Raw genomic sequence first — 121896 nt, 5'->3', positions numbered from 1 at the left:
ATGTGTAAGGACCTGAGTTCAACCCCACTACGCGCACACACACACACGGGGGAGGGCGCAAGTGAGCGCATCTTGGTCAGGGATAAATTATGCCCCCTGGTATCTACAAAACCAGGTTCAGGAGAAGCCAGTCTAGACTTGTTGGCCTTGGACCTATAGCCTCCAGAACTGTGAGATCAGGTTCTGTCAGGGAAGCCTGGCAATGGTGTGTTCTGTAAGGAGGCACTAGCTGACTATCAGTCACCAGGTTGGGAAAGACCGCTATCTCACTCAGTAATGCAGAGAACAATTTATGCTGCTAAGTCAGGAAAGTATGCTCCTACATGCTAGAACAAAGGAAGAGCTACAATCAGATGCCCACTGGTAGTGATCTTAAAGCCAGAGATAGTCAGAGATGCTTAACACAACTCAGACAGGCTTTTGAAACAAGAGCTTACATTTTGTAACTCACATGAAAGAGAATGGAAGCCCAAGGAGAGGCATCAATGCCATTTTCTGAAGGCATCAAGGGCCAGCCATTCCGACATTTAATATAACCTAAGTCCTGCCATCACAACATCTGGTAACAGCTTAGCAGATCTGTACTACAGATATGGAAACATTCAAAGATGTCCACATAGTTTGCTCAAGTGCAATCATGATCTAAACCCATGTGGTCAACCCCAGCCCAGCCCTACATGACCTGGCCACCCTGGATTTGCTCTTCCTGTTCTACTCCAGCCTCTTCAGAAGCTATAGCTGAATAAGGGTTTTATCTAATATTTTCTGAATGGACTCCTTTGAGGTCTATGATCATTTGGATTCCTGGAAAAGTTCTCTACCTACCTTCTAGTTAGGCGGGGTCTATACAAATGGAGAAAGCATGGCAAATATCTTTAGTATGAAAAATAAGGTATTTTAACAGCAATGGAAAAAGTAACTGATGCAGTGCTGATTCTGAACTCTGTATGAATAGACTCACCATTCAGGAATTCTTTTTTGTTTTCACTCAACACCATAAGGTATATGGGCTGTGTTTTTCTTGGTGACACCATACTGCTTTCCAGACTGGCTACAAACTTGAATTCTTAGGTAGGTACTTCAGTCCTTTTTTTTGTCCCTTACTTTAACGTTGCCAGCAAAGAGCAATGGCAGCTGGTGAAGGTAAACTGCAGGCATATGGCGCCCTCTTGTGTTATGCTTCGTGTAGACCGTAACAGTGTTACAGGATCTTGCAGGATCTTGTGTAGGCTACCCTGGTGTTACAGCTTATGAATGGGCTTCCTCAGCACTAAATAGTAGCGCGTTAGAGCTCCCGGGTCCGGAATGTTGGAGACCCTTGGCCCTAAAGCCTTGACAGCTCTCTAAAACTCTATGGCAACTAGATTTTCTCCTCTCTGGGCTCTTCACTGCCTTCTATTCTTCTTTAATCTCAGCTCTGCTCTGTCTCGACATCTGTCCTTTTTTCCCTTTTGGTTGTTGAGACAGAATCTCACTATGTAGCTCAGGCTGGCCTCAAACTTGTGGCTATCCCCCACCCAACCCCCGCATCAGCTTTCTAAGTGCTGGCACTACAGGAATGAGGCAAGATGCTCAACTAACATTTGAAGAATGGAATCTTTCGACAACTCTATTTTTTTTTTTAACGTCTACTTAAAAGAAAAAGGATTTATTTTTAACTGATGCGGACGGGTGTTTTGCCTGAATGTATGTCTGTACCACATGCATGCAGGTGCCCAGGGAGGCCAGAAAAATGTCAGAACCCTGGAATTGGAGTTACAGACAGTTGTGAGCTGCCATGTGGGTGCTAGGAATTAAACCTGGATCCTCTGGAAGAGCAGCCAGAGCTCTTAACCACTGAGCCATCTCTCCAGTTTGTTTTATTTTAGACTGGTTTTGAACTTGGGGCAATCTTCTTGCCTCAGCCTTCTGTGCTGCTGGGACTATAGGCTTGTACCACCATGCCCAACTCCACCGTCCTTCTTGCTCCTGGCCCTGGCCACTCTTTAGAGCTGCTCAACTGCCTCTTGTTCTGCCTTCTGTCACAGTTGCTACTGTTCAGGAGGCAGCAACCGTCGTTCTTTTGCTGCTGCTGCTGCTCTTTCCACCTTTGTCAATGGCTGGTTTTGAAGCTCTGCCTCTTTGGCAGCTGTCAATGCAACCAGCTGCTCTGCAACTCTTACGTTGGACACAGAAAGCTCAGCTCTGCCTCTTCTTCAGCTGTCAATACAGCACATCACTCCATTGCTTCTGCAGCTACACTGAAAGTACCAAGACCACTCAAGAGAAACATTAGGATCCACTGGGCAATACTAAGAAAAGCAGCATGGGAGGGCCTCCCAGCCAACTCACCAAGTGAGCTAACAGGCTGCTTAAATGCTTATAGAGTAAAGGGATGTTTGTACCAATCACAGTAAACTGTGTGTGCAAATATTTTTATCCGTGCCAGTCATAACACTCTTTTATACCCAAAACAGCGGTCTCTACTACCAGAGAGAGTGCTCTCCACTCTGACCTAGATGGAAAAGCTGCAGGACTACCTAGAATTCAGTGACGCTTATTACAGCAAAGAGTCCAGTTGAAACAGTCCTGGATTGTGTTATACCTTCAGGAGCCAAAGAAATAGCTGTAGTTGTGTGTGGTTTCTTCAAAGCATGCACAGTGTGTTCAAAACAGCAGTGTTGGCATAAGGACAGTCTTGCTGGCTGTTTGACTGACAATCCTTTTGCTGAAGGTAGCTAGGGTGGCAAGAGAGTCCAACAGCTGTCAATAAGGAAGTCAGATTTTCCTAACACCAACATCTCATTGACAGGAAAATGAACATCGGGAGTGTTTAAAATTAGAACTTAAGGATTTTAACACTAATTCAAGCTAATAATGACTTTAACCATGCTTTAAGAATGTTTAATGAAGGCCCAGTGTTTCTGGGTGTGGTGTGCCTTCCTCAGTCTATTTCTATTCACCCCTAAAAAGAGAACAATGCCAGCCCAGAAGAAATTATTCAAGTCCAGCTTGATGAACAGGTTTTCTTGGGGTGACTTGGGCAGCTGCCACATCCAAAACCCCACCTCAGTACAGTGTGGCTTTCCTTTCTTTTCCGTTTGAGACAGGGTTTCTCTGTGTAGCCCTGGTTATCCTGGAACTATGTAGACCAGGATGGCCTCAAACTCAAGAGATCTGCCTGCCTTTGCCCACTGAGTGTTGGGATTAATGGTGTGCTCCACCACACCCGGCCGGGAGAGGACTTAAAGCTACCACCCCTGGAGTTCTATATACAACTTGTAGACAGCTATACCACTCCTCTCCCTTTGTAACTGTTTACTGCTTATAACCTCAGAGAGGATCATGAGAACGCCTTCCTTCTTCCAAGAAGGGATGTTCCACTCTGAAGGAAACAGCTACCCGACACAGGGAGAGGCAAGGCCCCCTACTGTCTGTTTGATGGGTGTATAGTGGGAATCTCCTTGTTTTAAAACCATTTCAGCTTACGGTTAGGGCATCTTTTCATCACTGTGCTCACAGAGGTCAGAAGAGGGCATCAGATCCCTTGGAACTAGAGTTCAGGATGGCTGCAACCAGGTGGGCTATGGGCTACTATGTGGGTGATGCGAACCTGAACCAGGTCCTCTGCAAGAGGAGATGCTCGTAACCTCTGAGCTATCTCTCCAACCCCTCTTACTTTTTTTTAACAGAGGGTCTCACTAAGGCTGCCCAATCTGGTCTTAAGCTTTTGCTCTTCCTGCCTCGACCTCCTATACATCTGGGATTATATGCTTGTACTACCTGGCCTGGCTCTAAGAGGGCTTCAGCAAATTCTTAACCTAAATTAGACCCCAACCTCCTTCATAGCATCTTGTATTGCACTGACAGATTGAAATCCTACTACTGATGTTATTTGTTGCCAACAGTCTCTGGGTTAGAGACAGTATTAATTTTGCTTACCACAGCATACCACCTTCTAACACAAATTCTGGACCAAAGAGAAACACATACTTGTAATCGCCTAAATGCCCTTCAGTGACTCAAGTTGACAAGGAATGCCTGTAACCTTTCCTAATGAGGGTAGGGTGGGACTAGCATTAACAAGACTCTGGGTTCAAACCTTAAGTACTACAAAACAAGAAAATCCCATGATGGCACTTTTCCTTTTTTACAGGTATCAGTGACAGAAATGTTGGTGTGGGTTGGAGTAGAAAATGAGCATTTCACCAAAACATGCCACTATGGAACAGGCTGAAGTATAGATCATCCTTTTAATCCACATGTATTAAAAGACCAATCAGAGAAAAGGCAAAATTGTTAGTCTACATTCAGTAGACGTCTTAAGCAACCAAGATAAACATGAGGATAAACATAAGAAACACAGAATCATGGCATCCTTAAAACATTGAATAGTTCCTGGTTTTATTTATTTTTATTTTCCCTGATTTTTATTTTTTGAGAAAAGGTCTTGCTGGGTACCCAGCTGGCCTCTTACAGTGATCCTCTTTCCTCTGTCTCTCAAATACTGGGATTACAGGTGTGTACCTTTAGGATTGATGCACACAGTTTTAGGTGTGCTTGCTATATCATATTTCAAAGTATACGACATTTTCCTGAAAACTGAAAATAAACTCAAGCCTTCCATTTCAACTTATCTGTATGGTTTTCCTAGCATAGGTGAGGACTTCAATTCAGACCATCTCTTGGCATAAACAGAACTCTTTTTTCTTTAGTAGACTAAAAAGATACATTAACTCCAAGCAAACACCTCTAAATTCTGAACCTTTAATACTTTACCGATAAAGAATTAAAGTCAATATATTTTACCTTTAGGACTACTTATTCTTTGTTATTTTTTGTTGTTGTTGTTTTTGTTTTTTGTCTTGGCTTGTTGTTTGTTTGTTTTAAAGACAGGATCTTATGTAGTCCAGGTTAGTCTCAAATTCCTGATCTTCCCAAGTGCTGGGATTATAGGCCACCATACCCATCATCTTGGAATTGTCTGACAACTTATTTTTGTTTTTAAACAGGGTTTCTCTGTGCAACTGCCCTGGCTGTCCTGGAATTTGCTCTATAGACCAGGTTGACCTGGAACTCAGAGATCCTCCCACATCTGCCTCCTGAATGCTGGGATTAAAGGCATGTGCTACCATTGCCCAGTCCAACAATTTATTATTAATCTAGCTTTTAGACCTCTTATAGTTTACAATGGGATTTCTTTTTCTCTCTTTATTTCTTTTCTCTTTTTTCTTTTGAAACAGTGTCACACACCATGTACACCCTTGGTTACCCTGGAACAGACTATGTAATGTAGACCAGGCTGGCCTCAATTTCAGAGATCCACTTTTATCTGCCTCCCAAGTGTTGGGATTAAAAGGCGTGTATCAACATGTTCAGCTACAATGGGATTTTTTTTCCCAAGGAAGCTAAAGTGGGACCCTCCTAAAAAGATATTCATCTCTTGCTAGCAGCCAGCAACATTGGATGTATTACTGCTGTAGATAATTCAACTGGAGACCAGGAAGAACATGATGAAAACTAAATTGAACAGAATAGAAGAATAGACCACCATGCCTGCTTTGTGGCTGATTTGGCCTATGCTCTGGCCACTACTCTGAAAAAGATAAGAGACACCCTTCCAGGACTAGCGTATAAATGAGATGCCACACTTCTTTTTTTTTTTTGAAACTAAATACATTTTAATAGAAAACAAAATACAAAATAACTCTTTCCAGAAAACAGAAATATTAAATCCTTTTCCACACATCAGAACTTCCTTTGTCCTTAGAGCATGGTTTGATACTCGTGAGTGTGCACTCATGATTCATTCCTGTGTTCACTATACTGGTACTGCAGTGAGGGGTGGAAGCAGATCATTGAGGGAGAAAAAGACACCAAAAAGCCACCTCTCAGAATAAACAGTCATCTGGAAATCCAGCTTTCTTAAGTCTATCTTGTGACTTATTCAAAATTAGTCTTGATCATAATTTTGTTGATGGTGCTAGGATGGAACTGTGGACAACTGGCTCAGGTGCCGAGGTGCACCCTCTGCCCACCACAGTCTTTCTTTCCAGGTAGAGAAGTCCTGACAGAGTGCAGCCAATAAAACAATCTTTCTTCCCCACCATCACTCCAAGAGCCCACTGTTCAGTTAAGCGACCTGCCTGCTTGCAGAAGCACATTATATGGTGCCCCTTCTCCTGATACACTGGGCTACCAAAGTCTGAATTCCCTGAACCTCAAAATTCCAAGTATCATAGCCAGTGCCAGGAGTCAAACCTGCAGATAAAAGCAGATTCATCTCTGCCAGTGCTAGGTTTCCTCTTCTCAATAATAATTATTAATTATAATAATAATAAAAATCCTGGTTCTATCATTATGGAAAAGAAAGACTGCTAGATCATCCCTTCTTTTCCTAGTTCCTGTCCCCACTTCCCTCGAGGGGTAGCCACAGGAGACACTGTCTACAGCTGCTGCAGGGGAGTTCTGCAACTGTCCAGTAACCCTACTGGGGAGAGACAGATGCAAAAGCAAGGTGCCTGCATAGAGCCAGGAGGCCTCAAGTCTGAGCATCCGGTTCACAACTGGAGTCTAGTGCACCAGGGCTGTGTTGGGTGAGTGTGGGGTAGGGGAGGGCTCTTTTGCAATCACTGATTCAGTTTTAGCAAGTCCTGGACTACGACCAGTCTTCCAGCCCCACCCAGTCTGCCACCTGAATAAAAACTTAATGTTCTTGATTTTCTTGTGTGATTCCAGTCACCAGGAGGAGGTTGCAGGCCATGAACTGTACACTCAGGACGTTGCTCATCTGTCCAGTGTACACGCCCACGAGCTCACCCGAAGAGCCATCAGCAGGTGTGTTACAGCACGTGCTTCTGATGTCCCAGACACGCACAGAGTTGTCCATGGAGGCAGAGGCAACCAGACCGCTGTCTGGGCTAAAGGCCAGACTGGTGATACTGTCTGTGTGGCCTCTCAGTTCTTTAAAAAGCGTCCCAGAGGCCAAGTCCCACAGCTTTAACCGCTGGTCCTCACCAGCAGATGCCAAGTACTTACCGTTGGGAGAAAAGGCAAGGGAAAGCACGGGACCTCGGTGACCTGTGAAGAGCCGCACTGAGTTCCCCTGTTGGGCACTCCAGAGCCGGACAGTTTTATCAGTGGAACCTGTAGCCAAGTAGTTTGAGTTGGGGTGGAATTTGACACAGTCCACATCAGCCAGGTGTCCTGCATATATCCTCAGCGGGTACGTCCGATCAAAAGACCACAGCCTGGCGGTACGGTCATGGGACCCACTGGCAAAATACAGGCTGTAGGGGCTGATGTCCACGTCCCACACAGGGTAGGCATGTCCCTGATACAGCACAGTGTTGGTGAAGCTCCCCAGGTCCCAGTACCTGATGGACATATCTTCAGAACAAGAGAGCAGCCCTGAGCTGTCTGCAAGGAACCGAGTGCTGTATACTGGGCCACAGTGTCCCCGAAGGATCTTCATTTCTGTGCCTGCATTATCTTCCTCATTCTCCTGGAACAAGGTGGGTGGGGTGGTAAAACACACAAGAAAATATTCAGTGGTCTCACAAGGAATTTAAGCCCAAGAGAGGAAAAGGAGAGAACAGGGCCTGGCTGGAAGCAGTACCTGTCAGAGGGCATGCCCTTCATGGCCACTTACAATGCCCAACCACAGGCCACATCGGATTGAAGATAAATACTTTTTGAGTGAGCATCTGACTGAAAGGCAAGCCTATAGGACATCCATTACTAATTCTGATAGATATCTTTTGAAAAGACGGACTTCTGAATTGATATTAAATTCTTAGATTCTCCTTAAAGAGCTCTTTCCGTTTCTATTCCATTTAATGAAATCTAGAGATAAGCCTGGTAGTATAAATCTGTCATCACAGTACTGATCCTGAGTTCAAAGACCAGCTGAGACAAAATGAGAGCCTACTTTAGAAGAATCTGAAGGGCTTCAGCCAAAATAAAACCTAATTGCATAGGAACTTTAAACCAGAGTATACAGCTACCAAGAGACCATGAACATTGATAGGTAAAAGCTGGATATGGTGACTTACGTCTGCAACGCCAGTACTTAGGACCACCATCAAGATTTTGATATTACAGAGACTTTGTTGGGGTGAGGTTTGGGGGTGGGACAAAACAAAGGAAAGGACAGGAAGCTGGAGCGTCTCAAACATGTCTCCTGCAGTAAGGAACTTCACAGACTGAGGATGACAGTAAGGCGTGGTGGTGCGCACCTTTGATTCCAGCACTCAGGAGGCAGAGGCAGGCAGATTTCTAGGTTTGAGGACAGCCTGGGCTACGGAGATTGAGAGTGAGGAGGGGGGAGGCTTAAGACAGAGCCAAGTGATTCATGTCACTTTGGAAATATTTTTTTTTCCCATGGAAATAAAGACATGTCCACAGTAGTACTTGGAGATAAAGTGTGCTCGCTCCCACAGCCCTTTCCCAAAAGGCTGCAGCCTGTGTATAAACCATTTCTCCTCCACTCCCTCACAGGGAAGCTCCTGACCACTATAGCTGTGATTCTTCACTACAAGGGGTTTGAACACTGGAAGACAATCAAGACTCTCTAACACTCAGCTTTACTGGTTTCTGCATAGGAAAAAAAACCTTTTTATTAGGCATTGTTTCTTCTACTAGAAAACTACGAAGTCAAAGCAAAATAATTGCTTCCAATGTGTATGAAACTTGAGGGAGTTAAGCACTGGTGAATGTCTGAAATTACTCAAAAAGGCTACTGCAGACACTTCAAATTAGAAATGCAAAAGCATTTGGGGGCTCAAGAGAAGCTGATCACCAAGACTGTCTCTCTCAGCCCAAGTTTTTAACAGTAGTGACTGGTGACCGGAACTTAGGCCACTGTGCTTGCACCTTTCATGGCCATCCCAGAATAGCCACTCCACCTGACAACAGGTTGCTGCACTGATTGAGGAGACACTAGTTCTACAACCCATGTCCCTTTTCAAAGTGGGGCTGAGACCACTCTTGGCACACAGAGCTAGGACAGGTGCTAGCCTCACCAGTGTACTTCATGTTGGACAAGGCTGTGAAATAGCCTAGGTTTCTGCAGGGGAAGACAACAGTCACTACTGTTTAAATGTAGACCCCTAACTAGCAATCCTGTTTCTCACTATTTGAACCTGCACAGTGCACATTTGAGTGCACACAACAACAGACATGTAATGTGACCCCTAAGTCATTATCAGCTTAAGATCTGTTAGGCTCAATGGTGCCTCCTGCTTTTCAGACAGCAGTAAACACTGTCCACTCATAAATAATGCTGAGAGTTGGGAGAAGGGCTTTAACGTGCTTTTATCAGGCATGAGCGGGACTCAATGGCTATATCATTTGGTATTAGTCCAGCTTTGGCTGCCTAGCAGGGGACTACAGAGTACTGTTTGGTGGGACAGGTCAAGAGCACTCTAATAGGAAGGAGATACAAGAAAGAATAAGTGGCATCCCTACCTCCTCCTCCAGAGTGTCACAAGCTAGACGGATACGAGATGTGTCCACATGGTGGGGCTCTGATTTCAGCTTTTTGGAGCGCAAGCTCCAGAGCTTTATGCAGGAGTTGTCAAAGCCAGCAGCCAGAAGTTTGCTATCAGAGGAGATCTCTGCAGTATTCAGCAGCTGCTCTGTGTTATAGAAGGCATAGAAGCAGATGGTGGTGAGGGAGGGAGGTCCATCCTTGACCCGCTTGATACTCTCCTGCAAGACTTCCAGGGCAGCCTCATTCTGCAGAATTGGATTGGGCACATCTGGTGGCTCCAAGCCGCTGCTCTCACTTCGGGAGGAGCCACCACTGGCATAGAGCTGATAGTCTGTCCTCTTGGCAGGCTGAACGTCCAGGTGAATGTGCACGGCAAGCACCTTGCACAGGGCAGTGTTGTTATCGCTTTGGAGGTAGCGGATAAGGTAGTTGTAGCTATCTTCCTGGAGACGGACCACGTACTTGTTGTCCAGGAATGCACGAAGCTGGAAGTTTGACAGAATGTCCTGGATGGTCTGTGTGGTTTGCAGCTGCTCAATGATGTCCTTCTGACTTGCATTCTGTAGGAACATTCCATGGAAGCGGCTATAGAAGCTTTCCACTGTGCTCTTGGGGCCACTCTGGACCAGGTTGAGGTGGAGGTAGACAAAGAGGGGGTAGAGGAGAGGCATAACTTCATGGCTGTGCTGGGAGTCAGAATCTGCTATGAGAAACAGCAAAAACTCACTCAGTAACCGAGAAACAAGAGGACCCCCTAGAGCCAGTTACCCAACACTTCCTGCCCACAGAACCTAGAGGTTCAAAGTCTCCCCAATCAAACAAGAAAGAGCAGACTTGGAGGTTCAGTAATGGTTGGGGGATCTGGCCATGCCTTGTACAGCTGTAGTTAGGTCTATAGTCCAGCATCTTCCCTATTACTTCTCAAGTCAGAAACCCTGCCTCTGAGGATCCTTAGATGGATTTAGGCAGACTGCATTTTCCACAAAAGCTTTCATCTTGATAAGCTTCAAGCTAGGAACACAAGTATGTTTAAAATCTTCCAGATGGCAAGCAGGGGTGGTGGTAGTTCATGCCTTTAATTCCAACACTTGGAAGGCAGGTGGATCTCTGTGTTTGAGGCCAACTTGATCTATATAGTTCCAGATTCGTCAGGGATACACAGTAAAAACCTGTCTCAAAAAAAAATCTTCAGAATGGCACTTAGCCTTGGTTCTGTGAGCACTGTAGCCAAGAGAAAATCAAAGCTCATTGGCTATCCAGGCTGATTTGTCCTATGTGATGATGACAACGCGCATTTAAAGCTTTGACTTCTTTGGTGAAAAATATGAAACTTCCCTCTCACAGTGGTAAATTACAATAAGATCTGTATTTTGTTGTTGAGACCACTGACTAGTGCGAAACTAATGTCATGAAACTTCGATAAAGAATGCTAAGTCATGTTTTAACTGCCACAGATGGATGAGAAAAGAGGTGCATATAGCATCTAAGTATGTGTGCAAGTGAGGACACAGTGTCTAAGAGTAGGGCTCCGTAGATCAGTGTGAGCGGAAGAGGGCAGCCACCCCATGGCACAAGTACCATACAACAGAGCCAGGCCCACTCGCTCAGAGCCACAGTAGTGTCTAAACACTTGAGGTTAGTCTTAGCAAAATCCACCTGTTAACAGCCACCATTAATTTGACCTTTACTGCTTTTTGGGTTTTGCTTGTCCTTTATTGTAATAAAGAGTTTGAATTTTATACAGAAACAAAAATGTTTTATATTTAGTGTAATGTTTGTTTAGTGCAAAGCAAGCCAGTACTTTTGTTCTGCTAGCCTATTTTTTAAAAAACATGAGCTATTCCACAGCAGAACCTAGGTAGATACCTAAGATGCAATCATGAAAATGTGCACCGCATAAACTCCAACAATCCCAACTCAATGTGAGAAAGCTTCACTGATAAAGTAGCCTGGTCTGTGATAAAATTATTAAGAAATTATTCTATATCTTCGTGACTAAAAATTACATATTGTTACTGGGTCATCCCAGAATCATTTATCATGGAGCAGACCACATCCAGAACAAGAATACACAGAATTCCCCTCCATGACACAATTACATGTGTGTGGCTGAATCGTGTCTGGCTTCCTCACTGGACAGGATCTTCCGCAAAGGCAACAGTTGTGTCAGAAATCACAATACCACCGAGCCAGTGCTTAACCTAAGTACATGTTGAGTGAATGGAAGGCAGGCTGGAAGAAGTTCCCCACTATAAAGGCAAGAAAACTCCATCGCAGAGCAATAGATATAACCATTTAAAAACTTAATAAACCAAAGCTAGTTAAGAATAACCTTCAGTATTTCCACATTCTTGCTTACTACAATACCTTATTATAAAGGCTCTGAATTCCTGATCTTCCCGTCTCTACCTCCCAAGTGTTAGGATTATAGCATTGGACCATTCGACCAGCTCTATTCTGAGATATAATGGAGTCTATCCCTTCAGTTTAAACATAATGGATGCTTTTTGGTAAATCTTTACTTTCTGTAATAGTTTGATCCTCCCCTTAAAACACTAGACCATGTAAACATAGGTTTATTATGGGGGTCAAATAACATAGGGTGACTCTACACACAGAATGGATGGAGACTTTATTTTGGTCTGTCTCCTCATATGCATCTTTGCCATTAGATTAACACAAGGACTATTTACTTGAGGAGAAAATTATTTTAAAATTTATAAAGTTTTTATCTATATTTGTGTGTGCAAGTACGTGCGTGCATGCATGCATGCATGAATGCAAGCTACATCTGTGTGGGTGTCCATGGAGGCCAGAGACAGGTCTTGAATCCCTTGGAGCTGGGTTATAGGCAGCTTTGAGCTGCCCAAAGTGGGTGCTGGGAATCAAACTTGGTTCCTACGGAGAATAGTAAAGGCTTTTAACTGCTTGCTGAGCCAGCCATCTCTCCAGCACCCAATTTATTTATTTATTTTTGTTAATCACTGGGTTTTTGTTTTTTTAAATATTTTTGTAAAATGATTTTTAAAATTTTATGTGTATGCGAGTTTTGCTTGCATGTATGTCTGGGTACCATGTGAGTGTCTGGTGCCTTCAGAGGCCAGAAGAGGGCACCCCCTGGAACTGGAGTTACACATGGTTGCTAGCTACTTTGTGGGTGCTAGGATCTGAACCTGGGTCCTCTGGTAGAGCAGCCAGTGCTCTAAACCCCTGAGCCATCTCTCCAGCCCCTAATACAGTTTTTGAAGATGATAATTGTTTTGTATGTGTGTGCATGCATGTGTGTATCAGGGTACATGTGTAGAGGCCAGAAGACAACTGGCAGTTGGTTCTCTCCTGATACCAATGTGGGTCTCAGGGATTGAGCTCAGGTCGTCAGGTTTCATGTCAATCACCTTTATCTAATAAGCCATCTCCCTAGTCCTTTTCTGGTTTGTTTTAACACAGGGTCTCATGTAGCACTGGCTGGCCTCAAATTTGCTTTGAGGATGTCCTCGAACTATCCTTGATGTCCCTGCTTTCCAAGTACTAAGGTGCCACCATTCTTGGATAAGTTAATATTGGCCATCTCAGGACCAGAAAACATAGTTTGGTTTAGCTGTCCAAACCTCTTCACCTCATATTCGAGGATAATGAGGTTCCTAAATGGGGTAAATGGCTCTTTTTCTTTTTGAGACAGGGTTTCTCTGTTTAACAGCTCTGGCTGTCCTGGAACTTGTTTTGTAGACCAGGCTGGTCTTGAACTCACAAGAGATCTGCTTGCGTCTGCCTCTCAAGTGCTGGGATCAGAGGCATGCGCCACCACCAGTGGGCTAAATGGCGCCTTTTTTTTTTTTTTTCTCTCAAGACAGGGTTTCTCTGTGTAGCTTTAGAGCCTGTCCTGGAACTTACTCTGTAGACCAGGCTGGCCTTGAACTCAGAGATTCACCTGCCTCTGCCTCCTGAATGCTGGGATTAAAGGCGTGCGCCACCACTGCCCAGCTAAATGGCTCTTCTTAAAAGACTGTTTTTTAAAAACTCACATTAATGTGTTAAGAAGCAGCAAATGGAACATATATTCATTGATTTTGTCTCTGTGGTCATTCTATCTTTGGCCTGCCTAATGACAACAGTTAACTTCTTCACTCAACTCATGAGCACTACTCTGAAAGATGACGTACATTTCAAACTCATTTCATTTAAAGGATCCTTTTCTCCATGGCTGATTTTGCTTTCATTTATTCAGAAGTCATAAGCCAAAAGCCACACACAAACAGTGATAGGACACACAGAATTCTCTCTATCTTTATAAACTTCAACCTCAAGATCTAACTCTCACAGAAACTGTTTGTATACAAGAACTAGTTAAAAGTGTGGTGGCGCACACCTTTAATCACAGCACTTAGGAGGCAGAGGAAGGTGGATCTCTGAGTTTGAAGCTAGCTTGGTCTACAGAGCAAGTTTCAGGACAGCCAGGACTATACAGAAACACTTGTCTTGAAAAAACAAACCACCACCAAACAAACAAGTACCTGACTCTCTAGAACCTAACACTATGCTTGTAATACAAGAGGTTCTGAGGGATGTCTACATTATTTGGTTTCTTAAAAAGGACTTACCAGTGAGAAAGCTTCTCAGTCGTCCAAACTGTACTTCATATTGCTGGGGTTCTGCCTGGCAAGGAGCTGCAGACACCGCATTGGCACAACCAGATTCTGATTGGACTAAAGAGGAAGACACACAAGACAGAGGCAGGAAGGCAGTTACTATCTACCATGTAGCAAGATAGACAGAGGGCAGGCTGGTTACACTGTCTGTCTCCCTTCTCTCCTGATACTCCACAAAACTAGCGTAGCGGAATGGAAAACTAGAAACCATAGGATAAATTAAGTGAAGAGAGGATAGGCACATACTATTCTTGAGATTTATCTGGACATGTCTAGCCTATGTTGAGATCGACCAACCCAGGCCATAGCACACTGTAACATGTCAACATAGGCTAGACATAAATCTCAGGAATAGTATGTGCCTTCCAGTTCAGAGAAACAGTCTTCACTTGTTTCTGATCATGTCTTCTAATTTTCTGATTCCCAATTTCAAAGTTGGATCATCTGAAAATCATTATTTTTTCTCTACTCTTCATCTTCCTGCTTTACGAACAGGAAGGTTTCTTTAACTTTCGATCCCCCCAGCCCCTTTTTTTAAAAGACAGGTTCTCCATGTAGCGGCTCTAGCTGTCCTAGTATTTGCTCTATAGACCAGGCTGGCCTCAAACTCAGACATCCCCCTGCCTCGGCCTCCTAAGTGCTGGGATTAAAGCTGTGTGCCACCACGCCTGGTCTAACTTTCAACCCTTTGTTGATTTTTTTCCTTTTTATATTTTTTCCAAAGGAGGAAAGAGTTATTTTGGCTCACATTCCTTTGTAACACCACACAAAAGAAAGGACAGCAGAACTTTGCCAAGACAAGGTGGGACAGCCCTTTAGAATATCCTGCTTCACAGAAAAGTCTGTCAGATACGCTAGACCTGTAGGCCGAAGAGGGAAGCCCCAACATTACAGAGGAACCTTGGGTGATTGTCCAGGCAGCCAGCTGTTTCTGTCATTTCTCACATTTTTTTTGGAAGTCGCTTGCTTGCACTTCCCGCTTACTCAGGTAATATTATTTCCTTCTTGGGTCTTTGATGGAGTCAAAGACTTTACAGTTATAGTTTTCCTTGTTACCAGATTCAGAAAAGAAATTTATTAAAGAGGTATAAAGTATCTAAGGTTGAGAGACATTAAAAGATAGTTTTAGTAATGCAAGTTAGAATACAAAGTGAATTAGGTACAACCTTTTGGACTCTCCAAGATAGGATAAATAATGGAGTATTTTCTATGAATTTGTCAAATGTTAATGGACTAGACTTTATTGATGTATTTATTGCCTGTATATATTATATATAATTATTGTACTTATTATATAGTTTCTCTTATATTAGTTATAACCTTTTTTTAAATTTTAGACAAAAAAGGGGAAATGTGGTGATATTTTGTTTGTGGTTTAACAAATAAATCTTGCTTGGAGATCCAAGTGGAGAGCTAGCCACTAGGGGCCAGGCAGTGGCAGCACACACCTTTAATCCTAGCACTTGAGAAGAGGAAACAGGAAGTGATATGGCTGGATGGAGAGAGGAAGTGATAAGGTAGGGTGGAGACAGAAGCTCAGCCCTTTCAATCCGAGGATTCCTAGAGGTAAGAAGTCTTTCTAGTGGCTGGCTGCTCTGCTTCTTTGATCTTTCAGCATTTACCCCAATAGCTGACTCTGGGTTTTTATTATTAAGCAGGTTTTTATTATTAAGACCAACTAGAATTCACAATACAGGTCATTATGTAGTCCCAGCTGACTGGGAATCTCAATCTTTCTGCTCCTTGTGCTGGAATTATAGTAGTATGCCATCACACTTGGCCTGAGATTATGCTTCCTAAAAAAGAAACTCAAGCTTTCTGCACTATCCAGTGAAGAGTCTATACCATATTGTTTTTTATTCCTATTGTAACTTAGAGGCAAACTTTCACGCAATGTCCAGAACCCTTGATGCTCTGCAAATGGAGGTTGCCCTCTCAAATTCCTTGCAGCAGATACTCATTTAGGTGGTACCAACTTGAGATTGGAAGCCAGGGTCATCTCCATAGTGACCTGAAGAAAATGTCGTATCTAGCCACGAGAATGTGGATGGAGGAATGGTAATGAACACAGTAGAACTGAAGGAATCAAACATGGTGACAGAAAAGGGGGTGTGAAGAAGAGTTCCTGCCAGCAGAACTCAGATGGCTAGAGCAGCAGGTGTTCTCCCTCCCCCTCATCAGTTAAAACCCTTCAGATTCCTGTTATCCTCTGACTATGCTGGTTCTTGAATGGTAGGTATATCTAATCTAACTTGGACTAGACTTAGCGCCCAGTCACTGTCCTGAAATCTATCTCCAGATTTCTCAGGTTCTCCTTTAACTTGACAGTGGAGTGTTCCTTGTAATTCCTCAGAAAACAGCTCATTCCTTCTGCTACTGGCCAACCTGACCATAAGCTAGGGAGTGTAGTAGAATATTACTTTAAGGTGTGTTAGTTTTGTTCATATTGCATTTGTTTAACTCTGTGACGCTGTGTTACTGGGCCTATATAAAACACCTGTTGGTTTAATAAAGAACTGGCCAATAGCAAGGCAGGAGAAAGGATAGGAGGGACTGGCAGGCAGAGAGTATATACAGAAGGAGAAAACTGGGTGGGGGGGGGAGAGCACAGAGCTAGGAGTGAGAGAAGGGAAGACATTAGGGGCCAGTCACCCAGCTACAAAACCAGCAAGCCACGGAGTAAGAGTAAGATTTACAGAAGTAAGAGAACAGGAGAAGCTCAGAGGCAAAAGGTAGATGGGATAAGTTAAGATAAGGAAAGCTGGCTAGAAACTAAGCCAAGCTAAGGCCAGGCATTCATAATTAAGAATAAGCCTCCATGTGTGATTTATTTGGGAGTTGGGTGGCGCCCCCCCAAAAAAGACGAAAAACTCCTAACCACAAGGGAGTACCAGGCCTTTGGCAAGACTTACTTGCCCTGCCAACCTAGTGCAAATGACCATTTTTTTTCTACCCCCTGACCGTAAGGCATCCCTGTCAAAGTTCAGCACACCATGGTTTTCTACAGCTGTACTGTAGCATGTATTCCCAGCAGCTGGAATCTTAGCAAGTTCTAGTGTTGTTATCATCTGCCTAAAGCAGATGTGCAATGAAAACCTGCCAGAGCACAGTCCAATGATTCAGATCATTCATGAATCAGAAAATCCAGGATTCAATAGCACAATCAGCCCACTTCAACTTCTCTCTGTTCCTGCTGGCCTCTGGAAAAGCCACTGCATCTAAACTGCAGAGTGATGTCTGGAGATCCATCAGTAGTACTCTCTTGTTTTCCCACAAACACAGAGTTATTGCCCAGGGTCCCATGGATGCACAGCAATAGGAGCTATGAGCCCTCTACTAGAGATAGGGAGATAACTGCTCATCAGGGTATCCCTGAGGAGCTGAAATAGAGAACAGCCAGGTATCCCTTAAAGGAACATGGAGGTAGATTTCTGACAGCTTCTGTTATCCTTCCATGAAGCCAAGACTCTCATTTCAAAAACCTCCTCAGGTTCCGAACATTCCATCACTTTCTCCATAGCAAAGGCAGTCTACCCTAAAGCAAAACAGGCCACTGACTGAGAGTGCTGTGAAAAGGAACCAAGGAATCTACTGCTGCTAGGATGGAGCAGTGGCAATATGTTCCAGGAAAGCAGAAGTCCAGGAACAAAGAGGGGAGAAGAAGTCACTTTGGGTATGTGAAGGAGAGACAGAGCTGGGTCATGCAAACAATGAGAACTCCACACCACACAGTCATTAGTGTGTCCTTCACAGTCATCCAATTTAGTGAAACACATCGAATCACCAGTATTAGAAATTCAGCTAGGCATAGTGGCATATACCTGAGGCTGAGGCTTGCTGAGAGTTCAAGGTCAGATTAGGCCTTGTGAGAACCCATTTCATAAAAACCAGAGATGGAAGGACAGAAAAACTGTATTACATAAACCCTGAACTCATAAAACAGCTAAGTGATAACTTTTGCGTATGGTAACAATGATTTGATATTCCCAACGGAGTCACCCTTCCTTCCTTTTAAAAATTCCCCTATGGCTGTTTAAGATAGTCCCACTCTGTAGCCTAGTCTAGCCTGGACTTCACTCTGTAGCCCAAACTGGTCCTAAACTTATGGCAACCCTCCCATTTTGGCCTCCTAAGTGCTTGGATTAAAGGTCTGAGCCATTATGTCCAGTTTTGAAATACTGATTTCAAAACAAATTTTTTTCTTTTAAGATTTATTTATTTATTATGTATACAGCATGTATGCAGGCCAGAAGAGGGCACCAGATCTTATTACAGATGGTTGTGAGTCACTATGTGGTTGCTGGGAATTGAACTCAGGACCTTTGGAAGAACAGTCAGTGCTCTTAACCTCTGAGCCATCTCTCCAGCCCCAAAACAAAATTTAAAAATTTTAGAAGTACTTATGATACCAGTATTTCTAACCATTAATCCTACAGTATGCAACCACCTTATAGACCTGACTTCGACGAGCAAGGTTCTATGCTAGAAGAGAGAACCTATTACTCAGGGTCTTGTAAGGTAAAGAAAAGTCGCACATACTGTCAGGTACACATAAAACAATCTGGATGCTGAGGAAGGAAATAGGGCTCTAGCCAGGGGTCCAAAAGGCTCAGAAGTCCAGTGAACACAGCTTGGAGGGACAGGAAAGGCCTAGAGGCCAGAGACCCAAAGAGCTGCTCACTGAGGCGGGGTAGCCTACCCTTTTGCTAAGAACCTATTTGGACACTGACAGATCCTGTTCCAGGCTAGTCACAGGATCCTGGTACCTGTGAGGTTGGCTGCCATCTCCTCAGGGGTCTGTGATAGTCTCAGGCCTTGCTTCAAGGGGCCTTCTGAGTCCACGTACTGCCGACGTTTGAGGTAGCAGGACACTGCCACCTGAACCTGCTCCGTGCGCACTCGTTTCATGACCTGTGGAGAAGAAACACAGGAAGCAGACTGTAAGGGATGGCAGAGGTATCACACAGCTGGAAAGATGGATACTAAAGTGACCCAGTGAGGACACAAGTCTGAGTTCCCTAATTCTGGGCCTACTATTCTCTTCCATTTTATCTATTTTTCCAAAGGGCACATAACCAGCTTCTTTGATGGAAAACACAGAAACAGCACGGGTAACACATCCCACAGATTACTCCCCAAAACACCGTCATCAACCAGCTCCACGAACCTTTTCATTAATGCTCCTACCATCACGCAGGCAGGCCTAGTTTGAATTTCAGGCTATTTCTACTGCTCTGTCAGAGAGCTATTCCTTAGCAGTGAACCTGCTAAAAGCTCAAGTAGGGGGCAGTGTAAGATCAAAGGCCGAGAAATCCAGACACTGGGTAAGCAGATGCTGATAAGGTAAGACCCTGGTAACAGGAGGTATCTTTGTGTGTCTCTGGGGATGAAACCCAGAGCCTTGCACAAGTTAGGTAAGCACTCTACCATTGAGCTGTATCTCCGCCCCCATAGTTGATTCAATCTTTCTTTCTTTCCTCCTCCTCCTCCTCCTTTTTTTATTTTTTTTTTTTAAAGAAAGGGTCTCACTGTGTAGTGATGGCTGGCCTGTAACTTGATTTGTAGTCCAGCCTGGCCTTAAACTCAGAAATCCACCTGCCTCTGCCTCCCAAGTGCTGGGATTAAAGTTATGTGCAACCATACTCAGCCCATATTTCTTAATAGTCAAAAAGAGGTGGCACCCTACTGGGCATAGTGGCACCTTTAATCCTAGCACTTGGGAAGCAGAGGCTGGAGGCTCTCTGATTTCCAAGTCAGTCTGGTCTTCAGAGTGAGTTCCAGGCCAGCCTGGGCTATACAGAGAAATTATGTCTTGAAAAAAAAATCTTTTAAGAAATGCTTTATTTTTTTTTTTATTAATTAAAAAATACGTATGAGTGCTCTGCCTGAATGTATTATCTACACACCACTTTTATGTCAGGTACCCACAGTGACTAGAAAAGAGCATTGGATCCCCTAGAACTAGAGTCACAGACGGCTGTGAGCTACCTCATGGGTGCTGGGAATCAAACCCAGTCCTCTGGAAGAGCATCCAGTTCTCTTAACTGCTGAGCCATCTCTCCAGCTGTTATCTTTTTCTTTAAATGCTTTTCAAGACTTTACCTCTAATTGTCCATCTGCAATTCCAGTGTATTATGCATGAACAGCCAAGTACACTTCCCCCGGTTATTGGCTAATACACTGCTTCCAGAGTATCTGCGAATGTCTTTTTCCTTCTCAACTGGTTTATGAGATACTCTGAAGACCAATCCTCCAATTTCTTCAAAGTCACACAGCAAGGAGAGCACAGAAGGCTGAAGTCACAGGGACAAAAGTCTATGTATGTCACAAAGTGTTACTGACCCTATTAAACTATGAGACCGAGTTATGCTGTCCATGAATTTCATTCCTGGATTACCACGAAGAACCCAAGATATCTGCCAGAAAGGAGGGGTGAGAGCTATAAAGAAAGACAAGGCTATAATTCGGTCGTGTGACAAAGCAGGAAAAAATTCCCAATGCTGACATTCCTTTTCATGATGGTTTATTATTCTTTCAGTGTATTGATGAGCTATTTTAATTAAGCTTTTCATTTTTTTGTTTTTTGAGACAGGGTTTCTCTGTGTACCTTTGTAGCCTGTCCTGGAACTCACTCTGTAGACCAGGCTGGCCTTGAACTCACAGAGATTTGCCTGCCTCTGCCTCCCGAGTGCTGGGATTAAAGGTAAGGTTCTTTTTTTTTTTTATTGCTACACAAGGGCTCTGATACTTTGAGAGACACTTTTCCTGTCCATTAATGAGGCCAAAATCATCGTTTCTCGGTGGCCACTATTCAATATAATCATTCATTCTGACTGTATCAGTGACTCTCTATGGCTCACCTAGCCACACAAGAATCACGGCAGTGTGTGTATGTGCAAATCTAAGTAACCCCAGCCCTGGAAATTCTGGTTTGGGAGGGAGGGAATCAAACACATACAGCAGCTGTGACTCTATGATCCTTTCCAGTCAAGATACCCAGCCTTGCCTACACTGTATTATATATACCTGCTGCTGTTTTCCAGAGTGCCTAGTTTCAAACCCTATTAAACTAGTCCAATTCTACATTTCAAAAACTAAGACCTTTCCAGATTTTCCACTGTGAGCTTTCAGTGACATGGAACTATGGTCATATACCCATGTGAATTCACAAGCATTCCCATCAATTCTATTTTTTTTTTAGCTGACCCCAAGACTGTGTAGCCCTGGCTGTCCTGGAACTCACTCTCTAGACCAGGCTAGCCTCAAACTCAGAGATCCGCCTGCCTCTGTCTCCTGAGTGCTGGGATTAAAGGTGAGTACCACCAACGCCTCGCTCCAATCAAGCCCTTCTGACAGGAAAAAAGTACTGCCTGTAAGACACAAGACAACTGACTGGAGAACAGACCAAGAGATGTGTGTTCTCGAAATAGGACAATACACATGTGTCCACAGATGAAGAGATGCTAAAGCTGTGAAAGAAAACAAATGTCAAGGGTGGTGTCCTGAATTTGTAATCCTAGCACACGAGGAAGCAAAGGTAGGAGGATCGAGCCTAACCTCAGGCTACATAAAATCCAATTTAGTTTCATTTTCAAACAAAAACAAAATACAAATAGGAAAGCTCAGCTACATACGGAGTTGAGAGAATTTAGTTTGTAAATACTGATGTCAATGAATTTACCCAAATTAACTGCTTGAAGTGGGGATTGTCTGAATGCAACTGCCTTTACTCTAAGAGATCCTCCCTGAGGACAGGAGGTAAGTCAGCTTCTGGGCCAAGGAACTCAAGGTAAGAATTCGGCAGGAACTGTGTTTATAGCCTACATGGAACACTAATACCACAAACATGATCCAACCAGCTTAGCTGGTTCTATTCTGATGCACATATTTCAAGCAAAATAATGAAAGAATGCCTCAGAGCAATTGGATTTCCATGGTAAAATATCCATAAATGGACATGGCGGGAGTGGGGGTGGGGTGGGGGGTGCCTTAAAATAGAACCAAGTCTCTTAAGACCCAGATATAAGACTTACACTGCAATTTTGAGATATAAAACACTAATAAAATAAAAGGGCTTGTTTATATAGTTATACAATCTTTGTTAAAATTTCAAGACTTGTCAGTTTTCAATTCACACAAATCTGATGCCAACTACCCTTCTCTTCCTGTATCTTAACGGTTGCTTCTGTTCACTAACACTCAGCATAGTTGCAATGCAAAATCTTACATGATCACTCCAAGTAATCATCAGGAAGGACAAACTGCATACTTTTCTTACACTTCCCTAAAACGAGGATGTTGGAGCAAGGCCTGGTAAACCTGGTCCATCATTATACACTGCATCTCAGCCTTACCCACTTAAGGTCAAATATAGTGGGTAGAGAACATGCTAAATCTAAGACAAGACAAACACTTGTCTTACTACTCAGCTCTGTGAGATGCCAACATACTACTATATAGACATAATTTATTCCTTTAAAATGGAAGCTTCAAGTAGAATAAGTCCAAAGGAAATCCAGGGAAGCTAACTTCTACATAGTCCTTGAATTAGCTCCATAAGAGTTGCTGACCATGGCCAGTTTTGGGGATATGGAGAGCTGAGTATTTTTTCTAACTGTGAACCTATAAAAAAGTATTTTTCTCTAATTGTGATTTTATGCTTTAAAAAGCCTGGAAGTTTATACTTTTTGTTTGAGATGTCATATAAAGTACTTGCTAAGGTACTCAATCTAATTTAATCCCCCCTTTTGTTTTGTTTGGTTTTGTTTTTTGATAGGGTCTCATGCAGCCCAAGTTGACTCTACATTCTCTGAAGATGACCTTGAACTCAAGCCTCTCCTGGCCTCATCTCTCAAGTACTGGAATAACAGGTATGTGCCATCACATGGAGCAAGAGAGATCTAGAGGTCATCTAAGTGAACCCCTGCCCCAAATTCAGTATTTGCATTGCCATGAGAGTATATTCAATTAGCTTTGTCAGAAAAAAAAAAAGTCAAAGTTGAAAAATAACTGAGGCACACTATGTAGTTTCAGCCATATCTCATATAATTTAAAAACCTTGACTTTTTTCCTTTAGACTGTGTCTCATATATCCCAGGCTGATTCCAAACTCACTGTATGTAGCCCGAGTAGAATCTTGAACTCCTGATCCTATCTCTACCTCCAAATATGACTGCCTTTCAAAGTGATTCTTTGCTCAGACATTGCAATACACTTCTACAGTAGTTGTGCTTTCTCTCAAGGTGTCCTTAAGAAATAAAAGATCGCCGGGCGGTTGGTGGCACACGCCTTTAATGACAGCACTCGGGAGGCAGAGGCAGGCGGATCTCTGTGAGTTCGAGGCCAGCCTGGTCTCCAAAGCGAGTTCCAGGAAAGGTGCAAAGCTACAGAGAAACCCTGTCTCGAAAAAGAAAAACCAAAAAAAAAAAAAAAAGAAAAAAAAAAAGATCTTGTAAAAGAGGCTATAGCCAGGGCTCAGGATGAAATGGAAAGACCTGGAGTTTTGGTGGTGGTATCTATGTAAGTTCATACTTAGGAAACAACACCCAACAGACAACATCAGTAACTATTTTTTGGGGCTGGAGAGATGGCTCAGAGGTGCTCTTCTGGAGGAGCAGGGTTCAACTCCTAGAACCCACAAGTCAGTTCACAATTGTCTGTAATTCTAGTCTCTGGTGGCTCTGCCACCCTTTTCTGGCTTTTAAGGGCACTGCATGCATGTGGTATGCAGACCTCATACACATAAAATAAAATCTCAAAAGAAAAAAAAGCTGATTTCTCCATCACCACCTCTAAGATTTCAACATCTTCTCTGGTCAACTAGCTTTGTCTATAACATACTAACTAACCTAGAGGTTCTACATCAGTCTTCTTACCCAGCTCGCTGACCCCGCCCAGCCTCACTGAGCTGCAGAGAAAGATTATGACTCCTCACATCCTATTAATGCAAATTACTTTTCCCTTTTCCTTTATGGTCCCATGACTGGGCTAGATATTGCTGAACTCACCTTTTGAGATACCCTATAACCAAGGTATGTCTCAAAACTGGAGCAATCCTCCTACCTCAGCTTCCTCCTAGGCAACTTAATGGTGCTATTATTACCCATCATTAAAGCAAGAAACCTAGTTATATTCTTAAGATACCCTGGCCACTTTAAGAAATCTCTAATTCCTATTTTAAATGAATTCTTTCTAAACAGAATCATTCTTACTTTCTGCTGACAGCACAAAGCACTTTTCAATTGGACCATCCCAATATCCACCTACCTCTAAGTTCTCTTGTTCCAATGCAGGCTGTCCATGTTTACCACTACTATTCCCCAGATGAGAGTCTACCTAGGACAGGGTTTTTTCTTTTTCTTTTTGAGACGGGGACTGACAACGTAGCCCTGGCTGGTCTTGAACTTGCTTTGTAGACCATGTAGCCCTTGAACTCAAAAAGACCTACCTCTGGGTGCTGGGATTAAAGATGTGTGCCACCATTAGCCAGGCAGTGGTGGCACACGCCTTTAATCCCAGCACTCGGGAGAGGCAGGTGGCTCTCTGTAAGTTCAAGGTCAGCCTGAGCTACAGAGTGAGTTCCAGGAAAGGCTCCAAAGCTACACAGAGAAACCCTGTCTTGAAAAACCAAAAAGATGTGTGCCACCACCATGCTCAGTGGGAGGGTTTTCCTTAACTTTTAAACTGACATGCAAAAAAAAAAAAAAAAAAAAAAAAAAGGAAGGGGGAGTCACTTGGTGTGATGGTACATGCCTGTAATTCCAGTCCTAGGGAAGCTAAGGCGAACTGCATTGAGGCCAGTGATACAGACATAGGCCAGCCATGGGTAGAGAGTGAGATCATTTTTTTACAATGGGGGAGGAAAAAAAAGTGATGCGAAATAGCTGGTGATGATGCCCTTTAATTCCAGCATTCAGGAGGCAGAGGCAGGTGGATCTATGTAGGTTTAAGCACAGCCTGGTCTACATAGCAAGTTCTAGAATAGTCAGGGCTAAAGACCCTGTCTCAAATAGAAAAAAAAAAGCAATGTAGGACAGAAGGAATAGATAGTAGTATTTCCATATTCTGCATTATAAAGACACATATACTTCATATTGTAAAAAGGAATTGGTGCACAATGTTATTAATGCTTAGTCTGTTCTGAGTTAACCCCTCCCAGCTCAGATGCTCCTGGAGTACAAAGTTGACATTATCAGAAATTAACCTGACCCCACATATCAAGAAGTAACGCCTGCGCTCAAACACCCATGAGAGAAGAGGGAAGGGATAGTAAGAGAAACACGGACATCGTAAGTCTTAGAAACATGGCTGACCAAAGGGTCAAGACTGAGCTCTGGAGTAACTGACGCTTTGTGTCCCCAACACACTCTTCTTAATCTGCCATCTGGAGATGAGGTTTAAGACAGACTATGAAACTTCAGAATATGAATCTTTGTCTTCTCAGATTGTTAACACACTAAATAAGACTATAATAAGATTCAATTCCTATCCTGCTTACTGGCTTCTGAAGGGACAGGTAACATGAACTATATTATGACTTAAAAGTTTGAGTGCTGTCTAGTTTCCGCTTGGACTTATTTTAGGCTTATGACCTTTTGTGATTTCTAGGAACCAAGAAAGCCACAAGTATTTTATTTCTACTTTAATACTGTTTTTCTAGCATGGGAAAAAAAGATCTATATTATCGTGGTTACTTTTCTACTGCTGTGAAGAGAAACCATGACCAAGGCCAGCATTTACTGGGGGCTTGCTTACTGTTTCAGAGGGTGAGTCCATGACTCAACGCTGAGGAGCATGGCAGCAGATTGACGAGCAAGGACGGCACTGGAGCAGTAGCTGAGCGCTTACACCATATCCCCAAGGTGGAGGCAGAGACTGGGTTTGGCATGGGCTTTTGAAACCTCAAGGCCCACCCTCAGTGACACACTTCCTCCAACAAACCACACCTCCTAATCCTTCCCCAAACAATTACACCCAAGGACCAATCATTCACATATATAAACCATGCTGGATATGGTTAATCCTGGCTTGTGGTGATGCACACTTTTAGTCCCAGCACTCAGGAGGTAGGCCAACCTGGTCTACACAGAGAGTTCCAGGACAGTGAAGGCTATGTAGAGAGACCCTGTCTCAACAATAATAACAAATACACAAAACATGAGCCTATGGGGCCATCCTCATTCAAGCCACCACATATATAAAACTTCATTGACATACATAAAAGGGCATGCCAATATATATATCAAATTGTGGTACAATTTTGCTCCAACTATTTATACACATTTTAAAACAACAGTATCTATGATCAACAAAACCACTATGGATTATCAAATTTTATTTTCAAGCTGGACATCATAGCACATCATTAATCTCAGCACGGAGGAGGCACAGATGGGAACACTGTTGCAGGCCAGCCAAAGATACACAGTAAGACCCTGACTCAAAAAAGCCAAAATAAGTAAGATATGTAATTGACTTTCCTTATCTACCAAGTCACCACAGACAACCTTATAAGTTTTTCTTTGGGGAGGAAGTAGTGTGGGGGGGGAGCAATAGAGATTAAAGCTAAGGCTTCCCATATGCTAGGCAAGCATTCTACCACCAAGCTATCCTGGGTCCTCACAGCACTTCTTGAATTTTCAAATCCTTATATGCCTTCTTTCCAAGCTATCTTGGTTTTTTCAAGACAGGGTTTCTCTGGGAAGCCTTGGCTGTCCTGGAACTTGATCTGTACACCAGGCTGGCCTCGAACACAGAGATCCGCCTGTGTCTGCTTCCCGAGCACTGGGATTAAAGGTGTGTGCCACCACTGCCGGCCAATAAGCATTTTTTCATTCATCAGTTAGTGTTTTTTTTCCTGAGTCAGAATTCTTGCTATGCAGCCCATGATGGCCTCGACTCTGAACATAGCCAGCCTGATCCTGAACTTTCCAACCTCCTGCCACTGCCTCCACTGCACTTGGATAACAAGAATGCATCACTATTTCCCGATTATTTTCTGTGTATTATGTGTGATCTGTACCTGTGCTCTCAGACATGACCCCAGTAATCATCGGCCAACATTTTTTGTTGTTGTCGTTCTTTTATTAACTGATTTGATGAGACTGAACAAAAGTTCTAAACCAGCACCCCTGGGCTTGCTTCAGCCTGGTATGCCCTCCTGAAATCATCTTGGTGTTGGAGAAACAACCAAGTGTGCCTGGTGGCAGAGACCACAACATGGAATGACACCCTCTAATCACAGGGAGACTTCTCAGAGAAACCAGCCTTCTACCCTGGTACATGACATTCACTAAAATATGGTTTTTAGGAAAGAACACTGTCTAGAATAACCTATAGTTTCTTCTTGCCTTGTTTGAGTGTTCTCTAGGCTTTGAAATTTAGATTAAAAAGTCTATCTGTACTAAGCTAGAAACAGAAGTAGGGATGGCCTTCTCTACTTCAACCTAACACCACTCTACTATAGGCATTCTTTCCAAAAAGTCAACGTGCGAAAAAACAAAAAAACAAAAAACAAAAAACGAGCCGGGCGGTGGTGGTGCACGCCTTTAATCCCAGCACTTGGGAGGCAGAGCCAGGCGGATCTCTGTGAGTTCGAGGCCAGCCTGGTCTCCAAAGCGAGTTCCAGGAAAGGCGCAAAGCTACACAGAGAAACCCTGTCTCGAAAAAACAAAAAACAAAAAACAACAAAAAAAAAAGTCAACGTGATACACTCATTTTAAAACTTATTGTTGCCGGGCGGTGGTGGTGCACGTCTTTAATCCCAGCCCTCGGGAGGCAGAGCCAGGCAGATCTCTGTGAGTTCAAGGCCAGCCTGGGCTACACAGTGAATTCCAGGAAAGGCGCAAAGCTACACAGAGAAACCCTGTCCTGGTAAAAACAAAACAAAAACAAACAAAAAAAAACTTACTGTTGTCACTAGTGTGGAGGATTAAAAAAAAAATAAAACCCAACCGTGTCATTTTGAGGTTGCTCTGAACTGCCTCTGTTTACCCACCTGAACCCATTTTTCAGTTCTCACTTTACTTTGCCTTTCCACCCGCTGAGCCTGGGGCACCATCATAGTATATGTCATATTACTGAGTTTCCCACGCTATCATGATACCTAGTGTTGGGTTTCTCTGTGTAACAGCCTTGGCAGTCCTGGATCTCGATCTGCCTGTGCCTCCCAAGAGCTGGGATTAAAGGCGTGCAGCAGCAGCACCACCACCAGCAGCAGCAGCACCACCACCACCACCACCACCACCACCACCACCACCACCACCACCACCACCACCACCACCCGGCTGCTAGACAACATCTTAACTACTTCCCACATACTATCTGCTTTTACCCTCACAACTCTATTAGGCAGGTAGTATTTTTCAGATGGAAAAACTGAGGCCCAGAGTAGTCAGACAACTTGCACGAAGTCATGAAGGCCCTGGATGAGAACTCAGTCATCTGGATGCAGTGTCTGAACCTGCACTCTTTACAGCAAGCACCCATGCTCCACTGATCCCACACTGGATGCCTGGGGGGAGTAGAAGGGCAAACACTCAAAGGTGCTCGCTCTGAGAATAAGCACCTGGTAGTTAAGCACTCGCGAGGCTGATGGCTATGTGGAAGGCTGGAAACGCGACTTCAAGTACTGTGCAATGACCAGTGCAGGCATCACACAAGATCAAGCTACAACTCAGAAAAAAGCAAAGCCCCTTCTTCCTCTGTCCCCAGACGTCTTTCACAGATTCTTACAGAGCGCACAAATAACGAAGACAATCAGTTACTGAGCAGTCAGGACAGGCCTTCACTTCTCTTCAGTGACAGAAGTACACTCAAATCTCGCAGTTGGAAAGGACTGTACCAAAACACAGGAACCTAATTTGTTCTTGATGGCAAAAACTACTGAAGGCACAAGCTGACTTCGGTTTTTCTGGTTTAATATTCGCTTTATAATTCATAAAACAAGGTTCACATGTGTGCGAATATATATTTAGATCAAGTCTCACTCCGTAGCTTGGTCTGGCCCAGAACTCACTTTGTACACCAGACCGGCCCAAAATTTGCAGCAATCTTTCTGCCTCAGCCTACAGAGTGCGCCACCACCTACCATTTGAGTCTAGTCTTAAACCACCACCCCATTTTACAGCAGGAGAAACTGAGGCAGCTAACTAGCTACATGGTTGCAATCCTAGTCTCCGCGGTCACCACCTCCATCCGTGACATTCAGTCCCTCTGAGTTTCAGTAGCCAACAAGTCTTGAACCTGGAGTAGGCGGGCTCCCTTCCTACTTCACTTTCCAGTAGGGCCGGCCAGGCTTGGAACGGGTCTCCGGACACCCGGTCCCGACTCCCGGGAACCCCCTGACGCCATCCACCTGCGAGTCCGGGGTCCGAGCATAGGAGCGGGACTCACCTCTCGACGCCGGAGCCACAGCGCCTGCGAGGTCCGCGGGGCGGCGACTCACGGCGGCAGCTGCGAGCCTGCCGTCTGCTGCCCACTTCCGCCGAGCGCCCTCGTGAGCTCGCGGCTGGCTCCGCGCGAGGGCGCCCGGCGGGGGCCGCGGGGTCTCCGGGAGCGTGCAGCCGGGGCCGCCACGTGCGGGGTCGCTCGGGCCCGCGCGCGCGAGGAGGTCGGGCCTGCGCAGGTAAGCCGCGCGCGCCCGCGAGCGGGAGGCGCGGAGCCGCCCGCCCGAAGCCCCTCCCCCGCGTCCCCTCCCCCCCCCCCTCCTTCCCCGCGCCCCGCCCGCACTCACTGAACATCCCAGGCGGCTGCCGCTGCCCCGCCGCCGCCCGGCACCGGCTGCTTCCGTATCGGCTGCCCGCCGGAGGACTTCGTACCGCGGCCGGCTAGCCGGGTCCCCGCGCCCTACGTCCCACCGCGCCCGCGGCTCTTGGTGGCCGCCCCATGACCGCCTGACGGAGCGGGCACGCCGGGCTAGGCTTGCGGACGCGCGACGCCGCGGCCAGGGCGCACTCGGCGCTCCGCTAGCGATGTCTGCGTGACGCCCCTCCCCGCCCCGAGCCGTTGGCGTCAACGTCTGCCGGAAGCGCCTCCCTCACGTGTGGCTAGTTGCTGTGGAGGTCCCAGGTGAACGCCGGGTGGAGTTTGGTGGTGGTTTTTTTTTTTTTTTGCCTTGAAGCGGCACTTTGGCAGATCCAGACACCAGCCCCAACTGGGGGAGGGAACCCCGCGGGGGAGACTGGATCTGAGGAAGCCCTGCCTGAGGGATCTGCCATCTGAGGGATCCCCAATCTGAGGTAATTCCTCCTGAGGGTTCTCCCAACCGGGGGGAGCCCTGCTTAAGAGGAGAGCTCGGATCTGAAGGAGCTCCACTTGAGAGAACCCTGATCTGAGGACCCACTTTGGAGAGCCCCGATCTACGGGCTCTTAGAACTTGGGGAGCCCGACTTGACAGCCAGAGAACCCCGATCCGAGGTAGTAGGGTTTGAAGGTATCAATCTAAAACCTTTAAACATTTTTATTTGTCTGACTGTTTTGCCTCTACGTATCTATGCACCCCTGCAGAGGCTAGAAGAGGGCGTCAGGTCTAGAACTGGAGTTGCAGGTGATTGGGAGCCACAAGGTGGGGTATGGGAGTCGAACCTGGCTTCTCTGGAAAAGCAGTAAGTCAGCTTAACCACTGAGCCATCGCTCCAGGCTCTAGAGCGGTGGTTCTCAGCCTTCCTAATGCGACCCTTTAATACAGTTCCTCATGTTGTAATGACCCCCCAACCATAAAGTTATTTCATTGATACTTCTTAACTATAATTTTCCTACTGTTAACGGTAATGTAAATAGCTGATAGGCGAGCCTATGGGGGTCGGGACCCACAAGTTGAGAAACCGCTGCCCTAGCTCCCTAAGCGGAGTTTTGAGGGCGACAGCAGGCAGGGATGCTTCTCCGTTCTGAAGGCAGGCAGTAAGTTCTCCGCATCGCACATTCTCCGTGCCTTGACACAGCAGGATGGTGAATGTTTATATTTTTTGAGCTACTTTGTTTAATGAAAATGACAAATTTTTATGACTTTTAAGAAACTAAAAAGCTTTGTCTGGGTTTCATAGTAATTGTAAGTTGTTAATGTATATGCTTTCCCTTTGTTACTGGATTTTATTATTACAGCCGCGTCCCCCCCCCCCCCCCAGCTGAGGACCGAACCCAGGGCCTTGCTCTTGCTAGGCAAGCGCTCTACCACTGAGCTAAATCTGCAACCCCCAGTTTTTTGTTTTGTTTTTTTTAAATCGTGTGTATGTTTTGTAGTCTAATGTAGCTCTGCGTGTGTAAGAAGTTACCTGTTATAATAGAAATAATACTATACCTGTTATAGTAGCATTTCTATTGAAATTAATGCTTTCTTTCTTCCTTTTTCTTTCTTTCTCTCTTTCTCTCTCTCTTTCTTTCTTATGTGTGCAGGTGCCTGGGGAGGTTAGAAGATGCAGAATTCCCTGGAAATTGAGTTATAGACAGTTGTGAGCTGCCTTGTGGGTGCTAGGAACTGAACTCAGGTCCTCTATAAAAGTAACAAGTGGCCGGGCGGTGGTGGCACGCCTTTAATCCCAGCACTCGGGAGGCAGAGCCAGGCGGATCTCTGTGAGTTCGAGGCCAGCCTGGGCTACCAAGTGAGTTCCAGGAAAGGCGCAAAGCTACACAGAGAAACCCTGTCTCGAAAAACCAAAAAAAAAAAAAAAAAAAAAAAAAAAGTAACAAGTGCTCTTAACTGCTGAACCGTTTCCTCAGCCACAACACTTGGTTTCTTTTTCCCCTGAAGAAACATTACTTTCTTCAAGTACTGTATCACTTTTTTATTTGCTTACTTAATAAAGCTAATCCTGATCCACAATACATTTTAGAAGATATGTACTGAAACTTCTTTCAATCTTCAATCATGTATGGTGACTATCATTCTGTGAGTAATTTACACATTTTGATTTTGCCTTATTGAATTCCTATATATTCTAAGTGTGTGATGTGTAATCACAGCAGGAGTATTTATAATCATCTGCCTGCTTTTGCTGAAATCCAGGTTCAAATTAAATATAAACACACACACACAAATTTGAGACAGCATCTCACTACGTATTCTTGGCTGGCATCGAACTCCCAGAGACCTGCCTGCCTCCTCTGCTTCCTAATTGTGCCCATATGTAAGGTATATAGTGAGGGATTGGAGAGATGGCTCAGCAGTTAAGAGCACTGACTGCTCTTGCAGAGGAACTGGGTTCATTTTCTAGCACCTATGTGGCAGCTAGCTACAACTGTCTGTACTCCAGTCTCAAAGGATCTCGTCTTACCTTCTTGGGCTCTTGCATACATACACTTAAGCACATACACATAAATATTTTTAAAAAGATAGTGTTCATTTTCTGATGCCTGTTTTGTTAGGTCTTATTATAATACTATTTTCCCTTCTTTTTAATTGTAGAAGACGTGTAACTATGGCTGCTGTTTATTCTGGCATTTCCTTTAAGCTTAAAAGCAAGACAACTTCCTGGGAAGATAAACTAAAACTAGCTCACTTTGCTTGGATTTCCCATCAGTGCTTTCTACCAAATAAAGAACAAGTAAGTTTAATGTAAAACTTAGATTTTTATGATCTCAAATAATTACATGTACAGCTTGGATATTGACATTTATTTAAAAGATTAGAAGACAAGTTAGGGAGAAAACTTCATTGGAAGTTAAAAGTAATGTCAGTGAAAAAATAGTGAGGTCTTTCAGTTTGCTAGGTTGAAGGTTGGGAACTTGGAGAGTTAGTTTTTTTATGAGGCCAGGCTAGAACTAGAGAGGTACCAAGTATAATGTTGTTCTATTAATATTTCTTAAGCTTTTGTGGCTAAAAAGTAGATAATTGAAACAATAGTAGGATCACAAGCTCATGGATTTGGGTTGACAAACATCCCAATGCTGGTTTTAAAGGAGGCACCTCGAGATGTATCAAAACTGCATCATAATTGTTAGAGTAGTTAGTTATGAGATGTAGTGTGTAGAACAGTTGACCTGCTAGTGTCCACACCTACTACACATTTGAATCAGCTTAGCAGCTTGTTAGGTCCCTGGTAAGCACTGCACAATATGAAACAAAAGGGTAATCATGGCAGGCTTGATCAAGACCCAAGATGTCCTTATCCTTTTTCCTTTTAACATTAGTCATTCTTTGTACATATTGACACTTCAGGAGAGCAAAACTGAGTGAGGGCTTGGGTAGAATAAGTGTAACTCAGTGTCATAGTGTTTGCCAAGCTTGCCTGAGGCCCTGGGTTCCAGCATCATCATCCATAACAACAATACCACACACGTACACATACAACTTTGAGAGCTGAGGCCTCACCTTTTTCTCAGTGTTTTGTGCTTGAGTAAACATGTTGTAATAATGGAACCTGCATGTGTACAACCCTCCTTCTCAGAAAGCCCTCGTGCATCTGTTTGCTTATGTCTCCTGAGACATAGATTTAGAAGGTACCCTTCATGTGTCTTGGGAAAATCAGGACACATATAGTAGTGTTCTGACTCCCATTCCTTTTCCTTTTCTTTTTTGTTTTGTTTTGTTTTTTGTTTTTCAAGACAGGGTTTCTCTGTAAAGCTTTGCGCCTTTCCTGGAACTCTCTCTGTAGACCAGGCTGGCCTCGAACTCACAGAGATCTGCCTGGCTCTGCCTCCCGAGTGCTGGGATTAAAGGCGTGCCACCACCGCCCGGCCCTTTTCCTTTTCTTTACTGATCCCTCATTACCATTTTGATTTGCATATGTGATTTCTTCTGTGGTCATTGTGGACATTTATTGTGTTTCTCTTAGAAAAGGCCAATGAATAATGTTAATTTCACTGAAATTTTTCATTGACTCCACACTAAGACAACATTGTTTTTCCTTTTTTATTCCTTAATAACATTTCAAGATTTAAAAACATATATCATTATGTAACATACAAGTGAAGATTTAAAAAAAAAAATGCACCAGGTGGCAGTGGCATATCCCTGTAATCCCAGCACTCGGGAGGCAGAGCCAAGCGGATCTCTGTGAGTTCGAGGCCAGCCTGGTCTATAGAATAAGATCCAGGACAGGCACCAAAACACCAAAACTACACAGAGAAACCCTGTCTCGAAAAACCAAAAAAAAAAAAAAAAAAAAAAAAAAATGCTTTCACTATACATTTTATGCTGCCATTGAATTGAGATCTTTTAGCCACAGCTGAGTACTGATATTAATAGCCATGTGTAACCATATTCAGCCTATTTGCTTCAAATAGGATTTTGTTATGTTGTCCAGACTCATCTTTTTTTTTTTTTTGGAAGGTAAGTTTGTAATTATATTTATGTACAGAAAACTTAGCAGTGTACATTTAACCCAATTTAGTGGTGAGTTCTTTGGCCTTTGCCTTTTCCAGCTTGGCAATCCGAGCCACAGATTTAGGACCCAGGACTGTAGCATGAATCTTAAAGGGTCTTAATAATAAAAACAAACCTGGAGCCAGGTATTGGGGTGAACGCTGGAAGATCAGAGAAACAGAATAAGCCACAGCTACCTCACCTTGCCAATTCCTCAGCTGATCCTGTTTCCTCAGACTGGAAACTTCTGAGTCTTCATCCAGATGGATCTCAGCTGAACTATGCTGCTCAAAGCCTAAAAGCTTAACCAGGCTAGTTCCTGGTCTTTACGCCTTAAATACCTTTCTGCTTTCTGCCATCACTTCCTGGGATTAAAGGCGTGTGTCACCATGCCTGACTGTTTCCAATGTGGCCTTGAACTCACAGAGATCCGGATGGATTTCTGCCTCTGGAATGCTAGGATTAAAGGCATGAGTGCCACCATTTTCTAGCCTCTGTATCTAGTGGCTGTTCTGTTCTCTGACCCCAGATAAGTTTATTAGGGTGCACAATATTTTGGGGAACACAATACCACCACACAGGACATTGCCTCCCCAGTGGTGGTGGATCTCATCATATCTGTCATTGTAATTGGTCCTAATAGCTTCCACCAGCTTAGCCAGAGCACCCTTATCTTCCGAGTTAACCTGTGTGAAGGCAACAGTAGTGCATGTCTTCCTGTGGACCAGCTGCCCCAGCCTGGCCTTTCCTTTGATGATGCAGTAGGGGACCCCCATCTTTCGACACAGGGCAGGCAGGAAGACTACCAGCTCAATGGGGTATACATCGTGGAATCATCACCAGCTGAGCCTTCTTGTTCTTCACCAAGGTGGTGACTGTATTGACCCCTGCTCGAAGGACAGGTGGTCTCTTATTTGGGATGTCCCCTTTGCCAGCAGCTTTCTTCTTCTGCTTTGTCTCTAGCATGTACTTGTGGGCAAGCTTAAGCAGCTGGGTAGCTGTTTGCCGGTCCAGGGCCTGTGTGAACTGGTTAACGGCAGGAGGTACTTTGAGCCGCTTATAGAGGATGGCTCTTTGCCGCTGCAGCCTAATGTAGCAGGGCCATTTGACAAAGTGTGTGAGATCTCTTTTGGGCTGGATGTCCTGCCCAATGCCGAAGTTCTTAGGCCTTTTCTCAAACAAAAGATTCACTACCTTTTTGGCCTCCTGTTTCTTCATGACGGCGGGGGTTGGGGGTTGGGGAGTGGGCCACCTTTTTCCCCTTGGCCTTCTTTCCCTTGGGCATCTTGCTCGGCTGGAGAAGAGAGAAAGAAAAGGGAATTGTGGGTAATATGTAAGCAGTTGCGGAGATCCCAGACTCATCTTGAATTTGTAGACTGAAGTGTTCCTCCTGTTTCAACCTCAGTGGTAACTGATACTGCAGACATGTTTTGAAGAAAGTTTTTTTTGTTTTTCTTGCAATAGAGTTTGGTCATGGCTGTATGTCCCTATAATGTTGGAAATCTTTCTCTCATGTAAGAAGTTCATTTACACAGTATGTTTTCTACAAATCCAGGTTTTACTTGATTGGGCAAGACAGACATTGGTTGCGTTTTATAAGAAAAAACTTGAACTGCAGGAAGATATTGTTGAAAGGCTCTGGGTCTATGTAGATAACATTCTACATAGCAGGAAATTGCAGAATCTCCTTAAGAATGGAAAGACTGTAAATCTTCAAATTTCTCTTGTCAAGGTAAATAATGGTCTCTTCTATTGACTTGTATTATGTGCATCTTTGTTAATTTCTTATTACTGCTTAAACTTGTTTCAGAATCACTTATGTGACTATGTGAGAAATTTCAAGTTAGGGGAGGGAAGAGCAAGAAGAAGTAATAGTATCCCAAAATAGAAAATGTTATTTTTGAAATAGGGCCTCTATATGTAGCTCTGGCTGTCCTGGAACTTTCTATGTAGACCAGGCTGGCCTTGAACTCATAGAGATCTGCGTGCCTCTGTTTCCTGAATGCAGGGATTAAAAACATGCACCACTGTGTCAGGCCCATGAACAAGTTTTTATTACAATCTGCTCTCAGACTCATGGTCTTACTGCTTTGTATACCCAAGTGCAGGGATTACAGGTGTGTACCATCAGAGCCAGTTTTATTACTTTGTAACTGGAAAAGGTACCATATTATAACTACACTGACACACACAGACATTTGATGCAATTTTCTGGAGGGAGATCAAAGATAATCTAGACAGGAATTATCTCAAAAGGTTTTTGATTAAAATCACAAAAGTTTGAACTTTATTGTCAAAACAATATTTTCAAATGCCATAATAATTGCCATTAAAAACCAGTACTAGGCTGGAGAGATGGCTCAGAGGTTAAGAGCACTGACTGCTCTTCCAGAAGTCCTGAGTTCAATTCCCAGCACCCACATGGTGGCTCACAACCATCTGTAATGAGATCTGGTGCCCTCTTCTGGCCTGCAGTCATACATGCTGTATACATAATAAATACATAAATCTTTAAAAAAAAAAAAAACCAGTACTAATGAGCATTTAGTACATGACATGCTCAAAGGGCATAAGGATATAACTGGCCGTCATATGATGAATAGTAAGTTGCAGTATTGGGATTTGAAACTATATGTGCCTGGTTGTAGAGCTGTTCAGCCAGAGCCTCACAGAATGGAATGGAACAGAACAGAGAACAAGGAAGTAGATAAGCTGCCAGTAATGCTTAAGATCACACCCTTCATTGTGACACTATTAAATAATGGGGTCATTCTAAGTGGTCCTTCAAGACAAGACAGGAAGATCAAAAGTAGCTTTATATTGAAGAAATGATACTTACAACATTTAAAATAAATGTATGTTTATAGTTATGAAATATTACTAAGGGGCACATAAACAACTGAACACAAATTATGCTTTGGGGTCTGTGTAAAAATTTTTTTATTGATCTATTTAATAAAATATCTGGAGGCTACTGGTGATACGTTGACATCTTAGGATTCAGCACATTTGCTATAACTTACTTTTTAAGCCAGTACTTACTTGAGTGGAAATAATAATTGTTTCATGCGGTTGCTAATAGCTTAGCACCTCAGACAGCTTTGATTCTTAGATCTTGTAAGACTGGGAGCAGGTCACTGGCCTAATAGTAAATTTTGAGATCTGCCTGCTTTTGTGTCTGAATTTGGAATTTTGAGAGCTGAAAACAATGTGTATAACATGGTTTTTACATTACATTTACATTTAAAAGAAAGGTACTCATTTATCATAGGCTGGCATCCAATTAGCTATGTAATTTAGGGATGACCTTGAATTTCTGGTCTTCCTGCCTATTGAGTACTGAGATTACAGGCATGCACTACCACACTCAGTTTATGTAGTGCTGGGGATTGAACCTAGGGCTTTTAGCATGTTAGGCAAGCACTCTACCAACAGAGTTACATCTCTAGCCCTGTTTTGATGGTTTGTTTTTTTTTTTAAGACTTATTTATTTATTATGTATACAGAAGAGGGTGCCAGATCTCATTACAGATGGTTGTGAGCCACTATGTGGGTGCTGGGAATTGAACTCAGGACCTCTGGAAGAGCAGTCAGTGCTCTTAACCTCTGAGCCATCTCTCCAGCCCGTTTTGGTGTTTTCAATAGGAAAATGTAATGACTATAAATATGTATACAGGGCCACAGGGTCCTGACTCAAGTGCTGAGATGAGTTGAGGATTTGTGGTCTAAACTTTTCCTTCTATGGGTTGCCTCGTCCAGTCTTGATATGAGGGGTTTTGCCTTGTCTTTATTGCATCTTATTATCCATGTTCGGTTGATATCCCTGAGATGCCTGATTTTTTCTGAAGGGAAACAGAGGAGCAGTAGATTTGGGGGGAAGGGGAGGTCGGGGGTGAGGGGGCTGGGAGTAATAGAGGGAAAGGAGGCTGTTGGGATGTATGAGAAGAATAAATTAAAAGAAAAAAATTGACTGCTTTAAAAAATTGACTTTTAAGCTTTGCAAAGCCTTTTGGAATTGGTGGCAAATTTACAGAGGCACTAAACCTTTTCAGAATTGATATTGACAGGAGATGGATGTGTAAAGGAATTAGAACAGACACTTTGTCTTTTATTGATGCATTAAATAAGTGTCAGTTCATGTTAGAGGTAGAAAAATCTGGGTGTTTCTCATCAAAATGGGAGAGGAATGATTGATTTTTTTTCATACTTTCTGAGTAAGTATAGCTTCAGGGTAGTCATGATATTTCTTTCTTTCTTAATACTCAGATCATAAATGAGAGAATAGCAGAGTTCTCACTTTCGGGATCCCAGAGGAATATCGGTGCCATCCTGAGTTGCTGCCAGGGCATCCTCTCAGCACCTGCCCTTGCTGTCATCTACACAGCCAAACCGGAGCTAATTGTGGCCTTGCTGAGCCAGCTCTGCTGGTCAGTCTGCAGACAGCCAGAAGGAGCCATGACAGCCCAGCTATTTGAGGTCATTCATCTGGCTCTTGACCATTACCTCAAGCTTCAGCAACAACAAGCCAACCCTAGACGTGTCTTTGTGGATATGACTAGCCACCTCCTCCAGCCCTGCCTAGTCCTGAGACATTTGCTTTTGGGGGGCACATGGACACAGCCTGGACAAAGCCAGCTACAGCAAATACTGAGCCGAGATATCAGGAGTAAGATTGACACTGTTCTTCGAGGCGGTGTTTTTCGACATGATTTACTCTCATCCTATAAGGAGGAACTCTTGGAGCAGCGCCAAGGGAACATAAAGATGGGGGTTCTGAAGAGTCTTCTCACTCCAATGGAGACTGTGATTACAAGGCTGGTAGAGCCTGACTACATCAAGTCAGACCTACATGCTTTGGTTGTGGCAAACTCAGTGTCCTTATTGTACAGACTCTTTCTGGATTCATACCTTAAGGAAGAAAACCAGTTTCTCTGTTTTCAGGCTCTCCCCAGGTTGTTTGGCTGCTTGCAAATTTCACACCTGCACGAGGGGCAGATGGAAGCCCTGTCCTTATCAGATTGGACCACAGAGCTTCTGGCTGTAGAGCAACTGCTAAACTCAGTGGCCACCAATAACATCTACAATGTGGCTGCTGACAGGATCCGGCATGGGGAGACACAGTTCCACTTCTACCGCCGTGTGGCTGAACTGCTGATCAACCATTCACAAGCACCTGTGCCAGCTTGGTTTCGCTGCCTCAAGATTTTGATGTCTCTGAATCATTTGATTTTAGAGCCAGACCTAGATGACCTGTTGTCTTCAGCTTGGATTGATGCAGAAGTAACAGAATTTCGAGCCAAAAAAGCCCAGGAGGTACTTATTAACACTGTCTTCCAGACATATGCCAAGCTCCGACAGGTACCACAGTTGTTTGAGGAGATTTTGGGGGTGATCTGCCGTCCAGCTGCTGAGGCACTGAGGCAGCCTTTGCTTGCCTCAGGCCCCTTCATGGCTTTCTGTGCATGCCTCTTGGAGTTGCCACTGAGTCAGATCCTAGATGCATGGTCCCTTGTACTAGATAAGTTCCAGTCTTTAGTCATGCCCTGTTTGCAGAGTGATACTGACATGGCTTTGAAGGCACTGTCACTGAGCTCTCTGCTACACTGTATCATGTTTAACATGCCAAGTTTGGACAATAGCATGCCTCTGCCCATCATCAGACGGACCCAGTGCATAATGGAGAGGATGCTGAAAGAGCTTGTGAAGCCCCTTTTGGGCCTTCTCCTGGACCTCTGGAGCCCAGAGCCTGAGCTGTGGCAGCAGAAGGTGAGTGACTCTGCACTCTTACTCTCTTACACCTGGGCTCAAGTGGACACTACCCTCAGTTTGCACTGCAGCCAGTATTATTCTCTGGCGGGCCCCCTAGTTGGGGCCGCTCTGGATATTTCAAACCCCCCTTTGCTGCTCCCAGGTGTGGAAACACAGCTTTGGAAGAAGGTGGAAAAGTGTATAGCCCAGTCCAGGTCTCTGAGTAGGTACTGCTTAGAACAGCTGTACCTGCAGAAGGTGAAAAGGACTCTAATGCAGACTAGTTCCCAGTCTAAAGAAGCCCTTCAAACCTTGAGGTATGACACTGCCCACATTCTTGATTCTAGCAGAGACTGTTTAAGTCAGAAGACAGTAGTTGCCTGGGATAGGCAGGTGTCGACAATGGATGAGTCCACATATCCTGTAGCCCACTGGCACTTGATTGTATCAAACCTCACAGTTTTAATACCCTACCTTTGTTTGGATGATGTGAGATACGTGGCCACTGTCCTATTAAGAACTGTACCAGCAAATAAAGCCCAGGAAAGCTTGGCACATGGTGAGCCATATATCACACTTGAGAAAGTATCCACAGCCCTCCTCCACAGCCCTCTCTTTCCGGAGATGCAGTCCCTCCATTCTGCCTTCCTGATGTGTATCATTGCAAAATGTTCTAGCATACTGTGCTCTGGTGCCCATAATGATCTGAGTCTTATTAGTCAGCAGCTTCCCTGGCTTTTTGAAAAGGACTACCACACATTGGTGGCTTATTGGGAAACCAAATTGGCAAAAGTTGGACCTGAAGGTATAGAGCCAAGAGGAGAAGTTGCCCAGAATTTCCTATCCATGATCAAGAGTGGTTTTCCTATCAAGCTGGATGAAGAGCAGCTAAAAGACCTCCTGGAGCTGTTAGAAGTCATCTCCACCCTTCGCCTGGACAGCCTCTTGCCATCTTACCACGTGCATTTTTTTTTCCTGCTATTCTCCATGGCTGTCTCCACATTGGGACATTGCTCCAGCCCACTAGCCCTCCGGTTCTTGGCAACATGCTACCGGCTCCTCAATGGTCTGCAGAGGGGAAGGAATGCCCGCTCTGTGTTCAGGGTCATGTATGTTAGTGACGTCTTTGAGGTTGTACTGACCTCACTGTTGCAAGCCAGTACTGAGTTTCAAGTTGGAGAGGATGACTCCGCTTGGCTGCAGCTTCTGGAAGTGTCAGGGGTGTTCTTGGAACAGCTAATGCAGATGCTTATTCAAGTAAAGCTTAGCTTGGTGCTCAATTTTGGAAAAATCATCACCTTACTCTCAAGGTATAGTAAGGGTGCTTCCAGCAAAGAATTGAAAATCCAGAGCCTTCAGGGCAGGCAACTGCTTCTGGTGGCTTTAACCAAGTTGTGTCAAAGTTTGGGGCCTTATGTTAAGGAGCGGAGGCAGCTCCTGGAGGCACAAGCAGCACTACCTGAGCTGCTGCGGCAGGCCATGATGCAAATGGGTGCCATGCTGCAGCTCTGCTTAGTGCCTGGGACTCCAGGCCACCGCCTGCCTTCAGTCCTCCTGTCAGCTGTCCCCACACTTTTAGAAGTAGACCTGAGCCAACACCTCAGGGAAGGACAGCCCCAAATCACTCAAGTGGTAGATACAGATCGAACGCTGCTTTCTCACATGACCCTTTACCAGGATGTCTACGTTCAGTTGCTGGAGGAGTTGCCAGTCCTGTCGGGGAATACTCAGTCTTTCCAGGCAGCCTTGCAATTTCTAACCTTGTTCCTTTTGGCCCCAGAGCTCCATTCCAAGGAGAGCTCTGTTTTTGCTTCCGTCTTTCATTCTGTGCGGAAAGTTCTTACAGGTAAGGTGGGTTTTGTTTTGTTTTGTTTTGTTTTGTTTTGTTTTTTTAGTGTGTATGGATGTTTTGCCTGCATGTATGTCTATGTACTGTGTATATGCTTGGTGGCCTCAAGCCAAAGGATAGTGTCAGATTCCCTAGAAATGAAGTTACTGATGGTTGTGAGCTGCATGTTGGTGCTGGGACTCAAACCTAGATCCTCTGAGCATGCAGCCAGTGTTCTTAACCACTGAGCCATCTCTCCAGGCCCAGTAAGGTATTTCTTTCTGACCTGAAGCTGCAGAGGCTTAAGTCAATGAGAGCTCCATGGCCAAGTTACCATGCTTCATCTCTTAAGATTCACATGCCTCTCTCTTCAGCATATCTTACCAGTGTGTACCACCACAACTGGCTGGGCCACCCCCCTTGAACAGGGTGGTACCTGGCAATTTCAGGTCCCACATGAGAAAGCTTGCACCCTAGACATGCATCTGGGACATCATTTCCTCTTTCTATATTGGCATATGTAAGCAGTCACCTTTCCAGCTTTCCCTTCCCTGTGCACACTGTACCCTTCTAGTCATCTCAGGTCCTTTCATATTGTAGGGATTATTTTGTGTATATCCATGCTTGTTTTTTGAGGCAGAATCTTACTATGTAATGGCTGGTCTGGAACTCATTATGTAGACCTGGCTCATCTCGAATTCCACACCTACAATTTTTTCTTTAAATTGCGTGTATATTTGTGTGTGGGTTTGTGCACATGTGAGTGAAGGTACCTGTAGAGTCTAGAAGAAGGTTGCTGATTCTCTGGAGCTGGAGTTACACAGCTGTAAGCTGCCTAACATGGAGTGGGAACTTAATTTAGGATTTCCATGTGAACATTATGTGCCCTTAGCCACTGAGCCATCTCTCCAACCCCCATTCATTGGTTTTAAGGTTTACTGTTCTTGTTCTTAGCTTTTAATTTGCTCTGGCCACAGAGGACTTAAATGGATCATCTCACCTGGGGGAAACTCCTCTGTATCAGGCTTATAGTGCTATAGATTAACTTTGAAAATTTACATGAAATCTGCTTTCCTCAGCACCCCAATTCAGTATGCTCAATAACTTGTATATGTAGTAGAATAGGTTTACCTAGTGTGTCATCTCTTAATGAGATCACCCTTTGAGGCAGTTAAGACCTCAGTCACAGACTCATGAGAGAGCTGATGTCTTCTGGCACAAAACTGACCCTGAAGTTTTATAGATCAAAGATTTAGGGATTCCTGTATAGCCATTGAAATAGTTATGAAAATTATTTAGAAACATCTAAAAATATTAATGTTAAGTAACAGTATAAAGTTATTCTTTTTGGCAGGGAATGGTGGTGCATGCCTTTAATCCTAGCACTCCAGAGGCAGAGGCAGAAGCTATCATGGTCTGCATAGCCAGTTCCAGGCCAAGGTTACATAGTGAGACCTTGTCTGAAAACCCAAACATAAGTAAAATAAAATCTTAAAAAAAAAATGTTAAACAGAGTTACTCCCCAAAGCAGACAAAGATAAACAGGCCTGATGTCTTCTTGTATCTAGTCAGTACATATCACAGGTGGCAGAGGTTTTCCTTTAAGTTTTTGGGGTTTCTGGGGGGCTAGGGTAGGAATTAGGTAGTCTTTTGAGGTTAGACTTCACGGGTGTTGGGGAGTGTGTAACAGTACATGCTGGGTAGAGTTTGTGTTGTGTTGATTTGCATAGAGAAGCTACAAGGGTGTGACCTTTAGGAAGTGAAGCCACCTGGTGTGCCTGGGCCAGTACCAGATCCGGGTGTGTGGACTGAATAGTGCTGCTGTTGTCTTTCTGTCAAAGACCTTTCTGTCTCGGATTCAAGTGTGAATGAACTGAAAAGACCCTGACTGTGATGGTCTATCTTTTTCTGTTAATAACTCAGGGATTGGGGCTTCCCTGACTGGGACTAACATCAAATTTTTGTTAAAGCTTATGACAGCATTCCAGGTGAGTGTCTTAAGATGGCAGCTAGCATCTAAAACTGTGGCTGCTGTCAGTTTGTTAAGCAGAACTTCTGCATTCCCTTTCCCTACATCTAGTGAGATGAGGCAGTTCTAAGCCTCACTTTTATATCCCTGGACCTGTGGTACCTCAGACCTCTGGAACAGAGCCTCACATACAGTGGGTCCAGCATGTTCACATATCTGAACCATCAGACTGTCTAGTGATGTGCTGGAGTAGTGAGCAGTCTGGAGGAAATACCAAGTGAGGTGGGGCCCAAGGCACTGGGGAAGGAAGGGAACATAACCTGAAGGTTGCTTTGAAGAGCTGAAAGGTAGCAATATGATGGCTTGTGGAGATGCCCCTGCCCTCCAGTGGTGCTAAGGGGGCATTTCATAAACAGGAACTATTATGAAGAATGCATTCAGGCAATAGAATAGATTGCCTTAGTGGAGTTGGGGAAGCCAGTGCTTTAGAGCTGGCCTTTTCTCTAGGACTATCTGTGCTCAGGCTGATTTGGGTTTCATTAACAGATAGATATCCATAGAGGTTGCAGAAGAGAGAATATGGAATACAAAACCCCAACCTAAATGTGAGACTGGGGCTTAGAGGATACCTGTAAACCAAGTGAAAGTGGCCTTGAAGTCCAGCCAGGCAAATGTAGGTGGTAAGCTCTCCTGGAGAGGCTCTCCAATAGGTTCTGTATCCTTTTGTTTGCCAGTGACAGGCATCTTTGCTGATGTGTTCATTTTACTGATGGCAAGTTGGGGCTGAAAGAGGCTATGAATCTAGGTCTTGCAGGTTGTAGAAGATATGAGCCTATGACTTAATCAGTCAGAGCCCCCAATCTCCATCTTCCTGATTGTAAATAACACAGATGGAGAGGCAGAAGGTGTTCTGGTGGTATGTGGAAGGATGCACAGGTCAATGTTGAAGGGCCTTGAATACCCTGCCTTGGACTTTATTGTAAGATTGTAGGTCCTGGAGGTTCCAGAAAACACCTGATGGACCTAGTAGACAGTCCTAGGAATGTCAAGGTTCTTTTTATCTTTTCGACACTTCTGAGTGACCTGAACCAGCAGGATGACCTGAAGAGCGAGGTGTTGAGTGGGAAGACTGGGGATGAGAAATAAAGAAGACAAAAGCAGTAGCTGGGCCCAGGAGTTCTTGCATAAACTAATGACTTATGCCAAGCAAGTTTATTAAGAGATGCAGCATCATACATACTATTTGCAGAGGTAGGTATGGGGGTGGGTGGCCAAGTTCAGAAGAGAGCTAAGTCAGACAGTGTTGGCAAAGAGAACATTGGATACCTCAGACACAGCTGCTTTAGGACTGATAACAACAGCACAGGGGAAAGAGTTTGGGTCCCCAGAAGCTGTAACTTTGACTTTTTTGAGGCATTGGCTTCAACTTTATACCAACCTTGCCAAATCTACTCCTGAACAAGGATACAGAACTTAAAGTTCACTTTGTCCTTTCATCAGGCCCTCTAAGAAAAACTAGGGTTGGTCTGGCTGCCCACACCTCGGCATGTAAAAATACTCCACTTCTATACCCATACTGATTGTATAAGGGAGATAAAAAGATAAAAACAGTCACGTGTCTGCTGTAGTCCAGAGCTAACCTGAGCATATTGACATTTTCTGTGTGCATGCACTGTACATAGGTACAGCTCTGGGTAAGAGAAGGTACCACAGTGAGCATCCATTCTGCTTTTTTCACCAGGATTTAGTTGTACTATTACACTCCTCAACTCATGTTATTAATGGCTGCATGGTGTCATATGGCCACTTTGTATTTCATTATCACTTATCAGTCAGATCTTAACAGTTTTGGCTTCTTTTCCCCCAGGTCCAGGCGTTCCTGCTCTAGTCACTCGGGATATTGAGCCTCACTTAGAAGCCCTGCTCAACCAGATGTTTGAGGCTGGGACAACAGAACACTTTGGGATCGTACTGCAGTCTATTCTTCAGGGGCTGGACGTCACTCAGGCGTGGAGGTCTGATCTACAGGTGGATAGCTTCTTTCTTTTGTTTAGGCCTAAAGTGGTATTCACTCCAGGTGAAAGGAAGGATTGTTTGAAATTTTGTGTCACTTTTAAAACTAGGCAGACAAATTTGGCTGAGAGTGGAGGCAGAGCAGGAGCCTGTGGGAGGGAGCCCAGTTGTGGACTTTCTAGCTTCCACTGAAGAGTCTTTATTTTTCACGGGGCAATTTCTTCAGAATTACAAATGTATGCTCTTATTACGTAAGATGCTAAATATTATAAAGACCAAATATAAAAGTGTATGTTCATCTATCACAGTTCTTTTAGAAACATTATTAAGAGTTAAGAATGAAGATTAAAAGAGACACTTATGAAAAAATAAGATGTGTAAGAACGTGTTTGTGGGCTTCTCAAAGAATTGCCCTCACACACTTTGGAAAAGTACTTGATATGGTGAAACAGCTATAGACCAGAACTTAAGAATTGTGTGTGTGTGTGTGTGTGTGTGTGTGTGTGTGTGTGTGTGTGTGTGTGTGTGTTTTGTGTGTGTGTGTGTGTGTATATACCTACACACTCTGGGTATATAGCTCAGTTGGTATTGCATTCATGAGGCCCTGGGTTCAAACCCTAGCACTGAAAAAAAAAAAAAGAAGCATTTGGGCTCTCAGTTGATAAGCTCAGTGCACTTCCATTTAGAATGCCTTACAGAGCTCACATGTCAGGATGATTGTGGGTACTATCTGGTCAGCTGTTCCCAGTGGTGCTTGAGGAAAAAGACCTCCATAGACTGCTGTAGGCTGCTGCTGCTGCTGCTTCTTTTCCTCCTCTTCACACCCCACCCCCCACCTCTCACCTAGGGTCTTACCATTGCAGCCCAGGTCCTGAATTTATAATCTCTTGCCTCAGCCTTTCAAGTACTGTAAATATAGGTGTGTACTACTTTGTCCAGCCTCATTAGTGGCTTCTTGATTCCTGGCTACTGATAATACCTAGGATTGGGTTTTTGATCTAGATTAGAGGAGAAGTAAGGGGTAAGTATGAATTCTGGGGAGGGGAACAGGAACAGTTCAGACCCATACCTATGAGCCTGAGGACCTGCATCATCCCCACCAGCTGCCTGCTACACTTGCCTATCTCTGGAACTAAAATTGTGTATCTTTATAGCACAATTGGGGCCCAGCTTTGAGAAGGACTCTGGGTCTCTGGGCTTCCATTCAGCAAGTGACTTGGATAAAATAGCCCCCAAGTTTTCATTAAATGAATTAATCTAAGAATTATTAGACAAGGGAAACTTGAACTGAGTACTGAAGAATGAAGAATTTGAAGGTATGCATGGGATAGAAGTTTGTTGGTCTGCTGGGGCAGAAGGTGTACAATTGTGAGAAAATGAATGGGCACCAAAGCCTCAATAGGTAGATGTATCCTGTCGGTAAGCAGGAAATTAAGAACAGTTAGATTTGCAGGTGTGTGCAGTCAAGAGAAGACGGGGAAGAGTGCACAGGGCAGAAATTAGGATCTGGCTGGGGTTGTGTGGCTTCACAGTATTAAGGGAGAAAGACTGTTGTGAAGCTGAGAAGCAGGGCAGAAGGCCAGGCCTTTGTTTGTGAAGCATTTAGTAAAAGTAGGTCCTTCCCTGTAGCATGAATGCTAATTGGTCTTAATAAAAATCCAGAGCCAGATATCGGGGTAAAAGCTGAAAGATCAGTAAAGGAACCAGCCACCAGAGAGACTTCTTATGTCTACTTGATTCCTCAGTCTGAAGGGAGAGAGCTGAGCTCCTGTCTTCTCCCTTCTTATATTCCTCTCTCCACCCAGCCATATCACTTCCTGTTTCCACCTCCCTAGTGCTAGGATTAAAGGTATGAGATACCAAAAGGTGTGTGCCACCACTACCTGGCTCTGTTTCTGTTTTAGACTGGATCAATCTTGTGTAGCCTAGGGTGGCCTTGAACTCAGACATGTCTGCCTCTGCCTCTGAGTGCTGGGATTAAAGGTGTGTGCCACCACTGCCTGGCCTCTATGGTTAACTAGTGGCTAGCTCTGCCCTCTGATCTTCAGGCAAGCTTTATTTGTTAGAGCACAAACCAAAGTCACCACATTTCCTCTTTTTTGTCTAAAATAAAAAAAGGATATAACTGATGTAAGAAAAACTATATACAATAAGTACAAGAACTGTATACAATATACACAGGCAATAAATATATCAACAGTGTCTGGTCCATTTGCATTTGACAAATTCAGAGAAAATACTCCATTATATATCCTATCTTGGTGAGTCCAAAGTCTTATACCTAATTAACTTTCTATCCTAACTTGCTTTACCATCTAAAACTATCTTTTGATGTCTCTCAACCTTATACACTTTACACTTCTTTAGTGAATTTCTTTTCTGAGTTTGGCCAACAAGGAAAACTCTGTCTAGTCTTCAACTCCCTCAGAGACCCAAGAACGAAATAATATTAATTGAGTAAACAGGAAGTGCAAGCAAGTGACCTCTAAAAAAATGTGAGAAATGACAGAAACAGTGGACTGCCTAGACAGTCACCCAGGGTTCCTCTGTAATGTTGGGGCAGCCATCTTCGGCCTACAGGCCTGGAATATCTGACAGACTTTTTTTTTTTTTTTTTGGTTTTTCGAGACAGGGTTTCTCTGTGTAGCTTTGCGCCTTTCCTGGAACTCACTTGGTAGCCCAGGCTGGCCTCGAACTCACAGAGATCCGCCTGGCTCTGCCTCCCGAGTGCTGGGATTAAAGGCGTGCGCCACCACCGCCCGGCTGACAGACTTTTTTGTGAAGCAGGATATATGAAGGATAGTCCCACCTTGTCTTGGCAAAGTTCAGCAGTCACTTCCTTTTGTGTCCTGCTTGTCCCATTTGGACAGCATACTGTCAGCAGTTGAGGCAAGGACATTTTCTTGCCCAGTGGCTACCTTTTGCCACAAAGTAAACTCCATGGGAACTTTCTTCAATGCCCATCATCTCTGAAATAGATTGGTGCTGCCAAGAGCAGACAGGTCTCATTGTCATAAAAAAAGAACCTATGTTATTAAAACATCTTAAATGCCATATTCTGTAGATCGCTAGGTATTTGAAGACAACCTGTCTATCTAAAATATATCTGTTTGGCCTTGAAAACATACCTAATATAACAACAAGTTCGATTATAATAGGTGACTAATTACTAACCTGCATTTCTTTATTATCCTAAATAATTTTTAATAACAACTTTCAAGGACTACCAATTTGTATTACATTGTTAAATGAGATGTATAGGTACAATACCTTGAACAAGGTTAAAAATGTATGTACAGCCAGGTGGTGGTGGCGGCGGCGCACGCATTTAATCCCAGCACTCCGGAGGCAGAGCCAGGCGGATCTCTGTGAGTTCGAGGCCAGCCTGGGCTACAGAGTGAGTTCCAGGAAAGGCGCAAAGCTACAGAGAAACCCTGTCACGAAAAACCAAAAATAAAAAAAATAGAAAGAAATGTATGTACAGTATGTTCTAACAAAAATAATCTCAAATTTGTTTCAGTATATGAAGATCCATATCAGTGTAAAATATTTAAAACAAGTAGTTTCTTTTTAAAAGTCAACTCAATAATCTACCCTTTTATCCTATCATATTTCTATCCCCCTTTTTTCTTTTCAAAATAAGAACTCTGAATCTAATCTCCTTTGTTCAACTTTTTTTCCTGACCATTACCAATAACAACTTGTAACCGACCACCCTAAATGATGACAAATATCCATAACCCATTGAACGACCAAAAACTACCCACCCCACTTGTTGGGAATGTGGGTGTCGTGTCCTTAAGTTTCCTGCTGTCTGAGAGTGACAGCATCTTTAAGGGATCCTGAAAAGAAAAATTTGGGTTGTCAAGTCCTGGGAGAGGTAGCTCTATCATTTGTTGTCCAGTCTCTGAGAAATGGGGAAGTGCAGGGCTTGTCTCAAGTTCTGGCTAGAGTAGTCTGTAAGGCTGGATCATCTCAGCTAGCCATCTTGAAATTGTCCTGAGCAATTTGTAGTCCAAAGCCAATCTTTGTGTGGTGTTTGTTGGCTTAGTGGCATTATCATAGTATACGTGGAATCATAGTTGTGGGGCCCCATCATCCTTTTGTAGACTTCAAAGATCTCTGTTAGGTATAGTCTTGGTTCACTGCAGAAAACTAATGTTTTAAATGTCATATGCAGCAGATTTCAAAGAGGTTAAAGGATCAATATTTATTATGTACATCCAGAGTACAAAAACTTAATTCCTAGTTTTTGATAGAGGCTCAAACCTGAAATCATATACAGGAAGCTAGGTGAAGCCTTTTTCTAGAATTAGTACTCTATATGACCATTAATGTCATGACAAAAAAGTTTAAAATGTACATATATATACACACATATATTGATCTTATGAATTTTGAGATAATAGTCACACCTTAAGAAAAGTTTTAAATAGTCAAAATAAAACCAAAGGATCATGAGATCAGTACCAATAGAATAGTCCCTTAATTTTGGTTTTTCTTCTGTCCCATATCAGGTGGCTCTTCTGACATGATACTGAGATTTTGCATTTTCCTTTAAGCATGCTTGGGTTTAGAGAAGAAGAGAGCCACACTTCAACCTCAAAGCCAGCTTTAATTTTCAATTGAACTGGGACTACAAAAGACCATTTGCATTATGTGTCTATAGAGAACAGCAGAAACAAACAATTGGGAGGATTTATGAAATTTTATCCTGTTGAAAATGTGATATATCAATAGGCCATTTACTCCTTTTTCTTGGAACTTTTTTTGTTGTTGTTGATGATTTGTTCTTTTTCTTCACATGTCTCATTTATTCAGTAGTCTTCAGATTCCTTAGCTGGATGCCTTTATTTTCCTGAAAAGACAAAAACAAAACCCTACCCCAACCCTAACTTTGGGGAGACTCCCTTTTGGCAAGTTATATCTGATCAAATGAGAAGCATTTGTTAATCTTATAAGTTAGTTTAGATTGAATGGTCATGCTGTTTGATGAACTATCATCTATTCTAATTAAGAGGTCTCTCTTGTTCAAATTGAATCTTTATCAATTTTGATGGTATCCATAGCTTTTCTTCTCCTGAAGAAACACAAGCAAAACCTCTTCCCCAACGTAACACATATCCTGGTCTCCATTCTGAGGTCAGCACATCTTTAAAGTATACAGGCTGATTTAATTCCACAGTTCTTCTATTATCGAATGTCTCTCTGCAGCTGTCGTTCCTTTCTTATTAGCATTTAGAAAATTCAAAGTTAATAAAGCATTATGCAATCTATTTCTGGGGATCTTTTATTACCCCTTTCTGTTTATTTAGCTTTCCATTACTGCTTGCCCTGTAGGGTTGTGTGGTATACCTGTAATATGCTTTATATTGTAAAAAGCAAAAAACTTTCATTTTACCAGAGACATATGCTGGAGCATTGTCAATTTTAATTTGTACAGGTATACCCATGATGGCCACAACTTCTTTCAAACATGTGAATATAGAATCAGCCTTTTTAAAACTCAAAGCAGTCACTCATTGAAATCCTGAATAGGTATCAATTGTGTGGTGTACATAATTTAATTTTCCAAATTCTACAAAATGAAACACATCCACCCACCAGATTTCATTCCTTTGAGTACCCTTTGGTACTCCATTCCTGCAGGTAATGGAGTTTGGTTTATAAAGAACAAGCAGGACATTTTCTTATAATTTCTTTGACTTGTTACCAAGTGAAGGAAAATCCTTTTTCTTTCTTTTTTTTTAAATCCTTTTTCAAACCCTTGCTATTGACATGATTTTTTTTTTTTAATGAAATTCTGAGGCCTCCAGCACATGTCTTATCAATAGTTGACCAAGTTTTTCATTACTTTGTGCTAGAGGGCCTGGCAGACCCAAATGGGATCAGATGTGTGTTATATATAATGGATGTTTCCTATTCCTGATTATTCTTGTAACTGAATAAATAACAAAGTTAATTCTGATCCATCAGGAATAAATTTAGCATTTTTAATGTGTAAAACAACTCTTTCTGCATACTGAGAGTCAGTAACTATGTTAAGAGGTTTTGTAAAATCCACGTACCATCAGAATAGCATATAATTCTGACTTTTGGACAGAATCATAAGGGCTTTGAGCCACTTTACTTAAATTTCCTGATTTATAACCTGCCTTTCCTGATGTGTTTGCATCAGTATAAAATGTAGGGACTCTAGACATTGGTGTTCCCCATACAATGTAAGGAAGGATTCAGTTCTCTTTATAAATTGAATTCTCTTTCTTTTGGGATATTTGTTGTTAACCTCTCCCTGCAAGTTCTTTGCCAAGGTTCACTTTCTGCCCATAATTTGTCAATTTCATCATTAGTAAAAGGTACTACATTTTCTGCTGGGTCTATTTCTGCTTATTGACAAAGTCTCAAATTTTCTTTTAGAATCATCTCAGAGACATTTTCCACATAAGTTTTTGTTTATTTATTTTTTTTACTCTTTATGTGGTAAAAAGATCCATTTTAAGATAATATCTTCCCTCTGCATTAATATTCCTGTAGGAGAATGCTTAGAAGGGAAGATTACCAGAATGCAATCAAGCTCTGGATCCAAGTGATCCACATGTGTACCTGTAATTTCTTTTCTACCAAAGGCAATTCTCTCTTAGCTTCAGTTAATAATTCTCTTGGATTATTTAAATCCTTGTCCCCATTTAAGGTTTTGAACAAATTAATCAGTTCTTAATTTTCTACTCCAATAGTGGCCTGTGGATAGGAAATGTCTTTGAAAGCCATTAAGAGTCCACAATCGATCTCTCCTAATTTGCATCTTTTGGGGTCTAGTTTTTTTTAGGCCTATTTTATATCCTAAATAATTAATAGAATCTCCTCTTTGTATTTTTTTTTTAGGAGCAATTTGTAATGCCTAACAAGACCAAATTTTCTTTACTTCTTCAAACATTCTTTCTAAAATATCTACATTTGAATCAGCTAGTAAGATGTCATCCATGTAATGGTAAACTGTACATTGAGAAAATTGTTTGCATATCATTTCCAATGGCTGACTTACAAAATATTGGCATAGGGTGGGGCTATTTAACATGCCCTGTGGGAGAACTTTCCATTAATATCTTTTAACAGGCTGAAAGTTATTATAAATAGGCACTGTCAAGGCAAATTTTTCTTTTTCTTGTAAAGGTATAGTGAAGAAACAGTCTTTTAAATCAATAACTATCAGAGGCCATTCTTTAGGTAACAGAGAAGGCAAAAGAATTCAAGACTGTAGAGAGCCCTACACCTGAATCACCTTATTAACAGCTCTTAGATCTGTTACCCTTCTCCATTTTCCAGATTTCTTTTTAACAACAAATACAGGAGAATTCCAAGGACTGGTTGACTCTTCAGTATGCTGAGCATTTAGCTGCTCCTGTACCAACTGTTCTAAAGCCTGCAGTTTCTCTGATGTTAAAGGCCATTGCTGAACCCATACAAGCTTGTCTGTTAACCATTTTAAAAGTAGGGCTGTTGATGCCTTTAAAAGATCAGCAGCTGTTGTGCCTTGTTCTTGTACAACCTGAATGGTTGGTGACTATTCTTTATAATACCTTCTAATATTTTCCCCAGAAACATACGTTAATTTATGGTTTGTTTCTGAGATTGGAGGAATGTTAATCTGGGTGTTCCATTGCTGTAACAAATCACGTCCCCACAAATTCATTGCTATATTACTCACATATGACTTTAATTTTCCTCTCTGTCCTTCTGGCCCTGTACATTCAATTAGACCCATCTCACACTCTGTTTTTACCTGAGATAATGTTTCGGTCCCTAAAAGCTGAACATTTACTTCCTGAAGAAGCCAATTTGGATGCCAAGATTTTGGTGCAATTATTGGTACATCCGTATCTGTGTCTACAAGACCTTCAATGATGATGTCATTTATTCGTATTTTTAATTTTGGTCTTTGTTCATTTATAGAAGTTTGCCAAAATATTTGCTTTATGGTTTCTCCTGAATTCTTTGTTCTTTCTTCTATAGCTGTTTTATCATCCAGAGCAGTATGGTTTTTTACAATAGATATTAGGTTCTTAAATTGCTCTGGTAAGGAGTTTCCTCCATGATGACAGGAAATGACTGAATGGAATTTGACGTGGGGGCCTGTGAGAGGCCCCTCAAGGCGTTTCCTGATGGCAGAGTTACCTTGACTGTCCCTTGTTGATCTATATTCATTAGTCCAATGTCTGCCTTTGCCACACCTTCTGCATAATCCAGAACGGAAGGGTGTGCTGTTGAGATTATTCTTGGGAAAAAAAAAACATTGTTTCTAGGAACACCTTGTTTACAATCTCTTTTTAGGTGACCTTGTTTACCTCCGTTGAAACATTTGACATTTTGATTTTTCTTCAAACTTCTGGAAATCACCTTGCCTATACAAGCATCATCATAGTCATGAGATTCAGTATTGATTGTATCTCAGGTCCATTCCTCTAAGGGTGCTGATCTTGCCTTTAATGACCCAATTATCCTTTTGCATTGTGCATTAGCATTTCAAAAGCCAGAAATTCAATTATTATTTGTCTAGCTTCTAAATTTAGTATCATTCTACTTACCACTGAAGTCAGTCTTTGTAAGAAGTCAGTGAAGGTTTCTTTTGGGCCCTTCATAACTTTAGTAAATGACTTGATTTTCTTTCCTACTTCTTCAATTCTGTCCCAAGCATTCAAGGCTGCTGTGTAGCATAAAGCCAGGGTGTGATCATCATGTAGAGATTGCCTTTATACATTAGCATAATCTCCCTCTCCAAGAAGTTGGTCTTGGGAGATTTCCATACCTCTAACCCTACTTTTTTGTTCAGTGGTCTTAGCCTCATTTTTCCACCAGGTCCTCCACAATTATTGAGGACCAGCCTCCAAGACTTCTGTAACCAAGTTTCTCCAGTCTCGAGGGATAATTCTATTACAAGTTGTCCATGAGTTTAACATCTGCTTCACAAAAGGTGAATGCATGCCATATGAGATTATCACTTCCTTGCAAAGTCTAACATTTGCACAGGAGTCCATTCAGCTCTTATACTGTCTTGAGGATATCTATCATTTGGCAGTTCCTGTAAGGTTACTGGATGAATTAAGGTTGGCTATTTGAAAACCTTAGTCTGTTCCTCTCTAACCTTATAATGCAATGCTGAGATTGGTTCTCCTTTAAATTCCTCCATCTAGGTTTGAATATCTCTATGATCTGTTTTAATAAGTTTTTCTAAAACCTTTATCTTGGCACTCATATTAACCAACCTTTTAAATGATAAAACAAAAGTGCCAGGCGGTGGTGGCGCACGCCTTTAATCCCAGCACTCGGGAGGCAGAGCCAGGCGGATCTCTGTGAGTTCGAGGCCAGCCTGGACTACCAAGTGAGTTCCAGGAAAGGCGCAAAGCTACACAGAGAAACCCTGTCTCGAAAAACCAAAAAAAAAAAAAAAAAAGATAAAACAAAAGTGATCAAACAGATAATGTTTATAATTGACATTACATTAAATCCCATCAAAATTAATTATCCTCTCATCTAATTATTTCAGTTCCAAACTCTGCATTGTGTAATCATAGAGACCTAACTCTCTCCATTGTAATAGTGTTACCCAGTTTTTAATGTGGGGAAAAAATCTCTCTTTTACTAAATCCCCCCTTTAAGAATTCCCAATTGTCTCACCAAATCTGCCAACGATGACGATTCAGATGTGAGGCTGACTGCTTCTTCAGAGAACAGTAGAAGCCTGAGTAGGTTTTAAGGCAGCTACCTAATGTGCCACAACCCACTGGGAGAGAAGAAGCCAAAGAGCCAGCCGTCTGCATGGGGGAATGTGTGAAAGTGGCTAACTTATGCAGTTTTGGGAGCGCAAAAGCCTATGGAGTTTGCTGCAGATAGGCTGCAACAGAAACTTAGCCAGGCGTGGTAGTGACTCTGGCCACATGTAGCTCTGGCCTGTGCTGGTGGCTGCAAAGCCACAGGCAAGCAACTTTTTTGTGAATTCATGCCCCAAATATTAGACACCAGATGTAGCACAAATCCTAATTGGTCTTAATAATAAAAACCCGGAGCCAGATATCGGGGTAAATGCTGAAAGATCCGTAAAGGAACCAGCACTAAAGAGACTTCTTACCTCTATGGAATCCTCAGCCTGAAAGGGAGAGAACTGAGTTCCTGTCTCCTCCCTCCTTAACTTGCCTGCTTGTGTTCTGGTTAAAAGCATTGCCTTCCATAACAGCATCTCACCCAATATTTCCTTTAAACTTCCTTATGTCATTTTTTGGTTTTTAAAATTATTTTAAAATTTTACTTTATATGTATGGGTGTTTTGCCTTCATGTATATCTGTGCACCTTGTGCTTGCCTTGTGCCAGTGGAGGCCATGAGAGGGCATCAGATACCCTGGAACTGGAGTTAAATGATTGTAAGCCATGATGTGGATATTGGAAATCAAACCCAGGTTCTCTAGAAGAGTAGCCAGTGCTCTTAACCACTAAACCATCTCTCCAGCCCCCTTGTGTAGTTCTTGATCAGTGAAGTAATAGCATCCTCTGTGGACAGCATCTTGGCAAAATGGGGTCTATGATTAGACTATTCTTTGTCCTTCACTGAGCTTGCTGTCCTGGACCAATTTTGTGCCTGAAGGCCCTATTTCAGCTCGAGTTATGTTCATCATCATTGCCTCCTCTCTGTGCACAAATGTGAAAGATGGCCCTTGCTCTTAGAACTCAACCCTCACCAGACCTGTCCCTGTCCCCAATAACAAGGTTCCATTTTATCATCAGTACAAGTAAGAGGATCTCCTCTCCAATGGGATTTGCTATTTCTGTTCTAAAGTTTGCCCTTTTGTTTCAGGTTGTTTTGTGTGCCATTAGACTACTCAATCTGCTACTCAAATGCCCACTCAATGGAGAAAAGGCGAGTTTGCTGTGGCGTACATGCCCCCAGATCGTCACGGCTCTAATGGTGAGTAACTTCTTGAGATGCACCCTCCAGCTCATTTGACATTCCCTCTTCTGTAAGACAGCTAGTTGCTTGGGATCCGCCATCCTATGGTTCTGGGGCTGTTTCTTGAAGGTGGCGTGAACAGGTAACCCATTTGTGTTTTCTGTCTGTATACACTGTTAGACAATAGCAACCTGGCATGGAGGTGGTGAGAGGGATGGACACCGAGAACTATCAGACAGGGAGTGATGAGATGAATGGCAAGGACAAGGTGAGGCTACTGTGGGCCATATATATACTCAAAATAGGTGAAGGAGGATCCCTAGGGCTGATTCCCCACAAAATTGTGTGGTCAGGTATCAGGAGGGGTACATGTGTGTAAGGCATGTGGTATAGTGAAGGGGAATACTCTTGTCCTACCAAAGTGTTGAATTTATCTGGCAGTTACTTAGTTTCATTTTATACTACAAAAGCCTGGTTCCACCAGACGGTGGTGGCACACGCCTTTAATCCCAGCACTTGGGAGGCAGAGCCAGGCCGATCTCTGTGAGTTCGAGGCCAGCCTGGTCTACAGAGTGAGATCCAGGACAGGCACCAAAAAACTACACAGAGAAACCCTGTCTTGGAAAACAAAACAACAACAACAAAAAACAAAAACAAAACAAAACAACCAAAAACCTGGTTCGTTGAGGCTGGTCTTAGTGTTTGCACCCTTCATTGAGCCTGGCTCAAAGGTTCTTACTGAAGATAGGAAAGAACAGTGCCTGTTTGCCATCATTACCATCTGGTTATAACTTCTGCTATCTGAGAGAATTGTCATGAATCAGCATATTTCCAGAGCTAAAGGGCCTGAAAACTAGACTGCATGTTTCCTCCTGTTTTCTAATTTGCTTCTTTGTTTTTGACCTAAGAATATGTAAAACCAAAAGGCCAATGTTGCATATGTATGTGTTGAGCAGACAGTGGAGAAGCAAGTGGGGTATGGAACATACTGATGGGTGGCCATAATGATGACAGTGCGTGTTGACCACCTTGATATGCACCAGGTTGGAACCCACTTGATGCCTCTGATGTGTGTGGCAGACAGGCTGCAGAGCCATGTTCCCTGCAGAATGATGGCACTTGTAAGATTCAGGACCCAAAGGCCTCCTTAGATACTGTCAAGCTAGGAGCCACAGGGGTGCTCTCTAAATGACCCAGGGATATAGTTTTTTGTTTGTTTGTTTGTTTGTTTTTGTTTTTTTAAAACTCTTTTGGCTCTTTGGGGGGGCCCACCACCCAGCTCCCAAATAAATCAGACATGGAGGCTTATTCTTACTTATGAATGCCTGGCCTTAGCTTGGCTTGTTTCTAGCCAGCTTTTCTTAAATTATCCATCTATCTTTTGCCTATGGGCTTTTGTCTTTCTCTTTTTCTATATACCTTTCTTTACTTCTTACTCTGTGGCTTGCTGTATAGCTGGGTAGCTGGCCCCTAATGTCCTCCTCCTTTTCTTGGTCTTTGATCTCCCTCTTCCTAGATTTCTCCTATTCTCTCTGCCTGCCAGCCCGCCTATCCTTTCTCCCATCTTGCTATTGGTCGTTCAGCTCTTTATTAGACCAATCAGGTGTTTTAGACAGGCAAAGTAACACAGCTTCAAAGTTAAACAAATGCAACATAAAAGAATGCAACACATCTTTGCATCATTAAACAAATGTTGCACAGCACAAACAAATGTAACACATCTTCAAATAATATTCCACAACACAGGGAAGTCCCTTGTCTTGAGTCTCTTCCCTTATTGTCTAGGATAGTAACTGAAAATCTTTTTTTTTTTCCCAAGACAGGATTTCTCTGTATAGTTTTGGTGCCTTTCCTGGACCTTGCTTTGTAGACCAGGCTGGTCTCGAACTCACAGAGATCCACCTGGCTCTGCCTCCCCAGTGCTGGGATTAAAGGCGTGCCCCACTGCAGCTGGCGTAACTGAAAATCTTAATGAGACCTGTTTTATAATCAGGGGCATTTGGAATGGATGGTCTGTTTTGGGAAAACACTGCTACATGTGTCTGACATGCAGCTTCCCTGTAAGGAGTTGGGTGTGTCTGTTCCTTTTTAAGAAAGTGCTTGTCTCATTGTAGACGCACTCAACACAAAGTGAGAGGCAAAGCAGCCGGGGCTCTGGGAGACTGGATGATAGATTCCTTGTCCCTTTGGATTGTTGATGGTCCACACTACTTTCTTTGTCACCTAGAGCTTTAGTGGTTTTATGTCTTTGGAGGATTACCCTCTTTTCTTTCCTTTGTTTGTCTTGCTTTGTAGATGCAACACCACGAGGCCTGTCAGGAGCAGCCTGTGGCCCTGGTAGTGGTTGAGCCTATTCTTGATGTCCTGGCTGTTCTGCTGCGGAAAGGGGAGGAGACCATCAGCAACCCTCACCATGTCAGTCTAGCTTTTAACATCTTGCTCACAGTCCCTCTGGACCACCTGAAGCCACTGGAGTTTGGCAGTGTCTTCCTGAAGATGCACAATGTGCTATTCTCCATCTTGCAGTGCCACTCTAAGGTGAGAGGAAGAGCATGCAGCTGCTCCTATGTGAGCTGGGAATGCCAGCTTCTAGAGGAGCAGCAGAAGGGCTGGGGGCTGCTCAGTGGTGTGCGAGACAAAGGCTCCCAGGTTATCCTTACTACCACTAAAAATAAAGCAGACAGACAGAAAACTGAAGAAAAGCAAGCTCCACTGTTACAGACTTTGCTTCCAGTATTTCTGGTATGTAAACGTAGAAATACTTGACCTACTCTTGAGGCCGATTGAGTTGTTTTTTTCTTGTCTGATACTCTGAGTGGTGTCATATATTGTATAAAGAAGGCCCATTATTTTGTGTTTGCTGATGATGTATTTAAATAAGTCGCTACCTTGTTTAGATATGTTGGGTTTATAATTCAAGTGGTAAAGGGAGTGAGGGTCTTGAGTTTAGAATCTGCTACTGTTATGTTATGCAGAGGCTAGGAACACAGATCTCATAGAAGAGAGTATGGCCAACTAGCATTTGTTGAACATTTGCTGCTTTACCCGCCATAGTAAGACTGTAAAGCCTGTGTAATCCTATTTTAGTGATGAGGATACTGAGGCTCAGTGAACGTTTTGACCAATGCCACTTGGTTTGAATCTGAGTGTTAGGCTAAGCCTATTGATACCTTTGACCAGGGTTCTTTTGGTTCTTTGACCAGGCACCACCACTAATATATGTGACCAGTAGGAATTCATAGATACTATGTATGTTCATGTACACATACATGTTGAGATATTTCTAAGTATTTTGATAATCTAAGAATAGATAGTGTGCATACATGCTATGATGTGTGTTTGAGGGTCAGAGTACAAATTTATGGAGACAGTTCTCTTTGTCTCTTTTATATGAGGGTCAGTGTCCAAAGTAGGGTTACTATTACTGTGTTGAAACACCATGACCCAAAAGCAGGTTGGGGAGAAAAGGGTTTATTTGGCTTACACTTCCGCATAATAGTCCATCACTGAAGGAAGTCAGGACAGGAGCTCAAGCAGGGCAGGAACCTGGAGGCAGGAGCTGATGCAGAGGCCATGGAGGGCTCTGCTTCCTGCCTTGTTCCTCATGGCTTGCTCAGCTTGCATTCTTATAGAACCCAGGACCACCAGCCCAGGAATGGCACCACCCACAGAGGTCTGGCCCTTCCCTATCAATTACTTATTAAGAAAATGCCGGGGTTGGGGATTTAGCTCAGTGGTAGAGTGCTTGCCTAGCAATCGCAAGGCCCTGGGTTTGGTCCTCAGCTCTGGAAAAAAAAAAAAAAGAAAAGCCTTGTAGCCAGATCTTATGGAGGCATTTTCTCAATTGAGGCTTTTTCCTCTCTGATGACTCTAGCTTGTGTCGAATTAACCTAAAACCGGCCAGCACATTCAGGGATTGAACTCAGGCCACAAGGCATGCATGGCAAACACCTTTACCCACTAAGTTATCTTCTCTCTCCAACAATGCCATTTTTAAGAGAAATGGGCTGTTCCAAAGACTTTTCCGTCTGTCACCTTTGGCCCTGCCTCCTATGTCACTACCTTTGATAAGAAATGTTTTGACTAATTATTAAGGTTGTTATGTGACTGTATAATATAAATGCAGCACAAATCTATCACAATCTGAGATTGCAGATCTTGCTAAAAGTTATGAAAGTAAGAATAGAAAACTGACTTCTGCAAAGCTACTAACACATGAGTATTTAGTGTGTTTGGACTTCAGTGTGTAGAGAACCTCAACAACATGATATTAACAGGATGATGTGAGTAATTAAAGTAGCTAACATTCAGCTGACACTGTCAGGTCTCATGAGGGAAGCCAATGCATGGTTAGAGCCACATACATGTGGACAACCAGCTAGAATCCTCTCACATATATCTGGGTGATATATGTGATAACAGGTGGCCAACATTGACAAGGCACCTAGGAGGAGAGACTATGATGAGAAAACTCCATGTTATAATTATTTCCTCATGATAACCTGTTGTCTTCATTTTGCAAATGAGAAAAATGAGGCACACACAGATTTGTGAAGTTACCAAAGTGTCATTGTGGAGCTAGGTAGTTTGGTCTGGATTTGATAACTTTTCATCAGTATAACACGAATTCAGAGAGAACTGAGAGCATTGATGAAGCTCTGGGATGCTTTCACAAAAATAGCCTCCTCTTAAACCTGTTGCAAAAAGCCAGTGTGAAAGGTTTGCTGTGATTTTGTCTGACTTTTGTTGGATTAATTATACTAGAGAGAATTGTTCTGGTGCTTTACTCTTTTTTTCATAAAGAGCAGTGTGGTCCAGTAAGAAAATATTCAGTGGTGCTTTCATTGTCGGTGTGGTACTCATTGGCCTCAGACAGGTTGGCCACTTGAAATGTGGTTAGTATGACTAGGAACTGCATGTTTAATTTTGCTTAATTCTAATTCAATTTACATGAGCTTGTTGCTGTTTGGCTGGACATTGTGGTTGTGTTTCTGATGTCAGGTGTAAAGGAAGTATGTTTGGGACTGGGGAGATGTAAGCGTGAGGAGCCCAATTTGGATCCCCAGAATCCATGTAAAGCTGGACATGGTAGCCTGTGTCTGTAATCCCAGTGCTTTTATGGCAAGATAGGAGGTGGAGATAGGTGAATCCCTGGAAGGCTGAGGGTCAGCTAGCCTGGAGAACACAGCAGTGAACAACAAAAATAAGGTAAAAGGCAAGGACTAATACCTGAGGTTGTCCTCTGACCTCTACATGTGTGCTGTGGCATACATACAGCCACATTCACATACATGCATGACCACACATGCACACAGATACAGAGATTAAAAAAGCATGTTTTGTCATTTTAGCCTTCTTTTTCTTTTTCTTTCTTTCTTTTTTTTTTTAAATGAAATAAAGTTAGAGTTTATTGAGAAAAGGCTTTAACTGCCTGATGTTCTAATGAATGCCTGTGATCTCAGCACTTGGCAAAGGCAGGAGGAATGCTGTGAGTTTGAAGCCAGCTTGGTCTACATATGAATTTCAGACCAACCAGTGATACATAGTGAATCTTTGTCTCAAAGGAAAACAATTTTTATAAATAAAACAAAGGGAAGGAAGAAGTACTTGGAGGATGGTTTTTAGACACTAAAGAAGGTTAGGAGTAAGCTTTTTAAAAAGATTTTATGTGTAGGAGTGTTTTATCTGCATATATTTATGTGCAGCATATGCATGCAGGGCTCATGATGTCAGAAGAGGGTGCCTGATCCCTTGGAACTGGAGTTATAAACAGATGGTTGTGAGCTCCTATGTGGTACTAGGAATTAAACCCAGGTCCTCGGTAAGAGGACCTATTCTTAACCACTTAGCTATCTCTCTAGTTCCAGGAGCAGGCTTCTTAAAAGAGTTGCTTAGACTTGGTGTTCAAAGGAAAATCCTAGGCAGGCTATTCATCACTGTTATTTGAGATGGTTTGGTCCTCATTTTTTTTTTTTTTTTTTTTTTTTTGGTTTTTTCGAGACAGGGTTTCTCTGTGTAGCTTTGCGCCTTTCCTGGAACTCGCTTTGGAGACCAGGCTGGCCTCGAACTCACAGAGATCCGCCTGGCTCTGCCTCCCGAGTGCTGGGATTAAAGGCGTGCGCCACCACCGCCCAGCGGTCCTCATTTTAAGTGAATTTATGTAATCCTTTTTTTTTTTTTGGTTTTTTCGAGACAGGGTTTCTCTGTGTAGCTTTGCGCCTTTCCTGGAACTCGCTTTGGAGACCAGGCTGGCCTCGAACTCACAGAGATCCGCCTGGCTCTACCTCCCGAGTGCTGGGATTAAAGGCGTGCACCATATGTAATCCTTTTTTAAAAAATATCAATTCTATGTGTGTTCCTAGGGTGTATTAGAACCAGTGTAAAGAAAATACAGACTCGGCAAATTTTAAATCAAGGTGTCCCACAAATTTTGAAATGTATGCAGTGTGGAACCCCTACTTCCTAAAATATTAAAACAAGAATTAAGGAGCCAGATGTGAGCCAGATGCTCAGTGTTTTTAGCAAAAAGATAAGAGAAGTATCTGTGCTGCATAGCAGGGTATACACCTCTCTGTACGGCCTGCCAAGTAAGCAGACAAAGATCATTGACCTACTTCTGTGTTCCTTTATTACCACAGGTGATGCTGAAGGCCATTCCATCTTTCTTGAACTCATTTAATAGACTATTGTTTTCAGTTATGCATGAAGGACGGCAGAAAGACAAAGGTAATTCAGAGTATTGGCATTGGGTGCACAGATTCAAGTGTATTTATCATGCAGTGTTTCTGGCCATAAATATTATTGAAAATAAAACCACCAAACTGAGTTTACATGAGAAATGTTCAGATTATCAAGTGAGTATTCAAGAAAGAATTTATTGAAAAATATTTATTTTTATTTGTGTGTGTGTGTAAATTTTGTGTGCAATGCTAATGTTAGTGGAGACCAGAAGAGAGGCTACCCTAGAGCCATAGTTATAGGTAGTTTTAAGCCACCTGGTATGGGTGCTAGGAATGGAACTTGTGTCCTCTGGACCTTAACCACGGAGTTCTCTCTCCAGCCTCTTGTCTTAGTTAGGATTTTTATTGTTGTGATGAAACACCAGGACCAAAAGCAACTTGGTGGAGGGAAAGGATTTATTTCAGCCTACAACTCTAAGGCTACACTCTGTCACTGATGGAAGTCAGGGCAAGAACTTAGAGGCAGGAACTAAAGCAGAGCCATGAGGAGTGCTGCTCGCTGGCTTGCTCTCCATGGTTTGCTCAGCCTGAAAAAATAAAGCTTAGTACCAGCTGCCCAAGGGTGGCACTGCCCCCTGTGGCATGGGTCTTCCCACATGAATCATTAATAAAGAGAGTGTACTGTTTTATTCATGACTTGCCTACAGGAAATATGATAGAGGCATTTTTTTCAGTTGAGGTTCTGTTTCCCAAATAACTCTAGCTAAGGTCAAGCTGACAAAAACAAGAACACAACCCAGCCAAGGCATTTCTCAAGATGACTTTTGTTTGTTAGAGACAGGGTCTCACTATGTAGCCCTGGCTGGCCCAAACTGGCTTCAAATTAACACCTGTCCTCCTGTCTCAAGATAATTTTTTAACTATTTCAAATCATCACATTTTACTGTATCCCAAACTGTGGATGCACCTGGCATCTCTGATTGAAACTTCTTTTTCTGGAAAGAAGTGGGTGGGGGGAGAAGAGATGAGAGGTTGGGCACTAATGACAGATTTTGCAGTTTTCCCTTTACTCTGCCCAGCTGTGGACAGCTAGCTAGTGGTATAACTAATTGTCATCACATCCCATGCTTGGCATAGTGCATGTGTTGACCTAATATTAAAAATCTACTCATGTGCAAGGCTAATAACAAGTTCCTTCTCTTTAGTAGCCTTTGCTGGTATGTGATGATTGTCTGTGGTTCTAGTTAAGGTTTAATATCCCAAAATGCTGTTCTGATGATGATGTCTCCCCTGGTCTACCCAGGGAGGCAGGCAGGCAAACCCAGGCATTGCTGTGGACTATGGAAGTGCAATATGACTGTATACTACGTCAAGATTGTCCCTTGTCACATGTTCTGAGCATGTATGGAAGCATGTGCTTCATGTTGGCCTAGCTTTGTCCTCTCTAATCCCAAGAATATTCTCTGTACTTACTGCTTGACCTACAAGGGTTTAACAGTTCTCTTCTCTTTATTGGGTTCTAGTACACTCTTAGGATTATGAATGAATTCAGTGGCTGCAATAATCATTGTCAGCTACTCATATTGTCTGAAAAGAGAAACAGTAGAATGTTAGGTTATGAAGCACATGGCTACAATGTGGGCTTTGTGAAATACTTCCCAAATATTAACTTAATTTCATAGAAATTACATTGATCTAGAAAACTACATTTATTAAAGATGTCTTCGTGTTTATTCTAAAAAACTGCTGTACATACTAAAAAGTCTTATTGAAGTTTAATGTATACATGATGAAATTCATCTGTTTAATAGACAATTAAGAACAAAGTGAAGCCACACTACAGTCAAAATATAGATTGTTTCAACTCCTGTTTGAGTTCTGTGCCTCTGTATTAGGCCTGACCCTGAGCAACCCCCAGTCTATCATTTGTTCCTGAATTTGCATTTTCCAGATTTGTAAATAAAGTTATAGCTATCACTGTGCTCAGCAAAGCTTGGGAGGTGCTATAGCATGGGCCAGAGCTCCCTACTAGGGCAAAGCAGGCTTAGGCAGCCCAGGAACTAGATGATCCTACATTGAATGGCAAGGGAGGACTGGGAGTGAGGAGTGACTCTGGGAAGATAGGAGTAAGGTGGGGATTGTTTGCTGATGACATTGTGTCTTGTCTCCATTGGCCTATGGAAGGAAAACCTACACAAACAATTTCTAAAACTGATGGAGGCAAAGACATCATTTGGAACTCTTAAATCCTCTCAATAAACCATTTCTCTTGAAGATAGTCTTCATTTGATCCTCTCTTATAGTAGTCTATCTCCTTTAAAATAATGATAGCAATCATAGACTTCATCCTGAGAAGTATTGATTTTTCTAGTTAGATAGTGTATTGGTTATTTTTCTCCTGGCTGTGATAAAATACTGACAAAGGCAGTTTAAGAAAGGAAGGGTTTATTTTGGCTCACAGTTTGAGGAGATACAGTCCATCATGAGGACAGAAGTATGGGGTGGTTGGTTCCATTGTGTCTGTAGTCAGGTAGAAAGAGATGAATGCTGGTGCTCATTTGGCTTTTCTACTCCTTTCCCCCATTTTCAGCTCAGGACTCCAGTCCATGGGATGGTGCTGTCCATTTCAGGGTGATCTTTCCTGCTCACTTAATCCTCTGGAAATAGCTTCTTAGACACTCCCCAGAGATATGTCTGTTAGGACTGTTAAAATCCAGTAGGTTGACAATGAAAATTAGCTATCACAGACCCCCTAGAAAAACACATAGACTTGAAATATTGTTTTTACTGTTGTCATGTTTGGATATATCTTTCACCTTATTTTTGTCTACCAAATAAGCCAGTTAGATTCTGGTAAGAGAGGGTTGCAGCCAATTCTATTTATAGTATGATTGTAGGGCTAGAAGAAATGCTCTTGCCATTTCAAAGTTAATGATTTTCTATCTGTAGGAAGCATGGATGACCTGCCAGTGGTCCTTGAGAGTGCACGCCTGGTGGAAAGGATGTATAGTCACATTGCTACTCGAGCTGAGGAGTTCACCGCATTCTCCCCGTTCCTGGTGGCTCAGTATGTGACAGAGGCACAGAAGGTAAAACCCAGGCTGAACATGCTCATCAGTGGCTTCCATTCACAGTCTTAGAGCTTTTTACCAATAGCAGTGATAGGCCCACAGTAGCGGGCTTTCCTGTACGAGGTGTGGGGGTGGGTGGGTGGAGGTGGGGTGTGATCAGCTTTATGGAGTTATGGTCAGGACTGAGGAATGTGTGTCATGGAGCCCCTTACTGAAGTTGGCTCAGGACTTCTAGGTCTCTGGTTCCAGTATAGACTTGGCCCTGTTTCCTTTTCTTGTTATCCAGCAGGCAAGTGAAATGTCCCCCTGAGCCAAGAACTTTAGAAACTCTTACAGATCCAGACCAGCAGAGGCTAGAAAAAAAGGGTCTGGGGTAGTCAGCACATTTAGCTGCTCCTAGACACTCAGAGCAGACTATAGAGTAGACACACTGGGAAATTCATTACTGGTGATTTTTGTCCAAACTTATCTGACTTTTGGAATTGCTGTTTTAAATGAATTTATCATTAAGATTTATTTGTTTGCGTATGTCCATGCACTGTTTTCACACTTCATAAGCTATTGGTGCCCCATAGTCTGGCCACTTTAGGACTATAAATGATGTTGGAACTTGAATTTGATTAATGAATGCCAATGTGCCAGAGAGTTGGGTGAATGTAGAGTATATGTGTTTCCATTTGTTTGTATGTGTATAAACACATTTACATGCTTTCTGTCGGGGAAATAGCCAGTCTGGTGGACTGGCTTTGTATTTGGGTCTCTTGCATGCATTGGTAGTTGGATCTCTTGGTGGGCACTGTAGTGGAGTATCTGGCTAGAGAAGTCAGCATTTCTCTAGGGAGGTTTGGTTGAACAGCCTTTCTAGATTGCTTCCTTCCCTATTTCTAGTAACTATAACTGTTGAGTAACTTTCTACCCCACACCCTTGCTGACATTGGTATTAAAGCTTCTTGTCATCCTAGCAACTTTGGCTGGGCTGGGGGATGGGAGGGGGCAGCAGTGCTAAGTAAGTGTATGAGAAGATACTTCCAGTGGTCCTAGAATGACATGGGGACTTGTAATTTGATTTCCTTATGAGTATTTAGCAGTCTTATCGAAGTTTGATATTCCCCAAGCATATGAGTCATTAACATATAAGCTTTTGATGAAAGAAAAGCTTGTACTTTTTAACTGGAGAATGAAATGAGACATAGTAATTTCACTTTGCTGAGGGACAAAAAGGGAAGTGATAAGTGGAACCCTTAAGTTATATTATTCTAAGATTTACTTTATGAAGTCTCTGGTTTCCTGGCTTCATTATTCATCTCTAGTTTAAACTTGTCTATTTTTTTTTCCTTTTCCTTTTGTTTTGTTTTAATCTTGAAAGCATGAAGGCCCTGTGGGTTATTTAAGGCCATTATATCCTGGAATCCATTGGCAGAAGTCTAGGTCTTATCTTTCACTTATTTTTAAATTTAGTAATGAAAATATTCCATATGCATTAGAGACTGCTATTGAAAGCCATAAATTTCTCCCAGGCAGCATGTTTAGCTTTAATTAAATGCTCAAGAGCAAAGACAGTCTGAGAGATCTCTGTATTCATTCCCTGTGCTTCTGTAGACTAGGTGCAGTGGGAGGACCTGTGAGAGACAGGCAGATGTCCTGGGAAGACCCTGTTGGTCAGGAGATGCCACAGCCCACAGGCCTGCTTGTTTTGTCTGCTCTGTGTTGTGAGGAGTCCCAATGAAAACATACAAAGATGTTTCCAGTGCTTTGCTCTTTACTTCCAGATCAGATTTACAACAGTCTCTTCATATTGCTAGTTTGGGATGAGTAGTGGTTAATGCTCATCCCACCCAATGAGTTTTGAAGCTGCTGGAATGTATTTTCATTCATTGACCATTGATTCTAGTTGTAGAAACTGCCTTTGTCTTAGAAAGTCTGAAGCCCCGGGATCTGTGGCCTCACCAATTTCATGCTGTTTAATGAATGAGCTCCGGAGTTTTCAGCATGCTGCCTGATCTGTCCCTGGTTTGTGCTTAGAGTCTTCCTTCTTTCCCAGGTTACCTTGTACCCAACTGTGAAGAACCTGCTACAGGAGGGGATTTATCTCATCTTGGATCTCTGCATGGAGCGTGATATCCAATTTCTGCGGGCCTCACTGCAGCCTGGAGCACGAGATGTCTTTAAGGAGCTGCACAACGACTACCTCAAATACCACAAGGCCAAGCATGAAGGAGAGAAAAGATATACAGCCTAGACTATACCACAGAAGCACAGTTACCTGGGACACCGTGCAGAGGCTTCATGGTTCAGAGCCATAGAGAATATAAGGCTTCTGAAGTTCCCATGCACATTGTCAATAACCATGGGAACTCCCCCCACCCCAACACACACACGTCTCACTGTGTATTCCTGACTGGCCTGGAACTTACTATGTAGACCAAGCTGGCCTTGAACTCACAGAGATCCACCTGCCTCTGCCTTCTGCATGCTGGTGCTGAAGGTATGCACTACCATGCCCACTTTGGGAATTATATATTTTTGTAGCTTTTTTATTTTTTTAAAGCTGAGTGTTCTTTAATATCCCTTCCTCCAGGATGATAAGAATTGAACCTAGGGCCTCACATATACTAATCTCACGCTTCTTCCACTCAGCTACACCTTCAAGCCTCAGTACATCTTTTTGTAACTAAGTGTGGCATAAGAAGCCTGGAAATAGGTCTGGGATGGGATGAATTTAATGAAAAAAATTGCTGACCATTATGACTGTACCTAATGTGGTCCTTTTCCTTTTTCCCTCTCCTGGCTGGAAACTGTAGAACTGGTGTTTTGCTTCTGATACATGGGTCTGTAATTAAATCCTGTTTGAATAATTCTGCCCTTCAAATCAAGTAACACAGAGACACTTTCTAGCTGCCATTCTTGTGTCTTCCCTCTGAGAATTCTGGTGGTGCTTGGGGGAGCAGCAAGGGCCCTGGATAGGGCAGTATTTACCTGTCTGGTCGTAGGGGAGGTGTTCTAGCACAGGAGCCAGGGCTCCTGCTTGTTCCCACTTCAGTCTCAGAAGTTCATTACAGAACTTCCTATTCAGTTCAAGAAATACTGTTAATTGTTCTTACTATCTAAACAACATATATATATATATATATATATATATATATATATATATATATATATATATATATTTGTTTTGTTTTGTTTTTCGAGACAGGGTTTCTCTGTGTAGCTTTGAGCCTTTCCTGGAACTCACTTGGTAGCCCAGGCTGTCCTCAAACTCACAGAGATCTGCCTGGCTCTGCCTCCTGAGTGCTTGGATTAAAGGCGTGCACCACCACCGCCTGGCTCTAAGCAATATATTTTAATGGTCTCAGTTACTCAGCCTTTATTATCACTTAGAAATGGCTTGTTTTAGTCTTTTTGTTGTGTGTGTGTGTGTGTGTGTGTGTGTGTGTGTGTGTGTGTATGTATATATATATATATATATATATATATAGTAAATTGATCAAAACTTAATGTTTTCTTTTGTAATAATTGTCATATCTTAAAGTCAATAATAAAGATATTTGATATTTTTAATGTTACATAGTATTCTGCTGAATAGATATAGCTGCTTCATTTAATAAGTCGCCCATCGTCAGACATAGAAATCTTCTACACTTTCCTTTTGTAAATATTGCCTGTGGCTAGATTATTTCCTAAGACAAATTCACATGAGCTGTTTGTTTATTTAGTTTTAGAATACTGTGTCTTATATTTTGAGACAGGACCTTATTTCTATAGCCCAGGCTGGCCTTGAACTTGATCTTCCTGCTTCAGCCTCTTAAATATTAGGATAAGAGGTCTGTAACACCAGTTAGCCTGATTAGAAAGTCATATTAGTTTTAACAGACTTCCATAAGTATTGCCAACTTACCCTCTAGAAAATATACACATTGATTTTCCCCAAGTGAATCTGTCACCACTTGGTTTGTTCTACACAGATAGGAATTGTGGGTAGGCAAGAAGTTCTTCTGGTACTGGCAGTCACTTGCCCTTGAGTACCTGAGGCATAAGAACTAGACTGGCAGACCCAGAAGATTATGGCTTCAAGCCTAGAGAGCCGGAGACAGTAGGCCTTACAAGTCTTAAAATTCTGCATCTTAACACTGAAGTTGAAGGTTTACCTGCTGTGGGCTTGAAGCCCTTGGCAGGTATTACAGTCCTTTGCTTCCGGTAGCCATGAGCAGTAGCAGCAGGCAGTGGGGGCATGCAACACTTGCTGAATGAACCTTGGCTATTGAGACCCTTAGCTCTCACAGTGACCAGTGTTAGAGCTCTCAGACCCAGGGTGTCTGAAATGCTTGGCCCTTGACAGTGATGAGTTCTATGGTTCTTAGGCCTTAAGATTCTTGGTATTTAAGCCGTGGCAGCTTTTTGAATTGTCAGTCCGTGTGTAGGGCCTGCAGTTCTTCCTTTTCAGCTCTGCACTGATTTTTGTCATCTCTGCCCCCTCTACTTCTCACCCCCAGGTCACTTTCTAGAACTCTTTAGCTACCCTTTCACTTCTATTGTTGCTGCTATTAGGACCATCTTTGCCACTGCCACTGTTCTACCTCTGCTTCCATCTCTTACTTTACCAGCTCAGCCTGTTCTCTTACTGATACTACCAAAAGCAAGGAAGAAAAGATTGAGCTGGGTGTGGTGGTGCATGCCTGTGATCCCAGTATTTGGGAGGTAGAGGCAGAGGATCAGGATCAGTTAGTTTCTCGGTGAATTGGAGGCCAGCATGCGCACTACATGAGATCTTGTCTCAAAGAGAACAGCAGCAAAAGGCTGCTTACAGGAAGCCTTCTGTTGGACCGAGTCTTGATTGTAACACTAGGGTGCAACACAGAAAGGTGTCTTAAAGTCAGCTGAATAGCCTACAGTGTTTGTATAGCCAGAAAAGAGGTGGTGGCAAGTATGTTTGTACCACTCGTAGGCCTCTGGCCAGCAGGGGAGGTGCTCTCTGACTGCTCTAGGTGAAAATAGCTGCTGAAGCTCACTGAGCCTCACTGAAAAAGTTCACTCTAGGGTGCTTGATGTACAGGTGTAGTTCTTTCTGGAGCTGGAGTTGTGTGCGATAAGCAGATGTGTATTCATAAAGTAGGAAGTAGGTAGGCTTCTTGTGACATTTGCACTGGTCTTGAATTCACCAAAATGTTCCACTGTCTTCCTAGTGCTGGATTACCAATGGGCCCCACAATATCACACTCCTATTTTTCATACACTACTTTTTCGAGTTACTCTGCTTGGAACAGACAATATGAACTAGATACTTTGGATACCTATGACAAACCTGTGCTTTATGCCTCAAGTCTGATTTTATTTCCTGCTCTGGTAGACTTGAAGGGAAACAATTTGCATGGCTGTCTTGTCTCTCCTCTCCCCCTGCCTATGCCTTCAGAGATAACTAGAACTGGATTTGAGTGGGCTGGTACACTTCTGCTTTTTGCTGTGTACTGACAGGTTTTGTTTTACTTAGGAAGTTGCTGCAGGAACCTTCCAAGGAGGTTTGGTCACCTGGAGATGTGGTACAGGGAGTAACAGGTCTTTCAAGGGCTCCTGCTATAGACAGATGGAACTGAAGCTATAGTCCCTGGACTTCTCTGCTCCCCAGCCTGGTAGAGCAGTGCCTGATTCATCCTCTCCTGTAGGTTCACCAGATGACACAAGGCAGGAGCTAGCCAAGCTAATTGGATTCCAGGTTAATCCAGTTGCAGGCACAGCAGTTCTTCAGGTGTCCTGGTGGTGGTGCTGTGGTGCTGCTCAAGGAACTCTGTGGCCAAAGAACTTGCCCTTGGAGGGGAATGTGATCTTCCGCCTTCTCAACAGTGCTGTACCAGAAGTGTGGTCCCCAACAGGTTCCCATTCCTTAAGTGGTTACTGGTGCCTCAGTCTCTTCTCTGTGACCTTAAATCTTCCCAGCAATTCATTTTCAGATCTGCCTTGCTGATTCAGAGGACTAAAGAGCATCTTCCAGGGGCTCAGACTAGGGGTCTGTCAGAGGAACACATCACAGAGACCTAGGCACAGGGGCTGATGCTGGACTAGTAACCTTGTAGGCCTGCTTTAGCTCAAACCCCAAGCCACTCAACAGGTGCACAATATCCCTGTGTAAGTCAGATGTGAGAACACAGTCCTGGTGCAATGTTTACTTTCTAGCAGGGCCACTAATCATGAGTGACAGAAAAGCAAGTCTTGAAGGGGGAGACCTGTTTGCGTGGAGTGGAGGACATGGGAATGGGGTGGTTGATCTAGAAGAACTGATTGAAATCACTTGGCTTCCTGATTTGGACATGTGATGGGGCATTAGGTGTGAGGGGAGCTGGGGCTGAGGAGGTACCATGTGGGGGACCCCTGTTCTGTTTCTTTGAAGGCACTGCTGGGGCGGTCTAAAATGTTTGGGGAGGGGACACCAAAGAAGACAGTAACTCTTTGCCCTCAGCTACTCTCTGTGGGCCGCAGTGGATAACCTCCAGAGCCTGTCCTCCGCAGTCTTCTTGACGCAGTTCCTCACAGACCCTTTTCTTTTCACACCCTGCTGCTTTCAGTGACAGTTCACAGGGGTTACTCCGATTCATTTCCAGCCTTGTACCTGCTGAGCTTACTCACTTTGAGACAGAGTCTCGTGTAGCTAAGGCTGTCTTTGACTTGCTGTATAGCCAGTGCTGGCCTTGAACTGATTGTCCTGCCTCAGCTTCCCAAATGCTGGGATTTCAGGCTTGCACCAGAGTGCCCAGTTAAGCTCTCCCACTTGTTTTAAAAAGCCACTGACCAACGGCAGCTTTATCACTTCTTGATCCTCATTCTCTTGAGCATCTAAATATTCTTCCTCTCTTTATTTCACCTTCCCTACTCTCCTTCCTGCACAATCTGTGTGGTGGGCAGGATGCAGTTTCAACAGATGTAATTCCTGTCATCCTAAGGATCTTGTCTGAGTCAGTTGGCCATCTCCAACTGTAACGAGCCTTTCTCTGTCCCGCCAGCCAGCTCCCAAATAACGACAGAGACTTATTAATTATGAAAGCTTGCCCTATAGCTTAGGCTTGTCCCACTAGATCTTATAACTTAAATTAACCCATTTCTGTTCATCTACATGTTGCCACTTGACTTGCAGCTTTTACCCCTCCTGCATGTCTGTCCCCTCTTTGTCAGACTTGCAACTCCACTTTCTCCTTTCCAGAGTTTGTTCTCTGCCCTAACGTCCCTCCTATACCTTTTCCTGCCTAGCTCTTGGCCATTCATCTCTTTATTAAACCAATCACAGTGATGTGATGCATCTTCACGCATGTGTAAAGGAATATTCTACTATACCACTTTCCTACTTCTGGGAATGAGGCCTCAACTCCCTGCACTTCCATCTGTGGTTATTTTACCCATTCCCAGCCCCCTTTTTGTTTCCTGTGGGCATGTTTTGTTACCTCAGGGTCTATCCTGGGGACCCTGCCACTCTATCTCTTCATCCCAGGATTGCTACTTCTGGTCTGCAGTAGGCACTAACAGAGACCTAGCATTTGAGTCTCTTCCCTTGTTCAAGCCTACTCTCACATTTACCCCTTGGCTTCCTCCTTGTCCTTCAGTTTCTCATATAGCTTGTTCCGTACTGCCATGTCCCCATGACCCTCACTAGCATCCCCACTCCAACACCTTTTGTTGTTACTTTACTGAGATCTGAGTCCCCTAGTGGTCTTCCTTAGTGATAAGGCCTCAGTGATAGGTTATCTCCAAGTCCTGTTTTCCACTTCATTGGTCCAGCTATAGGAGAAACAGCTTCCCATCTGAGGAAGAATCACCCTTGAGGCAGCATAGCTTTGGTTACGATTTTATGGTGAAGTTATGGTTAATTGTAGCATAAATAAGAGATGCTAAGAAGTGTGTGAAATGCTCTGTAGTGAATACAGCTGGTGAGAGTGGGGAACAGTTTCATTAATAAAGGAGGACCAAGGGGCTGTGCCTCAAAACTGGCATGGGCTAACACTGCAGGACACAGGCCAGGCTCTCTGGAGGTGAAAGCAGTGGTGTTTTGGGTTAAAGGGTCTTGGCAGTGAGGCCATGGGAGGTCAAGAACCTAGCAAGGAGCACCTGGCCTGGTCACCTTGGGGACAGAGCAGGCACAGGTGAGAAAGCAGACATTATATACAGCATGTGCCTGCTGTGCCTCCATGTCCTCCTGGAGGGTGGGGCCACTTTAAGAACTGAAGGATTGTGTGGTCTCATGGGGTGCCCATGGCATCTGTGGCTGTGGTTCTCTGACTCAGCGTGAAGCTTGCACTGACATTTTTGTGACACATTGTCAGCTACTTTCCTCTAGTCTAACCCCTGCCCAGTTTTTCATCACTTTCCCTTCTATTTATAGATAGACAGAATTTTCTAATTCTAAATCAGCCTGGCCCAGCCCTTTGTCCTTCCCATGTTCCCATCAGCTCCTTGTTTTCACTAAGAACCCTGGGTAGAAGTGCCCACCTCTGCTGTGTGCATCCCAACCTTTCCCTTTGTGCATGATCCGGGGTCCCAGCCTTGTGGTGGGTCCTCAGTTTCCCTCTCTGGCCTCCTAATGTAGGACCTGCCTGGGTTTCCACTCTTTCTAAGGTTCCTGCAGCATAGGCTCTTTTCCTCTCCTTACCCCTAAAATTCTGATATTCTCGTTCTCTCTTTATCTCTTCCACTCCCATTAGGTCACTAGCCTCCTTTGGGCAAGTTCCTCTCAAGCTTTTGGTTTCTGCTCCTTGAACCACTTATCATGTCTTGAGCTGAATGCCTGACAGGCATATGTCATACAGGTCCTCCATAATACATCCCCATATTGTTGTCTCACTCTCCCTTAGTCCAGTCCTTATCACTTACAGCTTCCTCTACTTGCCACTGGTCATTCATGTCAGTGACCACTTGTACCTGCAAGGACTCTTTCCCTCTTAAAAGCACACCAACTCTATGGGCATGGTAGAGCACACTTGTCATCCCAGCACTTGGGAGACAGGCAGGAGGATGTGGAGTTCAAGGCCAGCCTGGACTGCTTAGCAGAAAGCTCTCATGTCTCAAACAACAACATTCAAGCAAACCAAAGAACCTAAACCAAAACGGAATCTACCTGGGAGAACTTTAGTCTGTCCACTGCTGCTTCAGCTGCCCTGCCCATCATCACTACCCAAGATGGACTCTTGTGCTGCCTCACATAGTCTAATATGCCTTTGGAATCAGTATTGTCTTGGTCTAGGGACAGGAGAAGGAGTAGCTGTGGAGCTTAGTAAGATCCAGACAATACCAAGAACATGTGCTGGGACAGAGGTATCGGGCCGAAGAAGGTAGGTGGGGCCTCAAGCTTGTTAGGTGGCTGAGGACAACCTTGAACTCCTTCCATCACAGGTCTGTGCCATCACACAGTTTATGTGGTGCTAGGGGGTCAAACCCAGGGCTTTATGAAAAGCCTTCTACCACCTGAGCTACAGCCCCAACCCCTCTCAGGATTTTTATTGAATGCTGCCCTAACCATTACACAGGAATATAACAGATGGAGTAATGGAGCAATAACATCAGAAGGAAATAATCAGTCAGGTAACATCAGAACTTGGAACATTCTGTGAAACTTCAAACACCATGTCATGAAAGGAAGAAAAAAGTGGTACATACAGTTGTTTCAGACTGGGATATCTATAACCGGCAGTAGTTTTCAATCCAGACTGGATCCCAGAAGAAAAGCAATCAGCCCCCTTCCTCTCCAACCATCACTAAACCAAAAGCCATAAGAGATACCCTGAGAGCCATCACTGTTGAGGACAAGCAAGAGCTGAGTAGTTAAGGGGGTGCCACATGACTCTGAGAGGACCTTTCAGGTAGCTTAAGGGGCTCATTACCAGATATGGGTCTCATAGATACCCATATACAAGTTTTATACAAGATAGTACAAGTTTTGGCTGCAAAGTGGGATAGTGCTGTTCAAGGACAGGTAGTAATGACTTCAGGTGGCCAGGCTGGTTCCATCTTACCCCTTGGGCAGAAGTAGAGGATGTGGGGCATTGGGCTCTTGCCTAGCTTCGGGGCTGGGTTTGGTGAGTGTCTCTGTGAACACTGAATTGTTCTCCAAAGTCAGAAGTTAATAGTAGAATCAGTGAAAAGAGGTCTCAGAAAGAGTGTGCCTCCCTAGCCAGTGTTGTTTCTAGTCTTTGCTCCTGGATCACATACCTGGCATCTTAGTTACTATTCTATTGCTGTAAAGAGACACCATGACCCTGGTAACTCTTAAAAAGGAAAACATTTAATTGGGGCTGGCTTATAGTTTCAGAGGTTTAGTTCATTATCATGGCAGGACATAGTGACGTGCAGGCAGACATGGTGCTGGAGAAGGAGCTGGGAGTTCTACATCTTGATCCACAGGCAACAGAAGGAAAAACTGTGTCATACTGGCTTAGAAGACCTCAAAGCCCACCTCCACCGTGACACACTTCCTTCAACAAGGCCTACTCCAACAAGGCCACACCTCCTAGTAGTGCCACTCTCTAAGGGCCAATCATTCACACGTATGAGTCTGTAGGGGCCATAACCATTCAAACCACCTTAATGACCAAGGCAACTTATAAAAGAAATCATTTAATTGAGGGCTTGCTTACAGTTTCAGAGGTGTAGAGTCCATGATCATCATGGCAGGAAGCATGATGGCAGGTGGGCGGGCATGGCACCGGAACAATGACTGAGAGCTTCTTTCCTGATCAGGCAGGAGGCAGAGCAAGGCAGGCTGACATGGGCTTTCGAAGCCTCAAAGGCCAGTAACACACCTCCAATAAGGCCACACCACCTAATCCTTCCGAAACAGTCCACCAAGTGGGGACCAAGTATTCAGATGTGAGCCTCTGGGGGCCTTTCTCATTAAAACCGCCATACCTGAGTTCTGTCCCTAGCTCTAGGCAGTGAGGGGTGTTTTGGAGTGACTGAGGAAAGCTTTGGGCTCCTGATGTAGAATCTTAGCACCCACTGCACCAGAGCCTGGCTGCCAATGGCAGGTGTTTCCTTTTATGTGCCATCTCTTTCAAACAGCTTGGGTTCTCAGAGCTTTGAAATCACTTTTGCTCTCTTTTATTTTAGGAACAGCTGAAAATTAACTGGTAGAAATGGGTTCTGTGCCAGTTCTGGCTTTCCCCCATCCAAATTACACATTTACTGAGAATAGCTATCCCTATAATTTCCGTGGAACACAAGATCATTGATGACAATCAAAAGACAGGGTGCTGTGCACCTTTTGATTGACAATGTAGCTCTGATTTGGAGGTTTCTGGTAAAGTTTCATTTTATTTTCATTGTGCTGGACTGGCAAGAGCTCTGTCCATTTTTCCCTCTCCCTGGCAAAGGAGTCTAAATCAGAGATAAGTCAGAAATGCTGACATCGGGAAGTGTGATTGGGAACTGCTGTGCTCGCTGGCTCTGGAAGTTTCTATGTACCTTAGTGACTTCTGTAGCACTGCCTACATAAAGACACAGCTGTACAGTTAATGTGTCTGCCACCCTCATGCACTGTGAGAAATCACCCTAGCAGTAGTATGTTTTCAGGCTATGAGGTAACTTTGCCTTCTGCACAGATAAGGCCATCCATCATGAGGATGGCAAAGATCAGAGGATACATCCTGAGTTCTGGGTCCTGAGAGCTCCACCTGTTAGGACAGACGTGGACCACACAGTTTCGCAAACATTTCGGAATCCCCTTCCTCTCCTGGCATCAGGCAGGGCCATGTGGATCTGACACATGAGTGCTCTGGGTTGGAGCTCCTGTCTGAGACAGGTGGGGTGCAGGTGTGGGCCAGTTCAACTACCTGGTGGCCTCAAGCCATCTGCACATGCCATGCCCAGGTGCACGTAGAATGAGGAAAGCATGGACATTCTGCTTGCAGCTGCACAGGCTTCCTCTGTGTCCAGGTTTCTGAGGAAGTGTGGGTTCTCTGCTGTGCTGCAGGGTAAATAAAGTTGATAATTATCACATCACAGGGCTGAAGTCTGCAGTTAGCTGCTGACACCTGGGGCCCTCCATTTCAAAGCTATAAAGGGAACTTAACTAAACCTCTGTCCCTCTAAAGAACTCAAGATTCAAAGGTTAAAGTGGAATTCTGTTTTTCAGAGAGGCTGAATAGCAAGTAGCTCACCTCCTCTCCTTGCTTGCATCCTCCAAAAAGCCCTCCTGCTTCTCCTCCCCCTCCTTAAAAACTCTTCTCCACCTGGCTCCTCCCTACCACTTCCTGTCAGCTGGTTACTGACGCAGCCTCCTGACCACAGATGAATGTTATTTAATCAAACACATCTTTGCATCATTAAATGTTCCAGAGCAGAAACAAAAGTAACACACCTTAAAATAGTATTCTACAAAACCTGTGCTGATATCCCCTTTTCTCATTTTATTCCAGGACCGTTCTTTCAGTACGTGGGACAGGGACCTCAGGAGCAGGCATTCATGACATGGCTCTGCCCATTTTCTCTACCTGTGGAGCAGCAACCCCAAAGTGCTTTAAAGAAAGCACATGAGCTGAAGGAAGTGAATTGTGAGTCCTGTTTTTTTCTTAAGACAGGCTTTCATAAATCCCAGTCTAGCCTTGAATTTTGGATCTTCCTGAGTTCTAAAATTGCAGGTGTCCGTTAGCATGCCTGATTTACATGGTCCTGGGGACCAAGCCCAGCACATTATGCAGGTTTGGTAAATACTCTACCAATTGAGCTCTATCCATAGCCTCTAAGTTGATCCCTGGGTTGTCACTGAATGAGCTTCGTGGCATACACTCTGACCCACAGCAGCCACAGGAGCGGGGAGAATAGAGACTTCATTTCTACACAGCCACAGAAATTTCAGAATTGCTTTCTCTGTAGCTAAGCCTGCTCTGATCTAAACTACTCATGAATTGTCCCTGGAGATCACTGTGGAGCAGGCCCACCACATCTGTCTATACAGGCCCCAGGTAGAAGGATGGTTCTATGTTGTTTCAGCTACTGCTTCATTTTGTGGGTTGTTTTGGTTTTTAAGACAACATCTTATTATGTAGCTCTGGCTGTCCTGAAACTCACTGTCTAGACCAGACTGGCCTCAGACTTACTATGTAGATCAGGCTGGCCTCAAACTCACAGATATCCTCTTACTTCTACCTTCCAAGTGCTGGGATTAGAGGGGTGTACCACTATGTTCGGTCATTTTTGTGTTTTTAATCCCAACCAACTCATACTATATCCCAACAAATATAAACACTCAGGTCTTGACATCTCATTTGAGAACTAGCCAATAGTCAATGTCCAATAAATGTTCATTGACTGAACCTGAGGCATGGTAAGATTGGGTGATGCATCTCTATCCTCAGGTAGAGGTACCATTTTGGTGGCCAGGATTTCCCTGTCTTTCAAATTTAATGATTCTCTCTTCTACATCTTACTGGCTAGCATGAATGAATTCTTTAACATATTAATAAACCATTGATTGAATCTTTTGTCCATTTCTCAGTTCCTCTATTTTTTCACCACCCATTTACTGATCCACACATCCATGCATCCACTTACCTATCTACCTGTCCACTGACCCATTTACCCATCTATTTACCCACCTACTTGTTCCACAAATCCATGCATTTATTCATCTATCTACCCATTCATTCACTCATCTACACATCCACGTATCCATTTACCCACTCATCCATGCATCCATACACCCACCCTCCATCCCATCCATCCAACTGTTCATTAACATATCCATCCATCCATCCATCCATCCATCCATCCATCCATCCATCCCTCCTCACCCAGCCAGCCAGCCCATCCCTCTTCCCTTCTGTTCATCCATTTATCTAAACAGAAAAAAACTTATCTCATGAAACTTTTTTTTACTAAGTATAGTAAAACCAGAAAAATAAAGTCGTAATGCCTTATTTCATATTTCCAAGGTCCCCATTTCACTGTGTACCTTTTCTCAGAAACATGTAAAAAACCAAGCTTATATCTTCTTGACTATAGCCATGTTCCTGCTGTGACTCCACGTCAGTAGGTCCCTATCTTGATTGTTACTTAGCAGTCTCAAATTTCCCCATCCATATATACAAAGCATATTGCTGTTACTTTTACAGCTAGGTGATGCCTTTCATTTTTATTGTATATTAGTTTTGTGGTCAGAGGATAACATTGTTTCAAGTTTTAAATGGCATCTTCTATAGAAAATTCACTCATTCTTTCAACAAATACCTGAGGTCAACAGTTATGTACCAGACTGTTCAAGAGGGCATGCAGTGCTGGGGTGCAGTGGTGAAGTAGTTAGGGGTGCCTCCCAGTGCAGCTTGCACTGTCGTGATGCAGTGGGCTCAGGTGCCCTCCTGGTACAATTACAAAGGCTGTGTGCAGATTAGCTGTAAGAAAATGAAAAAGCAGTTTATCCAAATTATTTTAATTCTAGGTAAAACTAAAATTGAGGAATTTGCATCATAATTTAAACACTACAGTTTCCTTGCCATATGTCACAGTAACACAAACGTTGCTAAAAGGTGGATATCGGTATGTGTTTTTCTCTGGTGAAGTTTTTCTGGCTTCTGTAATTAGTCAGCCTTACAAAGTCACCAGCCTGTCCTCACTAGTCATCACCCACTTTCCTTCTCATTATGATCTGCATTTAACACGCATCCCTTCTACAGAGCCCTTGGATTTGGCCATCACTACCTCAGTCTGCTTTATGGAATCTTTTCATGAGCAAAAACTATAACAAATTATTCTCAAATGGATATGATAGTTTTGCTTTTATGTTGAGACCTATGAATACTTCATAATGAGCCAAATATGAATTTGTCACTTTTTTGGCAGCAAGCATATTAGGTTTTCATTTTGTCTGACTTGACTAGAAACATTAGAATATTTTGTTATATGTTTTATGCTGCATGATGAATATCACCTGGCTGACATTACAAGTAATATTTTCTTTGACATCTTCATATATTTTGATATATATTCTGTTAATACTTTTTTCTCACCAATTCCACCTTATTCTTTTAATACCTAATAAAAATTTCATTTATAAGTCATTTCTGTTATGAAGAAGAAAAGAAAGTCACATCACTGTAGCTAGAGTTTTCCTGCTTGCCCACAGTCAGGACAAATCTCTCTCACCTGCCAGTCCCACAGCCACTCAGACCCAACCAAGTAAACACAGAGACTTATATTGCTTACAAACTGTATGGCCGTGACAGACTTCTTGCTAACTGTTCTTACAGCTTAAATTAATCCATTTCCATTAATCTATACCTTGCCACCATGGCTCATGGCTTACCGGCATCTTCACATGCTGTTTCTCATCATGGCGGCTGGCAGTGTCTCTCTGACTCAGCCTTCCACTTCCCAGCTTTATTCTCCTCCTTGTCCTGCCTACACTTCCTGCCTAGCCAATGGCCAATCAGTGTTTTATTTATTGACTAATCAGCAACACATTTGCCATACAGACCATCCCACAGCACATCACCATGCTATCTTGAATGATCAGAGCTGAACCTTGAAGAGCTGGTTCACTTACTTCTATCTGTAATCCAGTTCCAAGCTGTGGTTTGAAAGATTAAGTTATTCTACTTACAATGAAGTAGGAATAGTCACTGTAGAAGGAACACAAAATAGCATTGGCATATAAGCTCCCATTTTAATATGGTTTTTTAGTCGACTAGAAGCATTCAATGGCTTAGCTATGGTTTGGTGTATCTCCGCTGAGAGTCTGTAGTTAGAAACTTGGTCCTCAATGCAGCATGTGGGGTAGTAGAGCCCTTAAGAGGTGTGGCCTAGTGGAAGATAACCAGATCCCAGGGGCACTGCCTCCAGAGGGATTGATACTGTTCTCATGGGAATCCTGTGTTAATGTGTTGTGAGCCTAACTGTCCCTGAATCTTTCCCATGTGTTGCTTGTCTCCCTCAAGGATATTTCTGTTATGAAGAAGAAAAGAAAGTCACATCACCATGCTGTCTTGAATGATCAGAGCTGATCAATCTTGGCACATTGTTGTGATATGCCAAGAAAGGCCTTCCCAGAAATGAGGTCATGACACCTTCCCTTAGACTTCCAAAACTGTGAGCTAAATAAAACTCTTTTCTTTATAAAAAATCCAGCCTTAGGTATTTTGTTATAGCAACAGAAAACAGACTAAGACAAATGAATTAGAATCTTTCTTACTGATTGTCTCAGGGTTTTTATTACTGTGAAGAGACACCATGACCACAGCAACTCTTATAAAGAAAACATTTAATTGAGGTGGCTTGCTTACAGTTTCAGAGGTTCTGTCCATTATCATCATGATGGGAAGCATGGTGGCGTGCAGACAGATATGGTGCTAAAGTAGTAGCTGAGAGTCCTACATCTTGCATGCAACAGGAAGTCAACTGAGACACTGGGCAGTATCCTGAGCATAGAAACCTCAAAACCCGCCCCCACAGTGACATACTTCCTCCAACAAGGCCATACTCACTCCAACAAAGCCACACCTCCTAATAGTGTCACTCCCTATGAGATTATGTGGGCCAATTACATTTAAACCACCACACTGACATTTAAAAATAATATGAGATACAGACTTAGATTGATTAAAACCAATATTTTTAGTGAAAGTGACTATCCCTAACTAAATGCATGTTTAATAGTTCCTTCACATTAACCTCCATCTCTCTTGGAGTTCTGTTTTGAATCAACCATGTAGACTGCATCCTAGTAAAACCTGGAGATCATAACCAAGATTTTCTGGATAATTTCTCTTAAAATACGCAAGATGTATGTATTTTTCCTGAATAATGTGTGCCTCATTCACTGCTACACGCACACAGCCCTTGGCTTGAACCACTTCTCTAGAGAGCTGTGGACTGTGACAGTTTGACACACGAGGTCCTAAAGCCACATCACTTGATATTATGCTGACAGTGGGGATGTGGATTGCAAGTGGAAGTGCATGATTGTGTTTATGGTGAAGATGCCGTCAAGGGCACTGTCATGACACCCAGTGTGTTTATGGTGAAGATGCCGTCAAGGGCACTGTCATGACACCCAGTGTGTTTATGGTGAAGATGCCGTCAAGGGCACTGTCATGACACCAGTTGTGTTTTTATAAAGACTTGTAGGATACTGGCAGGTGTCGACAACACTGGGACTATCCTAAGAGTGTGTGGGTTTTCTTCTTGAATTTCTTACCTACTAGGAGTAAATGAATCTCTCTCCCTCTCTCTCTCTGTCTCCCTTTCCCTCTCCTCCCTGTCTCTTCTCTCTCTTCCCCTCCCTCCTCCCCTCTCAAATTTGAAGGGAATTCTTGGCTTCTAATAAGGAAAAAAATGGGATGTAATTCTACAGAACAGTCAGGTTTGTGGTGTTGGGGATGGAACCCAGGGCCTCACACCAACTTCATTGGTTTGCTTCTAGACTGGTTGTACTCTACCACTGACTTATGGTCTTATAGCTCTCATTGATAAATTCTAAGCATACTCTGCTGCTGAGCCATGCCCTTCCTACCTCTCCCAGGTTATATGTTCTTCTGTATGTGTTATGTACAAGTGTATATGTACATTCTCATGAATGTGTGCAGGTGCATATACATGTGTGTGGAGGTCAACATCAGATATTCTCCTCTATGCTTCCCACTTTACTTTAATTTTTAAAAATTAGCTTTGTTATTAAAAATTGGCAATAACAGACATCATATACCAAATTAACCAGACCCAAAGTCTGCCACCTTATTTTTTAGACAAGGTTTCTCACCAAACTGGAACTCATCTGTTCAGGTAGGCCGGCTGACCATTGAGCTCCAAGGATATATCTGGACCCCAACCCCACCAGCACTGGGGTTATACATGTGTGTCACCAGGCCCAGCTTTGTGTGTGGGTGCTGAGGATCTGAACACGTCTCGTACTTGTCACCAGACACTTTACTGACTGAGTCGTCTCTCAAGCTCCAGGCTATGAAGTTCTTAACCACACTTTTCCCATCTTGATTCTCAACTATTTAGTCCAACAGTAACTAGCTTAGGACTCTGGACCCAAGCCTGGCTCAGAGTCTTCTAATTTTGCTACTTATTAGCTGTATCACTCTTTCAAGAGTGTCACTGTTTTAATTCTTCATCCATACTGAGTTGTTTTTGTATGGTGGAAGGTGGGCAGGCGTGCTTCTCATTCTTTTGCATGCACCATTTTCTGCAGAAAACAAGTTCTAGTCTCTGTTGGATCTTTGTCACTCTTGCCAAAGATCACTTGACTTTGTACATCTCGAGTCTTCCTGTTCTGCTGTGCTGGTGTGTCTGTTTTTATGTTAGTTCCATACCATTTTGATGACTACAGCTTATGTATACATTCAAGTCAGGAAATGTGAGTCCACTGGCTTTGTTTTCTTTCTCAAGGTCTGGTTGCTCATAGTCCTCTGAGATTCCTGTTTCTACAAAGCAATAAATCAAAAGGAAGAGGAGGAGGGAGAGAGGAAGGCAGGGAGAGAGGGAAGGAGAGGGAGGGAGGGAGAGAGAGATAGATTTTTTAAAACTAAAAGAATAATGTGAGGACTTTGCAGGGGTTGTGTTAACTGTAAAATGTTTTGGCTATTGTAGTTTAAAAATTATTGTATCTTATAATCCAGGAACATGAGGTTTCTTTTCCTCTATTTATGGTTTCTTTAATTCTCTTTGACAATATTTTGCAGTATTCAGTGTACAGGTCTTCACTTCCTTGGATACGTTTGTTCTAAGTATTTTTTTCTTTTTGATGATGTTGAAAGTGAAATCTTTTCTTGTGATGATATTTGTAATCTAAGAAATAAATCTTACCTGAAGATCAGAAGACAGAGCCAGCCACAGAGTTAAACACAGAGGTCAGGCAATGGTGGCACACACCTTTAATCCCAGTATTTAGGAGGAAGAGACAGAGATCCGTGTGGATCTCTGTTGCGTTCAAGGCCACCCTAGACTACATGAGATTAATCCAGTCTAAAAGAAACAGAGCCAGGCAGTGGTGGCACACACCTTTAATTCCAGCACTTGAGATCTCATGCCTTTGCTACCAATATTTGGGAAGCACACATGCCTTTAATCCCAGCACTAGGAAGGTTGAGATAGGACATGAAATGGCTGGGTGGAGAAAGGCATATAAAACATGAGGAGACAGGAGGAACTCAAGAGCCTTTCGGCTGAGGACTGAGAGGCATTCACTCTGAGGATTCATGGAAACAGGATCTTCTCTTTTTGGCTGAAAAATTGGTGAGGTGAGAAGTGGCTGTGGCTTGTTCCTTTATCTCTCTGATCTTTCAGCATTTACCCCAATATCTGGCTCTGGTTTTTATTAAACATTTTCTTAATTTCCTTTTTGGGCTATTTATTGTGGGTTTGTAGAAATATAACTGATTTTGTATCCTATACTTTGTTTTTTTTTATTATTGTATTTTTATTTATGGGCTTGTGTCTGCATGTGGTATGTGCATGTGAGTACAGGTGCCAACAGAGGCCAGGAGAGGGCATCCGATCTCTGGGAGTTGATGTTACAGATGGTTGTGTGCCACTCAACCTAGGTGCTAGGAACCAAACTCAGGTCCTTTGGAAGAGCATCAAGCACTCTTAACCACTGAGCTTTCTCTGCAGCACTGCAAGTGTTTTCTTTCTTTAATTATTTTTTAATTGAACTTATTTTCATACAATATATTTTAACTATACTTTCACCCTCCCCAGCTCCTCCCAGCTGCTCCCCACCTCCCTCTGACCCAATTTCATGCCCTTTCTCTTTCTTTGAAAGAAAAAACAAGAAACATGCATACATATACATACATACATACATACATACAGAGAGAGAGAGAGAACTCCCCCAAAACCCCACAAAAATGGACCAAAATATATAAACAAAAAAGACCAGTAAGACAAAAAAAAATGCTCAAACAAAGCAAAATGAGACAAGAAGTCTACAAAAGTACCATTGAGTTCATTTTGTGTTGGCTACTCCTGGGCTTGGAGCCTACCTTGAAGTTTGGTTAATATACCCAGTGAGACTCGGCTGGAGAAAACTAATTTTTCCTTTGCCAGTGGGCATCAGTTGAAGATAGCTTTTTGGTTAGGTGTGGAAGCCTGTGTCTACTTTCCCTGTTAGCACTGGGACCTCATGTAGTTTGAGTCTGTGCTGGTCTCATGTGTGCTGCCACAGTCTCTGTGAGTTGCTGTGTGCCTCAGTCCTGTTGCATCTTAAGGACCCTGTTTCCTTGGGGTAACCCACGACCTCTGCCCCTTAGAACCTTTTCACCTCCTTCTCCGCATAGATCCTTGAGCTGTGAGGGAAGGATTTGATAAAAACATCTCATTTAAGACTGAGTGCTCCAAAGTCTCCCATTCTGCACATTGTTGAGTTGTGGGTCTCTGTTAGTTCCCATCTTCTGCAAGAAGCTTTTCTAATGATGGCTGAGGGATCCACTGATCTGAGTCTCAGCCTAGTGTCAATTCCTTCCTTAATGTCCTTTTAGAAATGTTCATTGTGAATTTGTAGAAATGCAACTGATTTTTTAGTGTTGATTTTGTGTCCTGTATTTTCTTAAATTCAGTTTTCAGCTTTAACAATTTTCCTTTTGAGTAGATTCTTTAGGATTTTCTTCATATAAGACCATGCTGTCTGTGAACAGAAATCATCTGGTTCTTCCTTTTCATTTGGTGCCTTGAAAATTTCATTTCTTTCTGCCTGATTTCTTTGACTAAAATTTCAACTACTGTGTTGAACAAAAGCAGCCAAGGTCAATGTCCTTGTCTTGTTACTGATCTGAGATGGAAAAATTTTCAGTCTTTCAGCATCGAGTATGATGATAGCTGGGGGTTTTATATACGACCTTTGTCATTTTGAGAACATTTCTTTCTACTCTAATTTATTGATTTTTTTTATCACAGAAAGATGCTGAGTTCTGAAAAATGTTTTCTGCATCAGTTGGGATAATCCTGAGTTTTTCTTCCTTCATTTTTGTGCTGTGTGTTGTATTGATTGATTTTTCCCGGGGAAGACCACGCTTGGTCCTGACATAGAGTCTCTTTAATGCCCTGCTGAAATTAGTAGCAGTAGTGTTTTGTGTGCTCTGTGTGTGCTGTATATGTGTGCAAATGTGCCTGTGCAGAGGCCACATGTGTCCTGTCACTCTTAGTCCCTTGAGAGAAGGTCTGTCACTGAGGCTGGAGCCAGCTTGGTGGCTAGTGAGCCCCAGTGATCCTTCTGCCTCACTTCCCTAAGCCTTTCCCTCAGCCAGGGCTGGGGTTGCAGGTGCATGCACAGTCAAGCAAAACGTTTTTTAAAAAGGATTTGTCACCAAGTTCTTTTCAATTTAAAGGCATTTTCTACATGTATACAATGTATTTTTATCCTGTCCAATCCCCCCACTCTCATGGATCTCCCCAACACATCCCTCTCTCAACTTCATGTCTTCTTTTTTTTTTTTTTTTTTTTTTTTTTGGTTTTTTCGAGACAGGGTTTCTCTGTGTAGCTTTACGCCTTTCCTGGGACTCACTTGGTAGCCCAGGCTGGCCTCGAACTCACGGAGATCCGCCTGGCTCTGCCTCCCGAGTGCTGGGATTAAAGGCGTGCGCCACCACCGCCCGGCCATGTCTTCTTTTTTTAAATAACCCACTGAGTCCAAATAATGCTGCTCATGTGCGCGTGAGTCTGGGACCATCCACTGAAGCATGGACAGCATGGACCAATCCATGCCTGACATATCTGTGTGGGTTCTAGGGACTCGAACTCAGGTCCTCGTGCTTGCACAGCAAGTACTCTTACCTGCTGAGCTATGCCCAAGGCCATGTGCTGCTGAGTCTGATTTGCAAGATTTTGTTGAGATTTTGCAGCCTACTAAGACATGTTCTTGGGCTGTCATTTTCTTTTCTCAAGCTGTATTCATCTGGCTCTGGATTTGGAGTAGTGGCTGCTTCATAGAATGAGTGTGTTAGGAAAGGCTACCTTAGTGTTTAGGCCTGGTGATAATTCTTTAAGTATTTGGTAGAGTTCACAACAAAACCATCTGATTCTGGACTTCTCTTTGTTGGAGGGTTCTTGGTTCCTGATTCAATGCCTAAACATGTTATGGGTTTATTTAGAATTTCTATTTCATCTTGAGTCAAGTTTAAGTAATTGGTACATTTCTAGGGATTTGTCCATTTCATCTGGATTTATCTATTTTATCTGGTGTAGAAGTGTTCATAGCATTTCTTATTTTTAGAAAATGAATGCTAATTTCTCCCCTTCCTCCCTCCTTGCCTGTTATATAGCCCAGGCTGGCCTCAAATGAGATCTTCCTGCCTCAGCCTGCCCTGTACTAAGAGTATAGACTTGCATCAACACACTTGGCTCCTGCTTTATTTCTGCAGTTATCTCTGTCTCCTCACCTAGTTGTCAGTCCAGGTGATAGTTAATTTTGTGATTGTTTTAATCCAGTTACCTTTGGGGTTTTGTCGATTCTCTGTGGTTTTTCTTCTCCATTTCACTCACCCTCAACAGAGTAACCTGGCCTTTCCGAGGGGCTGAGAGCAGACTGTTCTCTGCTGTTCTTCATTTCCGGTACAGCTGGCTTCCCAGGAGAGGGGTAGAAAGGTCCCTGCTAAGGTCACAAGCAGAGGAGAGCGTAGAAGGAAGTGAGGCTTGAAAGACCACACTCCTCATCTTGCCAGCCGTGGGGCTGTGGACCCAACCACATAACCGCCACGAACTGGTTTGGTATCAGAGATGACTCCATAAAAGTCTTGCTCATTTGTTAGAGCTAGTTGTATATATCTGAACTATGGCAGAGAGCAGGAGCCCTGGTGCAGGGCAGTGTCCTGCCTCAGGCACTAGATCATGTAGGTCTGTCACAGGAAGCAGAATGGCCGCACTGGCGCGCTCTGGGTAACAGCTCACCACCCAAGATGTGTCACAGGATGTGGTGTTTTTTTCATTTTCTTCCTGTTCGGCTTGCTCCTGCAGGACTCCCACTCAAGGCCAGACTGACACACACACCACTGTGAAACCTCAGCTACGTCCTCACAACTGTTGCTGTACAGACTGAGTATCAGGTGCCCTGGTTCCTGGCCGGCCTCAAATTCAGACTCACTGTATAGACTGTGTCCTCCAGGACTTCTGGGAGAATTACACTAGACACTTTCTTCAGATGCACAAATGCGAAGGAAACAGAGACCCTGCAAGCCAAGAGGTGAAGAATGCTAATGTGCTCTGGCCAGCGCCCACCCTGCCTCCTTCCCCCAGTGGTACTGTATGGGAGAGCAGTGTGCCTGCCTGGCAGAGATGGAGCTTCCTAGCTGATCTCCCCCCCCCCCTCTCTCTCTCCCTCCCTCTCCCCCCTTCTCTCTCTCACTCACTCACTCACTCCTTCTCTCTCTGAGACAGGCCTTTCACTATGTAGCCCTGGCTGTCCTGGAGCTCACTACGTAGACTTAGCTAGCCATAAACTCAGAGATCCACCTGCCTCTGGCTCCTGAGTACTGGGATTAAAGGCGTGCACCATCACACCCAGATCTGTCTGATTTTTTTTTAATGCTGTTTCTTTGTTCTTTGACTCAACAGCATCTATCTCAGTTCTTTAAGAAATAAAAACTCTAATCTCATAGAAATGGCTTGAGATCATGTCATAATTAAAATCCTTTTTTTTTTTTTTTTTTTTGAGACAGGGTTTCTCTGTGTAGCTTTGCGCCTTTCCTGGAACTCACTTGGTAGCCCAGGCTGGCCTTGAACTCAAAGAGATCCACCTGCCTCTGCCTCCCGAGTGCTGGGATTAAAGGCGTGCGCCACCACCGCCCGGCCTAATTAAAATCCTTTTTAAAAGTTTTGTTTTCATTAACTATGGGAAAGTGAAAAGGATGTTATACAAATGAATAAATACTTCTTTTCACACATAGACTCAGCAGAGACCCAAAGAAAGAATCAGTCTGCTATAAAAGAAACACATTCCTTGTCTGATGATTACTTTATACCTCATGCTGGCTTGCCTGGCGTGAGAGTGTCATTGGGGTATTTCCCAGTTCTATGACAGAGACAAATCCTGCCCATTAAAGCCCTGGCTTAGAAACCTGGCATTTTACCTCCTTTTGGAGATAAGAGTTGGGAGGACCCAGGAAGATGTCCTGTGTAGACTTGAGAACAAATTTTGTTTTAGCTGTCGTCTTTTATTATCAGTGCTAGAGTTGCCTTCCTCTGCTTCAGTGGGGTGGCTTCCATGGTGAGAGGGAGAAGCCAATACTTCTCTCTTGATCCCCGTGCTGGATAAAGGCCAGTGAGCCGAGGTATCCCAAGATTCTTGTCTTCCCACCAGACATGCTAGTATAGCAGCATTCAGGAAAGAGCTGGGAGGACCAGGGGTCATGCTGGGATTACAGGGGTAGTCCACCATGCTTGCCTCTGGTTATGTGACCAGCACTTATTCGATTCATCTCACTGTCAATAATGTACTTTACTTTCTCTTTTTTTCCAAAACGCACACACACACACACACACACACACACACACACACACACACACACACACAAACAAAAAACAAAATACAAAAACAACAAACCTTTGTTGTTTTTGAGACAGAGTATTCCCATGTCTCCCAGCCTGACTTTTATTGAATATTAAGTAGAATTTCCACTGCCATGTTATATAAAAAAACCTGCAAGAACATGCTATTCCTGTCCCAACAATAAGAAAATTCCAGACCTTCTAGGAAGGTTCCACTTTGTGACAGTTAGCTAGCTAAGATACAGCTTTTTAAAGGTTTCTAACAGTTCTAGGGGAACTAGCCAATAGCTCCTAAACCACACTGGACACCTGTCAGAGCTCTCAAATGGTCTTACTTGAAGAGATCAATCACTAACTTAGAAGCAGAAGAAACTCAGCTTTAAGGCCACAGGGTGGTGACTCAGGAGAGAGGAAGGCACCACCCGAAGCCAGTGCACTAGTTAGTATTAGGTAAACAGTAATTTTGGTAATTGCAACCTCTTCTTGGTGACTGCTAACTGGTGGTAGTTTTCTCAGAACCTAGAAAAAGAAGAATCTGGAAACAAAAGGTTTATTCATGTCTAAATGGAACTCTCCAGTGTGAGAGGGAAAATGCTGAATGTAGCAATAAAATTATAGTGACGACAACAGTAAAATCTGTGGGAGCACTGGGGTCCGCTGCCATGGTCCTCCCTAGAAGGTCCCAAATAGCCCGCAGGACAAAACTCCCTGCTTGGTTTAGCAAACAGGAAAAGCTGACAGCTTGATTCAGATTCCCAGAACCCATGGAAAAGTAGAAGGAAAAAATGTGTGTGGGGAGAGGGGGGATTGATTCTGACCTCCACAAGTGCACACCCACACACTGTCTCACACATCTCATTTTCAAACTATCCAATAGTGCCTAATAAGTGTTAACTGAACTGAGACATGGTAAATTCGGGCGACACATCTCTATCCCCAAATAGGGGAATAATTCTAGTGGTAAGGATCTCCCTGATTTTCCAACTTAATGATTCTTCCAAACCTTTCTGGACCAGCATGGATGAATTCTTCAACACACAAATGAACTATTGATTGAATCTCTTGTTCATCTCAAAATCCCCCTATTTTCCTACCCTCTCATCAATTCATGTACTTATCCATATGGCTATTTACCCATTCACCTACCAGTCTATTTATCTACCCAACCACCTAACAACTCATATATATAAACACACACACACACACACACACACACACACACACACACTTCATCAATATTTTAAAAATTCCTTCTTGCTTGACCTCTGGTCACTCTTTCAACCAGCCGACTGGAAAGGAAGTGTTCTGAGCAGTGTACCAGAGCATTTCCCTCTGTGTAAGTGCTGAGTCCTCTGCCTGCTTGCTCCTGGGTCTTATGCAGTGGTCTTCCGGTCTCCTGTCCCTCTGGGACCTGCAGCTTCCCCGGGAAGCCCTGACAGGACCCCTTGCAGACTGTGTCTCCAATCAACTCGAGGAAGCTCAAGGCCATAACCACAGATACAAAGAGAAAGGTGACATGGGAAATTGAGCCGCAATTTGGAAATAGCACAAATAAAAATGACTGTATTTGCAAACAGCCAGGTCAGCTCAAGGCAGCTGTTGGTGTAGGTAATTACAAGCCTCCAGCATTGTCTCTAGTCCTGAGGTCCACGCACATGCAGGCAGAGGCCTCTCGTTTACTCAGCGTGTTCTGGGTTTTCTCATTAAAACCCACATGCCTCACCCTGCCAAGCATAAGCCATAGTCATTTCTATTTTCAGTGCCTCTGGGTTGCTGGCTGGCATCTCTCAGGATGGCTCCTCACATTCATCAGGCTGTGATATGCTTCCGAGCAAAAGAAGCAACTGAACAGAAACAGATGTCAGCATCCCGGGGCATGGTGGTAGCTCCCTCTGATATGTTTCCAAGTCTGCTTTTGCGCTGCCAGCCAGGAGCAGTGTGGAATGACAAGTGAGGCTGCCAGCTAAAGAAGCCGAGACGGGAGCCAGGGTGGGGAAGGAAGAGAATCATTAATTAGTGACTCCAGAAGGGAAATGAGCTCTCAGCTCACATCAGCTTCTGAACTCAAGTGGGGTTAATTGTTTTCCACGCCAGCCACAGGGCCGCTTTCTTCTCAGGAGACGGACACGAACGAGTCTTAATTAGCCAGCCAGCCCTGCTCTGTTCATTAGCTACAAAGCTACAAACGGGACAGCACCTGGCTCGCCCCGGTGCTATGGGGCAGATCAGAACACACATGTATACACATGTACATACAAAACATGCATATGCACACGCACACACAGACATAGACACACACACACACACACACACACACACACACACACACACACACACACACACAAACTCATACACAGTCATGCAGACAACCCTGTGCAGGAAAGTGACTAGACATCCCATCATGGGGGCAAGACACTCACATTGCTACCTTATTCATCCAAAGTGAACTTTGCAGAAGGCGGGGCTGTGGGTGAACCTTAGCTTTTTTGCTGGGATGGCTTCTGGGACCAGATGGTGTTCTAGGCTCTTGTGACCTCTGTGGCTTTAGGGAGTGCCATACCTCTAGCCCAGGTGGCTTTAATCTCTTCATCTTGCCGGCTGTGAGCTCTGTCCAGCACGGAGTCCCACAGTTCAGTAAGCAGAGAGAGTTCCATGGCTACTCTATCTATAGAGAATCATGAAGAAATTACCCCCAGTTCTCCTGAGAACTGGGATCAAAAGCCCACGGGTGTAGTATACTCTAGTTTCAGGTAAGATGGATCCCCGCATAATGGTACATTGTGAAAACCTGGCCCTGAGCAGCATGACAGAGCTCGGTTCCCACCGACGTCCTCTCAAACCGCAGACCCACCCATGTTCTCACCTGCACGGTGTTGCCTTTAGAGCACGTGGCCACCATGACAAATGTTGGCCTTCTGGACACTCGGCTTACGTGAAGTCTTGAGCTGCCAGCAGCTCCCAGTGTCTGAGGGGCTTGCTGGGTGCCTCAGAGTCAACCAGAAAACAGCCACAGTTCATCCCATGTCCTGCTCTTCCGGGGCCGGAATGAGGGACATGAGATATTTCCTTTCTGGTTGCATATGGCAGGACCCTGATTCTTCCAGGCACTTAGCAACCCTCTACCCTCCATCACACATTGGGGACTCAAGGTGTAGAGGGGACCAGGAGGCACTGGGCAGGGGTGTGGGTGGCTCAGATGGGGTTTTGGAACTGGTTCCTTGGTCCCACATAGGATATCAGGCAGCCACAGGAAACGGAGAACAACTAGCGTGTTGCTTTCTATTGAGCACACATTCACAATCCAGTGAGAACCGGTCCCTCCCCTCCCCTCCCCTCGCCTCCCCTCCCCTCTTACTCTGGAGTAATTTTCATCCTGAGCAGTGCCATGGAGCCTCAGCAGTGTTTGGGCACAGTGGCTTCCTGGCGAGTCCTTACGATGTTTTGGTCTCAGAGGCTCCTGGGGTGGCCCTTGACAGACAACGGCATCTCATAACCGTTTCCGGTCTGCAGCCAGTTGTACTTGTCTGTCAGTATGAGCTGATGTTTGAAGATCATTTCCTCCCAAACTGCACAGACTCCGCCCACACTTAGCAGATAGCAGACAGTCTAGTCCAGTTCCAAGGCAACCTCCCTAAGGGTCCCACATGTGGCTTAGCCACAGCTAGTGCTTGGGAAGATGGAGAGGCTAGAGGGGTCAGTAGGACCAAGGGGTCCCATTTTTATACAACTAGGCTGCTGGCTCCACATTTTGGGGAGCTGTAGTGGAGGCCAAAGGGCAGTTGGAGCATCCCAGAGTTTTACCCCAGCCTCAAACCTTCCCCACATGGGGCTGTTTCCAGGGCTTTTCTTGCCCCAGGGCTTAGATTGGACAGGCATATGCAGCTGGCTTTGGCATGTACACTCATAAAGATATGCCATGTACAGTATTGTAGAGGTATTCCTGTGGCCAGAAGACTCTCCTCAGTTCTTGGGAAGAAGTCAGCCTCAAAGACCTGAGACCAAGGCTCCCAGCGTGAACTCCGCCCCCTTGCTTCTCCCTGTCTTTTCTACTCACTGGTGGTGTGGACTCAAGCAAGTCAATTAACCTTCCTTCCTTCTATTCCTTTACCTTCTAAGCAGAAAAGAACAACTGCTTCTGCTCCTCCAGATCTGAGGGTGCAGGGCGATTAGCCCTGGCCTCCCAAAGCTATCATCGCTAGAATGCTGTGGAATGCTGGTGCTGTTATTTTTAATAACTCTGGGTGACCATGCATGAGCTGTGTGCCCCACACCTTCCCCAGGCCCAGATTCTACTGGTGTGGGGTGAGGTGCTTATGAACCTCCACAGTGGAAATGTGCTAGGCCTCAACATTTCAAGGTTCGGTAAATGCAAATAGCACTGGCTTGGTGCAGGCACGTGAAGACACCCCAGCAGTGTGCATTGAGTGGTGAAATGTCAAAGGACCGGGTGGCATTTGGGTGTTAAACTAAATCCAGCCTTCAAGGTGGGGGGGAGTGGGAGGGAGAAAGAACTAACATTTAGTAAGTGCCAAGTCCTGTGACAACTTTTCATCTGTTAAAGCTGGCTGAAGCCAGACCTCATGGTGCAGGCCTATCATCCCAGCTATTCAAAAGGCAGAGTCAGGAGGAATGCAAGTTCAAGGTTAGCCTGGGCAACTTAGTGAGACCCTGTTTCAAAATACGAAGTAAAAAGAGGGCTGGGGCTGGCTGGGGATGGAAGAGTTCTTGCCTATGTCTAAGATCTTGTCTCAATCCATAGCACTATAAAAATTTAACTTAATACCTGTTGACTGAAGGGGAGGCTCACACAATCCCACACTCACTCTAAAGCATGTCAGCATTACTCTTTAACCATGAATTTATGCATCTCTCTGCCAATCTACTGATAAAGGCTGAGACCTCATCTTGAAGGACCAGCCCCTGACTAGAGTTCTAAATCCTCTCTTTTTTGTAGGCCACATATATAATCCTTCATCTGAGCAAATGTTTTAGTTCAGGACTCCTTGAATGGAGCAAGAATTTAAAGGTGTGTGTCCAGGGCGAGTGGTTTAGAGTTTCCACTGCTTCTCCACCCTGTCCTTGTCTCACACTCTCAGAATCTGATAGTGATTTATTTTAACAATTTACCTTTATGGAGTCTTCTCAAAGCCTTCTAGTTATTTATTTATTTTCATAAAAGCAATACTGGGTGATTTTTTTGTTGTTGTTTTCTTTACACTCATAATTCATGAACATAGATAATGTTTAATTGAATTACAACCAGAAGATTAGAGATATAGCTGAGTTGATAGAGTGCTTGCCTAACATGCTCAAAGCCTGCATCTGATCCCACTACTGCATAAACAAGGCATGTTGGCACACACACTTGTAATCCCAGCATTTGGGAAGTGGAGGCAGGAGAATAAGAATTCAAGGTCATCCTAGGCTACATACCATGTTTGAGGCAAGCCGAGGCTGTTGTGGAATATTAGTTTAAGATGTGTTACATTCATTTATGCTGTGGAACATTTGTTTAATGATGCAAAGATGTGTTGCATTCTTTTTTTTTTTTTTTTTTCAAGACAGGGTTTCACTGTGTAGCTTTGGAGCCTGTCCTGGAACTCACTCTGTAGACCAGGCTGGCCTTGAACTCACAGAGATCTGCCTGCCTCTGCCTCTGGAGTGCTGGGATTAAGGGTGTGAGCCACCATGCCCAGCTTGTTGCATTCTTTTATGTTGCATTAGTTTGACTCTGTAAAACTGTGTTACTTTGCCTGCCTAAAACACCTGATTGGTCTAATAAAGGGCTGAACGGTCAGTAGCAAGCAAGACAGGAGAAAGAATAGGTGGGGCTGGCAGGCAGAGAGAATAAATAGGAGGAGAAATCTAGACTCAAGAGGAGGAGCAAGGAAAGGAGGAGAAGAGGATGCTAAGGGCCAGCCACCCAGCCACACAGCCAGCCACAGAATAAGAAGGAAAGAGGGATATATATAATAAAGAAAGTTAAAAAGCCCAGAGACAAAATGTATTTAAAGAGAAATGGGATAATTTAAGTTAAAAAGCTGGCTAGAAACAAGCCAAGCTAAAGCTAGGAATTCATAAATAAGAATAAGTCTCTGCGTATTTATTTGGGAGTTGGGTAGCAGGCCCCCAAAGAGTAAAAAAGAAAAACCAACTACATGAAACCATGTCTCAAGAAAAAAATATGGTTGGCATGACAGTCTTTTCCTTTTGTTTGTTCGTTTGTTTCTTCCTTCCTTCCTTCCTTCCTTCCTTCCTTCCTTCCTTCCTCCCTTCCTTCCTTCCTTCCTTTGATTTTTCAAGACAGGGGTTCTCTGTGTTCCTGGCTGTCCTGGAACTCACTCTGTAGACCAGGCTGGACTCAAACTCACAGAGATCTGCCTGCCTCTGCCTCCCAAGTGCTGGGATTAAAGGTGTGTACCACCATGCCCGGCTGACAGTCTTTTCTTAAAATTACATTTATTTACTTGCATATGTTTGTATACGGTATGAACATGCCACAGCACACAAGTGGATGTCAAAGGACAAATTGCAGGCGTCGGTTCTCTCCTACCATGTGGGACCTGGGGATCGAACGCAGACCTTAAGGCTTGGTGGCTTTACCCCCTGAGCCATCTCCTCAGCTCTTGTTACCAAGACAGTCTTGGTCACAGGCTGGGTGAGCTTGGAGCACCTTGACAGTTGAGGGCAGTAGAGGCTGATGCCCTTGGTCAGGAAGAAAGAGGAGGCTCAGCGGACAAAGTGGCAGCCAGAAGAGCTCTGCTTCTGCTTTGGTTATCTCATTTCATCATGTGAAGGAAGACCGTATGTTTGCTGCTATCGTCTCTATTTTATGGGCCCAGAGAGGCTGGGTAAAAGACCCAGCCTCACTCAACTAGCAAACAGCTGACTTAGAATTTCTATCTAGTTCTGTTTGGGGCCATACACAGACTCACCGAGAGCTTTGTTTTAGGGACTAGTTTCTTCATCTGTCTTATTAAATAAATATTTAATAATAACATATAAGACAAGCCACATCACTTTAAGAAAAATGGATGGGTGGTCTCACATAGCTCAGGCTGACCTTGAACTGTAGCCAAGGATGACCTTGAACTAGTTCTCCTGCTTCTCCCTCTTGAGAGCTGCAATTGTAGGCATGTGCCATCATGCTCGGCTTATGTGGTACTCAGGATCGAACCCAGCACTTTGTGGATTCTAGGCAAGCACTCTACCCTCTGAGCTACATCCCCAGGCATTTTGTTTTTAATTCTTACCAGTAGCAGAGAAGTGGAAAAACAAGGTGTTTGTTCATTTTTCTTACGCTGTGTAGCCTGAAACACATTATGTGGTAGGCTGGCCTCAAACTTGTTGCAGTCTTTCTGCCTTAGTCCCCCGAGTATGAATCATCACTACTGGGGAATATTATTTTAAGGTGTGTTACTTTTGATTATGTTGCATTTGTTTAACTCTGTGAAGCTGTGTTACTGTGCCTGTCTACAACACCTGATGGTCTAATAAAGAACTGAACGGCCAATGGCAAGGCAGGAGAGAGAAATAGGCGGGGCTGGTAGACCGAGAGAATATAGAGGGAGAAATCTGGGAAGTTAAAAAAAGAAGCAGCCGGAGAAGGAGGAGGACTCCAGGGGTCAGCCGACTAGCTACACAGCCAGCCAGAGTAAGAGTAAGATTTATAGAAGTAAAACACAGAAAAAGCCCAGAGGCAAAAGGTAGGTTGGATAAGTTAAGGAAAGCTGACTGGAAACAAGCCAAGCTAAGGCCGGGCATTCATAATTAAGAATAAGCCTCCGTGTCTGATTTATTTGGGAGATGGGTGGCAGGCCCCCCCAAAAGAGAAAAAACAAACAAACAACAACACACCACACTGGCTTTGATACTTTCTCTAAGATGATTTATTGGGGATTCACGTTCTCTGTTGGACAATCATGATCTTCACATGTAAGTAAATTGTCTCATGTTTATTTACTGTGGTGAAGTTCTAGGATGTAGGCGTATTGCTCAGCTGAAACAAAACTAAAAATTAAAAGTTAAAAAAAAGGCAAATGTCTATAACCCAGCACTAGAGAAACTGGAGACGGAGGATTGTTTTGAGTTTGAGGCTAGCCTGGACTACGTAGTGAGACGTTATCTCGAAATTTACAAAAAGAAATACATGTTCTTCTGCTGTACTTTGTGAAGGGATGAGTCCCAGAGTTGGACACAGACCCTTCTATCCCATGGCTTGAGGGCTGAAGATGGCGTGGATCCTGCAGAGAGGGGGGAAATGGTTAGACATATCCCTGAGCCAGGGTTGACCGGCCTGCAGCCAGCTCCGTCTGGGTTCTCAGCTACACCATCCTCTGGCCTCCTTGTGCATGAGCTACTCTACAGAATAAGATACTCTAGCCCCTGAGCAGCACTACCTTGTGTCCACTGAGTGTCCTGATGAGGTATCACAGTGGAGTGACTGGGCTTGGCCAGGTCACCGAGACGTCTTGTAGGAAAGGATCTATCCAGGTGTCAAGGGAGCATGAGGACCTGCCGTCAGAAAATGCCACTGTTGCTGAGACCTGAGGCCTTTGCCTGAGGAAATAGCTAAGAAGAAAAACACTATAATTTATGCCCAGAGGGCTGTAGCAACCTTGTCCCTATGAGAAAAAACTGGAAATAACTCAGCTTAACAATAGATGTAACATTAAGCACATGACTGCCTGTTATATGGCATATTACCTACCCATGGGTGACAAGCCCTGGCAAATATGAACGTTCTTTGGATTCGGGTAACATTCAACCTGATTTTGTTAACACCGTCTGCTCAGTGGGAAGCTGACATGAAATAGTGCTGTGTTTTTCTGATCACGGGTCTCCTGCACGTCCCTTTTCTTTACCTCAGAAATGTTTCTGGCAGACCCACGCTTTCCAGTGGCTTTTATTTAAGCTTCAGGCTCCAGCCTACTTCTGAGCTCGGGGCCTCACGGAGGAGGGAGGTGCTCTTTGCTGCCACTTTTTGCAATGTCTTAGGAGGGTTTGAGGGGGCCTATTGATCAAAGGATTGCTATTTTCTTTAGTTCCCCCATTTGTTAAGCCCGATTTCTGTGGTGATGGAGATGGGAAGGCAGGAAGGCAGAGACATGGCCGTAGAGTGACATTTGTGGCCAGGTCTGTCCCCTGTTCCTCCATCCTCTGAGATCCTTGCTATAGGTGCACCAGGACCAAGCCACCCCTCCTGACACTCCAGATGGGTCAGCAGAGCCTTCGGTTGACTTCGTTCATAGTCCTCGTGTCTCCTCACTTTTACCTGAACTACATTCTGGAAATTTCCTCCAGAAGGGGTGACAACAACATGTCAAGTTCATGGGCCTTTGTTTGTGGATAGGGTTGGGCAAAGATAAAGCAATGGATTAAATAGTCTGAGCATGGGCTTGAAGAGAATAGGGCTCATCTGTAAATGTGTAAGTCCTGACAGGAAGGGGAGCCCGGAGCTCCACCACCTCAGCTAATGACAATGAGGAGGACTAGAACAGAGGGCGCAGGGAAGCAACTGGCTTCCATCATCTGGTGATGCAAGACAGTTTACATTACAAGAGAACGACCCTGGTGGGAGGAGATAGATTCTGGAGAGAAAAAATAAAAACGCAGCGGAGAACCGGCCTACAGTGTGGGTGTCCAGCCATCTCAGCATCTTACTCAGTCAAGCCTGCCCCTGTGTGGGGTATTCTCAAATATTGTGGACTATTACTTTACTTATATAAAGATGTTTTACATTTGTTACGTTGCAGAATATTACGTTATGTAAAGATGTGCTACTTTTGATTGTGCTGCATTTGTTTAGGCAAAGATGTGTTACATTTCTTTATGCTGCATTTGTTTAATCATGTAAAGATGTGTTTCTGTTTCACCTTGCCTGTCTAAGGCGCCTGACTGGTCTAATATAAGCTGAGTGATCAATAGCTAGGCAGTAGAGGGAGGGATAGGTAGGGCAGATGGGCAGAGAGAATAGGTAGAAGGAGAAATCTAGGCTCAGAGAACTAGAGAGAAGAGAGAACGTGAGAGAAAGAGAGGGAGATGCCTGGGCCCAGAAGCCATCAGAAATATTTACTGAGAGAAAGGTAAAAAGCCCTGAGGCAAAACGTAGATGAAGAGAAACAGATTAAAACAATCGCTAGGATAAGGTCAAGCATTCTTAACTAATAATGTCTCAATATCATGGTTTGGGAGCTGGTGGGTGACCCAAAAGAAAGACTGCTATGCTCAAAGAGTCAGCAAAGTCTTATTCTTGAATAGACCTGCCCAGTTGAGGAGGCCACTGAATGAGAAGCAAAGAGACTCATACTTTGCACAGAGGAAAACAGTTTCCTGCCTACGGGTTATTGCGCTGCTTCCCTTCTCCCTAGGAGTCACAGCTGAGTCTCCTGAATAGCTTTCCCATGATGCATAGGATAAAGTCCACAGGAAACTAGCATCATAGCCAGATTTGTGGGGAGCGCTGCCCACTCTGCCCTCTCTTGGGCATTGTTGTGCATACATGAAGGTCAAAATGCTCAGAAGCCTTGTTTGTATAGAAATTCACCTCTAGAGGTTTCTGGTGTCCCACATTCTATTGGTAGTGGAGTTCTTTATTTAAATTCCAGCTGAGGGCACCCAAGGATGTGTGCTGGAATACTCCCAAGAAGTGAAAATAAACAACAATAGGAAGAGGGCTAGGTTCTGTGGTGGTATTGTGTTCCCCAAAATATTGTGTACCCTAATAAACTTATCTGGGGTCAGAGAACAGAAAAGCCACTAGATACTTATAGGCAGTGGTAGCACACGCCTTTAATCCTAGCATTCCAGAAGCAGAAATCCATCTGTTCAAGGATACAGCCAAGCATGGTGACTCATGCCTTTAATCCTAGAAAGCCAACCTTTAATCCCAGGGAGTGATGGTAGAAAGCAGAAAGGTATATAAGGCGTGAGGACCAGAAACTAGAAGCATTTGGCTGGTTAAGCATTTGGTTGGTTAAGCTTTCAGACTTCTAGCAGCACAGTTCAGCTGAGAGCCATTCGGATATGAGGACATAGAGGCTTCCAGTCTGAGGAAATAGGATCAGCTGAGAAGTTGGCCAGGTGAGGTTAGCTGTGGCTTGTTCTGTCTCTCTGATCTTCTGGCATTCACCCCAATACCTGGCTCCATGTTTGTTTTTATTAATAAGAACTTTTAAGATTCATGCTACAAGGTTCATTACTGCCCCATTACAATGCCAGGCTTGGTACTCACCCCGAGACACTATTCCACACCTGTTGAGAGAGCTAAACTCTAAGAAATGTTGATCCTGGGGCCTGTGTTGAAAAGTAAGCAGAGCCAGAGCTCTCCTAAGCTGCTGGTGGGAATGCAAAAGGATCCAGCCATCTGGAAGACAGTTTGGTGGTGTCTCAAAACATTACATACACATGCACCCTATCACTCTGCAAATCTACATCAAGGTATTTTTTTTTTTTTTTTGCTACAAAACAAAAATGAAAATTTGAATGCACTCAAAAGCTGGCCCATAAATGTCTGTGGCAACTTTACATATAATTGCCAAGAACTTGCATGCTGTTTGATACTGTTGCCTGCTGGATTGTAACAGCCCAGCACTGCTTTCGAATAGAAAAGCTTATGTGTGCTCAACAAGAACTTGTTGAATGTATGCATGCAGGAATGAATGGGCAGGTCTGAATCAGGGCCCAGCGACATAAGGCAGACTTGATTGAGAAGGCCTCTGGGGGTGGGGAAGGGGGCCCCGTCGGTGAAGTGCTTGCCACAGCACAAGGGCCTGACACCTGCTCTTCAGCATCCGTGTAAATAGCTGGGTACAGTAATCCAGGTCCTGGGAAGGTATAGGCAGGAGGATCCCTGGGGCTCATTGGCCAGCAAGTCTAGCCGATTGGTGAGCTCCAGATTCAGTGAGAGACTGTCTCAAAAACAAGGGGAAAAACAACTGAAGATACCCTACATCAACCTCTGGTCTCCTCACACAGGCATGCATACAGACACACACTGACATACACACACACACACACACACACACACACACACACACACACACACACACACACACACACAGATAAACAGACACACACACAGTGGGATAATCTAGAAATCTAGACATAAATACCTGGAGGGCCATGGGTGAAAAATCTAACAATCTCTCAAGTATTGGCTTACAATATGTCCTCTTGTGAAGGTTTTAAATTTTCATTATGCCCACCCAGGAAGTTCCTTGAAATGCCTTTGCACTGGCTCCTGGAAGCAAATATCATCTTGGTCCTTAGATGGGGTTGTATAGGAGAGTGCCTCCTGCCTGCTTCCCTCCAAACAGCCCGGTCACCTGTGACAGATGGATGCAGAGCAATCAAATCTAAAGCTGCTGAATAATAAAAGTTCATGAAAAATAAATGCACTCTGAGAAGCAAGCTTCTTGAGAGCAGCCCTTTCCATCACACGAACCGACAACCTGCCTAATCTGAAATGGCAATTCCCCAGCACTTCCTCTTAATTTCCTATCAGGGGCATTTATTCTTCCTTTCTGAACACACAGCATGGGAGAGTTCACTGCACACACAAGGGAGAGGGGAGCCTCAGACATGGAGCCAATGCATCTTGGAGTGCCCCTGGGATGTTTACTTCTGTAGAAGTTAAACTATTGGAAGGCTGGTGGGACAGCAATAAGGGTTTAGATTACAGCCTCTATCATTCATTCCTCCATGAACAAGAGTTCCTGGAAAGAACCACTTTCTGAAGTGGTTGATCCTTCTATGGGGGCTATTTAACCTCTAAGAACTTCAATGACTGGAGAAGTTGGAATGTTTCATGTCCAAAGCTTAATTGCAACTTATTTTGGGCTATCTTTAGCCCCATAAGCAGCCATTCCTTACCTACTTCTGTGTCTGACCTAGCATCTTGGTACTAACAGGTGAAACCTCCTGGAATGTATCAGCTTATTAGATCACTAGCCCCCACCAACCAAAGGACTAGGAGTCCTCGGACAGCATCTGAGGCCCATAGCAGAGACTTTCCGGCTTTGCTTTACCAGCTTATCTAAAGTTTCCACTAACGTATTTGAAAAGTGTATTAGTTTATGGCTTTCTGTGTTCTGTTGCTATAAAAACTTCATCCAAAGCCTGGTATAGTGGCACACACCTTTAATCTCAGCATTCAGTAGACAGAGGCAGGTGGGTCTCTGAGTTTAAGGTCAGCTTGGTCTAAAAAGTGAGTTCCAGAACAACCAGAGCTGTGTAGGAAGACCTTATCTCAATTAAATAAAATAAAAAAATTTTTAAAAATGTTATCAAAGTGTTACTACGTTAGAACATGGAATTCTGGGTAATCTGAATCTCTATTACAGGGCCATAATCACATTTGTCTTCAGCATAAACTATCTCTTATCTCCTTTGAAGTGATAGCTGTATTTTATGTTGACACAAGATCTTGCTATATAGCTCAGGATGGCTTTGAACTTAAGGCAATGCTCCTGTCTCCACCTCCTGAGTGTTGGGATGATAGACATGTACCATCATATTTGGCTTAACATCACTAATTTAAACCCCAAGAACAAAGAAAGGAGTTTGTGACCACCAGGTAAAAAATAGGGGAAATGGGGTGCTACCCTGGATGGATGCATGTCACCTTCAGCCATTTCTCCACATACTCTGCCCTGGATGTCCACTATTTATCACTTAGGATCCTGCCAGGTGGACTAGGGGATGGAGCTGCAATCAGAATAGAGGGGACTCAGAAATACAGTTCCTGGCTCTGTAAGGCATGGAGATGGGGCTGGAACTGAGCAGCAATGGACACTTCCTCTGAGGACTTCAGGGGATGTGTGGCCTACACAGTAAACAAGGACACTGGATCCTGTGAGTCTGTAAATCAAGCTGTGTTGCTTTTTCAGTCAGTGTTATGGAATCCAGATGTTTTGCTACCTGCTCAAGAAGCCCGGGATCTCCCTCTTTCCCAAGCAGAGTGAAGAGCAGCTATTTAAACCTGGAGCCAGCCTGAGAAGCATGGTAGAAAGGACTGGAATGTCAGAGCTAGAGGTGTTGGATGTAAGTCCTAGCCATGTGATCTTCTGTTCAGGATCGAACTTCAGTCTCCCTTGTCAAGCAGACATCAGATAAAATTATGTCCTTGCCACCAGCAAGGACATGTGTGGGCTTGCCTTCACATCTTTCCATAAAGCACACATCCACATCCACCCTTTTCAGGCTTTGCTGCATCTATAGCCAATACCCGGCAATGCAGGACCAATGTTTTCCAGTCTGTGGAGCCCTTGGCAGCAGGAGGAAGGACCAATGTCTCAGGGCTTGCCCTCTGCCTGCTGGCTTGTAGAGTGTGGGAAATGCTGCTGGGGAAGGTGAAGACCCTTGTTTTTCACATGAAACAACTCCCAAGGTGCCTTGTAATAATTACTCTGCTCCCCACTACAGTGCAAAATCTTGAGGCTCAGGGGCATAGTCAGGTGTGTCCCAGGGCCCACCACACCAATATATGCAGTAACCGGGCTTGCCTCCTTGGCTCAGTGTGTCTTTTCTGTTAGTTTAAGTTTTTAGCATTAAGTCACTATGAGATGGTGGGACTGGATTACGTTGCGGTAATTTAAATGTAGGCACAGCTGCAGTTTTTGACTCACAGAATGTGTGATTGCTTCACTGGGGCAGCTGCTGCCGGAAGTGGAGCTACCCGATGGGGGCTGCCTGGCTGCTGTTGATAAGAGCTATTGAGCTCTCCAATGGCTGGAGGGGTGGGCCCTCACCTCTCCAGATGTCTACAGACCAGTGCTGCTGGAACGCATGCTTTAGGAAAACTGTTGTCTTCCGCTAGGATCAGACAGAACTGGAAGCTGCCAGGACCCAGCATGCAGGGGCAGCCAAAGCCATTAACCTAAAACCTCTCTGGCTGATGGGTTCTTTACACCCAGCATGTCTCAGGTGTTAGCAGAGGGCCTGAGTTTTTCTTTACTGGCAGTTCTGTCCTAGGGTCTCTCAGGGAGCAGAAAAGAATCCACTTGGCTCCTCCTCCAAAATACAGAATTTTGCTCTATTTAGATGTTCAGCCAGTCTCTGCAGAGAGGAGGTGATAGGTGTGTTAGATGCATCTGAAACACTCATATGAACAGCAGACTGGTGCCAGGCACCGTGTATACATAGGGGTTCAAGAGGGAAGAGACAGCTCCCCTAGAGCCTAGTCACTCAGCTAGAGACTAGGCAGATGTCTGTCCATGTCTCGCGTCCACACACCACACACACTGTTGTCTAGCTTTTCTGGAGTGACGTGAGCAAATGTTTATTCACCCCAGATTAGGGGCACTGACCTTATAGGCCAGAGAACCAATTTTACCTAAATCTAACTTTGAGAACCAGCGAATTTATTGGGGTTATTGAAGCATGGGTGACTCAGCCTCATCACTGAAAAGTCCTGTCCCAGCATGGGTGATGGCCTCCTGAGAGTTGCATGGATAGAGCCCCCCATGAGTCAACTTCCTACCCTTTACACACCCTAGCACCTCTTGGTAGTACATGCCGCTGGGGGTAGGAGTGAGGCACAGAAGCAGGTAGTTAGAGTCCAGAAGAGGGTCTAATGACCCTCCCTAATCCCTCCTTCTGTGACAGAACGTTATTAGGCAGGCTTGTGAGGATCTCCTGAGTATGGGTAATCACAGTGAATCTAATAGCAGACATAGCCATTGTCATCTTGTTCCTGGAAGACAGAGTTCCCCAAAACTTACACACTATGCTCACACCACACATCACACTTACATTCAGTCAGGAGTCTGTGTCATCAAGATGATTATAATGTGTGATAGGACACATTCATAGACTCTCTCCTACACATTGTTGTACACTGTCTTAGGTTTCTATTGCTATGATAAAACACCATGACCAAAAAAAAAAAAAAAAGCAACTTGGAGAGGAAAAGGTTTATTTTATTTTAGAACTCAGGACATACTCCATCTCTGAAATCACTTGAACTTTTCACAGGACTTGATTTTAATATTTGAGTAGCATGCACATTTACCTGAAACATGACAGCATATATCCACGCAGAACAGGTATGCAGACCCCCTGCTGTTTACCACAGGCTGAGCTCCACAGACCTGTTTGCAGGGCTCTTTGTGCACAGGGGATTATAGAAACCATGCTGGTGGCAACCAGCTGGGGAAGGAAGGAAGATGGGCTCTGCTGATTGGTGCTTTAGCCCGCCTACTCTCACAGCTTTTGATCCATGTGTCACAGCTTTGGAGCCCTTCCCCATACCATGAACCATGCTAGTTTTACATATATTTCTTACTTTAACCCAGCAGCCTTCAGAGAAAGGTCCCAGTGGAACATCTGTTTTGAGGATGGAGAAGAAGAGCCCAGAGAACTACTGAGGTGTCCCAGGTCAGTAGCCACCACCAGTTCTCACAGAGTAGAGTATTATTATTATTATTGGCACCTTAAAACCAGGTTTAGCAGATTGACCAGTCTGCCTTGACTGGAACTACAGATATTTTTAGGTTGAAAAACTGTAAGTGGACTCTATTTATTGAGCTCAAAGCTGCAGCTTTTTGGGAGTTAGCTACTTTCCAGTGATCTAGGGACCTGTATATAGATAGAGATTGATGCTAGGGCTGATATGGTCAGCCCCAGCTCCCTGAAGCTCCCTTAGATTCCAGTGTTGGACTCTACCCAGCCAGTGGGCTGCTGCTGCCCACGCGGCTCTCACAGTCAAGGCCATGTCCTCAGCAAGTGTCACCTGGAGCTAGCTTGCTACCCAGAGGACACGGAAGGAGTTACACTGAATCCACTTGGCTGCAGTTACCTGCCCTGGAGGGTCATCTCAACTGTGTGACAAATTCAGGACTGGGCTCCTTCCACCCCTTCTGGGACAGGGGTTCAGGCCTGAGACCACCATGGCTGGGACCCAGGCAGCTTGCCTGTGCTTCCCGAGGCAGGCCGGCTGCTTTCACACTAACTTCAAGTGGTCAGCGGCCAGAGAATGCTAGTCTACTTCTCCCCTGGATAATTGTGGGGCCAGTGTCTGTTTCTCAGTGTTGGAAATTCAGCTCCATGCCGTGGGTCAGAGGCTCTGGCACCTGTCAGTCTGTCCACTGTCATCAAGATGTGGCCACTTATCTAGCCAGAGGAAGACAACAGAGCAAACTGGAGACTTTGGTCCACTCCTGGAGCTGCTCACCTGCACTCTGCCTTGTGGCACCGTGGCCAGCTTTAGCTTCTTCCGCTTCCTTCTTCCTCTCCCTCCTCCTTGTAAGAAAGGATCTTGCTAGTTAGCCCAGGCTGGCATTGAACTCCCAATCCTCCTTCCTCTCTCTCATTCTCTCTCAATTTCTCTTTGACGCTTTCTTTCTCAGCTCAGGTTTAATTAGAGATGCTGAACCACTAAGTATCCTGGCTACGTGCTTTTCTGAAACACTGTGAAATGCATCAAGGCCCTCTTCCTGGATGGCATGCCTGTGAAAACCACAGACGTCATCTGGCCATGATGGATCTGTGTAAGGTGACCTTAGGAGTTGTACAAAACTGCTTCTCTTGCAGCCTTCACACCCCCTGAAAATCTCCCTGTGGCCTTGGGACCACGGAGACACTTCAGGAAAAGCCACCTGGGAGAGATGGCTGAGCAGGTGAACTGGTTGTAATTGATTAGTGGCAGAAGGTGACCTTGGTGGGTTGGAGCCAAGGGGCACCACAAAGTCACACCATGCAACAGAGCTCACATGGGAGGTTTACTGGGGGGAGGTGCAGAGGCGGCCTCTGAGGGAGAGCAGAAGGAAGGGGGGGCAGGAGGGGCTTGCCTTTTATGAGGGGATATAGCGCATGCGCATAGGGAGAGTGCTCTACTTGGTGGCTGCAGTAGCTACAGTGTCATCACGTCGTGGCTGCTGCTGCTGCTGCGTCCTGCTAGGTCCCTGAGAGCAGGCCAGTCTAAATGGTAACACTGGTACCTTAGTAAGTCACCACAGTCACCACCTACCCACTCCCAAAGTCTTCCTGCCAGCCCTAGATCTTCCTACCAGATCTCAGGGGTCAATAGTGACAGCAGTCTGTATATGACCAGGGGCTGTGTTACAGCCTGCTGTGGCAGCTCTCCCTTCACCTATCACTCACTGTCACCAACAGTGGCTTAGTCTTTCCCAGCATTCCACTTCATCATATAAAGTCAGTGTCCTGGGTAGGTCAAACTCCATGTGACTTGGAACCTTAAATAGCACTGGCTTAGAAGTTACCTAGGACCCACACCTAATCTGCTGACATAATCAGGGACCCAGGCTTCCATTTCTTTGTCTGTAGTGCTGGGAACTGAACCCAGGGCCGTGTGCATGCAGACAAACACTCTATCACTGAGATACAACTCAAGCCTTCCTTGGTTTTGAAGGGACTTGGGCTCCAGAGTCCTGATGATCCAGGCTCTGATGTCCTGATTTGTCCCTCCTGCCTGGCCTTCACACTCGGATAGTCACTGAGTTTAGACATCCCTATGCTGAGAGAGTTCACACTGTCCAGAATTCAGCCATTGTCTACCCCTGGTTAGAGGCAGGCTGGAAAATGACTTTTATTCTATGATGAGCCGCACCAGGGATTCTGATACTGAAGTAGGGAATAAATACGGAGGGATCCCAGGGTGTAAGGCCAATGCCCTTTCCATCTTCAGGCCAGGCCTACTGCTCAGCAAAAGGACCTTGTCTTCTGACCTTTGGGACCTAACTGACAGCTGCAGCCAGGGACCATTCTCGGTGTTCTCCAGCTTGAAGCACAGTTTGCCTTGAGGTCATGCAGGTCTGCATGTTGCTCAAAGAAGCTGCTCCCAGAATAACAATGCTTTCCTACAGACAAACAGGAGCCATGCTGGGGCTTCAGAGAACAGTTTCAGCGGTGGGAACATTTCCACAATTACATTCTGATCACAAAGCCTACTTTGAAGGGTTGAAGCCCAGCTGTTTCTACCAGGGACAGGTCCAAGGCTGGAGCCTTGCCCGCTCTCCCTCACCCCCCTTTTAGACAATCTGTAGGTTCCCAGGCATCTCCACCAGGCTCTGAGGCTTGCTGTGACCTGTTGGGACTCATCCTTCCAGTTCTGGGCCCTGTTCTGCTGCTCAACACACTGGGACAGGGTATGTGACCCAGACAAGGGCCAATGGGAGGCCATGTGTCTCCCCAGGTAGACAGTGCGTGCCTCTAAAATCAACAGGCTCATGGGGGTGGGGGTGGGGTGGGGGCAGAGATCCAAGGTAGAGGAAACTGGAACAGGCTGCCCAGTTGGTATGTGAGGATGAGGCTTTCCCTGGAATCACAGAGGCTGACATTACCTGATGGGCTGAGGATTGGGTTCAGCCTCACGACTGACTTAATTTTTTTGGGAAGGAATTGATTCCCCAATCCCCTTGGGATCCCTTTTTTTTTTTTTTTTTTTTTTTTAAGATTTATTTTATGTGTATCGTATGAGTGTTTTGCCTGCAGGTATGTCTGAAGAGTTCAGAGCAGTGTGTTAGATCCCCTAAAACTGGAGTTGTTGACCGTGAGCGACCATGAAAGCGCTGAGAACTGAGTCCAGGTCCCTTGTAAGAGAGACAAATAAAGTGTTTTTAAGCCACTAAGGATCTCTCCGGCAGCCCCCCTCCTGATTCTTAGAGGCACAGGGTAAAAACTGTGCCATGATTTGTTGCAGGTAAGAAAGGCATGACAGCTGGCACTAGGGATCGTCCCAGGGAGAGAGCCATTCATCTGGAAAAGACAGTAGACCTTTGGGGTGGCAGCTAGCCCCCAAGCCTCAGCTATGAATGTGTCAGTCTCCCGAGGTTGCTCTGGAGCTCTTGGTCCCCTCTGGGCTCTGCTCCCCCTCGGGCCTTCTGGACTCTCTGTCTGTTTCTTTTGCCTAGTCCAAGTCTTATTTTCCAGTAACTTCTCTGGTTAGAGGCTCATTGAAGCTGGGCCTGGTGTCTGGTCCCAGTGGCCATTATTACCCCCTTCCCCCTACTTCTTACAGTACGATTGGATGAAATCTGCTCTCCCCTGCTTTTAAAATTTTTGTTAGAAGTTTGTTTTTAATACAGGGTCCTGCTCTCTTGTTCAGGCTGGCCTTCAACTGATCTTCCTGTCTCACCCCAGAAGTGCTGTGATCACTGGTGTGCACCACCACACTTGGCTCTGCTCACGGTGGAAAGCCGGTCTAAGGACGGATGGACACAAACTTGCCACTCGGTTAGATTGCCTTTCTTTCCCCTTCTGACAGCGTTCTGAACTTTGAGCATAAAGGCCCTACCATCCTCTTAAAATGGTTCCCGAGTTACAATTTTCATGTATTTTTTCTACTTTATCACTGTGTAAAAACCATTCAGTAAGATCATACTATGAATTTCGATCATTGCTGGGGCTTGTCATTCCTGTTAAAGTCCTTCCTCTAGATGCTGGGTGGCCATGGCAACAAGGGGAAGCAGCTGACATGACACGATGCAGAGGGCTGCTGCTGAGGCAGGAGCTGGGCGGGTTGGGTGTGTTGGTAACACGGATTAACGATATTTTTAACTTACAATGTGGCCCTATTGTGTGCCAAACAGCACCTGCGTATTTTGTCAGACTTACAGCTTAGCATCACATGTACTTTATCTCTTAAAATCACGATAAAAGGGTCAGGGAGATGGCGCAGTCAGCGAAATGCTTGCCTTGCAAGAATGAGGACCTGAGTTCAGTTCCCAGAAAACATGTGAAAAAGCCAAGTGTGGTAACATACGTGTAAAATGCCAGTGCTGGGTAGGTGGAGACAGGCACATCCCCACAGTCCAAAGGCCAGCCCATCTAGATTGCCTGGTGAACTCCAGGCTAATGAGAGACCCTGTCTCAAAAAAATAAGGTGAGTAGTTCCTGGGGAATGACACCTGAGACTGACCTCTGGCTTCCACATACATGTGCGTTCGTGTGCACATACCCACACAGAGACACATAATTAAAAATAAATCTTTAAAAATATACACCATCAAGACTTAAGTATGTGTTCCCCAGAATTCTGGTGTTGGAAACTTGGTACACAAAGCCCTCTATTAGCGGTATCTACCGAGAGGCACAGTGAAGAAACCACCCAAATGGCAACTCCGTGATTAGGGAAATAGCTTTTATTGTGGATAAGAGAGAGAAAATATCCAGTGGCATCTGTAACTGTCCAGAACAGAGAGAAAAGGAAGACTGGACATGGCTAGAGTTGGGACAAGGGAATAGCAGGAATAGCAAGAGAGAGAATAAAAGAACGGTGGGAATTCCCAGGTGGTGGGGGAGGGGGACGGGGATCCTTGAAGGGAGCAGGGAGCTGAGGTGATAAGGACCAGGGGGCTAGCCTGGGAGCTTTGACAAGTATAACAGGTTCTTGTGAATAGGGTCTGAGGAGCCTGGAGGTCAACATGGGCTTTGGTATACAACCACAGGTTTATGTCAATCAAGAGTCCTATGTCCCTTCTGCCAGAAGCAAGGGAAATGACTCTTTTTGGGAACCTGGAAACCCATTTCACAAATTCCTGAGGAATACTGGCTTTGATCTAACCACCAGAAATCCTTTTCTAGTCCAGCATGAGCTCATTTCTGGACATGCACTTCCCGAGACCTAACAGCATCTAGAGACAGGACATGTGAGAGGTGATTAGGGTTTAATAATGTCCTAAAGATGACCCCTGATGGCAGTGGCCTTCTAAGAGGAGGAGACCGGAGCCTGAATCTTGGAGCCACAGGGGTTTGGATGTGAGTAATTCCCAGATTCTCCATGCTTCCCCTAGAGTGGGAGAGCTGCCATCACTCTCCCCCTCCCGGAAAGTGAAGCTCTCAGATAATCCATTCCAGGAGCACAAGACTCAAGCTGTGGGGATTCCCGTCGAACCCAGATTCTCATACCTTTCCATTCTGTCTCCTGATCCGCTTATTACTTACTCTTGGACATTTCATTTACAAACATTTTAAATGATTCAAGGGTAATTTCTACTCTCTTAAATTGAACGAGACGGAGACTTTCTACTCACTAGGAAAACGGGGACTAAGGTCCGTCCCCGCGGCAGCGCCCAACTCATCCTCCCTTTCAGTTGCGCGTCCTTCATGCGCCTTAGCCTTCAGACTCTCGCTCCCTGGCTCAGATGCAGAGAACCTCTGGAGCAGCCACTGCCGAGCCCACACGGACACATTTGCAGCATCCTCCCTCCCTCCTGCGTGCTGTGGGGCTCTTGCTGAGACAACTCAAGCAGCATCCTCCACTCCCCTCCACTTCTATTCCCTTTAAGGCATCTTGATTCCCGAAGCCTTCCCCGGACCTCAGAAAAGAAGGGGTTTGTGATCAGCAGGCACACTGCCACCCATGGTCAAGGGCACCCAAAAGGCTGTTTTGACCCATCCTCTTCCATCTCCTCCTTCCCTCCCGCCCCCAGGATTATTTTGTGTTTCATTTTTCAGCTTTCTGTTTCTTCTCTTTCCCTTTCCCTCCGTTAATCACAAGTTTAATTTTCATATTCATCTCATTTACATAATTTGAAATCAAATCTTCATACATTAACATTCTACATTTCGATACAAGCCCAGGCCAGAATACACAGGAGTCAGATACTGTCCCATTAAAACATTTCACTTGTCTTTCTCATTAATGGTTAGTGCTTCCTTCTCTAGCTACAAGGCATTTCCACAGTATGCTCTAAGAAAAACGAGGCCTCCTTGCTTTGCTGATGGGAAAATCAGAAAGGGATGACCCACCCAGGCAACAATGCGTGGAACACTGACTGGCTAGGACGGAAATACCTCAGGGCTAGGATAGAAAAGGCTTTTCAGGAACATGTGTGATGTCTTATCTGTCTAAAGCAGGAGTTTCGGAACCAGATGTTGTACTGGCTGGTTGTGTGTGCCATCCTGACAAAAGCTAGAGTCATCAGAGAGTAAGGAGCCTCAGTTGAGGAAATGCCTCGATGAGATCCAGCTGTAAGGCATTTTCTCATTTAGTGATCAATGGGGAAGGGCCCAGCCCATGGTGGAGTAGTGCCATCCCTGGGCTGCTGGTTCTGGGTTCTGTAAGAAGGTGGGCTGAGCGGGTCAGGGGAAGCAAGCCAGTAAGCAGCTTCCCTCCATGGCCTCTGCATCAGCCCCTGCCTCTGGACTCCTGCCCTGTTTGAGTTCCTGTCCTGACTTCCTTCAGTAATAAACCCTTTTCTCTACAACTTGCTCTTTGGTCATGGTGTTTTGTCAAAGTAATAGAAACCCTAATACAACAGATGCTTAAAGTGAGGATATGACCGCTCCAAGGTATGGCTAAAGGGAAGGTTTTTATTGTAGATATGAGGGAGAGTACAGTCAGAGGCAGTGGACTAAACATGGCTAACAGACTGAACCAGGCTGTGGGGGTGGGGGTGGGGGGCGTAAGAAAGGAAGAGAAAAGAGTGTGGGCAAAGGAGACCAAGAGAGGGGGTCAAGAGAGCACATGCCCAAAATGGCAGGGCTATACAGGATTGAGAAGTTGTGGGAAGGGAATTCCAGAGCTGGAGAAGTTCAGGGTAGGGGTGGGGTGAGAAGAGCCACAGATACTGAGTGAGCCTGGAGGCCAGCATGCACTTTGGTATGCTTATAGGCACCACAGCTAGCCATTTGTTTCTGGTTTCCTTTGGACCCGACAATGTCCAGCCTGAATTAGCATGCACAGGTACCAGGGAGTGTCTTCAATGTTTCTCAGGGTAGGACAGTGTCTTAGTCACCCTTTTTGTTGCTGTGATAACTTATCACTACAAAAGCAACTTAAGGGAGAAAGGATACATTCCGGCACACAGTTCAAGGGTACAGTCCACCATGACAGTACAAGTTGAGGTAGCTGGTCATAGTGCATCTGCACTCAAGAAGCAGAGATCCATAAATGCTTGTGCTCAGTTAGTTTTCCACTCTCTATATAGTGCAGGATTCTAGCCCAGGGAATGGTGCTGCCTACGGTGGATAGATCTTCCTACTTCAGTTAACATAATCAGGACAGTCCTCCATACGTATGCCCAGAGGCCAGTCTCCCAGGTGATTCTAGATTTCATCAAGTCAAAAATTGAGATTAATCATCCTGTGTAGGGTGACACAGTCCTTCTGTGGTTAGCAGATGAGCCGTGAACAAAGACTTGCCTCTACTGTGTTCAGGAGATTCTGGGCCTGCTGAGGTTAATGAGGCCTCCCTGCTGGGGACTTCTCGGGGCCTTATAGGAACTGTACAGATGCAGCTTCTCCATGAGTACCCCTCCCCATCCCACAATCCTGCATCTTCAGGATGTTTTGTGAAGCAGAAATTTGGAGGCATTGTTATATATTGTTAGTTCTCTGGTTCAATGATGTCTCATCTTTGGTACAAAAAGTGTTAAGGATGTGGCTCAGTTGGTAGAGAACCTGCCTAACATTCATGAAGCCACGGGCTCAATCCCTAGTAGCACCGCATAAACTGGATGTGATGGTGCAGGCCAACAATCCCGGTACTCTGGATGTGAACAAAACAAACACAAATAGTGGCCAATCAGGGAATGATGGCAGAGACCTGTAATCCCAGCACTTGGAAGGCTGACAGAGAGGGCCAGCCTGAGCTACATAGCAAGATTGTACCTCATAAAAGAAAACACATTAATAAGATTAAAAAAAAACCACACCTCAGAACACGATGTATTTTCCCATAAACAAAATAGATCTGATGTGTGGGTAGTTTGGCTGGACTACAGTGGGCAACGGGCATGCAGGTAGGGAAGGTCACTTTGGCTCGTGCCTATCTGGCTCCTTCATTCTCACATGCACAGATGGAAAGGAAGGACCCTGGCAGGGATGGGGATATTGGAAGAAGCAATGGCTACCGATTTGCTGACACAGGGTAAAGCCACTGGTCGGCCCTGGACCTGTGACAGCAGATCCCAAACCCTGGAGTCCCCATGTCACCCATGAATAGCAACATGTTAAGTTGGGGCTTAGGGAAAGTGGCTAGTGAGTCCTAAATAAGGCATCTGTATCACCGCCTGCAAGGCCCATGGGACACTGGAGAGAGAAAGATCCGGAGAGCTGAAGGGTGGGGAGGAACACTATGAAACATCTTCTGAATAGGACATGGTCATTGTAATCATGAGCACCCAGTTTGGTGGCTCCCTGCACAAACCTGCACAAAAAGACGTAAGAGTAGACGAGGGACTCGTTGGGGAAAGGGGGTCATCAGGAATGAGAGGGCGACAAGAGAGAGTCCTGGAGGGTAAATAAAACCACAACAGCAACAAAAAGCACACATGTATGAAATTATACACCAAGCTAGTTTGCCTGTGATCCTCCAGGAATTCATCCATCTCTGCCTGGGATTACAGACAGGTGCCACCATGTCTGACTTTATGTGGGTTCTAAGGATTTGAACTCAGGTCCTCACACTTGCATGGTAAGTACTTTCCTAACTGAGCCATCTTCTCTGACCCATGCATAAAATTATAAAACAAAAATTAAGACATAAAAGAAGCCCTTGACTAACAGAGGCTGGCCAAAGCAAAGAGAGCATATGAGTGGGGACCCAGGTTCCAGGACAATGCCACAGTTATGTCCTTGTCTTCAACGAAGGAAGGCTCTGGTATGGCCTCAACAGGACCAGCAGCTGCCGCAATCCCAGGCTTTTCTCTTAATTGCTGTCTCATCTTACTTGAAGAAGGCAAGCTTTGCAACGGGGTGTACCTGCTGTGGAAAGTGGAAGGGCACATGTAAAAATCACAGGACAAGTGTGGCTGCTTTACTTGCAGATTTAAAATTATTTCTTTCTGTATGAAATCATGCATAGAAATGATCCAGAACGCAAAGCTCATGAGTTGTCAGGGTTAAACACAAGACTTCAAGGAAGTCTGTCTCAGAGGAGGGCTGATGCATGGGCAGGCGTGGGAGGAGGGGTGGGGGAAGAGCTGGCTTAGGTCTCCTGCCTCCCTGCTCCATTCCATAGAGTCTCCACCAGCACCTTGGCACCCAGGCCCAGGGTTGCCATGGTAACGCTCCTGCACTGGGTTTTCTACAGGGCCCCTTCCTCCCTGGTTGGGTGGGCTCCTTCAGCCTCTCTTGATGTGCTCAAGCATCAGTACCTTCCTAGCGTGATCTGGCTTAGACATCCCATACTGAAGGGCTGACAAAACCCCTCATCCCACCTGGGAAAACCAAACCCAAAACAAGTCCCAAAGTTCCTCAGGGTCACCCCCATCACAGCCTGGAATAGGATTGGTGTGGGCAGATCTGCTGACAATGGACACCCGGGACTATTGAGGAGTGCCGTGCACGCTGCTATCACCCTAAAGATGTTGGCCACGCGGAAAGAAACAGTCAACTCACGATTATTGCATGGGGTGGTGCAGGATTAAATGTGCTGCAGTTAAGAGAAGATTCAGATGAACACTAAGTTTACTCAAATGGGAATGTTAAGTATGCTCCCAAGGGCTTGCTCCCTAGGGCTAGGCTGGGGCAGCAGGTCCCATCTGGTCTACAGGAACCTCCCGCCCTCAGCCCCATTCTGTGTGGGGCTTCCAGACCCAAGGTTACTTTGTGACCCAGACTGGCTGCTGGGCTTTCAGCCATCCTATCTGCGTTCCCAAAAGAAGACATGGGGAAGACAGACTAGCTCTCTTCATCAGTCTGCCCCTCTTTTAAGACCCCCACCGAGTCCCTTTGCAGCACACTGTCACTGCTGTTTCGTTTCCTGGAGCACCTGGTTATAAGGGGTCTTAGGAACATCTTCAGCTAGGTGCCCAGCAACTGTGATGGCATCTGGGGCGTAGGCATTCAATAGTAACACTCATTCTGCTGCAGGTGTGGAAGGGATTCAGGTAGTGCTGTAGCCTGAATGTCTGCAACTGCTCTAAAGTCCACCTATTGAGTTCTCGTCCCAAGGTGGCGGGGCTTAGTCGAGTACTGAGGTAATGAGGGCTTGGCGAGGGATTCATGCCCTCGTAAAAGACTTTATAGAGCTACTTCAGTCCTTTCCTCCGTGAGGTCTCAGCAAGAAGCTGGGAAGTGGGTTGCCTGACACCAGACCCTCTTGGTCTCCGTGATAGACTTCCATAGAGTCTATGAGTCTATGTCAGCTGAGAAGCCCCATGACTGGGGTGTCCCTCTTAGCAGCTGCATGGGCTAAGTCAGTGGGAGGCTTTCCCTGCCCCGTTTCAGTCTGATGGTGTTCTAGGGTATGCTCAGACACACTGCGAGTGTCTGAGATGAGTGTCACAGATGGTCAGGGTGTCAGAGATGAGTCCTTGTAAAAACCCAATGCCACTGAGACAAGCCTCTGAAGCAGTCTCCCATAAGAAATGCTCTCTGTGCAACAACATGGGCTGCACAGGGGAAGCAGGGCCCCCACCACTGCCCAAGGCTGTATGTCCATGTTTATTCCCAGGGTTTATTACCTGGCAGCCACGTGCAAGGGGCAGAACCACCTACCTGAGAATTGTCAGCCTGGGAACCTTATAGTCCCTTCTCTCAGGTCCTAAATTGTCATAAACTCATGGAAGAGGCAATGACCACCAGATGCTTGCTGATTAGTAGCTCACCACGGATACTGTTCATCTAGGTGGGGGGGGGGGTGCAACATCTCCTTAGATCATAGACTCTGCCCAACGTTTCCACTGAGCCAAACCACGGGATGTGCAGCCTGGGAGAAATTCTCTCTTTCTCTCTCTCTCTCTCTCTCTCTCTCTCTCTCTCTCTCTCTCTCTCTCTCTCTGTGTGTGTGTGTGTAAACCAGAAGTTGACATTGAGTGTCTCCCTCTATCATTCTCAACCCTATTTTTTGAGACAGTTTCTCGCTGAACCCAAAGCTCACCAATTTAGCTAGGCTGGTTGCTGGTTCCTGTCTCTGCCTCCCCAGTGATGGGATTCTAGGCGCACACCATGGTACCTGGCTTTTTATATGGATTCTAGAGAGCAAAGTCAGATCCTCATGCTTGTACAGCAGGTACAAGCTGACTGAGCCCTCTTCCCAGCCATGACTGCCTTTTGTCTTCAGAAAACAACCACACGTGCTGGAGAGAAGGTGACAGAAAGGAGCTGCTCGCATCACGGCCCTCTCACTTCTGACAGTCACAACACTGTCTGTCACTCTGGTGTGGTGTGCCAGTAGTCCTGGGAAGCAGTCCCTGGGGAAAGTGCGCGGTGGCACCTGAATGCTGAGGAGGTGATCCTGCCGACCTTTATGCCAATGGTGGCAGCCATGCCCTCATTAAGGTATCACCAAGCTGCCTTGAGAGGTATTTTCAGGCTGAGGCCGGGTCTGCCAGTTCCCGTGGCTGCAGCCTACTGCTAGGTGGGGATTTGTGGGTGTGGTGTGTGACCATGGTCCCTTCTTGCAGCTGGCACATTGGCATAAGGTTTGCACAGCTGGACAAGCAGCCAAGTGGCTCTCGGGATCCAGGTGGTCACAGCCACCATCATCCAGGACACCTAAGCACTGATCAGGACCTGGCCTCAGTTGCTCGCTTGACAGTCACAGACAGTTATACTAGCTTTTCTTTGTCTTGCCATGTGTTTTTTTTTGTTTGTTTGTTTTTTGTTTTTCAAGACAGGGTTTCTCTGTGTAGCTTTGCGCCTTTCCTGGAACTCACTTGGTAGCCCAGGCTGGCCTCGAACTCACAGAGATCCACCTGCCTCTGCCTCCCGAGTGCTGGGATTAAAGGCGTGCGCCACCACCGCCCGGCGCCACGTGGGTTTTTAACTTCTCCATAAAAAAACGGAATCCTGGTTCTCCTTTTTTGTTTTTGTTTTGCTTTTTCCAAGACAGGGTTTCTCTGTGTACCCCTGGCTGTCCTAGAACTTGCTCGGTAGACCAGGCTGGCCTTGAACCCAGAGATCCTCCTGCCTCTGCCTCCCGAGTGCTGGGATTAAAGGTGTAGCCACCACTGCCTACAGTTCTCTCATATTTAATGATCCAGTTCAGAAGGAAAAAACAACAACAGAAACTTGTGGACCTTTTCATTTTTTAAAAAAAGTATTTCTAGTATTTTTTAAAAAAGATTTATTTATTTATTATGTATACAGTGTTCTGCCTGCATGTATGCCTGCACAGCAGAAGAGGGTACCAGATCTCATTATAGGTGGTTGTGAGTCACCATGTGGTTGCTGGGAACTGAACTCAGGACCTCTGGAAGAGCAGCCAGTGCTCTTAAACTCTGAGCCATCTCTCCAGCCCAAATTACTATTTTCTTTCTTCCTTCCTTCCTTCCTTCCTTCCTTCTTTCCTTCCTTCCTTCCTTCCTTCCTTCCTTCCTTCCTTCCTTCCTTTCTTTCTTTCTTTCTTTCTACATGCATTGGTGTTTTTTGCCATGGGTATTGGGTCCCCTGAAACTGGAGTTACAGACAGGTGTGAGCTGTGATGTGGATCCTCTGGAAGAGCAGTCAGTGCCTTTAACCACTGAGCCATCTCTCCAGCCCCCTTTTTTTCATTTTTATGACCACAGCTCTATGTGAGTGGGCCTGCCTCACTCTGCTGATCCTCCACACAGCGGAGACTCTGGTTGTTCTAACCCACTGGGTTCCAGAGATTCGTTTGGAGTGATTCCTACTGTGAAGGCTCTCTGGATCTCTTCACACAGTTATTGGGTTCGTGACCCTAGGCCAAGAATTGGTGCCTGGGGTCACATGTGCCAGGGACTACACAGCAGGCTGAAGAATTAGGAGCCACCCCACTGAGAGACAGCCAGTGACCCTGGAACCCTAGGAGGAGCCAGAGTGGTGGTGGAGGGTACCCAGGGAAGAGGGGAGGAGAATGTACTGATGAGGGTCCTCTAAGGGAAACTAAACCAACAGCAAGTATGGGCAGGGGAGGCTGAGACAAAAACACAGAGAGAGGTTGAGACAGAGACCAAGAGTCTAATCAGGGACAGAGAAACAGGGAGACAGAGACAGAAATACACAGAAGGACGGACTCACGGGTTTTTAGGGTTTGGCTTTTGAGAGAGGGAAGCTGCTAGTTCGGAATTTTCAGGGTTCCCAGAGACTCTGAGCAGTTACATCTAGTGGCAGAGTTCTCTCCTTTTGGATAAAGTCAGTCATTTTTCAAAGACCTTCAGGTGATTGGTCAAGGCCCACCTGCACTGGCTGACCACGTGGCAGGCATGACCCTAGGGTAGGAAACAACCCCTGGCTCTCACTGGAGAAGGGACAATCTGAGGCAGGTGACTGGGGATGATCCTGAGAACAGCTCCCTGTAGGAGAGGGATTCCCTAGACCTGGAAGCCCATTGGCTCTTGCTCTCTGCTACTGAGCCTTCCTGGATTTGACCCAGTGAGGCTGAGCCAGTGGGCTCCCCAGAAGGCTCCTTTCCAGGGAGCAGTGTCCACCAATAATCTGTTGCCTCAGCCCAAGTGCAGGCCTCTGCCTGGACACAGACCACCCAGGCTCTGGGTAGCCCTATCTAGTCCTTAACACCCTTAGATCCAGGGTCTGGCTCTCCTTGAAGAGCCTTTCTGAGGTTGTGTCATCTGGGACTAGGTGTGGCTCTGATGTCCTTCACTTGTGCGTGATGATTTTCCCTGACTTCTGACTCAGATACATACATGCTAACCTGACATCTCAGGGTCATTCTGAGATAGATGACAATATGGACAAGGCCTTCACTCTCTTCAGGGCTGATGTGGCTGACAACTGGATGCACCTTGGCTTCATGCATGGCAGCAGGGGCTATCTGTATCTCCTTCTATAGAGAGGTTTCACAGTGTCCTGTGGCAGCCTAGGCTGAGGCAAGTTTGAGGTCCTAAAGAATCCAGGCTGAGGCTGGCGGCAGTGGTACATGCCTTTAATCCCAGCACTCAGGAGGCAGAGCCAGGTGG

General features: G+C 44.4%; 2 protein-coding genes and 1 pseudogene across 10 annotated transcripts; 1 reads left to right on the top strand and 2 right to left on the bottom strand.

Moving 5' to 3' along the window:
* Positions 1-4213: 4213 nt before the first annotated feature.
* Taf5l (TATA-box binding protein associated factor 5 like) lies at positions 4214-30039 on the bottom strand. Of its 3 annotated transcripts, none has more exons than XM_052727541.1 (5): positions 29852-30039; positions 18885-19029; positions 14071-14175; positions 9448-10172; positions 4214-7483 (listed from the first exon to the last, which is right to left on the bottom strand). In XM_052727541.1, exons 2-5 carry the CDS (start codon positions 19024-19026, stop codon positions 6686-6688), a joined length of 1770 nt encoding a protein of 589 aa, XP_052583501.1. In that variant the 5' UTR covers positions 19027-19029; positions 29852-30039; the 3' UTR covers positions 4214-6685. The 3 variants fall into 3 exon arrangements, with proteins under 3 accessions (XP_052583501.1, XP_052583499.1, XP_052583500.1); XM_052727539.1 differs by having other exon boundaries at positions 9448-10175; positions 29852-30037; XM_052727540.1 differs by lacking the exon at positions 29852-30039 and adding an exon at positions 29512-29682 and having other exon boundaries at positions 9448-10175.
* Positions 30040-30073: 34 nt separating this feature from the next.
* On the top strand, positions 30074-70226 carry Urb2 (URB2 ribosome biogenesis homolog). Of its 7 annotated transcripts, XM_052727537.1 has the most exons (11): positions 30074-30186; positions 30625-30722; positions 32519-32657; positions 35973-36149; positions 38684-42011; positions 45830-45990; positions 56820-56930; positions 59208-59450; positions 63551-63638; positions 66542-66681; positions 68705-70226. In XM_052727537.1, the coding sequence occupies exons 3-11, from the start codon at positions 32532-32534 to the stop codon at positions 68900-68902; spliced, it is 4572 nt and encodes a 1523-aa protein (XP_052583497.1). In that variant the 5' UTR covers positions 30074-30186; positions 30625-30722; positions 32519-32531; the 3' UTR covers positions 68903-70226. The 7 variants fall into 7 exon arrangements, with proteins under 7 accessions (XP_052583497.1, XP_052583495.1, XP_052583492.1 ...); XM_052727535.1 differs by lacking the exon at positions 30625-30722 and having other exon boundaries at positions 30077-30186; XM_052727532.1 differs by lacking the exons at positions 30074-30186; positions 30625-30722 and adding an exon at positions 30193-30356.
* LOC128103295 (60S ribosomal protein L7a-like) lies at positions 34432-35702 on the bottom strand (annotated as a pseudogene).
* Positions 70227-121896: the final 51670 nt, after the last annotated feature.

Source organism: Peromyscus californicus, unplaced genomic scaffold (genome assembly GCF_007827085.1).
Source record: "Peromyscus californicus insignis strain IS unplaced genomic scaffold, ASM782708v3 Scaffold_8__1_contigs__length_139910024, whole genome shotgun sequence".
Lineage (NCBI taxonomy): Eukaryota > Metazoa > Chordata > Mammalia > Rodentia > Cricetidae > Peromyscus > Peromyscus californicus.
This window is presented reverse-complemented; position numbering and strand designations above follow the sequence as displayed.

Bases quoted from the DNA above. Each gene is read 5' to 3' on its own strand.
- Urb2 (XM_052727531.1), top strand. The intron at 32,658-35,972 runs GTAAGTTTAATG...CTACAAATCCAG, and splicing joins TTCTACCAAATAAAGAACAA to GTTTTACTTGATTGGGCAAG. The intron at 59,451-63,550 runs GTGAGAGGAAGA...TTATTACCACAG, and splicing joins TCTTGCAGTGCCACTCTAAG to GTGATGCTGAAGGCCATTCC.
- Taf5l (XM_052727539.1), bottom strand. From the start codon at position 19,026: ATGAAACGAGTGCGCACGGAGCAGGTTCAGGTGGCAGTGTCCTGCTAC. The intron at 10,176-14,070 runs GTAAGTCCTTTT...TGTTTCTCATAG, and splicing joins ACTGAGAAGCTTTCTCACTG to CAGATTCTGACTCCCAGCAC. The intron at 7,484-9,447 runs GTAGGGATGCCA...ACCTTGTTCCAG, and splicing joins GTGACACTCTGGAGGAGGAG to GAGAATGAGGAAGATAATGC.